This window comes from Mya arenaria, chromosome 3 (assembly GCF_026914265.1).
Source record: "Mya arenaria isolate MELC-2E11 chromosome 3, ASM2691426v1".
NCBI lineage: Eukaryota > Metazoa > Mollusca > Bivalvia > Myida > Myidae > Mya > Mya arenaria.
This window is the reverse complement of record NC_069124.1, coordinates 34,203,562-34,343,748: the sequence shown is the minus strand read 5'-3', so window position 1 is coordinate 34,343,748 and position 140,187 is coordinate 34,203,562. Positions and strand designations below refer to the sequence as shown.

The window sequence follows — 140,187 nt, the reverse complement described above, 5'->3', positions numbered from 1 at the left end:
TTTTTACACATGTATGCATATAAAAGCATGTTCTTAGACCATTGGCCGCCTTCCATCTTTATAGATTTTAAGATGAATGCTTTTGGTTAACAAAACACTTGCTAAACATATCGGGCTACCGCATTGTTTGTACTCTTACACCGGATGTGGTCATTTTATCAAATACATAAGTAGTGGTAACGCTCAACTAATTCTGTATTTCTTATAAGATGCGTAACCTTTTTCAAACGTAGTTTAATGAATTAGAACACAAGTTGAATTTTATTCCCATGTATGGTATTGGGGGATCGTGAAACGCGACAAATCGGTGTTATTTCGTGTGCAAATTGATCAATTGACTGTATAATGTATTGGAAGTGTATTTAATGGGTTCTGACCTACAACAATATCAGCAGGATAACATATCTTTTGATATTGACAACATGAGACACATCCTGCTTTGGTATTTTTTTGCAAAATAATTGCATATATTTGCAGGGAAATCGATTATCATGAACATGCACGATTATACTCACAGTCAGTAACAATAACAAGGTATTAGTTATAAAGTACATTTCATTACAAACGTCAAAGCTATATAAAGTAATGTATTTACAAATGTTTTAACACTCTTCAAGCCAGTAAACGCCACAGTGACTTAACTTTTGGAAACTGTATGCTATTATTGACAATAAATATATTGTGGCCATGGTTGAAGTCATTGTTCACCATTTCATCTACAAAATAATCGTTAATTATGCAATAGAAAAATAGGTACCTGATACTGGTAACGATTAGTTTGTGGTTGCAATAATGAACAACACTTCACAACAAAATTCTAGCTACTCTGGTTCAAAATATCAATTACTTCAGAAAATACTTGAGTTTCTACTGTACTAAAAGTACACCTGAAGTATTTCTGCTCTAGTAGCTTTTATAAAATGATGTATTTATGATGAACCCAATAACGTATTTCACACATATAATTAGGATGCAATCTTTCATGTGTAGTTAACGTAAAGAAAACCCGTTTTTATACAACAATATACACACAATACCTCGGATTATAAGTATAGCAAATATAAATGTATCAAACATATGTTTCTTTCGTTGAACAAGTAACGTTAATGGTTTCGTTGATTACACTAAATGATAACCAAACATATGTTAAGGCAATCAATTCAACACACAAATAAACAAAAATACTATGCGTCATAATTACACACTATAAACATTTATGTTGTATGTCTTATTACTAGCATTTTGATTTGCTTTACCATCTTTTCAAAATAATGATTTTTTTTTTTTGCAATAAAATCTTATTATTGAAACAACAACACACACTTGTAAAAATGTAAAAAATGTTCAAGTAAACAATGCAGGTTTTGGCGTAAAAAGTGTCTGTCTGGTTGTACACGTCAACTGCTTATATAATTAAAATTTAGCACAGCACGCCACAGTACCAGGATCATTGTCATATTTAAGCACTTTTGATGTTCTCATATTCAGTTGAGTTCTGGACATGCTCCAAAAGTGAATCGTAAATGAATTTATACTGGACCTGAAAGGAAAAAAACAAATCACTGTGAGAACGACTGTGAAAAGTGGCAGGAATTATAGAGGAAACAATGTCTACACTGTATATGTTTATGATGCGCAGATTAAATACTGACACGGTTGAATTAAAATAAGATAAGAAAATGTGAAAAACGGTGTAAAGTTAAACAATGGAATTGCAAGTCCCTAAAACAAACATAGTTCTCTTTGTTGTATACTCTGTAGCAAAACTATATTTGTACGCAAGTAATATACTTCCGGAACATACCAGCTTATGAATAAAGGTAATGAACGGTTGTCTGTTGTTTCTAAAAAAAAACCTCCGACCATGTCTCCTGGCGTTGAGGATACTGTCACTAAATGGTGTTATATTTGCATTAATGAAAAAGGTTTGTTTAACCGATAAATATACACGTTCAACAGTGAAAATGATATAAATAATTTGCCAAATTTTCCATCCTTTGAGATGGACACGGACAAGCCAAACGCTGGCACACGTTGGGGCAAATAGTAAGAACGGTTAGAAAATGTATTTGTGACATATATGACGTGAAAAGAGGAACACGACACGAATGCGTCGTTCGAGGTGAATAGAAAAGTGCTCAATTAATTTTTTCCCCAAAAGAATGTTCAAAATCAATGTAAATTTACAATTTACGGTCATGCAAACATTTGATAAATTGGTAACAGAACTCCGGACACTTGCCAAAAATTGTGAGTTTATAAAATGTAGACAGGACATTTTACAAGTTTACAAGTTATTCAGAACTGCATATCGAACCATTTTAAACGTCGTGCACTATGGGAACCGGAAACAGCATAAGGTGACATATTAACAATTGGGCGAATGTTGGACCAGTCCGACCGACAAGCCGCCGCTAGTGGCACTGTACGAAATGTTTCACAACGATCACGTGCTAGTGTAAGCAGGCGTGGATGAAAGCGCGAGAGCAGCTGACAGGCAGACATTAGTACTAGTATGCAAATAATGGCATGCAGAGAGGCCAAGGATAAGCAGTGAAACAACCTGATCGCGCTCCATCGAATGCAAATACTTGCATAACATGTGGTTTCGAATACTGTGAAATCATTAATGTTCGTGGGGCATTAATGTTCGTGGTTTTCGTGGGTTGGGTTATCAACGAATTTAAGATCCCACGAAATATAAACCCTTTATTCACTTTTTCAATGCAATGTTATGTATATAGTCTAGTTTATTTGTTACAGAGGCGGCAGTATACAGCGTAAATATCCGTCTCACTGTATATCATACTATCATTGTTTTGTTAATATATATTATATCAGCCTTTAACAAATAATAGACCAAATCATTTGTATGTGTTTTATGAACCAAATAACCTAAACATGTGCTGTTCATGAAAATCTCCAAGTTTACAAGATGTGATTGATGAGTGTCGGTTCTCGATTTTTTGCTTTAATGAAATAATTAATCGATTACATGGGGAGTTAAATGAGCTTCTAATGTGACAATGTACAAAACAACAAAACAACACGTTCAATTTACTTATTAAACAAAAACGTGTGAATAAATATTGAAATGAGATGATATTCAAAAGTGATTGGATTTGTAGACCTCATCAATCTTTAGGGATTGTTTACTCAAATATACGGACCTTCTCGATGTTTTCACAGTTTGCAAAATTCTTAATTGGCATTCAATGGCTTCGCCTATCTGTATTTATGATCAGGGTACATCTTCTTTTATGACCTTTATTTCCAATTAAATCGATAATTGACATTAGTGACAGCGTATGGAGATAATGCAAACGATCTAAAACGATCGCAGATTCGATTATTTTACTTTTTAAAAACGAAATTCAAGTTCCCACGAAATTGTAATTTTTCGGCAAACCACGAAATTTCATGCCAACGAATATAAATGATTTCACAGTACTAGGGAGGTTCAAATACAGTCCGAATCTGAAGAGAGGTAGCACTACCAAGTCAAAGTTAACAGTGTGAACGAAAACACTAATCTAAAAACATTAACGCATTCCTCGTAAAACCTATATTTAAAACGAAACATTCATAACGGAGGGGGCTCAAATTTGGAAGTAAAGGTGAAGTGGCAGCGGAAAGAACATCACAAAATACTAGTAGTTGTAGACAAGTTTTACCTCGTCAAAGCTAATTACGGAACAGTTTTTGGATTAAAAAAATCAGATTTGATGTTGTAAAATAACCCAAATTGTCAGCACTTCACAGGAAATTATCGAAGGAAGCTCCACAAAAATATATACGCGGGTTTTGAAAATGAAGACAGCAAACCCCGAAACAACACATAAACAAGGACTTGCATCCAGTGGCACAAAACGACCAAAGAAGTTTAAGAACACATTTTCATTTGCGGAAAAGGGTCGAAAAGGAAATCGAAACAATTCTCAAAGATGACATAATAAAGGAAATAAAGAATGAATCAACGCCATGGGTGTTGCCAATTGTAACAAACCCGAAACCTCAGAATGTTCGATGATATGTGCTTATCAAACAACAAGACTGAATGGGAACGACACCCGATGGCAATCATTGATAAATTAACACATGCTTGAATGTACCAGAAGTGCTTAGTAAATTGGGTTTAAAGGCTTGAATCAATCAATGAAGGAGAAACACGACCACTTCTAACTTTTTCGACATACATAAGTCTTTTCAGATACGTTTGAACTTTTGGACATGTCTGCAAGTGTAGTATTTAATAAAACTTCAGTGAGTTCAATTATAGAATGAATTCTAGGAGCAAAGAATATTGCAGATGCAATTGTATATTGAACAAATAAAAAAGAGCATGACATTGCATAAGGCTGTTTCGGGTGACACGGTGATGGTCCAGATAAACCAATAGAAGTGGTGACAGACGCTTCACAGGTGAGACATTCGGTAATTAGTACCCTAAAAGGCACAGCCGTGGCATATACAAGTTGTGATTTATCACCAACAGAGCCTAGGTACAGTCAAACGGCGAGAGAGGCTTTATATGTCGTATAGGTATGTGAACATTATAACATGTATATTCGTGGTGGCTTGTGCTTTAATGTGGTAACTGATCATAAGCCACAAGAGACCATATAGAAGAAAACAACAACAATCGCCTCTAAGAATGGAACGTTGGGGATTAGGACTTTAACCATAAAATGGACTTTGTATAAAGTAGGAGAGACAATTCGTCTGACTACTTGCCGAGACATCCGTTGAAAAATATGGGAAACGATAGAAACCTGGCTGAGGAATATGTGAAATTTATCATTAAAATGCTATGACATTAGATGAAGTGAAATCAGCAGCGGTAAATGAAAGGACAATACGGAAAGCTATTGAACTGAACGAAAGTGGGAAATGGTACGAAATAAATACAATAAATGATCAAGAAACAAGGAAGAGTTATCGACCCTAAGAAGTGTGAAAAGAACTGAGTGAACACTATGGAATAATATTATGGTCGTTTTGCCTACATCGTTAAAATCGCAGGGTATTAAACTGGGCCACGAAGGGCATCAAGGTGTTGGGCGAACCAAAAGTTTGGTTTACGAATTTGAACGATGATATAAAAACAACATATGAGCTGGTATATTCCGAAAGTTCCGGTATCATACTTCATGCGAAAATGGGGGGGGGGGGCAGTAGGGATCATTTATAATGTATGGCCAAACCATAAGGGGAAAGTCTGAGATGTACAAATATTACGCACAGTATTGGGTATGATGTCCCTGTTTCCCTGTTTCATTGTCTTCACAGTCTCCACGATGTGTATCTGACCTCGTGTCTTTTCCATGCGATGGAGCTCATTTAGAAGTACTGCGATCAATCCACTTCGTTCATACCCCGTCCTTGTTTAAAAGAGGAAAAAAACGGTAAATCGTAATTACATTTCACGGAGTGAGCACCAAAAGATATATTTCTTGAATTGTGAAGCCACGAGTGAATAATTTACTGTTTGTGTTCACGAGTTGAAATTTATTGTGATTGAAACTAACATTTTTGTTATAAATATATGCAAACAAGTTATATAAACTGACACAATTTAGTAGCTTTTTTGAAAGCGCGCCATAATGTATGCAAATGTAACGTAATTTCGGAAATAACGTCGTTTGAATAGAGTGTCGGCCATGTGCGCACTTAACTGTTTGAATTGGAAGTAAGAAAGGGCTGAATTCTCAAAACAGAACAATATCAAATGAATATTCTAACTTCATGTAACAGTAAAATACCAGGATAAATTTCTAAGGCACGTTCAATTTCAAAAATAACTACAACGACATAATTGTATAATGCTGCTACAGTCTCGTTGTTGCAACTCTAGTATGGCCATTATCTAGAAAGAGAGCCCAATTATAGATTATATATTGAACATCCCTAATAAGGGTACCTACTCGCAGTGAATCAAAACGGGTCTGTTTTCGGCTAGGTGTGGCTGCCACTTTCTGACAGCATCGAGGCATTCTAACATGTTATGTATTGGTGGTAGTGTTTCGTTTTCAGTCCAAGCGGTGAATTGAAACTGTTTTACTGTTGTTAGATAATCTTCGTCCTTAAATGGATATGTAAACTACATAATTATGGCACTCTAAACATTTCTCGCTTTCTCATTAAAATAGTGAATTAAATATGTATACTAACAAAGAACAGGATCAAATCTTTTGCAACAACTATACACACTATTACCATGTTATACGTTTTCCATTACAAGATCTTTCAAAACCAAACCTCATTGTTGTCGTCCCGAAACGAAAAGCTCCTTTCATTGAACACTTTGTTTTTCCGTTCGTGTTTGAAGTTAACGGAATATCTTCCAACTTTCCCATCTCCATTTCCGCCCATGTACACACAGGTCTAAAATATAAACCAAACAAAATGAATTTACGTTAGTATGTCAATATTGTCAAAGATAGAAAAAACAGTGATTGTTAAATCATGCGTAACCGCTTTCAAATTTAAGTCAGCAGTAAGACAGTTCTCGGCATTGTGTTTATGTTTAAACGTTCTAACAATACAATGGAAATCACAGGGACAAGACCAATAGCCAAACTATTAACACATAACCTGTTAAAGTGACACTCTTATGTAAAATCAATACATACACATGTAAAACAAACATCAATTCTGAGTGATTCACCATCAATTACTTACTAAATAAGGCACTAATGGAAAATATTGATTACTATTAACAATATTACAACCGTTTATTTAATAGCTAAAACACAAAAATATTAAATGATTGGTGAATGCTAAAATATTTACTGTTATCTACTATCGTTTCATAAGGTACCAATACCGTGTTTTCTGCACATTTCTTTCATATTAAACTCGGTATCCTTCATAAGAACCATTATTTTCGACATTTATTCATCCTTTTTGGTATATTAAAACAATTGTATTAAATGTGTTAAATCATATTTTGGAGTAATAGTGCATCTATAAGAGGCACATGGTTAGGCAGAACATACACTAAGCGAGAGACAATGAACGTTACCAAGCAACCAAACAGGCATCACACACATAAAACTGTTTTTATTCATAAACGTTGGGGTTACGGCCTCAAAACGTTCAACAATATCAGAAGTTCACTCGGAACCTATCATTGAACAAAGTTTCTCCAGTTCTTAATAGAAAATAATGGACGCATAGATATATTGATTTGTTTTCAACAAATATTTTATATCACATGCGCTTCCTGTGCTAACTGTTTACTATTAGTATATAATTCTACATATACTACTCAAGTATCTTGTTTACAAGTCTTGGGGTTAAACAACTGTATATATTTATGAAAGGGTCGTAACTTTTTAACAAGAGAGCGCCGTTAGGCGGCCGAATACGTCAATGACGTGTGATTCGATATATGTCGATATATTTCGTTTGGTACATCGTGACTTTAACCAATGGTAGTTTGTATGAAGTGTTCTCCCATACCTTGTGTGGTCGACTGAAAGTAGAGGTTAGCATAATGACGGTGACCACGTGCTGCTCCTCAACAAGAGACCAAAACTCTTCCAGCTGCTCTTCAGATGGAGATTTACACAACAAGAACGTGTTCTTTCCCGAAAAGCTCTGAAGTATTCACATTCAAAATAGTTATGCATCCGATAACAGTAATACCCGAATCAAGAGGTAAGCGTTTTTATGTAAATTAAATGAGTTCAATTTTTGTTGCAAAAGTCGTTAAGTGATAACCTTCAATAAAACGAGATATTGTGATTATCATTTGCATTCGAGTATTCATGCTTATGTTCTGCACTATTTCAGTTGCTTGAGAAAACGTGCGTCATACTTGTATAGCAAAAAAACTAGTTCATAATATGAGGCAGCGTTAACTGATTGCAGCATTTACAGATAAAATCGAAATATATGAGCAATATTTAATAGATTGTTTTGATTTTTGACCATATGATATCTTGCCCATTGTTGGAAAATGCATTTAATTCACTTTATAAACATTTAACAAAGACAAAGGCTTTGATACAGGCAACTTGAGACACGGTTTAACTAGGTTAATTCTGTTTGAAATAGGGCATGCAACAAAATAAGTTCGCTGAATACTTACTGGTAACAGGATTGCGCCGAGCTGTTGTGTAAAATTTGAATTTCGTTTCTTTAATTTCGGGAGATATGCGTCGACTATAATTAAAAAGAAATGTTGATGATAACACTTCGTTCAACAAATGTGTAATCGTTTTTTTTTCTAAATATACCTAAATATATATCAGGGTACTCAAAAGACATATTAAACAAAATGCACTATTTGAAACTCATACTTTCTGAAAGAATTGTTTCCATGTTTCCATATTCTGGCCCATCCTGCACATGCTGGGCTTCATTTGTAAGACTTTGTTGAATCAACTGTAATCAGTATATAAAACATAAACAACGATATAAATAACAACAATAAAGAAATACAGTACTGGTCCCTGTTTCAATAAGAAATCTTAGTCGTCAACATTACGCTATTGTAAAAGAAATGATGTAAAAATACAGGCAGAATCTATGCGATAAATGTCCTTGAAGTTTTTATTGAAACGCAGTTTATGACGCCAAAACACTAGGTAACGCCTGAATGTTTTAGCCTGAAGGTTTGAGCCATAAGATCTTTATTGAAATGTAACCCAGGTTACTACCAAAGAAAGACACTCAGAACTATATAATGAAGCTAAAATAAACTAATCAACCTATAAGAAACAAGGAACAAAACAATAATAACAATAGAATTTAACAAATTATTTACTATCTCAGAATTGATAAAATGGACAATATCTAGCAGTTGTTGTCTACTTGGTAGTTAAATTACCATACCTGAAACTGTTTAACCATCCTAGGTTGTTTCTCTCCCGGTTCTGTTGCCATCATGAAGGAATGGACCTCTTCAAACTGTCTATTCCAGACGTGATCAGTGCCCATCAGCAGGGCTTCGGCAAGGGCTCCGTGCAAGTATACATACTGATCCTAAAATCGTAAAACGTTTACATGGCAGGGAGTTACATAAAATGGAACAGTTACTAGTCTTCTACACAAATACATACATGTATACATTTAAGCCTTTTAAAGCATTGGTTTACGAATACCTTTGTCTGAACCATGTTGACTCGTTGGCACCTCAGGGCTTCAACCACTTGCAACGGTCTAACAGATTTTTCAGTCCTTGCCTGATCTACGAGGTTGTCAAGTGCAATAAACGTGCCGGTCCGACCAATACCGGCACTATAAAACAATCACAATCTTAACGACAAAGGATGAGTTTTGAATGTAAGGTCAAGGTCTTACTAATATACCTGTATTTATCAAGAAATGATAATTAAAGTTCGAGTTATTCAAATAACAAGAATTATTGGAATGTTTACCTGCAGTGTACTATGATAGGTGCATTTTTACCTGCAGCGTACTATGATTCGGCCATGTTTACCTACAGCGTACTATGATTGGACCATGTTTACCTGCAGCGTACTATAATTTGGGCCATGTTTACCTGCAGCGTACTATGATTGGGCCATGTTTACTTGCAGCGTACTATGATTGGGCAATGTTTTCCTGCAGCGTATAATGATTAGGCCATGTTTACCTGCAGTGTACTATGATTGGTGCATTTGTCGACTGTGTTTCGACAGCATTCAAAAACTCTACAAGGCACCATCCATTGTCTGGGACATACTTGTCTGGCCAGGCTTTAAAATGATACTGTTGAATTCTCCTAGATTTACTTTGGGCCTGAAAAAGATATCAGTGCAGTCATATTTGTCACTGAAACCATGAACCGCTTAAAATCGTTCGGGAAAACCATGTAAATGCAATAAGTAAATAGTTAATACTTAAAATATAAGAACAAACCTTTTTAGCAATTAGTGTTCTTATTTCATAATCTCTAAACTCTTCAACACCAGTGAGGGATATGTCGATTCCACCGAATGAGCAGGTTTGGTCCATTTCTGGCCAGTATTGAAGGCACTTTACCTGATAAAAATGTAAAAGATACTTATTTGCCGCGTTGGTATAGAAATTGCAATCGGTATAAAGGAACCAGGGCAAGTAGAAAATGCATTATAGTAAAAATGACGTCAGCTAAAATTATGAATAAAATATTAAATGCGAAAAGCTACAGAAACAAGCTCATTAGCAAAAAGTCAAAGTAAAAGATAGTTGCTATGATTGCAAACAGAATGATGCGCATATTATGAAATATTTAGAATGTCATTGATACTTTCAAGGTAATTTACAGTTCTATTTATGTAAAACATAGTTGACATGGTGATAAAAAATGAAAACTTTCATAAAATTATTATTATGCAATATCACAAACTAGTACATTCTTTAGCAATTACTAATGTGGTGGTATTTTATTTAGGAAAGGCGTAGTGAAGACAAATTAAGAAGAAATGACTGAATTACAAGGAACAGAAAAATAGCTTTGCAACATCTAAGAGTGTTATTCAAGTTTATATTACCGCCGCCATTTCAATCAGGTTAGAAAGCATTACAATCTTTTCAGCATTTTCTTGCCAGACCATTCGCCAGAAATCGTCGATCATGTTTATGGTTGGACCTTAACCCAAGTATAAGAGAAAATACGTTTGCACAACCAAAACATTTAAACATGTTCTTTTTAATAGTCTTAATAGTCATATTGCATAACATAAGCATTAATACCTTTTTAATAGTCATTTATTACAAACGTTTATTGTATCAAAGAAAACAACGTTATATGAAAAATATCAAAAGTTTTGAGATAAAGATAGCAATTTCTGACAAAAATAAAAAAAAACTATATTTGAATGCAGGCTATTTTGTATGTCAATTGATAAAACGTAGAAGAGGCCTTCATATATTACCTTGAGAAGCGATAAACTTTCGGACTTTACCGTAACCCTGCCAATAGATAAAACATTAACTTATTTTAGTTACAGTATTAGATTTTACTGTCCGCTAGAAGGTTTTTTTTAAAATATTATTTGTAGTTATAATTTCCTATGTATCTGACAATATATAACATGTGTTCAACAACACAGCTTTTAGCTTGTTTTATTATTTTTAAGATTATGAAATAAAATTTACGTCAATGTAGCTCGCATTAATGTAATCGCAGTCGTCATCCCTCTCCATCTGTAACGGCACGCGGGAGTGGTCATCTAAACATTAACAGAACACGCATAAGGAACAGGACAATAACGAAGTCAATGACAAAATGCCTGTTTGTGTGCAGGGTGAGGTCATCTATAAAACAAAAGTAATTGTGAAGAATATATTATTGATCATTTAAATGATACAGATCTTCCGAGACTTTATTTCAGTATTAATGTAAAAGACTGCAGTGTGACCATACGGATAAAATGTGCTATTATTTTATTACATCATGGTATAATGTATTAAAATGATACTAATTTAATTATAATATACTGTTCAGCGTTTTAAATGTATAGCCTTTAATTCATCTTTGCGATCAATTATATTAGCTTCCAATTTATGTACGTTCATAATTATGTATGTTCAACGTGGTCTTTCATGTACATTCAAATGGCATTGCTATGTATGTTTAATGCGCCAATTTACGTATGCTCAAATGTCCCATTTAAGTATGTTCACGGTGTCGATTTATGTACACTGAAATGGCATATTTATGTATGTTCAAGGTGCCAATTTATGTATGCTGAAGATGCCCATTCATGTATGCTGAGGATGCCCATTCATGCATGCTAAAAATGCCCATTCATATATCCTGGAGATGCTCATTCATGTATGCTGAAGTTGCCCATTAATGTATGCTAAATATGCTTAAGATGCTCATTCATGTATGCTGAAGATGCCCAATTATGTATGCTGAAGTGCCCATTCATGTATGCTGAATATGCTTAAGAAGCCCATTCGTGTATGCTAAAGATGCCCAATTATGTATGCTGAATATGCTGAAAAAGCCCATTCGTGTATGCTGAAGATGCCTATTCATGTATGCTGAAGTGCCCATTCATGTATGCTGAAGGTGCCCATTCATGTATGCTGAAGATGCCCATTCGTGTATGCTGAAGATGCCCATTCATGTTTGCTGAATGTGCCCATTTATGTATGCTGAAGGTGCCGATTCATGTATGTTAAAGGTGCCGATTCATGTATGCTGAAGTGCCCATTCATGTATGCTGAATATGCTGAAGAAGCCCATTCGTGTATACTGAAGGTGCCCATTTATGTACGCTGAAGTGCATATGCATGTATGCTGAAGTGCCTTTTTATATATGCCCAAGGTGCTCTTTTATGTATGCTTAAATGTTATATTTATATATGCTAATAGGTGTCTATTTATGTACACCCAAGTTATCAATTTGTCTAAATTCGATGTTCAAAATCGTTCTCTATTAACTAAGGTGTCCGTCTTGTAGGCTCGATCACCACTTACTACCTTCGCAGGGCCTCTTAAAGTTGACACCAGTGCTGTTTTCTGTTCAGGAAACGGACTCGAGCGTGATTTTCTAGGCTGTCTGTTTTCCTCACATTCAAGCTGAACGAAAATAGTATAAACTAATTCAACGTTGTGTACCTCCGTATCGAGACTTACATGCGTACATTTCCTTGTATCGGTTCTTCCCTTTGTATTCTTCTCTTGCAGCCACTTCGTGTTGATGAACCAGTCCAGTGGGTAGCTTCTGTGGGCCGGAAAAAAAATGCGTTATTTATAAAGATACACTCTATTTTTTCCTTGCAAAGCACTCGTGTGTACACGAATTTTCACAGTCGGATGTCCAACTTATGTCCACTTATAATGGGAAACAACGATCAGTTATATCCGTTTACCATTAAAATATTCAACACGTTCGGTCTTGCTTAGTTTATACACACCCACATGCATGCAATTCTTCATCGTGAAAATACTATTTAAAAAAATCAGCTAAATTATACATATGAAATAATTACATACAAAACAGTTAAAACGCGTTACGATAACTTACCGCGAATTCGTCATAAAAGTGTTGGCATCTTTTTTTCTTGTTGTCTCTGATATAATCCCAAATATTGTATATCGGAATGCCAGGCATGGAATTTTCGAACTCATAGTAATGATTATCGGCGTCCGTCGTATGTGTAACTGAAATATATTTTGTAAAGCTAGTTATCCTCTTACGTGAAACTGTCAGCGGGAAATGTGTCCGATCCAGGAATATGACGAAATGGTTTTGGAAGTGAATATATGAAAGTATATTAAAAGAGATTATGTTAATGCTAATCCAAATACGACTATTGTGTTTTGATTGTACTTCTAAAGGCACAATATATAGGTTGATGCAAAACATGCATAGTTTTTTTACATCTTAATCGATTTAATGTTTACTCATTTGATGAAATAGATCAAAACAAACAAAAGGCCTAGTACGTGTGCACTGATAAAAACAATTACTAACCTTTATAAATCTGTTGTTTTTTCTATTCAGCTATGTGACCATTCCCCAGTTAAAAGGCACCAAACTGTCGCTTATATGTTTTATCTGTACACAATTCATATGCTTTTTGTTTGTTTTGATCATTAAAGTCAAATGAGTCAAACATAATAATAAATGAATTGAATTTATATGTATATTTTTTTCGTAAGTCAAGGGTTTTGGAGGTTTTACAGTACGTATCTCGTTATCTAGTAAACGTCAATATAGATATTCACTTACCTCCTGAATTATGTGCAGGAATGTGCTTTGATGCGTTTGAAACGTTTAGCTTTGGTGTATCAAACTCAGGGTTTTCGTACGTTTGACTTGATTTTGTTGTTTGCGGATTTCTGTAAAATGAATAATCATAGTACGAGTGTTTTTGTCGTTTTTTTTTTATTTTAATAGTAAGGTCGAATAACATATGCTACTCAGTTGTGACACAACATAATCATATGGAGTAATGGCTTACCGAGTTCTTCTTCTGTAGAAGAACAATCCAAAGCCAACAGTGACACCACAAAGAACCCCGACTATCCCTCCAGCAACTGCACCGAATGGAAAGGGTTGTTGATCTTTGACTAGGGCTGAAACATATAAAGCTTATCCGCTGTGCACATGTGAATTAGGTGTCGTTTTTCTACCTGACTGAACCTTACAGTTTCTGTGGATATCTTACTTAATGGTTGTAACTTATTGCTGCTTCAAGTTCATTCCATCACTTATAATCTTAAAAACCTTCTCGACACTCTCTCACAGACCTATGATCCTTCTCATTTCTTCTCTAAAATTTTGCACGATTTCACCATACGAGTATGTTTAGTACTTGTATTTAAATTCGAGAATTCGACTTAAAGCTGAACATGCATCGTTCTAATGAATTTCTGTTATCGATATTTTCGGTTACACCATTACTTACGAAAATTACACGAGGATCCTGTCCACCCTCGTTTACAATTCTGTGAGGCACATTCACCTGTAACACCGTCACACATTTCTCCAGTTGCACAGTGGCAATCGTGGACGCAGCCTTCCCCATACTTACCAAGTTCGCATTCTGTAAAATATATGTTTGGTAATATTAAGAAAACTTTTCATACCGAAAAAATAGAAACAAATTTAATAATCCATAAACTGGACTTAGAAAACAGGTCTATACAAGGTTATTTATTCCGTAGTACAATATGCATACCCCCATAGTAAAATTTCACTTCACATATTGTCAAAACACTGATATATGTTCTATTCAGTGTCAAAAACTGTATGATCATGGGCAGCGAAAATCTTTTGATATGTCCATCATCATGCAAAGTTGATTCTACATGTTCAACGAACTCCTTGAATGTTGATCTGTTTGAGACGTAGACATCAAAATTGCTGCTTTGTCCTGGCCCTCCTGAATTATAGTGCTAAACACTGTTTCCAATTTAATATAACCATCACGTTTATTGAATTACACATTAAAATCATGTGTATTACATCAATATATATGTTGGTCAGAAAATATATCAGCAAGTTTTAAATAATGTTTTAAAGACATTCGGTTCTAATGTGTTTAACAGAAAATTGAGCCATTACTAAACATAGCACATAATGACGTCATTTTACCAAATATGACTTCAAAATTTTGAAGAAAGCAAACTTCTTGGAACGTATAATGTTTATGTTGTGATTCTTTCTGGAAATCATCTTAGAATGCAATCTTTATATTAACGGAATTAAAACGATAGGAAATATTTTTTGTTTTTAATTATTCCTGGTACTACATTTCTGCAATACATGTAGCGTGGGAAATGACATTGCTTTATGGTATTTGGCTCAGATGCATGGCAGATAAAAAAGAGCACTGTTATTATTATTATAATAATTCATTATTATTATTATTATTATTATTATTAATTATTATTATTATTATTATTATTATTATTATTATTATTATTTTCTTATTTTAGTAGTGTTGGTGGTGACATTAAAACGCTATCTAACCACTTATTCGGCCATAAATTCTGTATCCTTCTAACAGGACTTTTCTTCCTAAATCCAGCTGCCACTGTGGTGGCTCATTTCTAGAAGTGGCACTGCAGGTACCGCATATTTCAGCATCGCGAGTGAAGAGCTTCCCATCAATGGCCTTTTCAGCGTTACATTCATCATGCTGGCTTGATTGATTAGCACGCGGGTTCACAGCGCCACTTTGAATGATATCCAAATCTGAAAGTATTGCATTTCTACAACGACAAGAAGTATCTTTATATCATATACACTTTTCTCGACATATATTTCGTATAATAGCCCTTGACAAGAAGTCATGTAATAGCTAGATGACATGAAGTAACATTTTAATGATTCTTAATCATTAAAGTATTACTTCAGGCCATCTGACTGTCTCAAAATATTTTCTCATTGGCTGACACATTGTCAACGCAAAATCCGACAATGGGAGTGTGTATTGGATAAGTGGCAGTAGGCTGATCTTTAAACACCAGCGAAAAGTTGAAATTCTTAATGATTTAGCCTAGTTCTTAATGTTTGCGTATCTGCAAATTCATTGGCTGTAAATATAGGTAGTATTCGTAACAATTAATAAAATATGGCAAAGGGTCGTTTCAATCAAGTATAGAAACATACTTCTTTAACAAATTCTGTATTGTATGACCTCTTGTATTTATATAATGGAGGCACTTAAGACACACCAACATCTTTCTTTTTTACTTTCACCTAGTACGTTGTATAGAAAAAAACACTGGACGTTATATAGCCTGCAAGGGTTATGGCGTCATTGTTTGTTGAAATACTGCTCACCGATTGGATGCGCGCGACATAATTTAATCAGTGGTATACGATGTTACAACTATCGGCTATTCTTTTATAGGACGTGAGTTATCGACCACCTTTCTTTAACAATAAATACACAGCTGTAGAAAATATACTTATTTTTAGGAGTGTTAATGAATTAAAATGTAATTATAATATTCATATCATCCTTTATGGACAATGTTCGCGTGCCCTTCTGCATTAACACGGCATGAACACACGAAACCGTAAAGCTCTTAATTCTAAAAAAATACACACACCTTTACTGCAGTTGAATCCTCCATATCCGAATAAACAACCACTGGAGCAATTTCCATAGCGGGCATCACACTTGAAATCGGAGCCATTGCAGTGACACGGCGAAGAACAGTTGTATCCAAAATAGCCGTTCACGCAAGCTGGGGAATGACAAATTGATTTAAATACTCAGTATAGGTTTCTTGAATATTTTACTAAAGATAATTTAAGTCTATATAAATCGGTAGTATTGATAAATTATAAACGCAAATATAAGCATTATGAAAAAATAAATTAAACAAAGGCGTACTCTCTTTGCACATTTTTCCAGAAAACCCTAAGTCACATCCGTTTGCACATTGGCCGGTACTTTTTTCACAGGCTTCTTCGCTCCGACAGTGTCCACAATAGTTAGCACAATTTTTGCCATATGTCCCAACTGGACATACTACGAAATATAGAAAAATACATTCAAAAAGAGATTCCGATTATAGCAAGGAAGTTATTCTAAGGAAATATAGGAAAGGTAAACACATTTTAGCCATACAGAAACAATAATGCTGATTGGGTTTTAAAGGTATTTTTATTTGGAAGATTTATACTTACGCTTATTGCACTGTGGATCCATACTGTAATCATATCCCGGTATACAGCCCCCATCGCAAACTCCGGTGATATGGTCGCATTGTCGTCCATCAACACAAAACGAACTACACGTGCCGGAGCAATTATCGCCATAAGTTCCTTTCGAACAAGCTTAAATGTACGAGGGTACTACGAAATGTCATTTGTTATTTGTGAAATTTATTTTACAAGCCACACATAATACACGGAACCGCTTTGTTTTAACCCGATTAATATGCCGCATATTCACAAAATCATATTTGTAATCCTAGTAGCCATTGTCTAAAGCCTCAGAGTGGTCTGACCTTGCTAAATGTTTAAAGGGACTCGCTCATGTTTTGGCACCAAAACACTTTTCAAAATCTTGGACGTCAAAGACAATATTTGAGCATATATCAACATTTTTTAGAGGGTTTTAACCGTCAGTATCTTAGTTTAAACACACCTTATGATTTGCCACACTTTTCGTCATACAAAAATGTACATTTTACAAAAAACGTGAGCGAGTCTCTTTGCGGCGCTAACACATTTTGCTTCATGAGCCATTTTTAGTATTATCTTTCTGTCCCTAAAATACAACAACATTTTTACAGCCTACTGTGTTTAACAAAATATGTGATGGATATAATTACCGGAAGCTTTTCTGACGACTTGGATTATGTCGGAGTTCGGTGGGTAAACGTGTTTATACACCGAAAAAGACGTGAGGCAGGTCCTCAGAAAAGCAACCTATCGTAATGTTCCTTTTATTATATGTCACATTTGAATATTTCTATGTTTAAAGCCATTGCTTAAAGTTTAAACCAACAAAACTGCATTTAGACTGAACACGACACTTTCGGAATTTCCATATCGGAAATGACGTCATAAATCAATCGCATGAATGGTTTAGTGTATTTTCTTGAATTTAAACACAAATCAGCAATTGAATACATTTGTAATCATTGGTTTATGAAATATATAACGTTCTTGAAAAATAATATGAAATCGAATATTTATATTGTAAGAAAATTTAAATAAACATCTATTAAAGGAAGCACTTAACACATGCTGATAAGCTAATTAATACGATTTTGGAAAACGGCAATATTAGCGCGATACGAATTTAACACATGCTGATAAGCTAATTAATACGATTTTGGAAAACGGCAATATTAGCGCGATACGAATTTTTCAATACGGCGATCTGTATTTTCACAGTTGAATATGGAAAAGAAAAATGATCAGTATGTTATAAATAAAACATCATATTGAGACCGAGTCCGCGTGAATTTACTTGTCAATAGTTATCACATGATGAGTACGATCGTAAATCCCTCCGTTGGTTTTAACAATTATGGAAAATTATATCTGAGTGGTTTCAAATGCATAACCTTTTATGTATGGGATGTATGTTTTTGAGGAAAAAAAACTATATCATAAAACATATTATAGTATCTGTACTAACGCGTAAAGAAATACGGTGGTATAATTTATTCACTTAAAGGTATTTCAGATTTGTTGAACTGTCAATTTCCTTAAATTGTATCCAATATGCAATATACTGTGGTGTATATACATATGGATCATATAATCATCGTTACGATATATCGATTATTTTAAAACAGATTTCGTCCAGCATTAAAAAAACACCGATCTCCTTTGCCTGTAATAACCTGTTTCACATGTCGGTGGAATCCATCCTGGTTTACATCGTGGACAATGCCCATTTAAACTGTTGCAGCAGGGAGTACTGCAGTGACAGGTCCTTGCACATTTGTCACCAAACTGTTCACAAGGACATTCTGTAGGAAATTAAACATATCACCAATGAAACTTTCATCATTGGAATATGGATGAGCTCCACCAGCACTTCATCGAATAAAGAAAATGAACAATAGCAATAAATGCATTTGGAACTTGCAATGAGCTCATAATAAACAGGTAATGGAATGCTATATGTGTATTCGTGCACGTGTTAACTAGGTCACCAAAATATGCATACTGTGTACACTTTTTAGCTTGTGATTCAGGACACATTTTGAAATTATGATCTATGGCATACTGATAAACGTGATTACTTTTTTTACTAGTCTGTTTCCAAGTTTCAATATATTAAATAATGTATATAGAAACTCGTCATAAAATGCCATGCAGTTTTAAAAGTAAAGCTTTTGAGTCGTAACGTCAAGCCAACCTAGTGCTGTTGTTGTTTCCCAAAAAAGTGAGTTTATAACGTCTTCTTTTGTTCATTTCTCTGAAAAGTGTAATAGTTCCTACATTCATTTATCTTTATCTGAAAAACCTTTTATTTTGCAAAACACCTCAGTTCAGTCAAACAAGTTACTAGTAAGTTAGTATTTTTTACTAACACACACACACACGCACGCACGCACGCACGCACACACACACATTAACACACGCACACACATACACACATACGCACGCACGCACCCACGCACACACACACGTGTGTAGGATGCTTATGGCATGGTCTTACCTGTTTCATATACCTCAACCTCACATAACATCATCGCATCAAGGTTATCCGTTTTCTTTATGTTGATGTACTGCGCTAGCCGGGGAGGTTTAAGGTGTATATCTAGGCCAATGTTATTTTTGTCTGGTTCGTTCAGATTTGTACCAATCTGAGTACCCATCGTCTCATTTCCGATGTAGGCAACAAGACTTTGACTTTGTCGATGATCTGCAGTACCAAAGAAAAACTTACAAACTACGATGCATTGTATGAACATTTTTGTTTACAATTAAGAATATGTTGACAAACTAGGTTGAAGTCCAAATTGTGTTTCAATTGAATATTTTTTTCTTGGTTTAAACCGTTTTGATTTCAATATAACACTTTTGAATTCCAGATATACACAGTTTCAGCACAATTTAAAGGATCAACTGTGAAATAATATATGAAAAAAAACTCAACGTGTATTATATTATACTTCTTAAATCAGTGTTAAGCCTGTTGTCATTGGTTGAATACTTACTGGCTGCCATTTGCCATACTTTGAAAGGTGTAAACCCAGTATTTTTTAAAGTAGGTGGTATTAAGCGTTGGAAATAAACAGAATAAAAAATACAGAAGAAAATTGTTTGTTTAGCTCAGGTTTGCTCTGATTTATGAGAATATAAGAAGTTTTAAGTCTTGCAAAGGTATTGCTGAAATGGTTGATCCATAACGGAAGGTGGATGTACATGTCTGTTTTTTTAAAGTTGTGAACGATGGTTGTAGCTCTGCTTTTGATCGATTGCATGATACGAGCCATTTTTCACCCACGAATTGATCATTCAATGGCATTTTTAGTGGCTAGGCAGCAGATATTAGCGTCGCCTGCAAGACGTATTGGTAATTGTCTTTTACAAACAATGTCATTAATGTTGGTAAGGACGAGAAACAACGAGTCTTAAGGCCCAAGAATTGAGAGATACCAGCAGATATTGTAACTTTATTAGTCATGGTACCAGACAAAACAACGCACTGTTTACTTTTACCGAGATAGACAGTAAGACAAACAAATAGAGAACCTGATTATCTAATTTCCCACAATTGAAAAAAGACTACCTGTATGCCATACGCGATCAAATGCTTCAGATATATAACAGAATTTGCTCTTATTTCTTTGAATTATTTGAAACCCTGGCTGGAATGGGGTTATGAAGTCGTTGTAAAGGTGACTATGTATTTCTGCAATCCCTTAACAAATATTGGACGGTAATTACGGAAACCTGAAGATCGGACTTTTATAAAAAGCGCTGATATGAGTCAGTTTCCAACTGCTGTATTGAACAGTTTTTTTTTTTTTTTTTTATAAGAAATCAAAAACAAAGATAGAAGTTACAATGCATAGCCGAGACCGTATGTAGTAGCCCTTTCGTATGAGCAGAGGGCGAGTCATTTTCATGTAAACATATCATGAAAAGACAATACTGTATGTAGTAGCCCTTTCGTATGAGCAGAGAGTGAGTCAATTTCAGGTGAACATAACATGAATAGACGATGCTGCATGTAGAGGCCCTTCGTATGAGCAGAGAGCGAGTCATTCCAGGTGAGCATAACATGAATAGACGATGCTGCATGTAGTAGCCTTTTCGTATGAGCTGAGACCTTAGTCATTTTCAGGTGAGCATAAAATGAATAGACGATGCTGTTTGTAGTAGACCTACCGTTGGGGCAAAGATGGAGTCCATCTTTTAACGTAAGATATTTTGTCCTTACCTATGCGGCCGATCACTGCTATGTGCTCGATTAAATGCAGTGCGGACAAATTAATTTCCCAGTAAGCATTATAATCTTTGTTGTCAGTAACACTGCATGTACAAGTAGAACTCTCGGTGAATATCGTTTTGCCATCTTGTGCCTTGTCCGCACTACAATTATTGTATGTCATTGATTGATTTGCATCGCCACTTACTTTTGCACCAACCACTATAATAAATAAGGATGAACAGGGTTACTTTCACTGCATATATGCATTATAATACATTAATTAAATTGATAAGCATCAAATAAATGTCATGAGAACGACTGAAGTTTTAATGTTGACGATGCCTATTACCCCATGCCACGTAAAGCACGAAGAGAGAAAGTTCACAATACCACTACTCTATTATTGGCCTTTGTTCATGTCCGGAGCAAAACTTTAAAACTAATGGAAGTGACTTATTTAACTTCATACAATCGTAGAGCACAATGAAAGAAAGTACAGTAAAAAGGTACATAACTCTATCGTATACAATTACAGAGTGGTTGTCCTTTGTTACTTTCTGTTTTCCGGAGCATTACTTGAAAGCTAATGGATTGAATCTAATAAAAAGTCATACATAATAAATCACAATGAAGGTAAATGAAGTGTACATGAACCTTAATTCTGTTTGAGTTGATTACAGAGTTATCACCCTTTCTTACCTTTTTCGGGATCTTCACTTGAAAAATACCGAACGGAATTGAATTAAACATCATATAATTGTTAAGTACATTTAGAGAATGTGCAATGTTCAAGAACCATAACTCTATTTTAGCCAATAACATACGTATGGTCCTTTGTTTGTATTTTTTTGTCCGGATCATTTCTTAAAAAATACAGGATATGACTTATTGAAACTTCATACAATTGTTACACACAAAAATAGAAGGTGCAGTGGACAAGAACTATAGCTCTATCCTATCAAATTACATAATTATTGCCCGTTTTTACTGATTTCTTGTCCGGAGAATATTTTGAAAACTACTGAATGGAATTTCATTAAATTTCATACAATGGTAGAGCACACTAAGAGGAGGGCCAATTATAGGAATTCTTTTTAAGATCATGACAGAGTTGTTGCTCTTTGTTAAATATTTTTGTCTGGGACATAACTTAAAGACTGCTGGATGCAATTTATTTGAACTTCATACAAAAATTAAGCACAATGAGATGAAGTGCGGTGTATGAGAATCATAACTCTTTCCACAGCATTGTCAATTCAAGTTACACTCGTATTTAAAATCATTACATACACATGTATAACAAACCTTAATTTTGAGTGAGAAACTTTTAACTACTTATCAAATAACGCATTTGTTGAAAATTTAAATTACTGATATCACGATTGTAACCCGGTGTATTTAATAGCTGAAAACGCACAAATATTTACTGGTCGGTCCTAAAATATTTACAGTGATCACTTTCCGTCACATGCGGTAGAAATACCGTGTTTTCTGCACCTTTATTTCAATTAAAGCACGGTATCATTAATAAGAACCATTGTTTTCGATATCTATGCATCCTTATCGTTAAATTTAAACAATTGTATTAATTGTAGTAGATCTTATTCGGGAGAAAAAGTGCATCTTTAAAGTTGTGAATTTTTATATAGCACTGCCATTGACTATAAGGGCGGCATATGAGGGTATAAAACACATTCAGTGATAGCTACAAAAGTCAAGGCGGATATAAGGATATATCAATACCTAACAATTGTTGAGTAGTATAATATTTCTCACATTCAAAAAATTACAAAACACTGCTATTTTAAAAAACAAACAACTAAATTCTAATAATTCATAACTCCGATGAAATACTATAGTTTAGCAAACACTACCTATAACCAAATGTGAACGCTTTTTATATAAAAAGCTGTCACTAAAAGGTGACAAATGCCCCATTTGGGCCTTGTTGAACACATATATTTCAATGGGTTTCATTTTGTGCAACGACCTTCAAGTGTGACCATGATATTTGAATTAAGAGCCGACTCATGTTTTTATTAAGTTTTTCAACTCTGTTAAGTTTGATTGAAATCTGATGTATTGTTAACAAAGTTTTAACTAAGAATTTCTACCGGAATAAAGTCAATGTTTTGCAACATTGACCTACTGGTTTGACGTTGACCTTTGAGAGCACAAATTAGTTGCGCTACACATCTTATCGTAATACCCGTGAAGTTGTGTTCAATTCCATTGAATAGCTTATTAGAAATTGCTGATAAAAATCTTTTGCAAACTTATCAATATTAAATATCAGTGACCTCCAAGTCGAGATTAGTTCATGGATTTTATGCGCGGCGCAATTGGTCCACGACACTATACAGTAATGTCTGTTTGATTGAATTCCTTACATAGTTAAAAGTAAATGGTTGTTAAACACTGCCACTCTTGTGCAGAGTTGTTAAAATTCAATACCAGTTTCCGATGAATGTCGAAGCACGCTTATGGCAATCAATGCAAACAACGCAGAGTACATCGTCAGTGAGTCGGGTATTATAATGCAATGCAGCCTACTAGGAACTGAAATATATGGAATGGAAGATTTCATTAAACGAGACGATAGATATTGTATTGCTATTAGACACATGTTTTAGGTTGGGTTATAATCTAACTTTGTTACTGTTTGAATGTTATGTCATAGCATCACAGTTGATCATAATATATTTGAAATGTACAAAGAGTACAACTTACTAAAACATACATGTTTACAAAAAGAGAGGATAATTATTTGTTTTAATGTAAGATGGCAATGTTTTTTTAACAAGTGGCTTTCCACTGGTCTTAACGAGATGAAATGTATTGTAATCTTGCTCTGAAACAACCAATCGTTTTTGTTTCTTTATATCCTTTTATGAATCATAAACAAATAATTGATATTTATTTGGAAAAAAAATGCGATGAATTTTACCCAAATGCCGTCATATCTGAAATGAGGTAATTGGTTTTTCTTCCCAGCACTGCGTGCGTTAATATTTATTCGTTTAAACAGGGAAAATGGCAAATATCTGAGAAACTGTAAGCATGCATCTCGAGTAATTCACAGTTTTAAACGGTGAGCTTAGGAGCATATTTATGATGATCCATCGTTATTTTTGGATTGACTATCAGAAAACGTGAAATAAATAAGTAGTATGGTAATAGTATAGATGGCCTGTTTTTGGAGATATTTTAAAAACAGAGTTTTATCACTTATTTTACAGACTATTTCAGAATAATTCTACCTGTCAGACAAAACAACCGAATTTCAGAATGCTAATATAATGGAATTTGCGAGTTATTTTTTATAAATGTTCATTTCAATAGATATCAATTATCTTTTCAAATAAAATGAAAGTATGAAAAACTTGGTTATTAACATGATGTATAGAATGAATGATAATGGAAAACCATTGTTTTAATTTTACAATCCCCTAAAATATACATATAAACTGCTTTTTAAACAATAAAATTCAAAGTACCTGAAATCCAATAGCCAAAGAAAAAATATGTAAAATGTAACTTGGATTAATCCACTGTCAGTCCTCCGTGATCTTTGTTGTTCTCTTCCTTCTGTTTTAAAGTAGTCATCTCTTACAAAACAATGGTTTAACAAATTATAGCGACACTTATTATTAATATTATTATCATTGGAGAACGTTTTTTATGTATTTCTTACTCCTCTTCTCTAATTTAAATTACTTTTTTCTCCATATATGGACACGTCAAGACTTTAGATAATGAAACAATATATTATAGTTTAGAAAACTAAAATCTAGGTGTATACCCTGTTTAATCAACGTCTTTACTCCGTTATCATTTCAAAATATATACAAGTTTGACTTATCAGTGCATTAGCCATTATAAATATTCCACACTGCGACGAGTCTTTTGACTCTTAATCAAATGTTTTATAAACTGTAATATGAACAAAGAAGTTAGCGCAATTTGAATTAATTGAATTGAAATTTCTGATAAGGCGTGCTACCCAATGGAAAGCTTTTCAACAAGGGAAGTTCCACTGAGGCTAAATGTCAACGAGAATATACATGTTGATAAATAAGACTTTCATGAAAAGAAAGTTATCGAAATACATTTAATTATATTTAATGCAGGTTGTTGATTCTCTTATAAAATCATGTTACATGTCACAGTTTTCAAAGCTATCTGGTTAGGTTTCTTTTAAAGGCATCTGTTATACCCCGCTAGTATACATCGGCTATGGTATACAGTAAGGTTATATATCTATCTGACAGACTACCTACACAACCTCATATACACAGAGAGCAAGAAAAAGCATGAGACCGCCTTATATTAATCATATGAAAATTTATTCGTTCATATGTGAGTGGACGCAATCCCAAGCAGGAAAATGGAGGTATTGTTATCGGCTGTGATTTTATTGTGTTCTTACAATCCTGCTAAATTATAAGCAATACAAGTCAAATTGGTATGAACGTCTCAAAAATATATTTGCTTTGTTTTGCTCGTGCTTTTTGAAGTTACTTTGAAACGAATTTCTTGACAAGATTAGGAAACCATGATTTTGTGTACGATTGGGAAACCGTGATATATTGTTCGAGCGTCAATAAAACTATTTGGTGTGCGGACATATTTCCGGGCTTGTGCCAGTCGATGATTAAACCCACATACTGCGGCTCCATATCATGTAGAGCAGATTTGACGGTGAATATAAACGCTTATTTTCGTAGAGAGTATTATGTCGATCTACACGATTTGGTAAAGTCGTCTATTTCTCATAGATGGCTCTTGCCTCAGCGCATGAGTAAAGTTACTATGATTGACAGTTAAGGGTACCGTTTTCTGGAGGCAGTTGAAGCTTACGTCATAGACCCGAATTTGAAAATAGATGTGTTCGTATCGTATTCACATCCATTCAGTGCACGATTGAAATATTAATGTGACAATATTCAAATACAAATCAGTAACCTAGTTAATTCTTATAATCTAAATATCATCAATTTGTTAATTTTTAAACGACAAATATTATAAATGTTCATGTTTCGGTGCTTTTTCATTTTTGTACAAACATCAATCATATGCATTTGCTTTGATAATTTATTTATTAAAAAAATTAAATAACATAAAAACAGTTGTATACGTCAGATACATACAACATTTGTGCTATAAGGACTCAGCATACCATTGAACGGATTCGTGTTGGCACGTTGGAATGTGAACGTTTTACAAAACAATTATTCAAATCCGATTGCAATGCATGACCAATACATCAACAATAGTCTATAGCACTTACAAGGATGATGGTGGTTAAGACGCTCAACATGTTGAACATGTTTAAAATAAACATATATTTCCAATTTATATCTAAGTGTTAACGTTATATGGGTACATTGCCGGCGCGGTTTACCACGGCATTCTAGAAGCGTACGAAGATAAGTTCAGAATTAGAAAAAACCGTCTGCAAGTTGGTAGGTTCCCCCCAATATTTTGTGCATTTCGGACGTAACCAGAAAAAAGAAATGATGACGACAACAGCCCCTTTTATTTAACGACGAGAGTAGGAATGTCAACGAATATTAACAACTGCAATCACGTCACTATATATTACACCCGTGGCACGGCCTAACGATATATTACGCCCGTGTTACGGCTTAACACGGCTCTATTCCGGTGTCGTTGGGATAACTCCACGGCAATTAACGCAGAGTAGTCGTACCTTTCCGTATATTGTCGGGATTTATTTAAACGCCGTATGCTATATCGGGACCATTTTTGTGACATATTAATAGTCGTACATATAATGCTTTTATTGGCATTCCCGTCATGGGTTAATCGCCAGTAGTTAGGACAATGTTTTTCAATTTCTTCCGATAAACGCGTCGGGAATAGTGTCACGAGTGGGCAACGATCAATCCTACACTGGTCTTTCTACTCCCAAAATATTAATGAAATTGGTGCACATACGTGACTTCATCAACATGAATCGTGCGTAGTTGGACCAACAATAATTTCCACTTTAACAAGAAGTATCTTTAGAAAAGATACTCGCCGCCCGTGGTTATCCAGCGGGATGACCAGTGTCCGAATGGTTTGAATGTTTGACATGTAATAGAGATTGTATTTGGTCCTAATTGTTGTTTGGCTCCTGAGTCAGTGCAGCTTTTTAAAAGGAATATTATAACCATGCACAGTATGACAGAATATTGCAATGACTGACTAAGCACGTGTTATAATTCAATACAGAAATACCTTTTCTTGTATTGTCGGGATTTGTAATAACGTAGTACGATATATCGGGACCTAAGTAGTGACATATTAATAGTCGTACATATAACGCTGTTATATGCATTCCCTTCTTGAGATAATCGCCAGTAATTCGGCCCATGGTTTTTCTATTCCTTTCGATAAACGCGTTGAGAAATCATGTCACATGTGGACAACGATAAATCCTACACTGGTCTTTCTACTCACAAATATTAATGAAATCGGTGCACAAACGTGACTTCATCAACATGAATCTTGCCTAGTCCTCAGGACAGACCAACACTGATTTCAACTTTAACAAGAAGAACCATTAGAAATATACTCGCCCGTGATAAACAGCGGGATGACCAGTGTCCGAAAGGTTTGAATGTTCGACATGTAATAGAGATTGTTTTTGGTCCTAGTTGTTGTTCGGCTTCTGAGTCATTTCAGCTTTTTGAAAGGAATAGTATAATTATGCACAGCATGACAGAGTATTGCAATCATTGACTAAACACGTGTTATATTTCAATACAGAAATGTGTTCACCCCTAAAAAGGTAACGAAACGCCATGTGCTGTTTTATCAGATTTATTGTAGGGCGGCAATATATGAAACTATGGCTTGCAACTTAACGCTCTTATAAAATATAAAAATATAAACTACAATACACTTTAATAAAGTTTAATTATAAAAAAAAAACAAAGCAGGACCGTTTACACCAAAAACAATCAAGTCCGAAAACAATGTGTATACTACATTTAGCTTTTTACTCGTTGAGTTTACCCTTAAATGATGATCTTTCTTACTTTTCACGACAAATCGTTCAAACATCACTTACAGTAACCATCAGCCAGTTGGATAAAATATTTTTTGTTTGGTTAAAGTTATCCGAAAACATAATTTATAGAAACATTTGAGTATACATGTTGGCTAAAAGAAAATATCTGGACAGCTTATCCCAAATCTATACAATTGGCTGCAGTTGTATGAATCTTTGTTGTCCACAGTTTATCTTTTGGCCACTATGTATATTTCAATGAGTTGATTGCTCAATACTTTTCTAAAACGTTATATTGACCAATCGATTAACTTTTCGGACAACCAAATCATAAAGATTTTTTTAATCCAATTGCCTGCTGGTGTAGACAGCCTCTTGAGTGAAATACACGCGTACGTCATATCGACATAGTTTTGTCAAACAGTTTACAATATTTTGCTACTCAAATTAATACAAAAGACCAAGTTTAACTTTGAAAAAGGCTGAACAATTAAAACTGTTCTATATCGAATAAAAATCATTCGAACATAATGGAGAGTTCGTAAACTCATATGCACCTTCACTATAGAAATAAACCCCAACATTCCTTAAAGTGTACTGTTGGTTTTGACCAAATTTTATTTTGTTATATTTGACAAGGGTAGAATAGCTTTAATTATATAAATATACGGAACAAGCTTAAGCTTTTAATATTGAAAAATGACATCTCACGTCCTTATTTGATTTTAGTTGTCAGAATCGGTCAACGTTAAATGAATGAAAAAAGATTTTCATTTGCCCACATTTATATGCTATATTTAACTGCTGACACAAATTTGGTGAAAAAAAACACTAGCTGAAATATACTCTATGGAACTATTTTTGGTGCATTCGTCAAAATCGATCCATGTTAATTTAATGAACCAACAATTAAAACAAAATCCACGATTGGCATGTGCCCACACAAAATTCAAATACAAATGTACAAAACATTAGTGAAAGTACAACTTCAAATATTTTAAAGCGCTGGCGTAGAAATACTTAAAATCAAAAACGAAAGTATGCACAAAAGACTTGTCCGCACTGACCGCCCCGTTTCATGGACTTTTAACCCTGAAGGACATTTCTTCTAAATATATCATTGAATTGCTAGAGTATGGTATTTGAGATGTATTTACTAGATAATGGATGCTGATATGAGATTTTACCATGTAGTTTTCATACGTCAGACCAATCAGTAAAAGAAAAGCAACCTAACCAATTGTCACAGGTGAGTTGGCATTTGTATTTGTACATATGAATTGCATGTCTTGATGCTCTTCAAAACGATAATAAATGATAACACTAAAACAGTTGGTAAAATGACAAGCTGATTTGTACATCGAAAACATTAAAACACGGTAAGTTCTAAACAATTTTAACCGATCGTGTTTTAACACATTCACAGCAAAAGCAAAACAACTCTCTATACACCGTATCTTAATGTGTTTTTCTATACATACCGTTTAAATCGACTTGATATTATACAAATTATACATGTTGTGTAAGTGATAATAAAATCCTAAAACGATTCCTGTCACTTGCACAAGAATATATGTTTGTAACCCTTATATTGAATTCTATGATATGCACATTAGCATTATAGTAATTTCATTAAAGACAAAGGCAGTCCGGCTTGTAAGTAGCGATCAGATTGATGGCTGATGTGTACTTCATTCGACGAAACAACGTTATTTCATGATCCTTGTAACCATAGCAGTTTTAAATGCTCAAATGAAAACTTGTATTGCTGTTTTGACATGCCTTCTAACCTTTTATTCACATTGTTAAAGAGTGACTGTGGGTACTTGATAGTCAACCTATTGCCCTTGCGACGCCGACTCCAAACATGGGTCGTAGGTCGTTTGGTTTTGACATGAAACAATATAAATCATTTTGTGTGCAAATTGCTCAATTAATATTAGAATATATAGGAAATAAATTTATTGGTCTCTGATCAACATAAGCATTTACAGGTTATTATTACCAAGAATATATACATCATGAAACACAGCATGATTTGGGATTTCGTTGATAGAGTGCTGAAATATTTGCAGGACAATCGAATTATCATGAACACTTACGAGTATAAATGCGGCCAGTAACACTAACAAAGTTTTCATTATGTACATTTCAATACAACAGTTAAATCTCTAGTGCAATGTATTAACAAACGTTTTTAACATTCTTAAGGCCAGGGAACGCTACAACATGTTATTTAATACAGAGTACTTATATTTCTATAGTACCAGAAGTGCACCTAAAGGAAATTTGATTCAGTTGCTTTTATGAGTGGTATATTAATGGTATACCAAATAACGTACTTCACCTATATATGATGCTATGTTGCACGTGTAGTTAGCTACAAACTTTATACATGTACAATATACATTATAAGCATAACACATATAAACGTATTACACATTTGAGTGTCTATAAACAAGACACGTTTACGGTTTCCTTGACACTAAATGATCACCAAACATATCTCTATGCTAGCAACCAAACACACAAATATATAAAAATACAATGCGTCACTATTACACATGAGAAACATTTATGTTTTATGTCTTATATCTAGCGTTTAATTTGCATTGTAATATATAATAAAAAAAACAAAAAAAAACTATGCAATAGAACCCCCCCCCCCCCCTGATTATTGATAATAAAAACATAAACATCAGCACGCACTCGTTTCAAATGTTCAAGTAAGAAGTATCTGTCTCGTTATGCATGATAACTGCTTATACAACTATAATTATTATTTAAGCGCAGCACACCACAGTACCAGCGTCATTGTCATCATATTCAAGTTTTGATGTTCTCATATACAGTTGAGTTCTGGACATGTTCCAAAAGTGAATCGTAAATGAATTTATATTGGACCTGAAATGAAAGACAAGTCACTGTTAGAAAGACTGTGGAAGGTGACAGTAATCATATAAGAAATACGTATGGTTTTTATTATATGTTTATGATGCGCACGTCAACTACTGACACGGTTGAACTGAAATAAGTTTAGAAAATATGAAAAAGGTAAAAGGTTCAACAATTGAATTGCACGATCCCTAACACAAATATCATTCTCATTGTTGTGTTCTTTGTGGCCACTCTAAATTTATACGGAATTAGTATGATACCGGTACTCGCGGAACATACCATATCATGAATAAAGCAAGTAAACGGTCATCTGTTGTTTTTAAGAATATCTTATCCCCGACGATGTCATCTGACGACGAGGATACTGTTACTTAATGGGGTAATATTTGGATGAATGAAATATGTTGTTTAACGGAGGGACAAAGACATTCATCAGTAAAAATAAAATGAATAATTTGCCGGTTTTTCTATCCTTTGAGGTGGATACGGTCAAGCTGGAACAACGTTGGGGGAAATAGGGAAATATTAATTTGTAAGATAAAGAGTGTAAGACGGCGACCAAACACGTGCTTCACCACGCTTGTGAGAGAGTTTTTCGCATATACGACATGGAAAAGAGGGACACGGATGCGAAGTTCCAGGCAACAAGGAAAATACTAATACTGCCACACAATAATTGGATGAGTTATTGCCAGAACTCCAGAAACTTGACCAAAATTGTTAGTTTACAAATGAGCACAAGGACATTGTACAACAAGGTATTAAAAACTGCAAATCAAACCAATTATGACGTCGTGCAATGCGGGAACCGGATAAAGGCGAACATTGAAAGCAATCCGGAGAATTCGGACACTACAAAATGTTTCACAATGACCACATGGCAGTGTTCCGACGTGGACGAAAAGGCGAGCGCGGCAGACAGCTTTTGCAAATTACGGCTTGCAGAAAGGCCGCGGCATTACAATGAAACCACGTGATTGCGATCTTCTGAATTCAAGTACACGCAGAGCGTTGTTTTGAATACCCAAACAAGCAGATCTGTCCCGCAAAGGGCAAAACTTGCAATCTATTGTATCTATAAAAGCTGAATTACTTGGTGCTGCATGCAGAAGGACTATGATGTAAGGTTAGTTCAAGAGTCCGATTCGGAAGAGGAGTACCACTACCAAGTCAGAATTAACGGTGTAAATAACAACAAGACACCATTAACACTCATCAACAACAAAACAGTAAATGTGACAATAGATACAGATTGGAGTGTAAACATTATCGACGAAAACACTAACGCATTCCTCGGAAAAACAAATTTAAAACGAAACATTTACCTAAATTATGACCAGTGGGTTCAAACTAATCGCTGTTGTGAAGTGAGTAAATCATAAGACAATACGGAAAGCTATTGAACTGACCGAAAATGGGAAATAGTATGAAATAAAAAACTTAAATGACCCAGAAATAAACAAAGAAGAGTTATCGACCCTAAGAAGTGTGAAAATGAGCTGAATGGACACTGTGGAATAGTATTATTGAGAAATGACAGGACGTTATGACTACATCGATAAGAGCACAGGCTATAAAATGCCCTCGAAGGGCATCAAGGGGTTGTGCGAACCAGAAGCTACATATGGTCAAGTCACGGTATCATATAACATGCATATACATAAATAGTGGCTACAGAGAACACAACCCACATTAGAAAGTTGATGACAGTAGCAAAACATTTTTAATGCATGATCTAAAAATGATGTGAACGCATGAAATGTGCACATATTACGCACACTATTGGGTATGATGTCCCTGTTTCTCTGTTTCATTGTCTTCACAGTTTCCACGATGTTTATCTGACCCCGTGTCTTTTCCATGCGATAGAGCTCATTTAGAAGTACTGCTAGAAGTCCACATCTATGATGGCCCGTCCTTGTTATATATAGGAACATTGTTTGTTTCAGTGTTAGATTTTTATTTCAGTGGTAGATCGTTATATATTTCTACGAAAGAGCACTAAAAGATATATTTCTTAAACTGCGAAGCCACGAGTGAACAATTTACTTTTTGAGTCCACAAGGTGAAATTTATTGTGATTGAAACGAGTATTTGTTATTATATGCATAAACAGGGATATACTATGACACTATTTAGTAGTGTTTTTTTTTTCAGAAAGCGCTTAAATGAATACAAATATTAAGTCATTTTAAAAATGATGTCGTTGAGTGCCGGCCCTGTGTGCACTAGCGTTTGGAGTGGAAGTAAAAAAGGGCTTAAATCTCAAACATTTTGAAACACTGAAATTGCAGGAAGGATAAATTTCAAAAACACGTCCAATAGCAAAAATAACTACAACGAAATTATTGTATAATGATGCTACAGTCTCGTTGTTAAAACTCCAGTATGGTCTATATCTAGATAGAGAGCCCAAGTAGATTATATACATTACATTGCAGTAAATTGAAAACCAAATTGAAGCCCCTTAATTAGGGCACTTACTCGCAGTGAATTAAAACAGGTTTGTTTTCGGCTAGGTGCGGCTGCCAATTTCTCACGGCATCGAGGCAGTCTAACATGTTTTGCATTGGTGGGAGTGTTTCGTTCTCAGTCCAAGCGGTGAATTGAAACTGTTTTATTGTTGTTAGATAATCTTCGTCCTTAAATGGATATGTAAACTACATAAATATGGCACTCTTAACATTTTCCTCTCTCATTAAAATAGTGAATTAAATATGTATACTAACAAAGAACAGAATTTAACCATTCAAAACAATTATACACACTATTACCATGCTAAAATTTTCGAGTTACAAGATCTTTCAGAACAAAACCTCATTGTTGTCGTCCCGAAACGAAAAGCTCCTTTCATTGCACGTTTTTTTTTTCCGTTCTTGTATGAAGTTAACGGAATATCGTCCAACTTTTCCATCTCCATTTCCGCCCATGTACACACATGTCTAAAATTTAAACCAAACAATATGGATTTACCCTTGTCTGTAAATATGGTCAAAGATCAGAAAAAAACAGTGACTGTAAAGTCATGCGTTACTGCTTTCTAATTCGAGTTAAACATAAGACAGCACATAGGCAAACTATCAACACATTACCTGTTCAGAGGCACATGGGTGAGGCATAATATACACTAAGCGAGAGACAAAAACGTTACCAAGCAACCAAACAGGCTACACATACATCGAACTATTTTTATTCATAAATGTTAACGGCCTCAGAAGGGTCAACAAATCGAGTTCACTGGAATCTTATCATTGAACAAAGTTTCTCCAATTTTAATAGAAAATAATGGGCACATAGTTATAAAAAAAATTTATCACAAATATTTCATGTCACATGCGCTTCCATAATTGGGATTACCTTTTTCTTACAGTATATCATACTACATGAACTATTCAAGTATCTTGTTTTACAAGTCTTGGGGTAAAAACTGTATACATGTATTAAAGGGTCATAACCCTTTAACTAGAGCGCGCTGTTTGACGGCCGAATACGTCAATGACGTGTGATTCGATATATGTTTATGTCGTTTGATACATTGAAGTATTAACCCACGATTGTTTTTTGAATTGTTCTCCAATACCTTGTGTGCTCGGCAGGATGTAGAGGTAAGCATAATGACGGTGATCACGTGCTGCTCCTCAACAATGGACCAAAACTCTTCCAGCTGTTCTTCACATGGTGATTTACACATCAAGAATGTGTTCTTCCCGGAAAAGCTCTGAAGTTTTCACATTCACAATAGCAATACATCCGACAACAGTTATACCCGAGTTGAGAGGTGAGCGTTTTTATGTAGATTATGCGTTCACTGTTTTGGCAAAACTCGTTAAGTAATAAACAGCATCGAAATGAGATATGGTGGTCATCATTTGCATTCGATTATTCATGCTTATGTTTTGTACTATTTCAGTTGCTTGACAAAATGTGTGTCACACTTGTATAGCACAAAACTTGTTTTATGAGGCAACGTTAACTGTATACAGCACATAACGATAGAATAAAAATGTATGAGCAATATGTCAACGATTGTTTTGATTTTTGACCATACGATACATTGATGGAAAAATATTTGATTCACTTTATAAACGTTTAACAAAGACAAAGGTTTAGATACAGAAAAAATGACACACGGTTTAACCGGGTTAATTCTGTTTAAAATAGATCACGCAACTTAATAAGTTCGCTGAATACTTACTGGCAACAGGATTGTGCCGAGCTTTGGTGTAAAATTTGAACCTCGTTTCTTTAATTTCGGGCGATATGCGTCAACTACAATTAACGAGAAATATTAATGATAACACTTCGGTTTGCAATAAATAATCGTTCTTTTTAAATGCATGTACATTTAAAGTTACATCAGTGTAAACAAAACACATATTAAACGTAAAGCACTATTTCAACATCATACTTTCTGAAAGAATTGTTTCCATGTTTCCATATTCTGGTCCATTCTGCATTTGCTGGGCTTCATTTGTAAGACTTTGTTCAATCAACTGAAAGCAGTGTACAAAACATAAGCAACGATATAAATAACAATAAAGAAATACAGTACTGGACCCCGTTTCAATTAGATATCGTAGTCGTAAACCTTACGCTACTTAAAATGCTCATGTTCACCCGTAAAGTGGTTACGGTTAGAAGCTATGCGATAAATGTCCTTACAATTTTGTTTATTGAAACGCAGTTGAAGCCAAACACTAGTTTACGTCTGGAAGTTTAAGGCTTAAATCTTAAGCCATCCGATCTTTATAGACACGGGGCCTGGTCACTACCAAAGAACGCTTACAGGTTTATATAGCCTGGTCTCTACCAAACAACGCTTACAGGTTTATATAGCCTGGTCACTTCCAAAGAAAGCTTACAGGTTTATATAGCCTGGTCACTACCAAAGAAAGCTTACAGGTTTATATAGCCTGGTCACTACCAAAGAACGCTTACAGGTTTATATAGCCTGGTCACTACCAAAGAACGCTTACAGGTTTATATAGCCTGGTCTTTACCAAATAACGCACTCAGGTTTATATAATGGAGTTTAAATAAACTAATCAAACTATAAGAAGCAAGGAACAAGGAACAAAACAATAATAACAATAGCTTTACACAACTTTTTTACTATCTCAGAATTGATAAAAAGGACACTATCTAGCAGTTGTTGTTAACATAGTTATTACATCATCTGACCTGAAACTGTTTAACCATCCTCGTTTGTTTCTCTCCCGGTTCTGTTGCCATCATGAAGGGATGGACCTCTTCAAACTGTCTATGCCAGACGTGATCAGTGCCCATCAGCAGAGCTTCGGCAAGCGCTTCGTGCAAGTATACATACTGATCCTGATTCGAAATCATAAAACGTTTACATGTCATTGAGTTACATACAAGGATACTTGTCCGAGATTAGACTTCAGAGTTACTAACATATCGGGTCACTCGACCTTTCAAGGCGTTTCCGCGTGTTCTCGAGTTAGCCTATCTACTAACATTGAAATATCGCGCCAAATGACAATATAATTAGTGGTCTTCTACACAAATACATACATGTATACATTTAAGCCTTTTATAGCATTGTTTTACTCCTACCTTTGTCTGAACCATGTTGACTCGTTGGCGCCTCAGGGCTTCAACCATTTGCAACGGTCTAACACATTTTTCAGTCCTTGCCTGATCTACGAGGTTGTCAAGTGCAATAAACGTGCCGGTCCGACCAACACCGGCACTAAAAAACAATGACAATCTTTATGACAGAGGACTAATTTTGAATGTAAGTTCAAGGTCTTACTATTATACTTGCAATCAAGAACCAATCGTATTTAAATTCATAATGTAAGTTCCAGTTATTCGACAAACATGAAGTATTGTCATTTTTACCTGCAACGAACTATAATGCATGCATTTTTATCTGCAATGTACTATGATTGGTGCATTTTTTACCTGCAGTGTATAATGTTTGGTCCAATTATACCTGCAGTGTACTGTGATTGGTGCATTTTTACCTGCAATGTACTATGATTGGTGCATTTTACCTGCAATGTACTATGATTGGTGCATTTACCTACAATGTTATATGATTGGGCCGTGTTTACCTGCAGCGTACTATGATTGGGCCATGTTTACCTGCAGTGTACTATGATTGGTGCATTTGTCGACTGTGTTTCGACAGCATTCAAAAACTCAACAAGACACCATCCATTGTCAGGGACATCTTTGTCTGGCCAGGCTTTAAAGTGATACTGTTGAATTCGCCTGGAATCACTTTGGGCCTGACAAAGATATTGAAGTACTGTCATATATGTCACTGAAACCATGAAACGTTTAAAATTGTTCAGGAAAAACATGTAATAGCAAGAAGTAAATAGCAAATACTCAAAGTATAAGAACAAACCTTTTTAGTAATTATTGTTCTTATTTCATAATCTCTAAACTTCTCAACACCAGTGACGGATATGTCGATTCCACCGAATGAGCATGTTTGGTCTATTTCTGGCCAGTATTGAAGGCACTTTACCTGATAAAAATGTAAAATAAAGAAATCAACAAAATATACTAACTTGCGGCGTTGCTATAAGGTAATAATTAATATAAAGGAAATGCGGCAGGCTGAACAGAATATTATAGTAAACTTGAATAAGCACGTCAAATTTAAATGCTTGTTGCTGTGATTGCAAACAGGATGACGCGCATGGTGTTACCTGTTTAGGATGGGTAGATACTTTCAATGTAATTTACAGTTCTATTTAGGTAAAAAAATAATTTATCATGACGATAAAAAAGGAAATCTTTCAATAAAATATTGTAATACCTATCGGTGCTATTCACGATTCAAATGTTCATATTGATATTGCTATCACATAAGCTAGTACAGTACATTCTTTGGCAAATGCTTATATGGTGGTATTATATTTAGTATAGTCGTAAGGCAAATTTTCAGTGAAGGAAAAAATGAAAATCATTTACAATATACACCAGGAACATAATCATAGATTATCAACTTATATGAGTGTTATTCAAGTCGATATTACCGTCGCCATTTCAACCAGGTTAGTAAGCATGACTATCTTTTCAGCATTTTCTTGCCAGACCATTCGCCAGAAATCGTCGATCATGTTTTTGGTTGGACCTTAACCAAGGTATTAGAGAAAAGACGTATACACAACATGAGCATTAATACAATACTTTTTTAATATTCATATATTGCAGATGTTAACTGTATCAAAGAAAACATTGTAATATGACAAAAGATAACATAAGTTTCGAGATAAGTAAAGCATTTTCGGACATAAAGTAAGTTTATATCTGTATTGTAGTTTATTTTTTATATCAAGTGATAAAATGACTTTATGTATTACCTTGAGAAGCGATAAACTTTTGAACTTTACCATAACCCTGCAAAGAGAAGAATAATTTTTTTTTACAGTATTCGATTGCCATGCTGATGGAAGATTTTTTTTCTCCCACCTCAGATAAGTAGATCTAATAATTTAACCATGATCTTATCTTGCACACGGGCGAAGATAAAATGCCCGTATGGAACTCCTTTTTAATGGTCGCCACATTGTAAGTACCTCCCTTGTTGAAGACTGTCGTGTGTAGCATCATGGAAACATTGTCTTGTGGCAATATTCAGAACGCTAATTAAATATTTCTCGCTTCAAATGGCATCATAAAAAAAGTTTTCACGCACCTTTCAAGAAATAATGCTTCACTCTCCTTAGAACTATTTAAAGACCGATTTGACCATTAACATAATCTGAATCACTGCGCGCATATCCATGACAACCACGAATTATCGCATATCCATACGCAATTATTTTCACTAAGCACAAAAGAGTTCATTTATACAAAAACATTTTTACTTAATTTTGTTTAACTGAGGTGGGAGAAAAAGCATCTACCATAGCCGCTCGTGTAAGATAGGTTCATCCCGACCCTCGCGAAGTGTGTTTTGCGGAAACTCGGTAAACCTCGTTTCCGCAAAACACCCTACGCTCGGGTCGAAATCAACCTATCTTACACTCTCGCCATGAAAGATACTTATAATCTTATTTTGTTATCAATTGTTGTAAAAATATAGATAAAAATAAGCTTACGTTTATGTAGCTCGCATTAATGTAATCACAGTCGGAAGCCCTTTCCTTCTGTAATGGTACGCGGGAGTGGTCATCTAAACATAAGAAGAGCACGTATAGGTGACAGGACAATAACGAAGTCAATGACAAAATGGCTGTTCGTGTGCAGGATGAGGTCGCCTATCACATAAAGTACGTAAATGGTCATCTTAATGATACAGACCTTTCCAAACGTAATTTCTTTATTAAATAATGTTTTGAACGGACGTTTTAAATATCTTTGAATTTCATCATGCTTTGTAATCAATTATACTCGCTTCCAATTTGTGTTTGCTCAAATAGCATATTTATGTTATTTATTTAAGTTGCCGACTTGTGTATTTTTACTACGGTAATAAGTAAATATTTGTACTTCTAGACTTACATGCGTACATCTCCCTGTATCTGTTCTTCCCTATGTATTCTTCTCTTGCAGCCACATTGTGTTGATAAACCAGTCCAATGGGTAGCTTCTGTGGGCCGGAATAAAAGATGTGTTATTTATATAGATACACATTATTATCTCCTTGTGGAGGAGTCGTGTGTTCACGCTTTGAACACAGTTTGATATCAAACTTGTGTCCACTTATAATGTGGAACAACGACTGGCTATATCCTTTAACCATTACAATCTTACTTAGTTTTCACACACACGCGTGCATGCAATTCTTCATCGTAATAATAATATTAAAAATTTCAACTGAATTAAACATATGAAATGAATACATACAGAACAGTTAAAAACGCGTCATGACAACTTACAGCAAACTCGTCGTAAAAGTGTTGGCATTTTTTTGTTCTTGTTGTCTTTGATGTAATCCCAAAGATTCTGAACCTGAATACCAGGTATGGAATTTTCAAACTCATAATAATGGTTATCTTCGTCCGTTGTATGTGCAACTGAAATATATTTAGTGTAGTTGATTAAACTTTACCCTGAAACGGTCTGTGGAATATGTGTTTGATCCAGGTATGCATGCATTTAGAAATGCTTCTGGAGGTGAGATCTTAAACAAAAACGTTTCTTAAAAGAGATGATGGTAGTGATAATCTTAATACGCCATTTTGTGTTCTGGTTGTCTCTTTGAGGGCCTTCCACAGTGCAAAAGTGGGTGGGGAAAGCCAACAATTCAAATGTTTCAAAAGTCCATGTTTTGAAAAGCTCTCCTTTTCAGGAGTAAAACATACCTTGATACTCTGGTTTCTCTTTCTCTCCTTGTCACATGTTTTGGGGTAGTAAGGAGTTGACCAAATTTTACGAAAAAAGGTTTTATAAGATTGTGGATGAAAAGCATTCAGCAAGTGTGCTTAAATTATCACTTTGTTTTTTTGTGTGTCAAAATGCCCCAGAGTACCTTATCAACAATGTCTTGAGGGTTATATGATGATTTATTTTTCCAATAAAAAGATATTCAGTAATATAATGAACATAGTGGATTGAAATTTAATTCCTTGTTACAAAAATGCAAATATATTTCTTAAAATAGCTGCAATCACCACAAAATATTATTGAGTGTGTAGTTCTTACAATTTTGACACAAAAACATATTTATTTTGTGTTAGGACTTTACCGGGAAAATGTAAATGCTTTTTAATTGATAATCTGATAAAATCTTTTTCGTAAAATTTGCTCAACTCATAATTACAGCTATTCATGTTTAAAAGAATTTATGAATTATGCTTGCTAACTATTGAACGTCAAAACTAAATATAAATTGATCTTTTAAACATTTTCAGTTTTGGTTCTTCAAACGACTTTTGCGCTGTTGAAAACCCTTAAAGACGCACAATATAGGTTGATGCAAAAAAATGCATTTTTTTTATATTTTAATGCAAAATCATTTTTAACTCATTTGACTTAAATGACAAAAAAATCATATGATCTGTGCCTAGATAAAAATATTAGCCTTAATAAGTGTGTGTGTTTTTTCATTAATAGCTACGTGGCCACACACTCCTCAGATAAAAAGCACCAAAATATCGCTTATATGTTTTATCTGTACGCAAATTTTAAGAAAGGTTTTGCAGTACTTATCTCGTATCTAGTAAACTTCAATATAAATATTCACTTACCTCCTGAATTTTGTGCAGAAATCTCCGTCGATGCGTTTGAAACGTTCAGCTTTGGTGTACCAAACCCAGGGTTTTCGTACGTTTGACTTGATTTTGTTGTTTGCGGAGTTCTGTCAAATGAATAGTCATCGTATGAGCGTATATAAGTTGTTTTATTTTAATAGTTGGATCGAATAACGTATGCTTATCAGTTGTGACAAAACTCATATGGTGTAATGCTTACCGTGTTCTCCTTCTGTAGAAGAAAAATCCTAAGCCAACAATGACAGCGGCACCAAAGACAACCCCGACTACCCCTCCAGCGACTCCACCGAATGGAAAGGGTTGTTGATCTTTGATGAGGACTGAAACATATAAATCTTACCCGTTGTGCCCATGTGTATGAAGTGTCGTTTCTCTACTTTACTGAACCTTACAGATTCTGTGATTATCTTACTTAATAGTTGTAACTTATTGCTGTTTCAAGCACATTCCATCTCTAATTATTTTAGAAACCTTCTTGACATTATGTCACAGACCATGATCTTTCTCAAAAAGTTCTTCTCTAAAATGTTCGACGATTTCTCCCTACTGGTATGTTCAGAACTCTATTCGAGGATTTGACTAAATACTGTACATGCATATTTTCAATGAATTTCTGTTATCGGTATGGTCGGCTATATCATTACTTACGAAAATTACATGAGGATCCTGTCCACCCTCGTTTACAAATCTGTGAGGCACATTCACCCGTGAGACCGTCACACATTTCTCCATTTGCACAATGACAATCGTTGACGCATCCCTCCCCAAATTTGCCAAGTTCGCATTCTGTAACATGTATTTACTGGTAAAATAAAGAAAAAACAAGAGCTGTCACAGTATGTGACGAATGCCCCCGAATGTGACATTGACCTATGAACAAGGTCAGTTCATGAAAAGTTGATCTTGCCTTTACGTGTCAAATACATATGGCAAGTTATTTTAAATTGCCTCTAAACATAAAAAATACCACCCATACTTGTCAACCTTCACTGTTATGTCCTTATAAGCAGCATTCCATTGTGAATAAACACTAAGTGTGACCTTGAACTTAGAGGTAGGGACATGGATCTTGCACGTACCGGTCGTCTTGGTATGTCGGACACATGTGGCAAGTAATTTTAAAATCTGTCCATACAAGGGAGAGTTACAGCCCGGACACGACAACCTATTCGTTATATGCAGCACTCCATTGTGAATAAACACCTAAGTGTGACCTTAACCTTAGAGGTAGGGACACGGGTCTTGCATGCGACACGTCGTCTTGTTATGTGGAACACATGTGCCAAGTTATTAAAAATATGTCCATTCAAGGGAAAGTTACAGCCCGGACACGACAACCTATACACTATGTCCTTATATGCAGCACTCCATTGTGAACAAACACTAAGTGTGACCTTGACCTTAGAGGTAGGGACACTGGTCTTGCACGCGACACATTGTCTTGGTATGTGTAACACATGTGGCAAGTTATTTTAAAATCTGTTTATACAAGGGAAAATTACAGCCCGGACACAAGAACCTATACACTATGTCCTTATATGCAGCACTCCATTGTGAATAAACACTAAGTGTGACCTTGACCTTAGAGGTAGGGACACGGGTCTTGCACGCGACACGTCGTCTTGGTATGTGGAACACATGTCCCAAGTTATTTTAAAATCTGTCCATACAAGGGAGAGTTACTGCCCGGACACGACAACCTATACTCTATGTCCTATATGCAGCACTCCATTGTGAATAAACACTAAGTGTGACCTTGACCTTAGAGGTAGGGACACGGGTCTTACACGCGACACATCGTCTTGGTATGTGGAACACATGTGGCAAGTTATTTTTAAATCTGTCCATACAAGGGTAAGTTACAGCCCGGACATGAGTTATTGAGCTGGACACAAGGACGGACGGACGGACGGACAGACGGACGGACGGTGCGATTTTAACATGCCAACCTTCGGGGGCATAATATCCAAGAATTTAAAACAAAGTTCCTATCAAATGGACTGTGACCATCAATCCCTTAGAAAACAGGTTTATATTACGATATGTATTCCTAAGTACAATATACGTACCTCCATAGTATAATTTTACTTCGCATATTGTCAAAACACTGCTTTGTTTTCTAGTTAAGGTTAAAAACTGTATGATCCTTGGCAGCGAAAATATGTTTGTATATCCGTCTTCATTTGCAGTTGAATCGACATGTTCTACGGATTCCCTGTCTGCTGATCTGTTTGAGACGTAGACATCGAAATTGCTGCTTTGCCCTGCCTCATCTGGATAATAGTGTATGACTATACATTGTTGCAATCTAATATAAACATCACCGTGTTTTTTGTTATTACACAATTAACTCATATGTTATCTAACCATTTAACTTACATATTTCGATTATCGTCAAGTTTAACGTTTAGAATAAAAACCGGATAAAGGGGCTAGATTCATTGATATTGCGCAAAAAAACCGAAGAGGTAAGGTACACTTCTCTTGATAGCAGGTGATTTCAAATAACATTTGGAATAATTATATTAAAAAAAATAACAGCTTAAAAAAAGCGACGCCGTTTTTCCAGCGAAAATGTACATAAAAGATTCATATTCATTAAAAATAAAATACGTAAAACAAGAGTAAGAAAAATGGATGTCCGTAAAAGTTTTCACAAGACCAACTGGAGGGGCGAATTTTATTGCGGGAAACTCAAAATTGGTGTAAATATCAGGTCATGCAACTTGGACGCTAAAAATGACAGACGTCTGAATATTGACGTCAGTGGTAAATTTTGAAGACTCGTAGTTTAAAAACTGTTTTGAATTTTGAAAATGTAAAAACTGTCACTAATTAGAAATATGCTGTTTTATTTGTATACCATTTTTCGAACATTAACTCGAATTGATTTGAATCATGCTCGAGTCAGTTTCCTTGGGTAAAAACAACAACACCGTGACCATATTAGGGCTCGATTTCACATATTATTATTACGCCAACTTACCACCCGTTCGGCCATAAATTCTGTATCCTTGTATAAGGACTTTTCTTCTTAAATCAAGCTGCCACTGTGGTGGCTCATTTCCAGAAGTGGCACTGCAGGTACCGCATATTTCAGCATGGCTAGTGAAGAGCAATCCATCAATAGCCTTTTTAGCGTTGCATTCCTCATACTGGCTTGATTGATTAGCACGCGGGTTTACAGCGCCACTTGAGATGATATCCAAATCTGAAAGTGTTATATTTCTTTAACGGCAATAACTATCTTTATTTCATTAACAATTTTGTCGACATATATTTGGTTTAATAACCTTTGACAAGAAGTCATGTAACAGTTCGATGACATGAATTAACATTATAATGATTCTTAAGCTGACTTTTAAACATCCGCGAAAGTTGAAATTCCTTATGATTAAGCCTAGTACTTAATTACCTTGGCTGAAAATGTAGGTAGTATTCTAAAATAGATAGCGTTTCAATAAAATAATGAAAACTACAGGGACAAATCGTTTGGTTATATAGGTACGTTTTATGTATTTAGCGCTTTTCATTATCGAAGTAGTAAAATTCAATGCCTGTATTAAAGTAGTTTACTACTAATAAAATTTTGCAAAGGCTCGATTCAAACAATTATAAAAATACTCCTTAACAAATTCTGAATTGTATGATCACTTGTATTTATATCTTTTATATATAAAACATACATAAATCACAATGTAAATGGATGGATTTAAAACACACCATCATTTTTTAATATATTTACCTTCACCTAGTACTTTGTAAAGAACCAACTGGAAGGTATACAACCTACAAGGGTTATGGCGTCATTGTTTGTTGAAATACTGCTCGCCGATTGAATAAGCGGTTAATTAAGTTACAATTATTGGCTATTCTTTTTTACGAACGTGTGTTGTCGTATACCTTTCTTTAACAATAAATACACAGCTGTAGTCAAATACATATTTTAGTAGTGCTGGAGATTTCATCTTTCTAGGAAATTGTTCGCGTGTCTTCCTGCATTAACACAGCATAAACACACGAAACAAAGCGGGAACCCATCCTTATACACACGCACATGCAAGCACCCCCCAAACACACCTATACTGCAGTTGAATCCTCCATATCCGAATGAACAACCATTGGAGCAATTTCCATAGCGGGTATCACACTTGAAATCGGAACCATTGCAATGACACGGAGAAGAACAGTTGTATCCGAAATACCCGTTCACGCAAGCTAGGGAATGCGAAAATGATTTTAATGTTCCGTTTTAGTTTCCTGCATATTTTACTAAAGATAATTTGAATCTATATAAATCGATAGTATTGATAAATAATATACGCATGTATAAACATTATGAAAAAAAAACAAAAAAAAACGTACGCTCTTTGCACATTCTTCCAGAAAACCCTAAGTCACATCCGTTTGTACATTGACCGGTCCTTTTTTCACATGCTTTTTCGTTCCCACAGTGTCCACAAACGTGAGTACAATTTGCGCCATATGTTCCATCTTTACATGCTATGTAATAAAGAAAAACAAATCCGCTTATTTTTATGTAAATATACAGTTATGGTAAAAAACTATTGGATAATTTACAATAAAAACTATTGCGGATGGGATTTTAAAGGTATGCACAATTGGATGATTTATACTTACGGTAATTGCACTGTGGATCCATATTATAATCATACCCGGGTACACAACCTCTACCGCAAAAACCGGTGATATGATCGCATTGTCGGTCATTATAACAAAACGAACTACACGTGCCGGAGCAGTGATCGCCATACGTTCCTTTCGAACAAGCTTAAATGTACGAGGGTACTTCAAAAAGTAATGTTATTTGGTAAAAACAAACAAGCCACACACAATACACAGAATAGCCTTGTTTTAACACCATACTATATGCCGCATGTACACACAATATTATTTGTTAACCTATTAGCTAATGTCAATAGCATCATCTTGGTATATGTATCAGGCACCGACACATTTCCATTCATGAGACATTTTTAGTATAATTTGTCAACCCCGAACAAGAGCATTTTTGAGACTTCTAAATAGGAAAAGGACCTTAGTCTTAAAGTAGACACAACGTCCGAGTACAATGTTTTATGGTCTAGAATTGACATTACAACCTTATTTGAACGGACAGGGACAGTGTCATGTTCCAGGAAAATGTCATTCTAAATAACTTTGTTCCGAGATCCAAACTCTGTAACCATTATCTCAAACCATTCATCACTCATTTTCTTTATCTATCCATAGCAGCATTATAATTTAAAGTCAAATTCGATTTGGTCGGTCATTATGGAGGCGATCTTGAATATACTTTAAATATGACATTATATATAATCATTGACCAATTAATATGAACAATACTACTTCAAATTAAATACATTAGATGTATAGAAATTTCCAGGTTAATATGACAAAGGATTTGAACAAAATGTAAGAGTATAAATTTGAGGAAAATGAAAAAAAACAACATATGTACGTATGGGATATCATTTATAGGTTGAAAACGTAACTTTTGGAAGTACATTGTAAAAAGGATATAATGCATTATTGCTCTTTTTATTCGTTTCGTTTCTATTTGAATTTAAAATGTAAAATGCAACACATCAAATTTACTGAAATTTACCAAGTTGACATCTTTCTCCTGTGAATCCGACATCACATCCTTCTTCACAATGACCGTTTACTTTGTTACAGGCCTGGAATTTGCAGTTCCCACACTTTTGGCTACAGTCACCGTAAAATCCACTTTGGCATTCTGAAATAGCAGCTTATTTGAGGTCATATTTGTTCAAGTAAGGCATAATTCAAATATTACTATGAATCTTAAGAAATCGAATATATAGTACCATAACAAATCAACACTGAGATCTTGCCTAATATTGCAATGGCATAACAAAAAACATGTCATACAAGCAACAAGTGAAACGAACACATACATGTCAATAAATGGTATATTAAAACAAAATACATGTGTGTAATCATTCCTCAATATCCTGTTAAGTATGTGAAGTTGTATGAGATGTGGTTCTGAAACTGCTCGAAGTACTATATCTAATAAAATGTATCTTCATAACAAGCCCAGAACTTTTTGTTTCACAATTGAAATCACAACATTCTTTATGGTTGAGTCAAAACTGGCCTATACTGTTCTTACCGTCATAACAATCCTCGCTTGAAGAGAAATCATAACCAGGCTGGCAACCCTCCACGCATTTAGATCCAGTCACTGCATCGCAGTGGTTGTACAAACAATTTAAATTGCATGTTTGGCTGCAGTCCTGACCGTACGCCCCCTTCTCGCATTCTGTGAACACAGTGTAGTCCGAACACCAAACAATAAGCCGATAAGAGCGGGATATTATTTTAACATGTATTGGATTTCATTTGTAAACTAACGTTCTATTAGTTAAAATAAAAGTGATATGACAATGAGATTGGGTTACGCACATCCTACTTAGGAGAAAAGTTCCTACTTCGTTCAAACAACGAAAATCGAGAGGATAGTGAGTTCTCACAAGAACTTGAGAATTCTACTGAAAAATTGGAAAATAAGAAACAAAATAATTCTACATTCATTCCTCATTCAGGTCGAGATACTACCTTGGATTTTTATATTGATGCAATTACAAATGAACTTTTGCTGCAAACCAAAAAATATAAATATCAGTCAAATATATCACCTGAAGAAATTTCGGCATTAAATGATCTCCGAAAAGATAAAAATATCATAGTAAAAAAGCAGACAAGAGTGCCACTATTGTCATTATGAATCGGACATATTATATAAATGAAGTAGACAGACAACTTGAAAATGATATACATTATTGTAAACTTTCAAACAACCCACAAGAACAGTTCTCCAAGGAAATTATACATGAAGTGTCAAAAATCAATAACATCACTGAAAAAATTAAAAGCAAATTACTCCCGTGTACTAACAATAGAGTGCCTGCTTTCTACATCCTGCCGAAGATTCACAAAGATGTCAACAATGCTTTACCGCTGGGATACCCGGGCCGACCTATAGTATCGGGATGCCAATCATTAACAGAAAATATATCTTCATATGTTGACAGCGTCTTAAAATCTCACATGGAAAATTTGCCATCTTTTGTAAAGGACACTACAGACTTCATCAAGAAATTACGATCTTTATCCGATTTAGAAAAAGATGCATTTTTAGTGACACTTGACGTCAGCTCTCTTTATACTAACATTCCACATGATGATGGTATAGCAGCATGCAGATCCTTCCTTGAACAAGACAACTCTAACTCTCTTGGATATATTGAGGACATCTCAAACTTAATCAAACTTGTATTAACAAAGAACAATTTTCAATTTTCTTTATGGGAAAGTTTGAACAAGATTTTCTTAAAAACTGTTCCAAAAAACCGTTACTATGGTTGCGTTTTCTTGATGACATTTTCTTCATATGGGAACATTCTGAAGATGAATTAACGGCTTTTCTTCACGATATCAACAAAGTCCACCAAAATATTAAATTTACAAATAATGTCTCTAAAACATGTGTTTCATTCTTAGATGTCCATATCGAAAAAGACTTAAAGGGTGGTTTGGAAACAAGCGTTTTTGAAAAATCAACGAATTGCCACCAATACATAGAATACTCTTCGTGTCATCCAAAAAAGTGCAAGGTCGGCATCCCCTACAGCCAGGCTAAACGCTTTAGAAGAATAACATCAAGTGATGACCGTTTCCAGGAGGAATGTGATAAACTAAAAACCTATTTTGAAGAACGAAACTATCCAATTTCTGTTATAGATGAAGCTGTTTCGAAAACATTTTCCATCAGTGCAGAGGACGCCTTGCAGCCAAATGTTAAATCATCGGAAAAAGACATTATTCCTTTTGTGTGTACTTTTAATCCATCATTACCAAACATTGGTAAAATTATAAACCAATATTGAGAACTACTCAGATATTCAAAAAGTAAAACTGTCCAAGATCTCATTAACTACAAACCAATTGTTGCATATAAGCGGCCTAAAAATATTCAAGATATACTTGTGAATTCTAAACTTACAAATGTTGTCACTAACGGGTTCGTTACTAAATGTAATAGATCCAGATGTTCACATTGTTGTACTATTTTTGAAAATGACAAATTTTCAAGTACATATTTTTGCAAAGAATTTAAGATAAATCACGAATTGTCCTGTTCTTCTACAGGTGTTATATATGTTATCAATTGCAAAAAATGTAAAAAGCAATATGTTGGTCAGACACAACAAAAATGTAGTCAGAGAATGAACAGTCATAAGTTTGATATAAAGCATTTTCCAGATTCATATACAAATGTGTCTAAACATTTTAATGCTTCTGACCACAGTATCAATGATTTTTCTTTTATGCCAATTGATAAAATTGAGAACAATTGGAAACGATTATTAAAGGAGAGTAAATGGATGCACATTCTTGGCACAGTCATTCCTAATGGTATGAAATCAAAAATATTATTTTAATTCTTCTTGCAGAATTAAAACAAATCACAAAATTAATCTGGTTTATAACTGTTTTTAACCTATTTAATGTTGCATAGTTTATACTGGTTTATTGATGTTTGTTTATGCATTTATATTGCATTTTACCAGTATAATTGTATCTCTATAGATCCTATAAGACATTATTTTGCGCAAAAATGTATTCTATATTTTGACGTTATCAACGTTGACGTCATTTAATGTTGACGTCATTTCCTGTTCATTATATACATACAACCTGATGAAGGCCGAATGGCCGAAACGTTGTTTCATAAATAAATAATTTGTGTTGAAGACTTCTTTAATTATCACCATACTTCGTTAAAAGAATTTCAGATCTGTGAAAAATGTCAGTTTCCTTGAGTTTCCTTAAATTGTATCCATTGTAATTCATATACGTACGGATCATATAATCAACGTTAAGTTATGTTGCATATTTTAAAGTGGATTCTATCAAGCATAAAAAAACACCAATCTGCTATGACCTGTTTCACATGTCGGCGGAATCCATCCTGGTTCACATTGTTGACATTGTCCATATACACTGTCACAGCAGGTAGGAGTAGTACAGTGACAGTACCGTTTACATTTGACACCAAATTGTTGACAAGGGCATTCTGCAAAACATGTTGAATAATAAGCTACATTGGAATATGAACGCGATCCAACTGTGTTTCATTGAATTAAGAAAATGAACAACATATAGTAATTTAATTGGACCTTAACAGTTATAAGCATAATTGCAAGGAGCTTATAATAAACAGGTTGTGAAGTGCTCATTTACACGTGTGCACGTCATCCAAATATGTCTACTTTTCAATGGTCTAAATCTCAAATTACTTTATGACTTTGTACCTTGAGTAATACATATCAATTAATGTGTATAAAGGTGACCAACAAACCGACTTGTTTCTCTCCTCAGTGCGAAAATTCCACACAATAACTGACAATACAGAACGTTTATTTTTGCACAAGTTAATGCTAAGGTAGTTTTCTACCTTTAATATGTCCTTAAATAGTTTTAGCCTCGGTTCTTTGTGTTCTTAGGTAATAAATGCTGCAAATCTGTCTGCCATTTTCGACCGGAAAAGTCACCAAGATTATCATCAACGTTAGATAGATAAATGACACATTAAAATTCAAAGTATCCTTTAAAACCTACAGCGCCCATCTCTAGAATGACATCATATGACCACTTGTTTACAGTAGTATGTGTAACAGATTAAATAATAAACGCTTTCTTAGTAATTCGCCGTTTCGCAAGCACGTGTCTCCGACTATGGCAAGAACTGAATGAACCTATGGACTACCAGGGAAATACCGCACCACCCTGTGTACTTTGTCAATATGTTGGTTCTTTTAAAAGACAGAGACAGAGACAGAAGAGCAGTAGCTTACGGCTGATGTCACACAAAAAACACGTATAGTCATACTTTTCATGAAATTTTAAATCAAGATATCCACGCTTTCTAGAACATGATTTCCAATCTTCCGCAAGTGCATGGATTTTGAATGGCTGGCGTTAATGAGCACGATTCACCGCTTACACGAACCATGCTCCTGATTTGATATAGCTTGAAGATCCTCTTTAAAAAAACAACGCCATTATGACAATATTATCAGCGATGAGAAACATGTAGAGATTCCAGTCACCTATCTAGATCCAAATGTCAAGAACATTGACTTCGCTGATAATTCCGGAGCAAATTGCAACCTTGATTCACCTAAGTAAATAAGCTTAACCACTCTGTCAATTTGTTACTAATATAGACCGTTGAATCACTGTAAACATATTCAAAACAGAGTTTCAAATCGATGAATGTTTTGTAGACGTTTGTTTTATTTTCAAATTATGCTATTGAATATAAACGATTGATCCTCATCAGACCTCTCGGCTCGAAACACATTTTGCTCGTCGGCTAATTTCATGTAAAAATATCCAGCAAATATTGCAGCTTATTCTGCAATGAGATGTACAGTTTACGAAAGACAGATGAGACACTTATCCCTCTGTTCTTCATAGGCACTTTCATGTCCGAGTTATGGTTTTTAAGATTGGGCAGATTATCATTCGGAATCCTTTTTTGCAAAATTAAAATTATTACGCGATCTATTTGCAGCGTGGTTAAATGTAAAGATTTCTATCATTTTAAACCGTCCATAAACATTCGAGGTTGTTTTCGCTGAAAAAGGCCGAGAACTTCTAAATGGGCAGTAATTGCAGTGAATATATCATGTTCTGATTTGTGATAACGTCATACAATAACACAATGATACAGCTATACCGTTTGACCTTCGTTTGATCATTCATGTGTAACTTATAGTCTACTCTGTTTAAAAGCAAATTCATTTCCATTTTTTTCCCACTCTTCAACATCCATTTGAACCATGTTTTAAACATATTTTATTTACAAAAGCATGCTTTTACTGTCCAAACTCTATGATGCTCTGTTCGACCTTTTGTTCCGAGGGATATCATTTTAAAGTTGCAATTTCTTAAACTTAAAGCAATATCACCATGCAACTTTTGGGATATGTCGAACTAAAACAGGACTGATAAACTTGATATTAATCAATTTCGGTTTTTTCTATTTCAGGAAAATGATAAGTGACCAATTATAAAAGTTATTTTTGAAGTGTATATGCAAGGTATCACTAGGAACGCGTTTTATACGAAAGGTGGTTAAAAGGAATTTTGCAAACGAATTTCATTGCCACCTTTCACTTCTACTTGTAATGGGAAGCTGCATGTATATTTATTGTGCATGCAAAGTTATTTCTGCATGAAAATGTATATTGAAATAGAGTGAGTTTCTTAATAAGATATGCAGGTTTCTAAGTAAGAGTTATGAAAAGGGCATATTGTTTCACAAATGAAATGATAGTTTACCGTCACAAAAGTTGAAACGTTTTGTTTATCAATGTCTATTCTTTTCTCTTTTACTTCAAGATGCTGCTTTTGATGGATATTCGTATACCCGAAAACGACATAAACTCAAGTGAAACGTACCATTTGATGTTTAAACATGGTTGTACCTGTTTTAAATACCTCAACCTCACATAACGTCATCACATCAATGATATCCGATTTCTGAATGTTGATGTATCGCGCCGGTCGGGGAGGATCGAGGTATATATCCAGGCCAATTTTGGACTTATCTGGGTCGTTCAGCTGCTTTGTACTGGGTAAGTATCCCAATTGTGAATACCCAATGTAGGCAACAAGGTTTCGACTTTGCTGATGATCTGAAGTGTTTCAAAAGTACACGTGAACTACTACACATATTACGTGCATTACATTTGGGAATATGTTGATAAAGATACAATAAGTGAAACATCAAAAAGCACTGATTAGAACTACGTTTATCTTTGTTCACACCAAAGATGCTTTATTCCTGGTTTAAACATTATTGATTTGAGGATAGCATTTTTAAATTCCAGATAAACACAGTTTGAGCACAATTAAAGGATTAACTGTTTACTTATACATGAAAAGTATACAAGTGATCTAATACCACATAATACAAAAAACAAAAAACAATTACAGAAGTTTTAAAGCTTATGCTATATATCGCTTATGACACTCTGTCAAGCTGCTTGTACAAATTCTCGCGAATGTAGTGCTGAATTTGGTTGAACATCACTTTATTTGTCTGGTACGTGGCTTCCTTTGATCCAAACAGTATTACTTGAAAAGACAAATGCCTTATAGCAGATAACGTGTTGAGTAGCTGAAATATATGGACATGCTTTGAGGTCGACTGAAGAACAGATTTTTCTTATTCTTGTTAGGGTTCTTCCTACAAGAAGGAAAATATGGAGAACACATTTCTTGCGGTAGTACATGCAATTTGGATATTGTAGATGGCAAGTAGGAGCCCAATAACAATCAGTTGACATGAAATGTTACGCTGGAAAAACGAATTTCGTAGACTGTATGAGGTCGGAGGGATTAAGTGAATTTAAATAAGGTAAAATAAGAGAATAATACATCTTATAGAATAAGGTAAAATCATGTTTCCGCATTCTTTCCTTTCAAGTCTTATTTCAATAAGCCAATTTGATACGAAAGCTTGTCGTGTATTTGCAGCCAGACCTTCTGTTTGACGCAATGACGGATTGAATAATTTTATAACGGTATTTAAAAAGTGTAGCAATATGTTTGTAAGTTGTTACTTCCGCTTTTTGAAAGTTATCCATAAAGTTAAAGCTGCGCTCTCACAGACTGAACGTTTAAACAACTTTATTTATTTTTTGTCTTGGAACGAGCCATTATTTTGCAAAAATGCATGGAAACCAGTTAAAAAAGGCTGCTGACAAAAAAGAGATCGCAGATTTTTATATGTAAGTTAAAAAATTATTGTTTTATGCATTTTCTCAAAACCGTACATTAATTTTCGAACGGAAATATGAAAATCTGCGATCTGATCTTTGGTCAGCAATCTTATATCATTGGTTTGCAGATATTTAAGCAAAATTTTGCTCTTTCCAAGACAAAAAAATAAAAAAAGTTGTAAAAATGGAACATCTTTGAGAGTGCAGCTTTAAGGGAATGCAACATTTTTCTTTCGAATGTTGAGAAAATGAGAAGTGATTGTGTTTTACTAGATTGAATTATACAAGACATCTTTCTGTCATCATTTGTTACGCAGCAGATTAAGTGTCGTCAAAAACGACGTATTTGGAAGTGTGGTATAAAATCACGTTTAGGTGATTGTTTTTCACAAACGATGTCAGTAATGTAGATTAGGACAGAAAAGCCAAGTCTAAATGTATAAGAATTGAACAATGAGGAACACCAGCAAATATTGTAATTCATTGACTTCATTTAAAGCAAGTTATAACGAGTGGTAGATAATTACAAGCGGGACTGACGATGGAGCAATTGGGAACGAATCTTGAATGCGCGGAAATTACCGACATCTAAGGATCGGACTTCATATAAATAGCGCAGACATGAGCCAGTTCAAGCTACTTTCTCCTTGAATGGTTTGTTTCTGAGCATTTTCAGATGGACCTAAAATGAATACGATGTTGTATGTAGTAGACCTATCGTATGAGCAGATAACGAGTCAAGATACGCCATAACGTAGGATGATATGTCCCTACCTGTGCGACCGGTCACTGCTATGTGCTCGATGTAATGTTGTGCGGACAAATCTATTTCCCAGAAAGCATATCCATTGATATTGCGAGTAACGCTACAGGTACAATTTGAGGTACTCTCGTAGAATATCTTAATGCCATCTTGCGCCTTGTCCGCAGTGCATTCATGGTAAGTCGATGATTGCCGTGCCTTGCCAGTTACTAATTCACCAAACTCTGTAAAAATAGGATGAATAGTGTGTATTTCAGTGTCATACATGCGATATAATAGAAGCATTAAACTGGTATAATTAAATCAATTTGTTTAGTGTGATTTGTGTTTTAATTGTTATGATGCTTATTATCTGATGCCGCGATATAATAAAGAAATAAAAATATTTAATGTATTAAGTATAAGTCTTACAAAAATTCTTAGAAAATGGCGTGTATGCTTATTTAAAGGGACACGCTCATGTTTTAGACTATAAATGAATCTTCCCGGTAATGCATCGGTAAACACTAATTTTATAGTTATATTACTCCTTGGTACCGAAATTGCAGAAAATATACAATTAAAGTATAAACAAACATATTCTGGTTGTAGTGAGGAGCGAACCCACATCGGTTACAGTCAAGAATGAAAGAGAAAACTGACGCAATCACCACTCGGACACAAGGATATAAACAATATTTAACGGATATTTCAACCTTTATCTAATACATTCGTATCATCACGTAATATTGTCAATTACCCAATCGCACTACAACCTTTTGCTGAATCGTGTTACTAACGTTTTCAAAATTGTGGACTAAAAAGAGTTCAAAAGCAATATTTTAGCAGATGTCACTATTTTAAAGGGTTCCAGCTGTCAGTATCTTAGTTATAATTCTCCAAAAGATTTGCCACACTTTAATTCGTCATACATTATTTTCGTAAACACATGAAATAGTCCCTTTAACACCAAGGGCTGATTTCTCAAAAAAGGTAAAGCTGTTATAGATTATTATGTGTTTAATAATGAGATTAAGCAAACTCACTGTCTATGGTTTGACATTAAGGGCGCACAATATAGGTTGATGTTTTGTAATGAATTTTCGTGTTTAACTCATTTGACTTTAATGATTAAAACAAACAAATGTATATGATTTAGGTAAAGATAGACAAAATATTAGCGATGTTTTGGCGCTGTTTTACTGGGGAATTTGTGATCACGTACCTATTCATTAAAAAACACATTTATAAAGGCTAATGTTTTTATCTGGACCTAAATGGTACGTTTTGTTTTTGTTTTATCATTTAAGTAAAACGAGTTAAACATAATAATGCATTAAAATTAAAATAAGATTGTTTTGCATCAGCCTCTATTGTGCGTCTTTAACTGGTTAAAAAGTTTGTTCTAAAGTTGTCAAAGCCTTTTACATAAACTAACATCAAGATAAATTAAAAAAAGTATATTTCGTCATATCAAATTAATTCTATTTTAATTATCTTAAGTCAGACATAAACACGACTAAAAATTAACCGAAATGGTTATGTTTCTTGAGTTATAGCTCATTGATATACACAAATTTAACTGTATTTCTGGTGAAATTCCTTTAATTATGTAAGACATTTCTTTGACATGTACAAGTATCTGTATAGCCGCCATTCCATCATAACAAAAGTCAAAGCGTATAAAAGGACACAGTGCTTCTTAGCAATTGTTCAATAGTATACTATTAAAAAAGCACGAAATCATACTATATTTCTACCTGATAATATAAAGCTAACTCTTTTGAAATACTATCTCTTAGGAAAAACTGCGTAAAAAAGTGTTGTTTTTTATAAAAAAAAGGCAGTCATAACATTTGACAAATGCTCCCAATCGGTCAAGCATATATGTTGAATAAAAGGTTCGATTAAAAATAAACTGTAACAATGGTATTCATATTGTACAACAATACTGTCCACGTGTGACCTTGATATATAATGCTAGTTTGGTTGAATTCTGATAAATATGTTAAACGCAAATATAGCTGAGAATATAAATTAGTATGATATCCATGTTTTGTAAAATTGACCTAGTGTGACGCCGACCTTTGAGATAAGAGTACGAATTGTATGGGCGACACATCCTACCATGGTAGTCTATAACCCGTGAAAATTGACTACTGATTGCCAATGAACAGCTTACTAGTAATTGCTGCGACAAAGCGTTTAGCAAACAAATACATATTGTGCATCAGTGACCTCCAAGTGTTGCATTGGTCGTTGGGATGCGTGCATGGATTTATTGCGCGACGATTTTTTACACGGTGCTATACATCTTGTTCCGTTTGATTGAATTCCCTTTATAATAGTTAAAAGTAAATGGTTGTTAAACATTGTCAACAATGTTTAAAGATTCAAAACTTCAATATTTCAATACCAGTTTCCGATGAACCTCGAAGCACACTCATGGCAATCAATGCAAAGAACACAGAGTACATCGCCAGTCTTAGGGTGTTAAAATGAATGAAATCAGCAGTCTACCAGGAACTGAAAAGCATGGATAAGAAGATTTAATCGAATGGTACGATATATGTTTGGTTTCTATTACAACAGCACTAATAATAATGAAACACATTTGTATTAAGGTCGGGAAACAATCGCATCACAGTTGACTACAATAAATGTGAAATAGCCAGCTTTAACGTACAAGGAGTACACATGACTAAGGCATACCACTATCCAAACTATAGATGATAATTGTTTGATGAAAGATCGCAAAGCTTTTCAATGAGCGGCTTTTTCATGACAGAAATATTTACTTCTAGATTAAACGAGATGAAATGTATTGCAATCCTATGATTCAAAAGAAAGTAACTTATATTTAATTGTAAAAAAATCGGGATGAATTTAAACCAAATTAAGGTGATGACGTCATTGTCTTCTTCCTACAACTGTGCGAGTTGACGTTCGTTTCTACAGGGAATCCGGCAACCATTTAGGTTACTGTTAACACACATTTCAATTTACTCACAATTTCAAACGGAGAGTTTTGCAGTATTTAATCATCGTTTATTTCAGTGAACACTTAAAATTATTGAGGAAGGTTATTTGTTTTACTTTTCCTGTCTTATTTCAAGTACCTTTTCTTCATATCTGTACACTTCAAGGTTTATGAAATATTATATTATAGTTTAGTTTAGAAAACTAAAAGCTAGGTGTTTACCCTTCGTTTGTTCTACGTCTTACTCTGCTATCACTTCAGAACATTTACATGTTTGACTATTTAATTGATTAGCCGTTATAAATAATCTGCACAGATGCAAGGCTTTTGACTCTTAATCAAATGTATCGTAATGCAACATCCGTTGCAAGATGTGTAGCTGTGATAAGAAGTTGAGCAAATTTTACAAAATAATATTTATCTGATTTTTAATCCAAAAGCATTATTGTTTTACCAGAAATGTTTTCATACAAAATACATGTGTCAAAATAGTAAGTACTACCCAATCAACAATGTGTTAATGCTTTGTGGTGGTTGCAGCTGCTTCATGAAAGACATTTGAAATTTTGTAACCAGGAAATTAATTTTATCCACCATTTTCATTATGTTATTGAATATATTCCTTATTATAAAAGATACCATTAAGAACCCCCAATACATTGTTGATAAGGTAATTTGGGGCACGTTGACAAAATCATAATTATACTGTCGACAGACTAAACTTTTGGCGTTTTAACTTTTTGCCGTTCGCACCCATTTGGCGAACCACAGCAAGTCATATCTTTGAGTGGATTTTTGTTTGTTTTATTTCAATTGATTGAACTATACTGAGCATTTATTTCATATTTGAACAAGATATTATGTAGACAAATATTCTGACCAGGTTTCATAAAGATTAGACGAAAATTGTTGAATTTATGACGTGGAAAGATTTTCCTAAGACTTGACCTAGTGAACCGATATAAAAAATAAGCAAGATATTATGCAGACAAATATTCTGACCAAGTTTCATCAAGATATGAAAAAAACATGTTGAATTTAGGATGTGGAAATATTTTTCCTAAGATTTGACCTAGTGACCTAGATTTTGACCCGGGTTGACCAATATTGAAAATATGCAAGATATAATGCAGACAAACATTCTGACCATGTTTCATCAAGATTTGATAAAAATTGTTGAATTTATTACCGTGAAATATTTCTAATTAAGCTTTGACCTAGTGACCTAGTTATTGACCCGAGTTGACCCATATTCAGATATATTCAAGATACGTGTCGACAAATAGTCTGACCATGTTTGATAAATGATAACCATTGGATAAAAATTAAACACAACAGTTACGGAGTAGTAATTTGTCTTTAGTTTTGTTATTTTACACACTCCATGCCACCGGGTGGGGGTGATTTACTGTTTAAAAAATGAACGTTTTTCGACATGAATCAAAATGTTTTGTAAATTTGCATTTATGCTGATGTTGAGGTTTAAACTAAACATGTTTCATGCCAAGTTTGAAGTTACTACAACCAAAACTCGCAAATATATTGTTAAAAAGTAAAAACAGATCGGATTTACAAACTCAACCAGTACAGTGTACAAAATGTTAGTTAAAACTGCACTCCATGATTTCGCCAGTCACCATTCACAGGCAAAATGATTATCGATAATCGGTCCGGGCCGCAAAACGGATAATCGTCCAGTCATGCAAATTATCGCGGAAACCCGGTACAAATGTATAACTAAATATAGTAACACATATGTATTATTGACAAGTTAATCGGGCCATCTTTTTTCCTATTCATCCCGATAAATGGGTCAAGTAAACGTTGGCACACACGTGATGACATCAGCATCAACTTTTATGTTGTGACAATAGAACTTTAAAGGCCAAAACTAACTTCACCTAAGACTTAATATATGGGCAGCAAGACGATGCAAAATGAAAGAGTGAAAGGCATTTTTAAAGGGGTTAACAACAGTTTTACACTTGATAGATGCACAAAAAGTACCAACTTAAATACATTATTTTGTTAAGATAAGAAGTATAAGCAATAATAGCTGTTTTATATTTTAATCTGTACAAAAGCATATGTTTTTTTTATTCGTTAAAGACAAGTAAGTTTAACAAAATAATACATTAAAATAACACGTTTCTTATGCGCATCATTCAAGAGATTTTTCATTTAAAATGCAATTTCACAATCACTTTTCTAATAAATCACTTAATACAGATTTCCGTTTATTTTGACGGAGTTTTAAATGAGGCGACCGAATTTACAGCAATGATGTTTTATTTCCTATTCAATTATGCGGAAAGGCCATTATTTCAAACAGAATTCAGATAAATTGCAACTATATATACATATAATTTACGGGGAGATTGTCATTCCCATTTTAATAAACTAATACATACAAGCCAGAGTTGACGCTACTTTGCATGTTGACGGTAAATAATTTATCAAAATACATTTTAGAAAGGATGTCTTTTCGAAACAGCCAATTGCTTCCAACCTATCAAATAGAAGTCTAGAATTAGTTCTTATATCCTAGAAAATACATATGTTTGAAAGTAAACTCTATTATTCTGTTTATTTTGGCAGTCATCTTGGACGCCATACTGAACTTGATATGGTCCAAAATATATTCTTATTACAATTAAGTATACTTGTCCAATGTTTACAAAATAACCCTGACCAGATATCAAGCTAAAGCACATCTTTGAAAGAAATTACCCATTTCGGTACTTCTTGCTGCCCATTTCGATGAGATTTTTTTCAAAATGCTCTTTGAATGCCTCTAAAAATTGTGTTTATATTAGAAAACATATTTTAGATAATTTTTAAAAGTCATCAAATCCAATGGAGATTTCATGAGAAAGCTATCAATTTCGTATATTTGGCAGGCATCTTTGGTCGCTATTTTGAAAATTTATCACATATAACATTTTTTTATATATACAATTACACATATTCAGTTTAAAATAAAGAATGTTATGACAAACGACTTAATGTCAAAATGATGCACATTTGTTCGCCAATCGTATATAGAAACCAAGTGGCGTCCATCTTTGACGCCATCTTTAACTATAAAAAGTGGTGTCAGGCTATCAATCGCATTCTTGTATTAGGTTCTACCTTGGTTACCAAAATATGCGAGAAAGGTTTTTCAAAACACCGCCATACATGGTTTCAGTTTCAGCTGCCAGACAAATATAAATTGAAATAACAAGAAGGCTGTGAAGCGAACGCCAACGCTAGTTGGTTTGTTTCTGTCAAACAAGACGAATAACTCGATAATGAAAGCGCTAAGTGTCTTAGTATACAGGTGCGTATTGTCTCTGGCAACATATGTACCAAACTTCATTTCAATACCTTCAACTGTTTTAACTCTGAGCAATGAACCAGCAAAAATCATGTTTCAAAATTGAATTGCAATTACTTCCAAAATAATTGTACTAGTACATGTTTTTGATAGCTTACCTTGATAACTTTGATCATGACACTCACAAATACAAAAGTCCTATAAACTCATCAATATTCTTTGTTAAAATATACTGAAATATTCTAAACATTACTGAAGATTTTCTTTTTGAACATCCTTCACTGGACTCCTCACTGGATCTAATATAATTAAACTAGGAAATAGACACTTGATTTAGGATAAATATATTAATTATTGTTAAATGAGCAGTTAAATTTCCTTAATTAAACATATAATATGCAAAATTACAATGGAAACTATATGAACAACTAAACTCATGAATATGAAAACAAAGTTCACTTAAATATATAATACACTTCTCTTTATGCTATGATATTAACACTTAAATATGCTTAAACATCATTTTGAATTCCTCTTTATATGTAAAATATGTTCATGGCAATGCTGTTTATCTCATGAATGTGACATGAGTTTACTGAATAAACTTGAAACTTAAACATTTAACAAATTCCCCTTTAAGAGGCCAAGGTTAAAAGCCTTGTTGAAGCCTTGTTCAAATTAAGTCATTGTACTTACGTTTATAAACAAACACCAGACAGTGACTGGTAGATACATATTTGTAACAAACATTGTGAAAACAAGCTAGAAATGAATTTTGAGCTCTAATATGAATTTTTGATGATGTTGTTTCACTAAAACAAGCATTTTGTTCACATTTAACTTGAAAGTTATTGTTTCGTAGTCTGATCTTATACAACGCAACCGGTACGTACCTTTAAAGGGGCTAGATGGTTTAAAAATCGGCAAATACGGTATTCCCTCAAAACAAGCCTAGAATTGTCAATGCGACCTAGTAAGAGGCCGATAATTCAACACTTTATACATGGTTAAAATAATGAACGCAACAATCATGTTGTTGTCTCATCTGTGTTTCCCCGTTAAAAATAACGCATAATGGTTTTCCAGTTTTAATAATATAAATCTGTGTATGAGTACAGTACAGTTTTTACAAGTTTTATTGAATTTTTCGTACGTGTTTAAATCTCTTCTAAAATTGTTCACATTTTAGATAACTACAGCTCAAACTACTAGTGTTGATATATTTTTCACATTTGTGACGTCACATATAATGTATTTAATAAGGGCGCCACTTATAATGTTCTGATAAGCTGGTGATGAGAAGCAGTTTCCGACAAATCGAATACGCGGCGAATTTTAGGTGCCCTTTGTGTTTTTTATATGTTTATTTAATAATATTAATATACTAAATATAAGACTATAATAAGAGAAATATTATTAATCAGCATTTACCAAAAAAATAAACCCTAAAATTTACGACGGTCAATTTATTCTCGAAATCAGGCAGACACTGAATATCAATGATATGTTTATTCATTTCTGATAGGAACTTGTGTTTGGATACCTTTTAGTGTATGTGAGTGTGAAACTAGCACGACAACAGTGTTCGCAAATATGTACACACTGACCATCGTTTGTATAATCAATTTAAGAAAACCTTGTAGCTATTCGTAGATATGCAAATTAGCTTCACACGCATGCGCAATTCGCTGCGCGTGACGATCCCCCAAGTGCGAGTTTGTGTACAAAATGAAAAATAAACATTAAACATTAAATAGTAATATTAGTTACTTACGTATCTCGGTAAGAACTCTGACTTTTAATTACCTAGTAACCATATAATTGAATTGCAGTACCTTCTTTATGAAGATCTAAAGAAAGTACGCGAAAAAGCAATTTGTCGGAAACTGCTTATTGACCAGTACCGACGCTATTTGTAAATTAACTTCGATATACGTGGTAGACAACCCTAGTAAATTTCGAATTGGAAAAATGAGCAAATACTGCGGCAGATACATGTGTCGTAAGTGATTTGATACATCAGTAAATAAGATTCTATGCGTTGTATACAATGACGTCAATTTCATGTAAGATTTTGACAATTTTCATTTTTTCTTGCAATTGTATCATCTGGTGCCTAGCCCCTTTAAGGGTTAATAGGCATACATATGTACACCGCGACAGACTACACCTGCATCGTTATATGTGAACAAGTAATTATGGATATAAGAGGCAACTAAACGACGGTATTGTGACTGTAAAACAAATGGCATAACATATTGTGATCAACCTAAGTTTAACGATTTAATAAACTCTGGCATACATCTACGTATTATAGATACAGGGTTATATCATTGAAGAATAAAAACAGAACGAATTTCAAATATCTAAGTCAGATACTTGAATAATACTAAATATATTCATTAAGTAATATAGTTTAAATATTAGACATGTTTGCCCTTTCAGCACTTTGTAATGTAGACCTTGTTTTGACATTCATTTGGACAACTGAAATTCATGTGCCCAATGTTCGATGCTTGTAAGCAAACAACAAGAAGTAAATTACAAATATTTTATGAACATGAGATTGTAGAAGCATATGGTTTAAAGATTAGCTCATTGACATGTCAGAACAATGACTTGTTTAAAAATGCTGTTGACCTTGCTCGAATCACGCCTTTTGAAAGTAGATAGATATATGCTAGTAAACCTTAAATACCTATCACATTGCAAACGATGCATTATTATAATTTAAGTCACGTAAAGTGTTGTAGCTAGGGACTTAATGAATCTTTTGTTATCTTTATACCATTGTGGACTCTAATATTCACATGATGCCAATCAACCGTTACATAATAATCACACGAGTTGATGCAAATTATTTTCTGAACATAGTTATTGCACTCCTGAGATTTAACGTAAAAGGTAACTGATATTGATAAGTGTTCTAGCGAAGTTGATGAAAACGTGTTTTATTTTAAATGAACATACTATCTGCCAGTCCTACTATTCTTGTGGACAATAAAATACACAATGTTTCTTCTAGAATTAAATTAGCTAACGTAAATGTCTGTGGACTTTCGTCAAAAGATCCCTGACTTTATAGAATTTGTAAAACTCTAATATGATACTGTGCATTTAGTATAAACTTAATTGTATTACTTTGATGATCCTGTTATTGATTCATATATAGGAATACACCGTGAGCATTTTCATAGTATATCAGGGGATGTTGGATTTTACAGAAAACGACACAAAAAACCTTTTTCTCTAGAGTAGGTTTGTGTTTATAATTGCTAAAGGTAGATGCGGTAAAGATTCCTTTGTTGGTAGAAATACTTGTTATAACAGAAGTTTACTTGATTATGAATTAATGTCTCTTCAGAATTTTTCACGTGTTAGATAGTTAAGTGTTCATGACTCTGACCCAATAAATTGTGATATGATTTCTTGTAAAACAATAAACGTTAGTGCTGTTATTACGTTGTTGTGTGTGAACGAAGTACAGAATCTTGTTGATGATGCAAACAAACGTATCTCTACTAAATGTGGATAATGTCATAAAGAACATAAACCCCATTGCGGATAGATCAGTTAGGGATAAATTTACTACTTGTTTTAATGAGCAATATGTTAGATATAGAGCTTGACATAAATGATGTTTTTGCTTTAAGTAGGCCTAATTACGTTTTTCATAACCAAATTTGTTAAAATCATTTGATTGTTTGACCAATTCTGAAAAAAATGGAAGAGCACTTGATATATATCCCCAAAATGTCTTGTTTATCGTTTATATAAATCTGGTTATTGTTTGTGAATACTGTTTAATTATTTTTTCTGTTAATTTAAGAAATGTGTTTGGTAAATTTAGAACTATGAATCATTTTTTGCCAATAGAAAAGGATGCATCTGCATTGAACGTAATCAAAGACTCTGTTCTCTCTGTTATACGAATGGTATTGGTGACGAATTTCATTGTTTTTCTTTGAGTGTGAATATTTTATTTAAAAATGGAAGAAACTTATTCCGAAATACTATTGCATCCATCATAATTATTACAACCTCAAACAAAAAAAATCTTATAAACTTATATAGTTTAACTATAGTTTAGGCCCAGAACCACTTAGGATTAAATCATTAGAAAGAAAAATGCGTATATTTGGTGGCATATATTACTGCCATAAGATTATTCAAGCTATTTAGTTAAAAGTGTAATATTTTTGGTAAATATCATCATTCTCATTCATCAGAGGTTTGAAAATGATAAATCTAATACGCATAGCATCATCGCTGTGGTTACGAGAATGAATATCATAAGACCAAGAACAGGCTTGAACGTGCCCAAATCTGCCACCTGTTACATGTATCGTTTTTAGCTGTACAACACTAACAGGTCAACTAGTTATGGTTTGCTTATTCCACTTATTATGTAACATAATAACTGGTAAACTAGATAAGATTCGTGTTACCAGTTAACTTTAATAAATGCATTTTTAGGTTTTCGAAGTAACTGGTAATCTAGATAAAAATTTGCGAATTCCACGTAGTAAGCAACATATTAACTGGTTAAATAGATAAGATTCGTGTAACTACTTTTAATATCTATACATGCATTCTCGATTCAGGCACTTACAGGGTATCCAGTTATTGTTTGATAATTTCAACAAGTTATATAAAAAAACTGGTTAACTAGATAAGATTCGTGTTACCACTTATCTATAAATAGATTTATACAACCGGTGATCTACTTAATTATAATTTGCTAACTTCACTTAGTAAGTGACTTAATAAGTAGCTGAACATTTTCAAATGAAATATCTCATGAAGAAAATAAGTTTCGGTTTCTAAAATAAATGAGATGCAAGCGTTTTCGCATGAAAATTAATCAATGTTGTTTAGTGAAACATCGCCGGTTTAACGTGTCAATACTATTGTCTTATTACCTCCCGCTATAAAATAGCTTTCAATTGAAACGTTTTATCGAAACTTGTGTAAGTATGGCTTTTTTTGTTTAAAGAAATATTTCAACCATGCGACAAAGAGTATTTAGCATTTATAGTCACGTTATATGCAAATTGCGCGTTTAATTTCGGTTAAGTTGCATTTTGTATAATGCTTGAGGTAATTCAAATAAGGTTAAGAGAAGTCATTTGGATGTACATACACAAATAAGTATACATCACTTTAAGCACAACAATCAAAATATGATGATTTAAATTCTAGATTTCAAATAGATTCGTCACCGACTTTGCCCTTACATTGCGGAAACATCCAATTACTGTTAATTAAATATGTTGACACTGGTTACTGATAATTTAATAAAGTAATTAGATGCCTGTTATCTTACGGTTTTGAAATGCTGATCGATTGTATGTGTGTAGGGGCGGTTTCAGGATTTCGCGTTAGAGGGGCGCACATTTGAAGTGCAACAAAGAACGAACGCTCGCTTCCTAAAGAATTCGAACAATACATGGTTTAAAAGGGTTAGTTGGGGCTCGAAGTCGTCCCCAAAGAAAGATTAAGACATTCCAAGTGCAATATTTTCGTATTGTTCCTCGAATATTGATGTAAAAATGTAAATTTTAACAGTTTTAGCGGGGGCGCGCGCCGGGGGCGCCTCCATCGTCTTAATCCGCTATCAAATTTATGTTTTTGTTCGGAACTTTAACAGTAAACCCAACACATAGAAAATCCTATGTTGAACTACATTTCCCGATAGCTTTTATTTTACTCGTTGTAATTTATCCACACATATGTTATCAAAGTTCCGCTTCTTGTTACCGTTCCGATATGGGAAGTTAATGTTTGGACGAAAACAAAGGAAACACTCTCAAACATGGTACAATAAACGGATACGACACAGTGGGAGCAGTTTCCTTCAACATTGTTTTGATAAGCTCGAAAACACACGTTTTAACGCACAAATTGTTGCATGTTTTATATTGGCTAAATATTGTATCTAAAAGTACATGTACAATACATTATTAATAAAACAATACATAATTCAATCGGATAAAATAAAAAGTGAACATATGTTATGAACGAAAGTAACGCTTAAACAAAAATAGGTATATAATGAATTAGCATTATATTTGTGATCTAAGAACAATACAAACTATTACATATACGTAACATGAAAACCGATGTCGTCTTTAAACATTTAATTTAAGAAGCATCAATGAACATTTATAACAATATTGAAATGGTCCCATGCTGTGCATAACATACTGATGCAATCAAAAATCACCACCGAGATTCGTGTGTTTACAATTGGTGTATTGTTCATTAGACCATCATGAAACTTGCTTTAAATGATAGTCTTTATCAAATTTAGCCCAGAATCAAATAAAGTTCATGTCGGATCAACATCTTTGTCAATACGTTAAATAAAATGATCTTGTAAAGAAAATCAAGGCATAATTTAATCTGACCAACATCAAATTTTTTTAGAATGATTGTCTGCATGGAAACTAGGAAAAGGTTGAATATTGTTAAAATTGGATGAAAAACTAGGTCACTTGGTCAATTCCTAAAACATCTCTTGTGAACAAAATATAAGGTATAATTGTCATCGGACAAACATGAAACTTGCTAAGAATTATGAGAATGAAAAATAAATCTTCAGAACACTGGATGTTACTTTCACCTGACCAACAAAGAAAGTTTAAAATGATAAAGTATGAATATGGGTAGTATCGGGTATTAAATCTAGGTCACTAGGTCGAACCATCATACGATCTTGTGAATGAAGAATATTTGGACCATGAAGAGTAGGTAAAGTTTATGGGTCGTGTCGGGTCAAAAACAAAGTCACTGGGTCAGGTCATAGAAGAATAATCTTATGTAATAATATCAGGTGCAATTTTCCGTGTTTCATAATGCAATTTGCTCAGAATTATTTTTATGATGAATTCTAGGTCGGTTTAAATATGGATCGCTATGGGTAAAAGACCAGATCACTACGGCAAAACCAAATACAAATCTAGGAAGTGTAAATTAATTGAGACATCATGGAACTAAAAATATCATCGATTTTAAATTATTGTATCATGTCAGGTAAACAACTAGATTGCTAGGTCAAATCTGAAAACAATATTGCGATCATTATATACGTTTTAATTTTCATCTGACATTATGTAATCTGCTCCAAATGATTGTGTCTAGTAAATTATGTGTCTTGCCGGTTGAATCCTCTGCCACTAAGTCAAATCAGAGAAAATATTAATCGAATGAGCATTTGGCGTATAAAATGTATAATGGTGAATTGTCTGTTTTTATGTGTTATGTCTTTTGCGTTGACCCTATGCCATTTAATGGGGTTTATGTTTAACTTTCCACTACTGTGTTTGTTTCTGTAATTTTTCATTTTTAAGGTTATTTATAAGGTCAGAAGATATACAATCAAGGCCGCAGTTTACGTTGTTGAGAACAATATTTCCTCGTAATAACACAAGAACAGTTTGACGCAGGTCCGTTCAAGTCTGTTGAACTAGTAGATCAAAATAAGGTTCAGGAGATGAAGGCAGTACTTGGAAAAACAAAACAACTCCGCGTCGTTAGAAAGACCTGAATGAGAAACATGTTGAAACTATATTGGTATGATGCCAGTCCTTTTTACTTTTATACGTTTTGAATTAATAAAATAGCCTTGTTCGGGCCTTTTCAGTGAAACTTTAACATATACACACATTGACAAGTTTTATGCCTCCGTCCGTCTATCCGTTTGTTCATGTCTGGCTTGTAACTTTGTCATACACAGAGATTTTTAAAATAGATGTAAGCAAGAATGTACAGACCGGTCACAGTACAGACAATAAGAAACAGGAACTGTGCAGTACTGTATAGACCGGTCACAGTATAGACAATAAGGAACAGGAACTGTGCAATACTGTATATATTGGTCACAGTACAGACAATTAGACACAGGAACTGTGCAAGAATGTATAGCAGGGCACCGTACAAGAAACGAACGGTGCTTGACTGTATAGACCGGGGAACATTACAGTCAATTAGGGACAGGTACTGTTCAAGATTGTCAAGACCGGGCACAGTGAAGGCAATAAGGAACAGTAGCTGTTCAATACTGTACAAACCGGGCACTCTACAATACCCATGACTGTTACCATAAGTATGTAACATCTGATACAAACACATTAAACTGTTTCAAACACTGAACCTATTTTGTGCTTGTGTTATATGTCTTATATATAAACCATGCGACACATTCTTTCAAAAACTAGATAACTAGGTCAACTCTGATAATAAAATAATAATCAGAAATTTCTAGAAACAGTTTCTTATATATAAAGCATGCGACACATTCCTTCAAAAACTAGATAACTAGGTCATCTCTGATAATAAAATAATAATCAGAAATTTCTAGAAACAGTTTATCTGGTATATTATTTATAAAACTCAATCAGAATGTTTTCCTTGATGAAGTAGTTGACTTGTTTGGAACTGGGTCACATGAGATCAGAATCTAGGTGACTGAGTCAAATCTTTGAAAACTCATTTCCTGAACCAAATATGGGTATTGGTTGGTCATACTTTTGTTTAAACTGTGGTCAGAATAATCCCCTTGATATAATACTTTGGGTCGTTATGTTTAATATTAAAGAAATCTTGGGAGCAAGAGTCAATATATCCGCTCCAATTTTAATGAAACTTAATCAGAATATTTGCCTCGATGAAAGCTTGGATAATTTTAAAACTGGTTAACATGAGGTCAAAAACTAGGCCACTGAGTTAAATCTTAAAAAAACACTTTAGAATAATATTAGAGGCTACATTTTTGCAATAGTTCTGGTGCAATCTTCATGAAACTTAATGAGAATGATAGACTTGATGAAAAATTTTATTAGTTTGAAACTTGGTAGTTTGGAGTAAAAAACTAGGTTACTAGGTAAAATCTTAATGTAACAATATGTACAATATTCTTTTAATTCAAACAAATGCAAACAGAACTACGTCCAATATCCAACTTTCATAAGAGTCCATTACTCTGTAGCTGTATTGCATGTTTCGGCTTAATTATTTCACAAACAAAATAGACAAGCTTGCAACTGACACTAACCTTCGTATGAAACTATGAAATTAAATTTCATAAAATGCAATGCCATACTGTTAAATGTGCATACTAGCATATACTGAATGTGTGAAAACGTTTGATCTGGGTTTTTTTTAAAGCTGTCATTTTACACCCCCTCTCCGTTGAATGCGAACCGAATATTCAGAAAAAAATAAAATAAGAAAGTATAAAAATCTGGTTGTAGTGGAGAGCGAACCCACGCCGTTACATTCGAGAGAAAAGAAACGAGAACTGATATTATATCCATTCGCCCATAAGGACTAGTTCATAAGCTGACGGACATTTAGCATTTATTAAATACATTGGTAACATCACATTTAATGTCAATCAATGTATGTGTTGGCACAATATAGGTTACTTTTGATATATGTTGGCACAATAAAGGTGACACTTGATATATGTTGGCACAATATAGGTTACACTTGAGATATGTTGGCACAAATAGGTTACACTTGATATATGTTGGCACAATATAGGCTACAATTGATAGATATGGGCACAATATAGGTTGCAGTTGGTATATATGGGCATAATATAGGTTACACTTGATACATAGGGGCACAATGTAGGTAACTCTTGATAGACAGGGGCACAATATAGGTTAACACTTGATAAAGAGGGGCACAACATAGGTTAGTTTGGAGGACAGGGGCACAGTATAGGTTACACTTGGTAGATAGGGGCACTACTACGGTTATACGTGGTAAATATGAGCACAATATAGGTACACTTAGTAGATATGGACAGAATTTAGATAAACACTTGATAGTTTGGGGCACACTATAGGTTATTCTTGGCAGATATGGGCACAATATAGGTAACATTTGATAGATAGGGGAATAAAACAGGTTACACTTAGATAGAGACACAATATAGGCAAACACTTGATAGATAGGGGCACAATGTATGCTGCTTTAAAAAAAGGGGCACACTATATTTTACTCTTGATATATAGGGGCACAACGAATTCTTGCACTTTCGAATTAAGCATATTAATGCTCGTCTCAATGGCATCTAACTTATCTAGTTTATTTAGTTTTCCAGGTCCACGTTCTAAAACAAGCTAATTTGCCATCATTGAATCAAATGCGAATTTAAAGCACTCATTCCCCTTGAAAGCTAACATGATCATTCCGGTGTCGAGGTCGAGGTAGGAAAGCTCTCCGCCGACAAAGGAGTCGGACAATTAAGCTGCACGGTGGCGCTTTACTGCTCTTGACATCGTAGACTATGTCGTTGGTGTTGACAGTGGCTACAGTAATGGTTACAGTTTATCAGGCGGAAGGACGTTATTCGATTTGATATTAAGCGGGGGAAAATGTTCAGTTTAAAACAAAATGGCGGATTTATAAGTCTAGTATAAATTGTTGCCTGGTTACTGTTTTTTTTCTATTTTGAAAATTGTATGTGTCCAGTATGTGGCGAAGAGCATATTTTTCGATTGGCATCTTATTTTGGTATCATAATATTTATTAAAGATAAGAACAATAATTGAATTGAACAGATTGTGGGTTACGACCCAACTGTTTACACGTGAACGTGTTGATTATATCCACAATTAATGTATTTTCTCGGTGCATTTTATAATTGTGCTTGCATCATCTAAACTTGATGCTAATAACTCGATTGTACACGTTTCTTGGCGGATTTGTGTGTGCCTACCCACCCTCTTTGTTTGTAACAAGCAACAAGCACATTACGCACATTGTGTTGCGACATTAATCAAACTCTTCAAACTTGTTAAGCTTTTATGATCATTTTTATTCATTTCTGAAAATCGCTTATGATCATGAGTCTTTCAGTTCGGTATCTGATGTCTAAACGCAGCCTTTTGTACTTCGATTAACGTTGATATTGAACAGCAATTAACACCAGTTTGGCGGCTAGTGAAATTGATTACTTTGTCAATAAATCGGAGAAAGAAGGTACTAAACAAGCCAAAAGCACCATGTAAACTGGAAAAAGCTAAAACTTTCTCCATCACCAAATGTTAACATTTATAGCATAATCAATTTCGCAATGAGGGGCGCATTTCAAAAACATAAGCCCTAAGTCAATCCTCTCCTAATATCAATTCCAGCAACAAGTAGCCAGGAGTCAATCATATAAAACTGGTTATCCTTTTGGTTTGGTCAAAGTTATCCGAACAAGTGATTGAATCATTTGAGTATACATACTGGCCAAAAGATGTGGGCAACCAATCCAAGTTTTATACAATTGACTCCAATTGTATACAACTTTGATAAGTAAACAACAATTTATCTTTGGGCCTTTATATATATTCCAATAAGTTTATTGCTCAATACTTATCCAAAATGTACTTTTATCAAATCAATTTACATTTCATGACCAAACCAAAAAGATAAACGGTTGTATTGAGGACCATAACCTCTTTTGTGACATACACGGTACTTCATACCGGCTTGTTTTGTCTAAAAGTATACTGTAACAGTTTTTTGCTGCTCAAATTAAGAACAAGGATTAACTTTAAATTTGAAAAAAAAGACGAACAATCAAAACTGCGATATAACAAATCACTAACATTTAATCAAAATCATTCGAACGTAACAGCGATTTCGTAAACTCATACCTGGTACGCACCTTCGCAACAAAAAATCCAACTTTCCTTTGGTGTTACTATTGATGGTAGCCGGATCTTATTTTGTTATTATTTTAAGGATTGAATAGAATAAAATTATATCAAAAATGAATTATCAAAAATAAGATAAAGTAAAATTACAAACAAACTTAAGTTGACTTGAAATATTGAAAAAAGGACATCTCACGTCCAATTGCAGATGAAATAAAACACACAATCTTTATCAATAACGCTTTTTAGGTCATTAAGTAAAAATGATACGTACAAGAAATCAGTGAGCAATTCCTTTTCAAGTGGTATCATTGGAACAATAATACAATAATGGTACAAACTATATTTGGTTACTCATTATTGAAAATAAAATCTGGGAAGGGCTGAAACAAATTTCTATAACATGTTGCTTAACATCTTTGTTCTGTTACATTTGTTTGTACATGTTTATTTAGTATGTATGTCTTGATGCTCTTCAAAACGATAACAATATATCAAAGTCGATAACATGACAATGTCATTTGTACATCGAAAACATTAAAACGATGGCTTTGAATTCGAAAGAAATTTAAGCCGATCAAATTATAACAAATCCATTGCAAAACATAAACAACTTTATACACCGTTCGCTTTTTTATATACAGTTTAAATCGACTGAATTTAATACAAATTATAATAATGAATAAATGATCAATGAATTCAAAACAATCGCTTTACGCGTTTTATCAATGGGTCACAGTGGTTTTGCTTTCGCTCTAATGTTTTTAAAACGGTGGAAATGAATTACAGCCAGGAGCCATGGTTTCATCATCAACATACTGATCATATCTGAGCAACGGTGACGCAATTTTGTGCATGCGAGCAGGATTGTTTCAAGGCCGTTATAAGCTTTGTCATAAACATGGGTGCGAAAGAGTGGCTCCAGCTCATTTATGAGCTGTATATAAAAAGAGCCAATGAGCAAGAGCAAAAGAACGGACATCATCATAAAAGGTAGGTATGGCTCGTTATTTTATCTAATATCACAATTATGAGGGCTTATATGAAAAATCAGGGAATGCAGTGCCATATAGATATGTTTAATCTTCACACGTATTTCGGTTATTTTGTAAACATATTGTTTATGGAGTTAAAAGACCGATTCTCCCATCAAACACATGCATGTTTACAAACGAAAGTAGAACATTTTCACCAATTTTCAGCAAAATTTCACTCAAGAAGCTTACATTTAAGATAAAACCAGTATTATCGAGTGCTTTTATTTTGTCGGAAATAAAAATGACCGCCTGTTTGAAAAAGCGATAATAAAACCCTCAAACGATGCCTGTCAATTACACGAGTAAAAATGTGTGTTACCCTTATAGTGACTTCTGTAGTATGAGCATTATTATTATATACATCATTGTATCGTTCTCTACGACTCATTATATTAAATTTTCTCAAAGTCTTTTAATTAAAGACAAATGCTTGTAAGTATCAAATTGATGATTGATGTGTTCTTCATTCAATGAAACAACATTATTTCATGATCCTTGTAATCATAGAACTCTTAAATAACTGCATTTATAACTATTATAGTTGTTTTAACTTGCCTTTTAACTATTTCTGCATACTGCATATACACCGGATGTGGTCACTTTATCGATTACATACTGTCTACGTTCACCCTATTTTTTGAAAGATGCGTAACCTTTTTCTAACGTTGTTTAATGATTATTTTACACACGTTGGTATTTATTCCCATGTAGGGTGATAGGAGTCGTGAAACACTATAAATCAGTGTTATTTCGTGTGCGAATTGACCATTTGACTATAGAATATATATATCGAAATGTAGGTCTCTGACCTACAGCAATATTAGCAGCTTAGCATATTTATTTATATTGACACCATGAAACACAGCCTGCTTTGGTATTTTATTACAAAATAGTTACATATATTTGCAGGGAAAACGATGGATCATGAGCATTCACGATTAAACTTGCAGTCAGTAACAATAACAAGGTGTTTTTTTATCATTGAGGACATTTCAATACAAAAGACAAAGATTTCAAAAGTAACGTATTGACAAATGTTTTTAACATTCTACAAACCAATAAACGTCATAGTGGCTTGAATTTTGGAAATTAAATGCTATTTTAGACCATAAATGTGTTGTGACCATGCTCGAAGTGTTGTTCAATATTCAATCCACAAAATAATCGTTACCAGTTTCAGGTACATATTTTATTTTGCATAATTAACGATACTTAATAATGATGGACAATGACTTCGAGCATGGTCACAACACATTTATTGACAATATTAACATTAAAGCTAAAAAAATCAAGCCACTCTGGTAAACGCATCAAGATATCAATTACTTTACAAAATACTTCAGTTTCTACAGTACTAGTACTATGTTTTGTTAAGAAGCTTTTTTATGAATGGTATATTTATGATGTACCTAAAAACGTATTTCATACACACATATAATTATTATGTTATATTTAATATGAAGTAAACTTAGGAAAGCCTGTTTGGAGATATACTATATACATTCTAAGTATGACAAATATAAATGTAGCACACAGTCGCTTCTGTCTGTAAACAAGACACGTTTATGGTTTCGTTGATTACACTAAATGATCACCAAACATATCTCTATGCTAGCAATTCAACACACACAATTTAATAAACAAACATACAATGCGTCACTATTACACACGAGTAACGTTTATTTTGCATGTATCATTACTAACATTGTGATTATGATATTTCCTAAATTGATAAAAAACTATGCAATAGAATAATACCTGATTTTTTATAAAAACAGCAGCACACACTCGTTTCAAATTTTCAATTAAACAATGCCGGTTTTGGCATAAAAGGTGTATGTCTTGTTATGATAATAATAATAATAATAATAATAATAATAATAATAATAATAATAATAATAATAATAATAATAATAAAAGCTTTATTTACCGAAGGTTACACATTCAGACATATGCGAACATATAATCTAATTTTCAATATGGCCTTCAAGGTAAAGAAAGAAAAGGAAAAAAAATATATCCTGGAAAATAAGTCACCTGTCAATGTTAAATCTAGAAAGATACATTTGCATATAAAACTATTAAACACTATGTTTATAAATGCATTCATACTTCAATATTCACTGACAGACACTCAAACGACATAACTATAAATTAAACATATACATATGTTAAAGATCATGTAAAATAGCTTATTATTCACAAAATAAATGAAACTTATAATTTCCTTTGAACGTTTTAAGGGTTTTCAAGGTACGTATATGTAAAGGAATGTCATTCCATATATTTTTGCTATAATTTGTGAATGATGTCTCCATGTATTTAGTACGAGGTGTTATCTGTAAGACAAGATCCTTGCTTGATACTGATCTTGGTACGTTACAATATCTGCCACGTTTAGGACCTATATAACTTGAGGTATTATTTAAGCCCAGCACACCACAGTACCAGGGTCATTGCCATTTTTAAGCACTTTTGATGTTCTCATATACAGTTGAGTTCTTGACATGTTCCAAAAGTGAATCGTAAATGAATTTATATTGGACCTGAAATGAAAAAACAAGTCACTGTTAGAGAGACTGTGGAAGGCGGCAGGAATCATAGAGGAAACAATGTCTTGTTTTTATATGTTTATAATGCGCACATCAAATACTGACACGGTTGAATTTAAATAAGTTTAGAAAATGTGAAAAAAGTTAAAAAGTTAAACATTTGAGTTGCACGGTTCCTTACACAAATATCGTTCTCTTTGCTGTGTTCTCTGTAGCCACTCTATATTTGTACGCAAGTTATATCGGGACTTACCAGCTCATGAATAAAGCTAGTGGACGGCCATCTGTTGTTTAACAGAACATCTAATCCCCGACGATGTCCGGTTAGCGCAGTGGTTAGCGCACTCACTTCTCGCCAAGGCGACCCGGGTTCGATTCCCGGCCTGGGCGCATGTGAGTTTGGTTTGTGGTCACCAAGCCGGACAAGTGGGTTTCCCTTGGTTTGCCACACCACACAATGCCACACTGTCGCGTAAGATCGTGCAAACGATTACTATTAATATATGTACGATTAATGTAACGTTGTAAAAAGGTTTCACAATCCTTGTAAAATAAAACAGTTTAAATTAATAGTTTGTTTAACCGATTAAAAAAATGTTCAATAGTAAAAACATAATGAATAATTTACCAAATTTTCCATCCTTTGAAGTGGAAACGGACAATTCAAACGCTGGCATACGTTCGGGGAAATTGTTAGGAAGATTAGAAAAAATCTTTGTCGGGTTAAAAGTGATAGACGGCGACCAAAAACGGAACACGGGTGCGTCGTTTGAAGCAAATAGAATAGTGCTAAATGAATAGTTTCCCCAAAAAAGAATGATCAAATAGAAATTTACAATTTCCGGTCATGCAAACAAAATGTTACACAGCCATTGGATAGGTTTGTGACAAAACTCAGGACATTTGCCATAAATTGTGAGTTTACAACTGTAGACATGATTTCGTACTCAAATAGTTATTCAATTGTCAAACAAATTAAGACGTCGTGCAATGCGGGAACCGAATAAAGCATAAGGTGACATATTAAAAATGGGGCGATTGTTGGAGAAAGCCGACCGACAGTCCGCCGCTATGGATAATTCGGACCCTGCGCGAAATGTTTCTTTTCGACCACGTGGCAGTGTTAAAAGGCGTGGATGAAAACGCGAGAGCGGCAGACAGCATAATGCAAATAACGGCATGCAAAGAGGCCAAGACTAATGAGGTGTCGGCACACAACGAAATGTTTCCTGATCGTTGTATCCTTTCAAGTAGTTCTTAAAACAATGTTTCTCCCCATTAAGGTAGCATTTAATTATGTGTACATTGCATTTGTGTATGTATTTTGAAGTTAATGCATGATTAATATCCTATTTGAAGACATGATTGTGGTTTTGAATGATATTTTGCAGGACCTCTTTCTTGGATTGATGGATTAAAAGATGACCCCAGAGATGCGGCCATGACTGTGTCACATGGGCGTTATAGATAGTGACTGTAAACAAATGATGAAAGCAAAAAATCGAAACTATCTTGATTTTCTGGTGTTAAATCAACAGAAAAAGTGTTTATAATTATTGGGAAATAGTGTTTAAGCTGAAATATGTTCATCAAATTCATAATAGACTGGTAAACAGGCTAGTTCGTTCCTAGACGACACCATCGGTGAAACCACATAATCGCGCTCAACTGAATGTAATTACCTGCAGAACGTGGGAATTTGAATTACCAAACAAGCAAACATGCCATGCGAAGGGCAAAACTTGCATTTTATGCAAAAAAACAAATCACTTTAGTAGGTGGTCCAGGCAGAGGGACAATAATGTGAGAGAGGTTCAATTAAAGTCCGTTTCAGAAGAGGAGTACCACTACCATTTCAGAATTAACACTATAAATAACAACAGCAATAAAGCAGTTAAAGTGACAATAGATATAGGTTCGCGCGTAGAGATTATCGACAAAAACACTTAAGCATTCCTCGTAAAACCAACACTTAAAATGAAACATGTACCGAAAGTATTACCATACGGAGGGGTAAACTTGAAGGTAAAAGCTGTTATGAAGTGACAGCTGTAAAAACTCCAACCAATGTGTCTTGGGACAAGAGCATATATTGCTCACGTTTCATATAGCACTATCCATCAACTACAGAACGTCTTCGAAGACAAACAAGAAAAGAAACACCATGGTCATAGAAATATATACAATAAAAAGCTTAATTCGAGAAGCTAAAACATGTTCTTTCGGGTGACAGGGTGATGGGGGTATTATGGCCCAGAGAAACAAATAAAAGTGGTGACATGTGGTATATGTGTATGTGAACTTTATAACATGTATCTTTGTAGTGCTGTGGTGCATCGTGCTTTACTGTGGTAACTGATCATAAGCCACTAGAGAACATTTGGAAGAAAAACAAACGCGTCTAAAAATTGAACGTTGGGGATTAAGACTTCAGCCATACAAAATGAACTTTGTATATAAGCAAAGAAAAGACAACCCATCTGATTGCTTACCAACATATGGTAACGATAGAAACCTGGCAGAGGAATGTGTGAACTTTTTCACTGAAAGAGCTGACTCAAATGCATGGCATTAGATGACGTAAAATTAGCATCGGTAAATGATAAGGCAACACAGAAAGCTATTGGACTGACCGAAATTGGGAAATGGTACGATCTAATTAAACTAAGAGATCCAAAAATAAATGAGGAAGGGTTATCGACCTAAGAAATATGAAAATGAGCTGAGGGTACACTGTGGATCGGTATTATTGAGAAATGACAGGATCGTCCTGCTTACATGACTAAGTGCTATCAGACTGGGGCACAAAGGGAATCATGGGATTGTGCGAACCAAGAGCTACATACGTTCAAGAGTTTGGTTTTCCGAATTTGAACGCTAATATATAGAATCAACGGATGGCCGCTTACTAGCTTTATCCTGATCTGGTATTTTACGAAAGTCCTGGCGTCATATTACTTGCGTATATGGAGTAGCTTCAGAGAACACCTCACACATAATAAATTTGAAAACATTTATAATACATGGTCTAATTAAAATGCGAAAATATGAAATTTGCACATGTTACGCACAGTATTGGGTATGATGTCCCTGTTTCTCTGTTTCATTGTCTTCACAGTCTCCACGATGTTTATTTGACCTCGTGTATTTTCCATGCGATGGAGCTCATTTAGAAGTACTGCGATCAATCCACTCCGCTCATGGCCCGTCCTTGTGATATATAGGATCATTGGTTCAGTGTGAAATCTTTGTTTCAGTGGTAGATCGTAATATATTTCACCGAGTGAACACCGAAAGATATATTTCTTAAATTGTAAGGCCACGACTGAACTATTTACCTTTTGTGTTCACAAAGTGAAATTTATTGTGATTGAAACGAGCATTTGTTATTATATGCATAAAAAGGATATAATATGACACAATTCAGTATTTTTTTTCAGAAAACGCTAAAATGAATACAAATATTAAGTCATTTTGGAGTGCCAGCCCTGTGTGCACTAGCATTTGCAGTGGAATTAAGAAAGGGCATAATCCTCAAACAATTTGAAACAGTGGAATACCAGGATTAAATTCAAAGACACGTCCAAGTACAAAAATAACTTCAACGACGTTATTGTATAATGATACTACAGTCTCGATGTCAAAACTCCAGTATGGCCAATATCTAAATAGAGAGCCCAATTAGATTACATCGCAGTAAATTAAAAAAACAAATTGAACCCCTTAATAATGGTACCTACTCGCAGTGAATCAGAACAGCTCTGTTTTCGGCTAGATGCGGCTGCCATTTTCTTACATCATCGAGGCAGTCTAACATGTTTTGCACTGGTGGGAGTGATTCGTTTTCAGTCCAAGCGGTGAATTGAAACTGTTTTACTGTTGTTAGATTATCTTCGCCCTTAAATGGATATATAAACTACATAGATACGTCACTCTTAACAGTTTCTCATAAAATAGTATGTATACTAACAAAGAACAGAATTTAACCATTCGAAACAATTATACACATGTTATACTTTTCCCATTACAATATCTTTCAATACCAAACCTCATTGTTGTCGTCCCGAAACGAAAAGCTTCTTTCATTAAACGTTTTGTTTTTCCATTCTTGTATGAAGTTAACGGAATATCGTCCAACTTTTCCATCTCCATTTCCGCCCATGTACACGCATGTCTAAAATATAAACCAAACAATATGGATTTACGCTTGTCTGTCAATATGGTCAAAGATCAGAGAAAACAGTGAATGTAAAGTCATGCGTTACTGCTTTCTAATTCGAGTTAACCATCCGGCAGCCAATAGCCAAACTATTAACACATTGCCTGTTTAGAGGCACATGGGTGAGGCATAATATACACTAAGCGAGAGACAAAAACGTTACCAAGCAACCAAACAGGCTACACATACATCGATTTTTTTATTCATTAATGCTAACGGTCTCAGAACGGTCAACAAGTCAAGTTCACTGGGATCTTATCCTTGAACAAAGTTTCTCCATGTTTTAATAGAAAATAATGAACACATAGTTATATTGATTTTTATCACAAATATTTCGTAGCACATGCTCTTCCATAATTAGGCTTACAGTACATCATACTACATTAAATATTAAAGTATCTTGTTTTACAAGTCTTCGGGTTAAAACAACTTTATGCTTTTATCAAAGGGTCGTAACTCTTAAACTAGAGCGCGCTGTTTGGCGGCCGAATACGTCAATGGCGTGTGATTCGATATATGTTTATGTCGTTTGGTACATGGAAGTACTAACCCACGATATTTTGTTTGAAGTATTCTACCATACCTGGTGTGCTCGGCTTGAACTAGAGGTAAGCATAATGACGGTGATCACGTGCTGCTCCTCAACAAGAGACCAAAACTCTTCCAGCTGCTCTTCACGTGGAGATTTACACATTAAAAACGTGTTATTTCCGCAAAAGCCCTGAAGTATTCGCATTCACAATAACATTACATCCGATAACAGTAATACCCGAGTTGAGAGGTGAGCGTTTTTTTATGTAAATTATGCGTTTTGGCAAAAGTCGTTAATTATAATCTTAATTGAAATAAGATATTGGGTTAACCATTTGCATTTGAGTTTACATGTTTATTATATGCCCTTTATCAGTTGCTTGACGAAATGTGGGTCACAATTGTGTAGCACAAATCTAGTTTATTCAATGAGACAGCGTTAACTGTTTACAGCACATAACGATAGAATCAAAGTATATGAGCAATATGTCAACGGTTGTTTTGATTTTTGAGCATACGATATCTAGCTCATTGTTGGAAAATTCATTTGATTCACTTTATGAACATTTAACTTATGCAAAGGTTTGGATACAGAAAATAGACACACAGATTAACTGGGTTAATTCTGTTTAAAATAGATCACGCAACTAAATAAGTTCGCTGAATACTTACTGGCAACAGGATTGCGTCGAGCTGTTGTGTAAAATTTGAACCTCGTTTCTTTAATTTCGGGCGATATGCGTCGACTACAATTAACGAGAGATATTAATGACAACACTTCGTCTAACCAATATGTAAATGATTTTTAAAAAATACATTTAAAGATCTATCAGTGTACAAAAAACACATATTAAACGCAAAGCACTATTTGAAACTCATACTTTCTGATATAATTGTTTCCATGTTTCCATATTCAGGTCCATCCTGCATCTGCTGAGCCTCATTTGTAAGACTTTGTTCAATCAACTGAAAGCAGTGTACAAAACATAAGCAACGATATAAAATAACAACAATAAGAAATACAGTACTGGGCCCTGTTTCAATTAGATATCGTAGTCGTAAACCTAAAAGTTACACCTGCAAAGTACGGTCAGAAACTATGCCTTACAATATTTTCATTGAAACGCAGTTGACGCCACAACTAGGTTACAGCTGGAAGTTTAAGATTTTAAGCCATCCTATCTTTATTAAAACGGGGCCTGGTCACTACCAAAGAAAAGCACGTTTATATAATGGAGCTAAAATAAACTTTAAGAAACAAGGAACAAAGAACAAAACATTAATAACAATAGCTTTACACAAGTTGTTTTACTATCTCAGAATTGATAAAAAGGACAATATCTAGCAGTCGTTGTTTACTTGGTAGTAACATCATCTGACCTGAAACTGTTTAACCATCCTCGTTTGTTTCTCTCCCGGTTCTGTTGCCATCATGAAGGGATGGACCTCTTCAAACTGTCTATTCCAGACGTGATCAGTGCCCATTAACAGGGCTTCGGCAAGCGCTTCGTGCAAGTATACATACTGATCCTGATTGGAAATCATGAAACGTTTACATGTCATGGAGTTACATACAAGGATATTTGTCCGAGATTAGACTTCAGAGTTACTAACGTATCGGGTCACTCGACCTTTCAAGACGTTCCCGAGTGTTATCGAGTAAGCCTATCTACTTACATTGAAATATTGCGCCAAATGACAATATAACTAGTGGTCTTCTACACAAATACATACATGTATACATTTATGCCTTTTATAGCATTGTTTTACGCCTACCTTTGTCTGAACCATGTTGACACGTTGGCGCCTCAGGGCTTCAACCATTTGCAACGGTCTAACACACTTTTCAGTCCTTGCCTGATCTACGAGGTTGTCAAGTGCAATAAACGTGCCGGTCCGACCAATACCGGCACTATAAAACAATGACAATCTTTATGACAGAGGACCAATTTTGAATGTGAGTTCAACGTCTTACTTTTATAATCGCATTTAAGAACCAATCGTATTGAAATGCATAATGTAAGTTCGAGTTATTCGACTAACTTGAAGTATTTGCATTTTTACCTGCAATGTACTATGATTGGTGCATTTTAATCTGCAATGCACTATGATTGGTGCATTTTAACTTTGAGTGTATAATGTTTTGTCCAATTGTACCTGCAGTGTACTATGATTTGTGCATTTTAACCTGCAATGTAATATGATTGGTGCATTTAACCTGCAATGTTATATGACAGGTTCATGTTTACCGGCTGCGTAATATGATTGGTCCATTTTTACCTGCAGCGTACTAAGATTGGGTCATGTTTACCTGCAGTGCACTATGAAAGGTGCATTTGTCGACTGTGCTTCGACAGCATTCAAAAACTCAACAAGACACCACCCATTATCAGGGACATCTTTGTCTGGCCAGGCTTTAAAGTGATACTGATGAATTCGCCTGGAATCACTTTGGGCCTGAAAAAGATATTAGTACTGTCATATATGTCACTAAAACCATGAAACGTTTAAAATTGTTCGGGAAAAACATGTAATGGCAATAAGTAAATAGCAAATATTCAAAGTATAAGAACAAACCTTTTTAGCAATTATTGTTCTTATTTCATAATCTCTAAACTCTTCAACACCAGTGACGGATATGTCGATTCCACCGAATGAGCATGTTTGGTCCATTTCTGGCCAGTATTGAAGGCACTTTACCTGATTAAAATGTAAGAAATCAACAAAATATACTAACTTGCGGCATTGCTATAAGGTAACAATTAATATAAAGGAACCGCGGCAGGCAGAACTCTATAATATAGTAAACAGGACGTTAGCTTGAATGTACACGTCAAATTTAAATGCTTGTTGCTGTGGTTGCAAACAGAATGACGCGCATGGTGTTATCTGTTTAAGATGGCGTAGATAATTTCAAGGTAATTTACAATTTTATTTATGTAAAAACTAGTTAACATGATGATAAAAATGAACATTTTTAATAAAATATTGTAATACCTATTGGTGCTGATCACGGTTCAAATGTTAATATTGATATTGCTATCACATAAACTAGTACATTCTTTAGCAAATGCTAATGTGGTGGTATTATATTAAATATAGTTGTAAGGCAAATTTATAGTGAAGGAACAAATGAAAATCATTTACGATATACACCAGGAACATTATCAAAAGGTTAACAACTTGTAAGATTGTTATTCAAGTTGATATTGTACGAATTGTTAAATATTTTCTTAAACTGTATCAATTTAAAAGAGACAATTGCATTTTATACAATACATTGCAAAGCCTTCGATATGATGCGGAAAATAACGCAAATTCAAACAATTGGTGTTCTAATGTACGCACTATATTACAAAATGCAGGATTCAATGAAGTATGGTTATATCCGGAGTCGATTAATATTGATTATTTTATTCCTAATTTTAGAAGAAGGTTAATCGACTCGTTTATTGGACATTGGAAAAATGATATAAACTCATTAAGTTCACTAGTGTTATACAGAGAACTAAAATGCACTATACATATGTCATCGTATATAGATAAATTGTATAGCTATAGTTAAATGTTGAAAGAGGAAGATATGTTAATATTGAAAGAAATCAACGTAAATGTGTTTTATGTGTTCATAATGATATCGAAGATGAATATCACTTTGTTTTGATTTGTCCGAAATATAATGACATTAGGAAAATATACATAACTAAATTTTACTATGCAAGACCAAGCATGTTTAAATTCATCCAATTATTAAACTCGGAAAATGCTGCATGTCTACGAAAACTAGCTTTGTATTGCAAACATGCTTTTAAGCTACGATATACTGTTTTGAATAATAATGCTTAACTTTTAACATGTTGAAATCATTGTTAGTTCATATATGTATAATGCACTCTCGCATTTATCAACTATTGCCATGCCATGTGTTATGCCATGTGTTATGTTATTGTAACAACGATGAACTGTATATGTTCAAGTTAACAATAAATTTTCTGTTCTGTTCTGTTTCTGTTCTGTTCTGTTCTGATATTACCGTCGCCATTTCAACCAGGTTAGTAAGCATTACAATCTTTTCAGCATTTTCTTGCCAGACCATTCGCCAGAAATCGTCGATCATGTTTTTGGTTGGACCTAAACCAAAGAATTAGAGAAAAGACGTATGCACAACATGAGCATCAATACATAATCTTGGTAATAGTCATATATTGCAAACGTTAACTGTATCAAAGAAAACAATTTTATATTCAAAAAACACATCAGATAAATAAAGCATATTACCTTGAGAAGCGATAAACTTCCGAACTTTACCATAACCCTGGAAAGAGAAGATTGACAAAAACAAGTTACAGTGTTAGGTTGTAATGCTAACGGAAGGATTTTTTAAAACCTATTTTTATTATCAATTGTTATCTTATCTGATAATATATTACATGTGAACAACAACATGTATATCATAAAAAAGCTTACGTTTATGTAGCTCGCATTAATGTAATCACAGTCGCCATCCTTTTCCTTCTGTAACGGCACGCGGGAGTGGTCATCTAAACATAAGAACACGTATGGGTGACAAGACAATAACGAAGTCATGACAAAATGCCTGTTCGTGTGGAGGATGATATCGCCTATCACATAAAGTACATAAATTGTCAACTTAATGATACAGACCTTCCCAAACGTAATTTCTTTATTAAATAATGTTTTGAACATATGTCTTTGAATTGCATCATGCTTTGTAACCAATTATAGATGCTTCCCATTTATGTTTGCTCAAATGGCATATTTATGTTATTAATTCAAGTTGACCACTTGTGTATTTTCAATGTACAAAATAGGTATCTTTTATTTTAAAGGTAACAAATATATATTTTGTGCTTCAGATTTGAACATGATTCTGTCAGCTGTCAGCGTTCGTCACATGGACCTCTGTATAAGACTTACATGCGTACATCTCCCTGTATCTGTTCTTCCCTTTGTATTCTTCTCTTTCAGCCACATTGTGTTGATGAACCGGTCCAGTTGGAAGCTTCTGTGTGTCGGAACAAAACTTGAGTTATTAATATAGATACACACTATTTCCTCTTGACCAAAGAAGTCGTATGTACACGTTTTTTACACAGTCAGATATTCAACTGATGTCCACTAATAATGGGAAACAACGATTAGTTATATCCGTTAACCATTAAAATATTTAACACTTCCAGTTTTACTTACTTTACAGACACAAACACGAATGCATGTTATTCTTAATTGTAATAATAGTATAAAAAAGTATCAAATGAAATTAACAAATGAAATGAATACATACAGAACAGTAAAACGCGTTTCGATAACTTACCGCAAACTCGTCATTAAAGTGTTGGCATTCGTTTTTCTTGTTGTCTCTGATGTAATCCCAAAGATTGTGAAGCTGAATGCCAGGTATGAAATTTCCAAACTCATAATACTGATTATCTGCGTCCGTCGTATGTACAACTGAAATATAGTTTGCGTAGTTGGTTATCGTCTTACTTTAAACGGTCTGTGGTGAATGTGTTCGATCAAGGTATACATGTATAAGAACTGCTTCTGGAGGAGAGATCTTGAACACAAACGTTTCATTAAACATTCAAGACTTTAACGATATGATTTGTGAACAGACAAAAATATTACCCTTTATAAGTCGATTTATTTTCTATCAATAGGTACGTGTCCACACAATCATCAGTTAAAAAGCACCAAAATATCGCTAATATGCTTTACCTATACACAAAGTATTTTTTTGTGTTTTGATTGTCTCTTTAAGATTGTTGCAAAAAATGCTCTTTTTATTTTAATGCAATATCGTGTTTAAGATATTTTATTTAAACTATCAAAACAAATAAAAACATATGATTTGTGAACAAAAACAACATGTATAACCTTTATAAATGTTGTTTTTTTTCTATTAACAGCTAAACGGCCAAACATTCCCCAGTTAAAAAGCACCAAAATATCGCTAATATGTTATATCTTAACAGAAATCATATGTTTTTTGTTTGTTATGATCATTAAAGTCAAATGTGTTAAACACTAATGTATTAAAACACATATATTATTTCTGCATCAATCGTTAAGAAATGTTTTGCAGTACTTATCTCGTATCCAGTAAACTTCAATATAAATATTCACTTACCTCCTGAAATTTGTGCAGAAATGTTCTTCGATGCGTTTGAAACGTTCAGTGTTGGTGTACCAAACCCAGCCTTTTCGTACGTTTGACTTGATTTTGTTGTTGGTGGTTTTCTGTAAAATGAAAGGTCATCGCACATGCGTATGCTAGTTCTTTTTATTAAATAGTGCTATCGAATTACATATGCAACTCAGTTTTGACAAAACATAATCATTGATGAGTAATGGCTTACCGAGTTCTTCTTCTGTAGAAGAAAAATCCTAAGCCAACTATGACAGCGGCGCCACAGAGGACCCCGACTACCCCTCCAGCAACTGCACCGAATGGAAAGGTTTGTTGATCTTTGACGAGGGCTGAAACATATGAGCATAACCACTGTGCCCATGTGAATGAGGTGTCGTTTCTCTACACACCTTAACCTTTAAGTTTTTAGGATATCTTACTTAATGGTTGAAATGTATTACTGCTTCAAGCACATATCATCTTTAATAAATTTAGAGACCTTCTCGACATTATGTCACAGACCATGATCTTTCTCAAGAAGTTCTTCTCTAAACTTTTGAGCGATTTCACCCAACGAGTATGTTCAGTACTTGTGTTTAAATTTCTCGAGTATTTCACTTAAAACTGTACATGCATATTTTCAATGAATTTCTATTTTCGGTACGGTCGGTTATGTCATTACTTACGAAAATTACATGAGAATCCTGTCCACCCTCGTTTACAATTCTGTGAGGCACATTCACCTGTAACACCGTCACAAATTTCTTCATTTGCACAGTGGCAATCGTGGATGCAACCCTCCCCGTATTTGCCAAGTTCGCATCCTGTATTAATGTATTGACTGGTTAGATTAAGACAAAAGATATCCAAAATAACAAAGACAAAGTTTACTATCAAATGGACTGCGATCAACAATTACCTAAAAAGACAGGTTTTTATTACGATATTCATTCCAAAGTACAATATACATACCCCCATCGTATAATTTCACTTCACATAATGTCAAAACACTGCTATTTGATCTATTTAGTGTTAAGAACTGTATGATCCTGGGCAGCGAAAATCTTCTGATATATCCATCATCATGCAAAGTTGATTCTACATGTTCTACAAACTCCGTGAATGTTGATATGTTGGAGACGTAGACATTAAAATTGCTGCTTTGTCCTGGCCCTCCTGAATAATAGTGCAATACATTGTCTCCAATTTAATATAACCATCAAGAATTTTGCACTATACAATAAACTCATGTGTAATACATCAAAGCTCTATCTATATATTGGTCAGAAAACAGTACAAAGTAAGGGACTGGCACTGCTTTCTAACATGGATTGGCATAACGATGAACAATAATTTTAACCATACTTACATTATTACGATGATATCTATAGATTGCGATGTGCCAAGTTTCTGACAGTTCTGACAGGTCGTGAAAATATATGATATTTGCATATAATAGCCATTGACGAAGGCTTCATGCATATATCACTGTAATATTTATTGTCACTTGTGACAGAGTATATCTGACACTATCCGTATTTCATGGTAACGTCATAATTCTACTGGACAATAACTTTCGTATCTCTTGTATATGTTGCGCCATCTTAACTTGACTGTTTACGAAATTTTTGATCGTGAGATTCGCGAAGTAACACAGCAAATTATATAAGGTTACTTTACAATATGATTATTTATTAATCAACTATTACGTATTTGACAAGATACAGAGACAATTGCTGTACCAATACCAGACAATTGAAGACAATATATGCCAGAACTCGCTCGATATCGACCTAACTTGGCCAATATCAACAAAACTCGCCTAATAGGAGTTTCCTTCGTTTTGATTGGCTACAAAACTCGCCTTATATAGGATTGGAGAAATGGGCCATTTTTATTGGCTGTCGAAACTCGCTTATATGAGATATATGCTGGAAATTATTAGCCCATTTGTTTTCCGTTTTCCGACTGTTTTGAAAATTTTGGTTGTATGGTCTTCCGCTTATAATGTTAAAATCAAAACAGTTTTTTTAATTAGATGACAATAATTCGCTATCTTACCACTCATTCGGCCATAAATTCTGTATCCTTGTAAAAGGACTTTCCTTCCTAAATCCAGCTGCCACTGTGGTGGCTCATTTCCAGAAGTGGCACTGCAGGTCTCGCATAGTTGATCATTACTAATGAAAAGTAATCTATCAATAGCTTTTTCAGCGTTGCATCTCATATACTGGCTTGATTGATTAACAAGCGGATTTACCATGCCACTTGAGATGATATCCAAATCTGAAAGTATTATATTTCTAAAGCGACAATAACTATTTTTATATTATTAACAATTTGTCAAAAAAAATTTTTATATTTGTTACATATAAGTTATTATAAAGTGGTATCATTAATCATGCAATAATTAAGGGAATTCGTTTTGGATTGATTTGATATACACGGCCATTATAGGTATTTAACGCTATATATAATCGAAATTCTAAAAATCAATTTATGTTTATAAAATTTGTTTACTAACAGTAAAAATCGCAAAGGATCGCTTTTATCAATTATAAAAATAACTCATTTAACACTTTTTTATACTGAATGACCACTGATTTTGTATTTTCAATTTAGAATACAACCTACATTTTCAGGTAATTAAATTGCAGATAGGCAATCATAAGTACTAGGTTTATTTATTAAGAATTTGAACTTTCGCGAGGGTTTTAAGGTCCTTTTACTGCAACTTACCCGATACACACCCTTCGTCAGAATTTGCGTTGACAATGTTTCAGCCAATAAGGTATTATGCTAAGACAGTAAGATAATCTGAAGTAATATTTTAATGATTAAGAAGAGATCGTTCAATCCCTCCATTCTCAATCATTAAAATGTAACATCATGTCATCTAACTATAAAAACGTACACTATCTACAATACAGTGGATGAATTTAAAAATAATCTGCTTTTATTCGCATTATATTTAAATTCACTTAGTTGTTTGTATAGACCAGACTAGACGCTAAAGAACCGACAAGGATTATAATGTCATTTTTATTTTAATATTGCGCTCTGATTGGGTTATCGAGACGTCATTTCAGAAGTGGTATACGACGCTACCATTGTCGGTTATTAATTCATTCGAACGTGAGTTGTCGAATACCTTTCTTTATCAATAAATACGCAGCAGTAGCAAAAAAATCATTCTTGTATTTTGAATAATTACTTAAAATGTAAATATAAGGAATTGTTTATTGAAATCCTTCTTGCGTTAATACAGCATGAACAAACGAAACAATGCGATGGTCAATCCTTTACACACACACACACCTATACTGCAGTTGAATCCTCCATATCCGAATGAACAACCGCTGGAACAATTTCCATAGCGGTCATCACACATAAAATCGGAGCCATTGCAATGACACGACAAAGAACAGTTGTATCCGAAAAAGCCATTCTTGCAAGCTGAGGAATGCAAAACATTTTTTTTATGCTCAGTATTTGTTTCCTGAATATTTTACTAAAGATTATATTGGTTTATATATATTGATGGTATTGATAAGTTATATACGCATGTATAAGCATTATGAAAACAAATAAATTAAAAAAAAGCGTACGCTCTTTGCACATTTTTCCAGAAAACCCTAAGTCACATCCGTTTGCACATTTGCCGGTACTCTCTTCACATGCTTCTTTGCTTCGACAGTGTCCACAAAAGTTAGCACAGTTTTGTCCATATGTCCCAACTTGACAGGCTAAGAAATATAGAAAAACGACACAACAAAAGAGATGCCATTTATTTCAAGGAAGTAATTTTAAGGAACTATAGCAAAGGTAAACAAATTTTGAATCATACAGAAACAATAATGCTGATTGGGTTCTAAAGGTATTTTCATTTGGAAGATTTATACTTACGAGTTTTGCAATGTGTGTCCTTATTGTAATCGTATCCGGGTATACAACCTCTATCGCAAACGCCGGTGATATGGTCGCATTGTCCATCAACACAAAACGAGCTACAATTGCCGGAGCAGTTTTCGCCATAAGTTCCTTTCGAACAAGCTTAAATGTAAGTGGGCACTTTAGAAAGTAAAATTACTTGTTAATGACACACGAAACTATAAACAATACACGGAACCACTTTGTTTTAACCCCATAAATATGCCGAAGGTACACAAAATCATTTTTGTAATCTTTGTAGCAATTGTCTAAAACCTCAGAATCGTATGACCTGGTAAATGTTTAAGGCACTGAAACAATTTACTTCATAAATAATAAAGTTTTTAGTATTATAACACTGTCTCCAAAAAGAACATTTTTGAGACCAGTTTACTAAATAGGCAAATGTAATAGGGACCGGAATTTAGAAGTGCACATGCTTGTTTTGATCTAGAAATGACACCACCACCTTATTTGTAAGGAAAGGGACTGAAACATTTGCCTGGAAAATGAACATTTTAATGCAATATTCTTATTCAGAATAGCATTTTTTCCCTTCTGAGATCCCAACTCTATATATAGCATTATTTTAAACCAGTTATCACACATTTTCTTTCATATCATTTCCTTCATAGCAGCACTATTATGAGTATTGAAAATGCGATTTTGCCATCCATAACGGTGACCATCTTTACATATATACTTTAAATCAATGAACTCTTTAAAGCAGTGTTTTGAATGAATTGACAATGTAATTTGATTGTTCATTTAATGGTTGCAAGTACAAGCCTCTTACACAATCCAAATATTGGCCCATGTTTATGAACAATTCAAGTTCAAAAGTAAATACATGAAATACAACGAATTTTCAGGTTAATATAAAAAGGATTTGACCAAAATGTTAGAATTTGTGAGTAAACAGGCAAAAATGTATGGGACATTATCAATAAGCTAGTGTTATGAAGTATATTGTACTGTAGTACATAACGCAATACTAATATTTATTCTTCTCTTTTTTCTTGAAAATGCATTAAAATGTAAAATGCAGAATATTGAATATACTCAAATTACCAAGTTGACATTTAATTCCCTTAAATCCGTCAGCACATCCTCCGACACAATTACCGTCTTCTTTGTTACAGGGCGGGGATTTGCAGTTCCCGCATTGTTGGCTACAGTTACCGTAAAAACCATTCTGGCAGCCTAAAATAAACCATAGCAACTCTAAAGTTCAAGTAAGGCGTTTTTCAAATAAAATTATATCTTAAAGAATTGAACTACGAACCCTTAGTCAACTAAAATATATGATAATATAAAACAACGGTCACTAAGTTCACGCCCTATATTGCAATGACATAGCTTAAATAGAAATATGCCCTATAAGCAACAATGGATCGCCAACAGTATACACACACGCTCATAAATCGAATGTTCAAACTAATATATAAATCTTCAAAATCATATACCAGACATGGTACTAAGACTACCAAACAGGACTATTTAAAGCAAAAATGAATTTCCAAAACTTTTGGAAATAAATTTACAAATTTCCCTACGGTTGAGATAAACGTGGTTAATGATGTTTATGATGTTCATACCTTTAGAACAATCCTCGTTTGCCAAGAAATCATATCCGGGCTGGCAACCCTCCACGCATGTAGATCCAGTCACTGCATCGCAGTGGTTGTAGAAGCAATTTATATTGCAATTTTGGCTGCAGTTTTGTCCATATGTTCCATTCATGCATTCTGTGAACACAGTGTAGTCCGAATATGTTAAAATGAGTCAATACTAGCGAACATTTTTATTTGTTTCCTATACGGGATTCAGTTTGTTATCTTAACTTAAATTATATGTAATTGCACGTGATATGACTGTTAAGTTGGTATACGCCCGTAGTAAATATCTCCATTGCTTTAACAGTTATGAATATTTATAGGAAGGTGGTGTGGAGCCATGCCAGACTCAATTTATTCTTTACATATCGCAAAGTAACATTTTTATTTCGTTTCAACAGAAACTTTATGGTTTTATTTAAAATTAATATGATCATACAGTATCACTACTAACGGGCATACAAATAGGGTGGTAGTGCAATATTCCCTTTAAGAATTCCAGATTTGTTAACATTTCAGTTGCCTTGATTTTATCCAACAAGCGATACTGCTTTAACATACGAATCATAATATTATATTCAACGTTAATTTACAGGATATTTTAAAAATAAATTTTATCAAGCATAAAATAACACCAATCTGCTATGACCTGTTTCACAAGTCGGTGGACTATATCCTGGTTTACATTGTTTAAATTTCCCATCTAAACTGTCGCAGCACGTAGTACAGTCGCATGACTGTTCACATCTGTCACCAAACTTTCTACAAGGGCATTCTGCAGGAAATGTTAAAGGATAAGTTACTACATTCCACATTTGAATATGAACAAGATCCAAATTTGTTTTCTTGACATTAACAACAGTTATTAATACAAATGAAACGTAACAGCAATAAGCATAGTTACAAGGAGCTTATAATAAACAGGTTGTATAATGCTACATGTTCGAATATTTGCACGTGTGCACGACATCCTGATATGTCTACTTTTCAATGGCCTGAGCATTAACTGGCTTAATAACATGTACGTCTAGTGATACATATCAAATTTATGTCTATAAAGGTTTCATAACAATGCTACTTTATATCAGACAGTTATATGAATAGATGTTATTTCTATCCATACATTTTTTATCTAATAGAAAGGACATGAATATGACAATTAACAAGCTAACGTGGATATTTTGAATTAATTAAAAAAGTTAAAAGTTTAAATTAACATTCGTGTCAATGTCCCTGTTCAAAATATCGTGGTAGTGTATATTTCTAATATAAATGTATAGACTACAGTCAAATAGGAAATGTTGTTTTTTTGTCTTCAGTTGACGGACTTTCACACGGATTGCATCTTGCAACACAGAATCACCAAAAAACAAAACACGAACATTCCATACCAGAACTGATAAAACAGAGCGTTTATATTTGCACGAGTTTAAGCTGAGGTAGTTTTATACCTTAAATATGTCCTTAAATAGTTTGAGTGTTCTTAGGTAATAAATGATGCAAATGTGTTTGCCATTTTCGATTGAAAAAAACAACAAGATGATTATTTACGTAGGATAGATAAACAAAACATTTAAATTCAAATTAGCCATAAATGCCTACAGCGCCCATCTCTAGAATTACGTAATTCGCCGTTTCGCCAGCCCGTGCCTCCGACTATGGCAAGAACGGGAGTGAGCCTATGGACTCCCGGGGCAATACCACATCACCCTGTGTACTTTGTCAATATGGTTGTACTTTTATAAGGCAGATACTGAAAAGCAGTAGTCGATTACTGGTGCCACACACGCACGCACGCACGCACGCACGCACGCACACACACACACACCTTTTTTCAAATGTTAAAACCAAATATATTATCTGTGTATTTGCTGATAATGGAACCTATGGCGCGTCCGGCTCCGTTCCCCAAGGTCTATTGAACGTTTGTAACCAGGTCTAAATTGAGATTATATTATGATTATCTTCCCTTTACCATCAGTGATGATTGAAGGTATATTGACCTATGTGACCTTTTGTGGTCATCAGGTGTGAACCATTGTTTGCTCAGTTTTGGAGGGAGTTTCAGAAGTCAATGCTCACCTGACTTCTGTGGTAGACACAGCTGATATATTTTACTAATGACTTTCAAGATTAATCAACAGGTTTGTCACGGTAATTTTTCTATTTGCTTATGATTGCAGTTGAATTGTTATTTGTGTTGAAATTATAGTAATTGCTTGTTTTACGATTCAACATTGCGGCATGTTAATATATATTGTTTATTCTTGGCATGAAGATACCACATTCTTCTGTGCACTTATCACCTTCTTATTTTATTACCAGGCAGACTAACACGGGCACAGTGCGAGTGGTGCAGAGAGCATCATAGAGTTTAAGTTATTAATTGTTTTATCCACAATCGGTATGTAAAATGTGTTGTTGCTGTGTTAGTCTTGTGTTTTATGTGTTTTATAGTTTTCTATATATTTAGCAATGATTGCGGCCACTAGATTGTCTCAGCTAAACTATTTATTCTTGTTTAATAGTGGTTAGGATTTATATTTAGTTTAGAATTCATTAACTATGCATAATATATGTGAATTACTATGTATTAATTCTTTATATTATGCTTATGATTATTATTTCTGTATTTTCAGAGTACGTCGTATTATACTACTCTTAATATCTTCACTGCATTAAATAGATCGACTTCGGAGTTACTTTTAACTAAACCCACTTTTGAATATTTTGAGCCTAGAACCGACAAGTTAGTCCAGAAATACGTATGGTCGCGGTTTTCATGAAAAATCTCATCAAGATAATCTTATCGCTTCACGGTATCCTGAAGGTCATTTCCTATCTTGAACACTATTACCGCATTGAGTTTTTCCTGTTCAAAAATGCATGGATTTGTATTGGCTAGCGTTTATGCTCAATTACTTACACCACACATACTCCTGATGTAATATAGCTTTAAGATCCCCTTAAAATCGCCATTATGACGGTTGTTGTAATAAATGTATATCCGACGTGAAAAAAAAATGTTCTTGTATCGTGTATCTTCTTGACAATATCATCATCAGAAGCATGGCGAGTTTCGGGTCACCTATCTAGAATGCTAAGAACATTGACTTCGCTGACAATGTTTGCGAATATTTCCAAAAATTATGGGGACAAAATGCAGCCTCGTCAATGGTATGTAAAAGAGCTTATGTACTCTGTCAATTTGTTACTAATATGGACCGTTGAATCACTGTCAACATATTTAAAACAGAGTTTCAAATCGATGTATGCATTGTACACCTTTGTTTTATTTCTAATTTTGCTATTTACGGTAACCGATTGATACTTTTAAGACCCCTCTGCTCAAGACCCATTTTGCATGTCGGCTTATATGTCATGTACAAAATATCCACCACATGCTTATCCCGCAATGAGGTGTACAGTTTACTAAAGCCAGATGGGCGACTTATCCCTCTGTATTTTATGGGCACTTTCATGTCCGAGTTAAGGTCTTTTAAGATCGGGCTGATTATCGTTCGGATTTCCTCAGCCATTTTCCATCGAAAACAACCTCGGATATATGCCGGTACATCAGTAGAAAAAGTTGGTAAAGTTTTGATTAATATTATTAATAATTTGTCTTGTTTAAACGTGTACGTTGTATATTTAAGTTTATATTGATTGTCAGTGAAGTGTATTATTGTATAAATAATTAACATCTGTAAAGTCTTTAATTTAACTTTTAAAATTGAAATAACTACGCGATCAATTAACGATCAATTTAGCGTAATTAAATTTAAAGATTTTTGACATGGTAAACCGTCCATATATTCGATTGAAAATGGCCGAGGAGTTCCAAATGGGCAGATTGCAGATCAACGCCATATTGAGAGTATAACACTGGTTGCAAAATTCCGTTGAAACGTTATTGCAGTGTATCTATCACGATCTAATTTGTAATAACGTCATACCGTAATACAGAAAAACAGTCATACAGTTCGACCTTCGCACTCCAAGGATTATTATTCTTATCTCATCTCATCTTACAGTTTACTTTGTTTAACAAATTCATTTCATATTGTTTTTTGCTGTTCAACATTCATTTGAACCATGATTTAAACATTATTTATTTTAAAAAACAGGGGCTATCTTTTTAAGGAAACCTTTTTTATAACCTTTGCGGTAAGTTGAACACAAACAAGACTGATCAGCTGAATCTTTATCATTTTCGCTATTTCTATTACAGAAAAATGACCAATTTGTTAGGTGACCAATTAAGAAAGTTCTTTTAATGTAAATGCGTTTTGTACGAAAGGTGGTAAAGAAACAATTCGCATACCAATTTTATTGCAAGCTTTAAATCAAGCTTGTATTGCTACATGTATAAGAACAAGTTGTTTATCACAACCTATATATTGAATTTTATATAATTATTTATTGTATTTACGAAACCTTCATTTTCCCTCCATTGATTTAGTTAATGGCATTAGTTCATCGGGGTTCCAATAAAGGTAGTTTTTGTCTAAATATTTTTCCATATTCACTAGTGTAAGAAATCAATTAGCTAGGCACGTTTCTACGATTACTGAGCATAGCAATGAACCGTTTTTATTTTTGTATCATGGTGTATTATATATTACTCCTTTATTTTATACGACTGATTTTGAAAAAGAATAGTCGTATGTCCGAAAATGACATAAGCTCAATTTTAATGTATCATTTGAGATTTAAACATGATTGTACCTGTTTTTAATACCTCAACCTCACATATCGCCATAAAGTCGTCATTTGGCTTCTTAAAAGTGATGTACTGCGCCAGTCGAGGGGGATCAAGGTGTATGAGTAGGCCAGTCTTGGTTCTGTCTGGGGTATTCAGCTGTGTTAAGTTCTGGTATCCCATTGATGAATCTCCAATGTAGGCAATAAGGTTTTCACTTTGCCAACGACCTGCAGTGTTTTATGTATTATATTTAAGAATATGTTTATAAAATATGCAATAACACGAAAAGGCATTATTTCTACCTTCAAATACGCAAAATAGCTTGTACCTAAACAAATGTTTTGTTTTCTTGGTTTAAACAATCTTGATTTCAACATAATATTTTAAAATTCCAGATGTACACTGTTTCAGCACAATTAAAGGGTTAGCTGTGATAAAAATAATACATGGAAAATATACAATTGGTGTTATATCTCTATACACAAAACAAAATCACGGAAGCTTTGAATCTTAAGCTATGTAACTCTTTTGTCACTCTGTCAAGGTACTTAATTATAAGTGTGTTGTGCTAAATACTTTGAAAGTTGTAAGACAAGTTTATTTTGAAGTAAGTGGTATTAAGTGTAGGGGAAAATGGGCGCGGACAGGAAAAGAAAGGGGTGGAATAGGGGTGAAGAGACAAATATGCCTCATAGCGGATAACACGTCGAGTCGCTGAAATATTTCGGCGTGATTTGAGGTCATCACATCGTTTGGAGAAATTATTTTCTTATTCTTGTTTGTTTATTTTGGAAGAGGGAAAAGATGGAAAACAAACTTCTTCCGGAAATGCAGTCTATGCGGGGATTGTAAATGGTAGGAGGAACAATTGTAGTTTATCTGAAAGGAAATCAAACCCTGTTTTAATATCCATTGGATATGAGAGCTAGTCGTGTTGCACCGGGAATGATTTGCATTTCCTTTACTTTCTCAAGGAAGTCGTCGTCTACTTGCGTGCTATTATCTCATCAAAGCTACTCAATCTAACATAGGTCTAGTATGTGTTATGTATACCACTTCAATTGATTTACGCTCAATGACGTATAGAATTGAATGATCGGAGACATATATGTTAGACCTTCGGTTTGACGGATTGAATAGTTTAATAAAGGTACTAAAAGGTGTGCCGCAAAATGTTAGTAATTTTGTTATTTCCGCTGTTAAGATATAACTGTCTGTTTTTCTTTCGAAAGTTGAGAAGTTATTCTGCCCACAAATTGATCTTTCCATGACATCATTAAGTTGCTTGGTAGTAGATATAGGGTCGTTGACAACGAAGAATAAGGTTGTGTCGTATGTCAAACTACTGCTCTTACCTCTTCACTTTATCTTAATCGATGCAACTGAACAAACAGAGCGAGAGCCAGAGAGAGAGAGAGAGAGAGAGAGAGAGAGAGAGAGAGAGAGAGAGAGAAGGGGAATAGGATACAGAAAAATTACATAAAGGTTATTAGCGATATGTAGGCGCTTTTTATAACGGGGACGTAGCCAATAATAATTATTTTTTAAACTATATTTTGCTCCTGTAACACTGAAATTTCCGATTCAACTTCGATTATCTTTTGCAAGATTGAAATTAAAAAGGAAATATAATGTATTTACATTTCATATAGATCTTGAAATATAGTTTAGATAATACAGTTACAAAATACAAAACATAACTTACTGCACTTTTCAAGGTGAATACAGAGTGTTTGCACTTACTTCCGTCAGTTCTTCCGAAAACTTTTATTCTTGATAATAAAAAGGGCGAGTTGAGGTCCAGACTCGCCCAAGCTGGTCGATATAACGCCGCGCAACATTTACATTGATTGGCATCCCCGTCACCATTGTTGCCATCGATAATCTTGTCAGGCGACCAGTCAGACCAGTGTTTTGAACCCGTAACAAGTGGAGGAACACTCGTGTTTTTAAGAAACGCTATCACATCGATTTCAGTAACTGTAAAATCCAAGACGGTAAGATTGAATACAAATGTATAATATAACATAGTATAGTTAAGTTGTGTGGTGTTTTCTATATACTACTCAAATGTTGCTTTGGATCACCTGTACTTTTGATTTAAAGGAGTACAGCTGTTAAAGTTAAGCATATTATATTGGATCAAAACACACACATTTCTGGACAAATTCTATTTTTACAGAAATAAGCATCCTATTAAAAATATTCGCTCATGTGTTTGGCTCAAAAAATAGTTTTTACCATCTGAAAACACTTATTTTACTCTATGATATTGAAATTGCAGAAAATATGCGGCTATAGAATAAAAAAAGTATTTTGGATTTGGTAGGCTGTGACCCCACGCCGGTTTAGGCAAGAAATGCTTAGAAAACTGAAGCCTAAACCACAAGGCCACCGGGACTTAAAACAAGTAGTAGATATTTTGACCTCTTAACTATACATTGATAACATCAAGTCAAGCAATCACGCAACAAAAACTACTTTAAGTAAGTGTTTTTAACGCTAATGAAAATTGTGATCTCAAATACTATATTTCAGAAATTATCAACATTTGCTGAATGGTTCCAGCTTTTGGTATCTTAGTTATACGCCCAATGAATTGCCATACTTTATTTCGTCATTATACAGAAACATGAGCAGGGATCTTTAAATGTTGTCAACTCCACGTCAAGGTCAAATTCATTTTTTTTTTATCTCGACACATCCAAGTCATTTCATTTTAATAATCGTTAGTCAGACATAAGCATGCATGAAAATAAACATTAACTCTTTCTTGAGTCGTAATTGAGTTATGGTCCAATCGCATTATAAAGTGATACATAGATTTGATATTTAGGGTAACGTTCCTGTAAATATGAGGATATAGTGATCCGTAGCAAATTTTGAGTAGTTAAGTATTTCTCACATTCAATAAACAAACCAAACACTATTATACTTCTACATAATGATAACCTAAAGCTATCTCTTATGAAAATTTTTCTTTGAGGAACCACTGCGTTCATACAAAAGAGAACGTTCTTTTATAACGCCAAAGCTGACACAAACGTGACAAATGCCCCCAATCAGGCCCGGTCAAACATATATGTCAAATGAAAGATTTAATTAAGAATAGAATATTACAATGAATTCATATTGTGCAACATTGACCTCCAAATGTTACCTTGATAATGGAGATGAGAGCCGACTAATTAATAATATCATTAAGGAATCTATTATTCAATTCATATGAATAGCTTTCTAGTGCTTGCCGAGACAAAAATAATTCAAACTAATCCATTTTTAGCATCAGTGACCTCCAGGTGTTGCCTTGGTCGTTGAGATGAGTGCATGGGTTTTATGCGCGACACATAGTTCCACAGCGCTATACAATTATGTCTGTCTCCTTGATCGAATGCCAATTGACAGAAAAAAGGAATTACTCTTAAACAGTGTCAGTTGCAAAACCTTATTTTATCATTACCAGTTTCCAATGAATCTCGAAGCACACTCATGGCAATCAATGATAATAACAGAGAGTACATCGACAGTCTTCGGGTATTATAATGCATGGTATCAGCAGTCTTTCGGATCTGAAATGTATGTATTGGAATATTTAATTAAATGAGACGATATATATATACGTTAACTATATGAAGCCTAGCCATCGGCAAAGTCATCATCCCGTAACACCGGTCAGTCGTCCTCAAACCGGTGTTACGGGATGATGACTTTGCCGATTGCTAGGCTTCATATAGTTAACGTCATTGCGTATATATATGGTTCAGTATACTATATATCACAATATAGTGTCTGTAATCTCCCTTTTTAAAAACAACGCTGTGGGATGATTTTACGGGCAGAATACCATCTGCCCATATATATTTGTCATCTCCCCACATCTACCCGCAATATGTCTTGTATATATATGTATATATATGTCACATATATTTGTCATCTGGACGGTATTATCAAATTTGTTACACAGGAAAGGGGCCTTAGACACGTTTACAGTTGCGTACGAACGTATATGTCTATCTGTCAATGTTTTTCCTTTCAAAAACAATGTTTGTGGGATGATGATACCAGCAGAATACCATCTGCCCATATATATTTGTCATCTGCCCACATCTACCCTTCAACCTGTCTTCCAATTAATATATACTAGTCATCTGCCCACTTTCCGTCTTGTATATATATATATATATATATATATATATATATATATATATATATATATATATATATATGTCACATATATTTGTCATCTGGACGGTATTATCAAATCGGTTACATAGGGAAGGGGACTCAGACACGTTTACAGTTGCGTACGAGAACAAGGATGTGTGTCCGAATGGTTTTAGATACAACGAGGAACGAGACAGGGGGGACGCTGGAGTCAATCTCCTTTACATAATCAACCTTATGCACACGGGCACTCGTTATCAATATTAGATGTCTGTGTATGATGCTCAACGTACGCCGGCGACATGGTTTTGCTTTCACTTGGCAAAAACGGCTTAGAACTTTCCCCCACCAATTCACTAAAAGAACGATATCATTATAATGCAAGTAATACACAAATAGTGGTATTAAATGATACAAAGTCGATATTAACTTGCACCCAAGAGTCTTATGTGACAAGTACATGGACATAAATAATAGTATTTAAGATGCGTGCTGTGAACTCAGAAAACAATAATCCAGTCTAATAGATTGCGGCGCATCCGATGATAAAAGTCTACACCCACTAACCATGAAACATTTTTTCAGACTATAGTCCTTCCAAAAAAAAGATATACGGTTGTGAGGTTTGGAACAATATTTCAACAGCACAAATGATTTCCCTTAATCGAGTGCATAAACAGTGTATAATTTATACACTGTTAATGCACATGAAAAACGTAATAATTCTAGAATTGACTCATTTTCACATTTATGAAGTGGACGGCTTTCACTAAGTGATGATAGTCGAGTACATTTATTCAAAACGGTACTAAGGTACCTACATTATTTAGGCAAGCAACTTGCTCAGTGTTTACCATATATGTTATTAACCGTGTAGTGTATCTATGATTTGGTTAAAGGGTGACTTTAAAACTGTAAATAAGATAATCATCGCATCATACATTAGTTTACCAATTCTGTCTTTGTGATAGGCTGATGTTTATATGGTGAAATTAAAGTTCCATTTTGCATTATAATAAGTTTGATATTTAATTATTATCATAATTTAACTCTACTTGTTTATGACACAAGTACCGACATAAATTCAATCGGAAAGTTAATGCAAATGTATTACATTTTCAACGTTTGTTGTACAACTTACATCTATTTAGTTTACCAATATAAATGCACGTGCTCAGAGACTGTTGAGGAAGTTGCCTGGCATAGGGGCGGTTGACTGTCAGTAGATAAGGATTGACCCAACCTCTGCACCAACCACGCCTGTGTACAGTATTGTCTTCAACAACCTCAGATACACTGCATCATATTTTGATTATATTATATACAGGTATATAGTTTGGATTGGTTGTTTGTTCTTTCACTTTTATTTACTTTTGTTTACGTTTGTTTCGTCGTATCTTGTAAACGTATTTCATTTTGGTTACCTGTTTAAAATCCCTTCATTATGGAGGAATTAAAGAATATCTGTCTATCTGTCAATGTTTCTCCTTTCAAAAACAATGTTTGTGGGATGATGATACCAGCAGAATACCATCTGCCCATATATATTTGTCATCTGCCCACATCTACCCTTCAACCTGTCTTCCAATTAATATATACTAGTCATCTGCCCACTTTCCGTCTTGTATATATATATATGCATATGCCACATATATTTGTCATCTGGACGGTATTATCAAATTGGTTACACAGGGAAGGGGACTCAGACACGTTTACAGTTGCGTACGAACACAAGGATGTGTGTCCGAATGGTTCTAGATAAAACAAGGAACGAGAGAGCGGGAACGCTTGAGTCAATCTCCTCTACATAATCAACCTTATGCACACGGGCACTCGTTATCAATATTAGATGTCTGTGTATGATGCTCAACGTACGCCGGCGACATGGTTTTACTTTTACTTGGCAAAGACGGCTTAGAACGTTGTCCCGCCAATTCACTTAAAGAACGTTATCATTATAATGCAAGTTAAACACAAGTAGTGGTATTAAATGAAACAAAGTCGATGTTAACTTGCACCCAAGAGTCTTATGCGACAAGTACATGGACACAAATAATAGTACTTAAGATGCGTGCTGTGAACTCAGAAAACAATAATCCGGTCTAATAGATTGCGGCGCATCCGACGATAAAAGTCTACACCCACTAACCATGAAACATTTTTTCAGACTATAGTCCTTCCAAAAAAAGATATACGGTTGTGAGGTTTGGAACAATATTTCAACAGCACAAATGATTTCCCTTAATCGAGTGCATAAACAGTGTATAATTTATACACTGTTTATGCACATGAAAAAAACGTAATAATTCTAGAATTGACTCATTTTCACATTTATGAAGGTCGGATGTAGATTCACAAAAAAAACGACTATTTTTCGGACGGCTTTCACTAAGTGATGATAGCCGAGTACATTTATTCAAAACGGTACTAAGGTACCTACATTATTTAGGCAAGCCACTTGCTCAGTGTTTGCCATATATGTTATTAACCGTGTAGTGTATCTATGATTTGGTTAAAAGGTGACTTTAAAACTGTAAATAAGATAATCATCGCATCATACATTAGTTTACCAATTCTGTCTTTGTGATAGGCTGATGTTTATATGGTGAAATTAAAGTTCCATTTTGCATTATAATAAGTTTGATATTTAATTATTATCATAATTTAACTCTACTTGTTTATGACACAAGTACCGACATAAATTCAATCGGAAAGTTAATGCAAATGTATTATATTTTCAACGTTTGTTGCACAACTTACATCTATTTAGTTTACCAATATAAATGCACGTGCTCAGAGACTGTTGAGGAAGTTGCCTGGCATAGGGGCGGTTGACTGTCAGTAGATAAGGATTGACCCAACCTCTGCACCAACCACGCCTGTGTACAGTATTGTCTTCAACAACCTCAGATACACTGCATCATATTTTGATTATATTATATACATGTATATAGTTTGGATTGGTTGTTTGTTCTTTCACTTTTATTTACTTCTGCTTACGTTTGTTTCGTCGTATCTTGTAAACGTACTTCATTTTGGTTACCTGTTTAAAATCCCTTCATTATGGAGGAATTAAAGAATATCTGTCTATCTGTCAATGTTTCTCCTTTCAAAAACAATGTGTGTGGGATGATGATACCAGCAGAATACCATCTGCCCATATATATTTGTCATCTGCCCACATCTACCCTCAACCTGTCTTCCAATTAATATATACTAGTCATCTGCCCACTTTCCGCAAGATATATATACTTGTCACATACATTTGTTATATCTGGACGGTAATATATTTTTTTAACACAGGGAAAGGATATAATAATAATAATAATAATAATAATAATAATAATAATAATAATAATAATCGTTTGCTTACAACTGCTCAATTTCATTTATAAAATATATTTTCTCCAAGAGCATATTTGCTGAACTTTGATATCACAGTGACTGTTGGATACCACAGTGACTGAACATTTGATCAATTTATGATTTGATGGCTATCATTGGTATCAATATTAATACATACAAAACGTGTTTGACGTACTTAACGTGTCTTCTCTATGCTAAGCATTTCAGCTACATGCAGGATCATGGTTATTATTCAGAACAATACGTAATTTCAACTGGAATGGTATGTATGCAATACCGTCTTCATAAATCTTGTTTATAGAACGAAAAATATATTTTCCCAAACATAGTAAAAAAACATTAAATAAATATGATTTCGTATTTTCGTTATAGGATTGCCCGTCCAGTAGTAATTCAATTTCTCTTGATAGCATTTTTATTTATGGACTACCTCAGCAGGTTGAATAAATTGCATGTTGCCTTACTTCAATGTGAACACCTTTTGCATTAATATACACGTCTGGTCAGTCGATTGCAATCCGAACATATAGTTTGGATTATGAATGATGCAGCAGCGTAATGCAAATAAAAACAAAAACTTGCATTATTTTGAATATCATGCCAAAATTATTAAATCAAATACTTGTAGTAAAGCTAACGGTGGAAATGATGTGGCATGTGTATATTTTTATTTATTTCGTACGACGGACATACTTAGTCGTGCGCACGAATTACTCTGGCGTGAGCATGTGTGACTAAGTCGTGCGAACGGGACACTATGTTTCGCACACGAGTTACTATGTCGTGCACATGCGATTATTATGTCTGGACGAGAAAGATACGACAGTTTATTAGCATTTTTCAAAATATGTCAAAAGGCAGGGTTGTCCACTAGTTGACAGCCAAGCAGCCCTTTATCAAGTCTGATGTTTTCTGTAATAACTGTGCAAAACTAACCAGTGTTGTTGCAAACACACCCTACCGTTACCCGTCTTTAATAATTTCAACTAACGTTGCGTCCACTCAAAGCTCAACCCTTACGGCGGGACCCCTTCTCGTCTACTATTTACCGCCTTTCACAACAAAGTCGATACCACTCAAAAACTTCAGACAGTGACATATTCTTTCACGTACATGTTTATTGCGTGACGTTAAATATCTTAATTGTTGACTATCCAACCTGACAAGAAAATTTGATTATTGTGCGACTTTCCGGCGGATTAAATGATTCCGTGATAAGACATGGGTTGAAGCGATAGAAGTGGAGTTGTTTACATATATGAACAGAAATGATGGTAAATATTTGTCAAATGACGTCAACGATGTCCAACAGTGTATGTATACACGTTTGTAGAAGCTGATTGATGTTTCATAATGTAAAGAAGAAGCTACCACAGCCTATATATTATATTATCCGAGGGCTTCACAATAAATGAAGTGTCGTTGTACCTTCCATGGCATTTCCATCAAGATGACTTTGAATATAATATACAACATTGAAATAAAATATTAACTATGTTTTTCACTCATCTGCTAAAACCGCAGAGTCTAATACTAAATATATGCATTTTATGTTCCGTCATATTAGAGAAGTATTTAAAATTGACGTAATGGCGATTAGTCTAATTGCAGAACAATTTTCCTGCGAAGTATTTGCAAAGTGATATTTAGCTTTGAAGATGTTTGAAACCAAAATAATTTACTTTTACCTTTACATATCTGAATGAAAAACAAACAAACTATAATTATTAACAAATATGTTTGTTTATTGGGCTTTAAGTCCAAACGACAGTTATTTATTTGGAAACACGTTTGTCCAAACGAGGCGGATTTAGTCTACCAAACTGTGTTATCACACAGTAGACAAGTGGAATGATACCACGACCGACTCACGTTATCCTGACACTGGCAAACAGTTCTTGAAATATATTGTGCTGAGCGCCAAGCACAAGGAACAAATAGCAATACCAGTTTAACGACTTTGGTGAGTCGCAGCTGGGGATCGAGCCCGTAAACTCACATTCCCGAGGCGGATGATGTAACAACTAGGCCAACCGGAACGGACAACAAAGACATTAAATACAAAATAACGTCTGTCATGGCCGCACATATCTGCAATTTCCTTCAGGGCTGTTTAATTTAAACATATCATAGTACCCCAATTTTGCGATACATAATAAAGGTATATGAAAAACGCAGATTCAATCGGACTCGTAGTTAATTCAACAGTAACAAAATCTCGAATCATGAAAAAAGCAACATAATTAGCACATGTATTGTTTTGTTTGTAACTCTTTCCTGTGCAACTAAGTTCATATGTTGTGAAAACAGTCTGAATAGAAGCTAAATGATGAACCACGGGAGCGTTGTGGTTTAGGGCCTTCGCTCTTAGTGCAGGAGGTCCCAGGTTCGAGTAACCGCGATGGATTTGTCCGATATGACTAGTTGGTGAGTTGTCGGCTAGCATTTGATGGTAACCGCTTGCCAAGCTACCTGGCATCGGGGAGTTATGGCTTATGCTTGTCTAAAAAGGAGTCTCATTAGCTAAAACCTATTTGCCCTTCCAATTGGGGTGACACTATAATTAACAAAAACAATACTTTACATAGAAGACTTATACCGTTGCAATATTAACAAGTTATTTGCTTCATGACTTGATTAACACAGAATAAAATCGATTAAAAAACGCTACGCATCGGTTACGTCTCCTAACTGTTACACATTGCGTAGGATAGTGAATCAATTTCAACAAACCGGTTTAACACTTAGTCGTGTGCACGAGTTACTATGTGGTGCGCATGTGTGGCTTAGTCGTGTGCACGAGTTACTATGTGGTGCGCATGTGTGGCTTAGTCGTGTGCACGAGTTACTATGTGGTGCGCATGTGTGACTAAGTCGTGTGCACGAGTTACTATGTTGTGCGCATGTGTGACTAAGTCGTGTGCACGAGTTACTATTTCGTGCACATATGTGACTAGGCCATGGGCACGAGTTATTGAGTGGTGACTAAGTCGTGCGCACGGAATATAATGTCTCGCACACGAGTTACTTAGTCATGCGCATGAGATAAGTATGTCTTGCACGAGAAAGATACGACAGTTCACTTGCATTTTTCAAAATATGTCGAAAGGCAGGTTTGTCCATAAGTTGACAACCTATCTCAAGTCTGGTGTTCTCTGTAAGAACTGTACAAAACTAACCAGTGATATTGCAAACACACCCAAATCTGAACCCTAACGACCGGGCACTTTTCCATCTTCTAGTAACCGCCTTTCACAACAAAGTTTATACCACTCAAAAAGTTGAGATAGTGACATATTCGTTCACGTGCATGCTTGTTGCATCATATCAAATATCTTAATTGGTGAACATCATACCTTACAACATTACTTGATTATTGCTCGAGTTACCAGTGGATCAAATGACGCCGTGATAAGAAAGGGGTTATAACGATAAAATTATCTCGTGCGCACGAAATTGTTACTCGTATACACGAATAAACAATCTCGTGAGCACGAAATAGTAGCTCGTGTAGACGACCTAATTATCTCGTGTGCACAACATGTCATCTCGTGCACACGACTATGTATCATGCGCGCACGACATAGTATTTTGTGCGCACGACATCAATAACACATATTATAATATATATATATATATAAGCATGTCAATCTGTGGCACCGTAACAGGTGGCTTATACATTTAGTGCACCATTCAAAAGGCTTATATTGTTTTACCTTACCATCCTAAACAGCACTTCAAGGAGTAATATAAGAACGTTTTGGTTAATACCAGTTTAATCACTTTAAAGAGTCGAAGCTGGGGATCGAACCCGTAAACCCACATTCCCCAGGCGGATGCTGTAATAACTAGGCCACCGGCGACGGACTACGGATACATTTTACTGAATAACGTCTGTCACGTAAAAACAACGTTGATATCTGCAATTTCGTTCTGGGGTGGTTCAATGAAACATATCGATTCTATCACAGATATACTATGCATCTATTCACGCACAATAGTTCCCCGATTTTGCGATACATAATAAAGGTATATCTAAAACGCAGATTCAATCTGACTCGTAGTTAATTCCGAATAAACAAAATTTCGAATGATGAAAAAGTATAATGAGTACGTTTTTTATTATTTTCATTCTCCTTTGATAAGAATGCAAAATTAGTTATAGAAATATAAAACAATATCTGCTTCTTTGTGATAACCTTGACCACTTTACGAAGCCTGTGGTCAGCATTACCCCGGTTGCATTGCTCTGTATTTGAACATGTCACAGATTACCCAACTGATAAGCCATATTTCCTCCAGTAACTCTTTCCAGTGCATACTAAGGATTGTTATATTTTCATTAAGAATGAATCACGGCAGTGTTGTGGTTTAAGGCCTTTGCTTTGAGAGCAGGAGGTCCTAGGTTCGAGTAACCACGATGAGTCTGACCGATGTGACTAGTCGGTAAGTCGCCGGCTAGTATTTGATGCTGAGTTAATGCATTTCTAAAGAGGTGTCTCAAAACCTTTTTGCTCTTTCAATTGGGGTGACACTTTAATTAGCAAAAACATTACTTAACAAAGAAGACTTCAACCGTTGCAATATTTGCAAGTAAATTGCTTCATGACTGTGTCTCAAGATCACTTTTGACCACAGGCGTGAGAAATTACTATACTTGGCCCAAGTTGCGAGAAAATATCGCTGTTTGTAATGTACAATTATCCTATATATTGTTTTACAATGTGTCACACAGTTAGGTTTTCAAGACCATTAAAGTTCTGCTAGTTAGGTCTAAAAGATGAATGATTAAACTTTATTTGGCCCAGGCCATCTCAGTTTAGATTATGATGATAAATTTAAATGCCACCATTAATACATTTTGCAAAAATTTGCTCTTTCCAAGATAAAGATAAATAAGTTGCAAGAACGGTATATCTGCGAGTGCAGCTTTAACACTTACTCCAAATTTTAACCTACGGTGTAAAGAAATTAAGGGTCCAGAAATCTAGTTAAATTGTCAAGCAATTTGAAACTGGGGTCAATGACATCTTGAGCAAGGCAAAATTTGTTAAAAAGCAACAAAAATGCATTTCTACATGTCAAACATGTTTTAACCTCCAACATCTTGCCTTCATCGACATCAATGTTCATTAACTAGTGGTATGTTGTAACAGCAAACCAAATAATTCTCTAATTTGGAGGACACAGCTTTATTCTCGATTCAGGAAAGAGTTAACACATTCTTTTTTCACCATGACTACGCCGCTTTGACTTAGAATACAATAACTTTTACTTGCCTAAAACTTTAACCCAAGTCAATCAGGGGCCATCACTTGAATTAAGGATATGGAGTTATGTAACCTCATTGGGTGATGGTCCTGAACAATTGTGTGAAGTATTAAGTCAATTGAATGAAGGGTATAGAAGTTATAAAACAATATCCCAACCGCCCTAAAACTGCAACCTAAGTTTCATAGTCAATCAGGGGCCACAATTTGTATAAAGGATCATATGGAGTTATCCAACCTCATTATGTGATGGCTCTGAACATCTGTGTGAAGTATTAAGTCAATTGAATGAATGGTATTGTAGTTTTAAGTGAAAATCCCAACTTGCCCTAAAACTATAACCGGCCATTAAACTTTAACCTAAGTCAATCAGGGGCCATAACTTGTATTTAGGATAATATGGAGTTATGTAACCTCATTGTGTGATGGTCATGAACAACTGTGTGAAGTATTAAGTCAATTGAACAAAGGATATAGAAGTTATTAATAAATATTCCAACTTGCTCTAAAACTTTAACCTAAGTTCCATAGTCAATCAGGGGCCATACTCTGTGTAAAGAATAATATGGAGTTATCTAACCTCATCATGTGATGGCCCTGAACAACTATGTGAAGTATTAAGTCAATTGAATGTAGGGTATTGGACTTATAAGTGAAAATCCCAACTTGCCCTAAAACTTTAACCGGACGCCGACGCTGGGGCGTGTAGTATAGCCCACCTATTCTTCGAAAAGTCAAGCTAAAGACAATAATGAAACACAATGAAATATACAACTTATATTTAACCACATACATTTATGTTTAAGTTTTTTTCTTTGTGTCTCAGACGACACGGGAACAATGAACAAAACAAGAGCATGCTCTACTTTTCAGCAACTTCTGAAAATAATTATCGAAATATTTTGTAAAACTGTTTTAGATCAATATAAAATTGGATGAAAATGATGCCTGCATTGATTTCAATTTTGATTAATCAATCAAGAACATTTACAGTTAACAAAAAACCATACCAGATTGAAATTAATGTAATCTTAACAAGAAAATCTTAATCAGATTTTTTAAATGAATAATAATGGGACAGTTACTTGCATTATAAGCAAAAAATAGTTATCTGTCCTGATGCACGTGAACACTTGTCTAAAGTTTCAATGCATTACATTAAGTATTTACTGAGAAAGCATCTTAAATGTGAGAATACCGGTAGCTCTCCTTCCATACATTCAAGCAAACAAAAATGCAACAAAATATAATGGCCATGGCCTGAACTTTCCTACGAAGTTTTTTGTCACCAATTTATTAAAGATCACACAAAAATGAGACCTGTCAAGTCTTCGAATATATATTTTTTTCCACCTCAGTTCATGGAATAATGTACTTGACCTAGATTTTACAAACACTCTTATTAAGTTTCAAAAAGAGCACCAAAAATGGTCCCGCTAATACTTTTTTGAGAGTTGTATATCACAAATTCAATATAAAATCAGAATCGGGAATCTGTTCCCTGATGCACATGCCATGTTCTGTTCAAAGTCTAATAAGCATGTTTAAGCATATAAGCATGTTTAAACAAAGTGGGAAGGGTTGCCTACACAAGAATGTATAAAGCAAATAACAAAGGGTTGTAACCCCTGATCGAAGAGTCCAACAGAAAATGCAGCTCAAATACATATAATGACTGATAGTGTGGACAAGCTTCAACAAAATTCTTCATAAACTTGAGAAGTTGCTTTCACAAGATTTCCTTATTATATAAGTACATATATATGAAAAAATGACTGAATGAAAATTCAAACTGTTACTTACAACACTGACTGATTGTCTACTAGTAGTGGGGTAGTTCTTTCATCAGGATATTTTCAAAATTTGAGTTGGTTTTTTTTTAATCCGAAAATTAAAAAAAAACTGGCATGAAATTATTTAACTTAAGCCTAAGGAGATCAGGATGAGGTACACTTAGGTGGTAAAGTTCCAATTCAACAGGTATATTTCCCAAACATTTCTTTCTGCTTATATCCAACAGAAGAGGAAATGTTGTCTGACGTACAAAATTCAATAAAAGTTTTTGTAAGTACCCATATGTATTTTACAAAACTATTTCACACTGAACCTAGGGTGCCCAGTAGAATAAAAATCTTGATTTTCTGGCATCTGTTGATGAATTTACAGACTTCTGATTATAATCAAGCAATTATATAATTTCAAAAATGGAGCAAAAAGCACAAACATCTGACAACTAACCCCTGGTATGCAATTTTCAACAAAATCCTTTTAAACTGTAGAAGTAACATTTACAACAAGCAAATTCAGCATGTACTAATGGTTTAAAAAAAATGCATAAAACATCAGTTTTGGAGATAAAATATGAAAACCTGCAAACTCATCTTTTGTCATCAGTCTTTTAATGCTGGTTTGCAGATACATTGTATTTACGCAAAAAAAACTCATTCCAAGACAAAAAATAAAAAAAGTTGTAAAAAACATTATATCTGTAAGAGTGCAGCTTTAAGTAAAACATCTTGTGAAAGTAACTAGAATTGTGTCGATATGACCCGGATGCCCCCTCTTGCCTCATGTGACCTCAGGAAATGATCACAGCAGTTCTTAATAATTTCCAACCAAACTAAGTCTATTCACAGGTAATCCATTATCCTGATAAGTGGGGGCATTAAAATATCAAATGTCTTTAGATCATGTTTATAACACAGAAGCTTAATGAACAATTCATGTTCAGTTTCAAAGCAACTGTGCACCAGATCATCAATTTGCAAGAAAAAAAGACAATAATGATTGTCGAAGACTGTCACAAATTTGGTATTAATGTGTACAATGTATTGAAACTTACTAACTGAAGTACTACATAGTTTACAATTTATTCAAGTTTAGCAGTTATTAGGTATTTTTCCATTAAAAAAGATTACTGGGTATATCTACCTAGTAAAATTCATTCCTTATGCTTGATTGGCTAGTCGGTGTTATCACCTGATATTACAGAGTTAATTGTTTAGCTTACTTATGTCACCTGATTAAAATAAGCCATCGTAGCTCAGTGAATACGACGCTGGACTTCAATTTTGGCGACACTTGTTCGAACCCGGTCTCCTACACATTTTTTTTTTTACATTTTGGTACATTTTTTTACAATTATGGTATCGAAGGGTAACACATTCTATTAGATAATTGTCCTGAGATTCGTTACGAAAATTGGTGCCAATCTGGTGTACAGTCCCTTTAAAAGAAAAAAGGTGTTGATGACCCTAGACATCTCAACTAAGTAGCCTGGAGACCAAACTTTTAACACAATTTCAATGACCAAGCTTGTTTGCCTGTTGTGAACTCTCTTCTTTATTTGAGCTATTGTCCTTTCAGGTATTTTCCCAGCTGCAAGCCTTATGCGGTAAGAGTTGGTATGTGTTTGTCCGTTAGACATGCTTTAAAGATTGGTATGAAGATCTTGTTTTCTTCTTCAGACCACCTTTGTTTCTTTTATTGTGTAGAATCCTTTGATATTGGTTCACCATCTATGCTGGTCTCTCCCCTATTACAGTTTCCATCAAAGTTGGATCTCTTATCGAGTTATCGCCATCATCATCTGCAAAAAACATAGCAAAACTTTCATGCAGCATAATGTTAACAACTGGAATAACAATGGTGGGTTTTATTTTGACAAAACAGACAGTTAAGATTCTTTAATTATTTCAATATCCCAAAATGCACAATTATTAATTCCCAGATTATAGAACAAATCTATCTAGAAACATGGCCAGTGTACCATGAACCTGCAAGCTCCAGCCACAGTGTACAGTTAGGCTAACTGATGTCAAACGTAGTTTGATTGTTATGACTTTTTTCAAAGAAATATACAAATAATTTGAGAAAATTATATTTCACTTCAAAATTTTAATGGCAGTATTTACAACTGACACCTTTTGATGGAGGAATGTGTAAGCAACAATATACCTTTGGGGACTGGGTAATTCTGGATCGCTTCACTCCATCGTATACCATTTTGGAGGATTCTGCTTCTGCTGGTTGCTCTGCGGGGTAGGTCTGGGTCACTTCACTCAATCATATACAGGTTTGGAGGATACTGATTCTGCTTGTTGCCCTGCAGGGTAAGTCTGGGCGCTTCACTCAATAGTATACCATTTTGGAGGATACTGCTTCTGCTAGTTGGTCTGCAGGGTAAGTCTGAGTCACTTCACCTGATAGTATACCAGTTGGAGGATTCTGCGTCTGCTGGTTGCTCTGCGGGGTAGGTCTGGGTCACTTCACTCAATCATATACAGGTTTGGAGGATACTGATTCTGCTTGTTGCCCTGCAGGGTAAGTCTGGGCGCTTCACTCAATAGTATACCATTTTGGAGGATACTGCTTCTGCTAGTTGGTCTGCAGGGTAAGTCTGAGTCACTTCACTTGATAGTATACCAGTTGGAGGATTCTGCGTCTGCTGGTTGTTCATCTAAAATATATAGGACCTACCCTTTAAAATCTCAAATGTTACTTTAATTTTAACCATTATATATTTTACAACGATTGTGAAGGATGCTATGATAGCTCATACTAAGTCACTCTCGTTGGCACGATGTTGCGCGAGAGTGTGGTCTTGTGTTGTGGGGAAAACCAGGGTACCCGGAGAAAACCCACTTGTCCGGCTTGGTGACCACTTACCAAACTCAAAGGCGCCCAGGCCGAAAATCGAACCCTGGTCGCCTTGGTGAGGATGTTACAGCTAGACAAATCACTAACAGATCTGGGCCCCACAACATGGTATGCACTGTTGCACTGTTGAGGCATTATAAACACAACACACTACGTTCAACTTTTGTTGGTGTTATGATAAAGTTTCGATAAATGGATAAACAGACAGACAGATAATGACATTATTTTAGGGCAAGTTCATAAAAACTATAAAAGTTAATTGCTCCAGACTTGCCCTTTATCAAGTTGAGTAGCATTCATTTTCAAAAGTCAGTGTAAAACTACTTCTTGGCTTTAAAACAGCTTGTCATTAAAGTGCTCATGGAACAGTGATAATTCAGATATGATAATATAATGATTTTTTCCTAAATAATCTTCATGCTTATTAGTCAGAATTTAATTCCTTAGTCCTTAGCATGACAAAGCCATCTTGGAATACAAAAATGGCCGAAATTTCAATTCCTGTATATCTATATATATTCTGTAGTATTAATGGGCAGACATAATTTTCTGCCCACAAGCATGCAAATATGATGCACAATAAAAGTTTATGCAAATAAGTTTTCTAACTTGCTTAATTAAGTAGTAAACATCATGAAAATCAAGAAATAATCAGTTAAAAAAACTCCTTCCCAGGTGAATGTGTGATATCATTTGCTGAGTCATTCAAAGAAAGTCCAGTACATGACAGTTAATGTTTTGCTCTGATGCCTTTTTTTGTTTTAGTATTTAGTCGATTGGAAAGTGTTACTGTGAAAATTAGCCTGTGCTTACCGCCATTGAAGTACCTCAATCAGAACACTTTTGGCACTATTTTTGAAATATTTTAGTTATACTACAAAATTTTCCATTATCATACATGGATTCAAGACCAGCTGGTTAATATAAATGATATTTTTTAAGATACCACAAGTCTACAAGAAAAGTAATTTATTTTTGTCCTAAGAGTTCCTACATGTAAATATGGAACAGTTTTTATTTGTTATTTATTTTATGTAATTTTTAAACATTATTGCTACCTGTTTTGTTTCAGTAAATTAATAATTCTTGTATTCCCAGCTTGCATTTTTGTCAGTAAAATTTGAAAATTTAAGTAAAAAAATTCAGGCTGTATCAATATTCTGTGATTGTGGCAAGCATGAAGTCATTCCTTGGGCCATGTGTCATGTATTGACATTTGATTATGAAAAGTCTTTGAAATAGCAGTATTTGAAATACTAAGTGTTTGAAATAGCAGTATTTGAAATACTAAGTGGAGAATCGTGTTCTTTGGAACTAATGAATCTACTGCAAGTGCCTTTATTGATTAAAATCATTACTAATTAAATGATCATGATCTGAAAAAAGCTTTTATAATGGATGTGCCATATCTATGTACTGTTCTGATTTAGGTACTCACCAAGGCATTTTTCTACCCATTTTGGGAAAAAGACCGTAGACATTGAATTTTCGTCGTGAATTACATGTATGCCATTTTGAGAAATGCTTTACCTAAAAAATTGAACATTTTACAGTTAAAAAAACAATACTTTTTGTCTCCTGCAATTTAAGAAATTATTAAAATATTAGTTTCTTTTCCCCTTCAAATGACCATTTCATGAAATGGCTGTTCAAAATATAAATCCATGAAAGTGTAAATATTTATCTATTGCCAAAAATCATGACTGTAAATGTCAAATTCTGATCTCTGAAGGTGATAAAAAAAAATAATATCACTCAATTCATAAGGATGTTAAATGTCAACCATTAGTCCATTTCAGGTAAAAATATTTTTTTTAAATTTTAATTGGGACTTTTTTCTCCAAATTGTGTAATAATTATTCTATATTTTACTAGAAGAATGGGTCAGATTGTAAGACTTGTGGGAACTAGAGAAAAGGTTCTTTATATACATCAGGTTAGGCCTAAAAAATGCATTTGGTTCGGGTTACCTGACCCTACATACGGAAAAGGCAAAGACTCTACTGTTTTTCACTTTGTAGTCGAAAACCATAAATGCTTATAAATACAGCAGGGTTCGACACTAACGGTAGTCCGGTAGTCTGAGACTACCAGATTTTTGGTGGGACTAAAAGACATTTTAAGTCAATAGTCCGTCGGACTACTAGAAGAAAGTAAATATCACATCAGTTAATTGAGCATAAAATTTTTATTACGCTTAAACTTGCGTAAAACGTGATGTCAAGAAGCTGATTATCACCGGTAAACACTCATTGTAAAGCTTGCCGAAGATGGTCGAGCAGTTCCGGACAACATGGACTGTTAACCGAATTTCGGCGCATTTCGTATAGCCTTTCAATCAATGTTTAAACCAGTCAGTAGAATGTCTTTATTTAGAAAGGGAAAAACCATTTTTGCACCCTATGATGTGTTTTAATCGTCAGACATGTACACCTCTGCCAATGTCAGCAAAGTGGATTTGGGTCCAATAAGTGGCAGAATTTCTAAATCCCTTGCATTTTCAGTCAAAAACAATGAAAGATACGATGAAGACAAACACTTGACGGTTGTTACTATTTTTAGATTTTCTGAAAATATGTCATGGTAATTATGGTTTAGAGTATTGCCAAATGTCAGCGTTTATATAAAGCAAACAGAAGGAACATTATGTATGGCTTATGAAATCTTTTAAACTGGCTTTTAGAAGAGCAGCTGATAAATTAATCATACTGCCAAAATAGGAATAATGCAGTGTAAGTGCAGACGACGACAAAATTGTGTGCGTTAATTTTCACGCCAAAATGTCGTAACATTTTTTACATTGAAGCAAGGGCCAATACCAATTGAGACCAAGCCCATAGCGATAAGGCTACACATACAGTGTCACATGACCTCTTTATTAGGGACCTCCGACAAATACCCAGAAGCAGACGATAATAATGCAAAAGTTATCAATGACAATCAGATAAAAAAATGCATGGAACATGGTAAAACATAGCAATAAAAGCAAGAATAACATTAAATAAGTTCATTATTATTTATTGTATGCAATGTATAATTCAGGTAGAAAAATGTCTAGACTAATAATTTATTTCTAAATACATCATTTGTATAGATCCATTGTCAAAACTCAATGGATTTTTCTTCCTTTCTCGATTCAGAATCACCTGTTTTATACAAGTGCAATGCATTATTATCATTATTTATATAACTACCTTATTGTTTCTTTCGATGAATAAATTTCCGTATTAAATGAAATGCAAAACTGTTCTAACAATCAGCATAGAAATTTTGAAACAACCATAGTCATTATAAATGCAAAGGTTTTTACTTTGATTTGCGTCATTTTTAAATATGATTTTGTTTTATCTATACGTATATACTTTTTGTGACCTTAAGCTATATATCAGATATTTAATAAAATTTAATAAAAAAATATGACTCACATAAACTGAGGTGCCTTTTTCACTAATATATCAAACAAACTTAAAAGCAAATGTAAATGCTTCTGATTTAAAACTTTTCGCGCAATAAAGAGACAAATTTCAAAATCAAACTAAATCGCAAGAAATCATCAATATTGTACACTAGTTCACATCATGATATTTCTTATTTTAAGGCTATTAAAACGGAAATATATGTATATTATGTACGTTTACGTTAAGACATTTTGAGAATTGAATTAGTCTACTAAACAGTCCCTTGTTATCAATTATAATTTTAGCAGCATTAAGGGAAAATGTCAGTATTTCGGATTACTTAAACTCTCTTTACTATCACTCAATTATGAGACATAATTTGTGTTAAATATATATAACAGCGTAATTACACTACTGTTGATATGTGATGATCGTCGGAGGACATGGCAGATAGTTCCGGCAACTGATAAGCCATGCCTAATATGGACGCTGACTGATCAGCTAGTTTGACTGACAGGCAGCGTCATGTTAATTGTTATCTTACTCCCATATAAAAATAATTAATAACACTTTCGGAATTTATTTCATCATGTTTTTAAGCATTATATGATATGTTGTTTAGATTAACCAAGAATACTGAATAGTAGGATGTCAATAATCAAATATTGCTTATCAGCAGGATGCCTGTCATTTGTGCCATAACTTAGCAACTATCTCAGTCGAGGTGTTTTTAAGTGTCAAGTGATTTATTGCAACATTTTCCTGAAAGTGACAGATTATGGGGTATTTTAGCATGGTTTTTAGATTTTTAATCCGAGGTATTTTAACATGGTTTTTAGCATCTTTTAGGTTTTAAAATTAAATTTAAAGGCCAATTTTTTTTGAAGAAGAATGTGGAAATTTTAAGATTGAGACAGATAAACGGACAATTCTCTAAGACTATAAATATACTGAAGGAATCCGTTGTAGGCTTGCATTTTTTTGGACTACTAGAATTTTTGCTGGACTACCCAGATTTCGGATCCAGTAGTCGGAGGGACTATATATACCTTGTGAAAAATGTTAGTGTCTAACCCTGTACAGAAGATAATACCATTATCCAACAATTAAAATTACATAATCATAATTAGTCTAAAAAAATGCCTATATGTCTACCCTACCTATTTTTGAAAAGGATGTTACCCTAACCAAACAATTTTGGCCTTATCAATGTATCACAGAAATTTATTCAACTTTCAACATGTTTTAGCAAATAATTTTAACCAGAACTATGAATAATTGACACACAGGCTATAATGCTTCATCACTAATTGCCATTGAATACAAAATTCTGTGTTTGTTGTTTGACAAGGAATTCATCAAATAAAAAAAAAACTCATAAGCAAATATGAAAAAGTTATATAGTAATACCTCTTTTCTTATTGGTACTAGCTCCCGGTTAAAAACCTTAAGATTTAGTCTATATGTCATAAAATATAGATGACATCATGTGGAGAAGTTTGAAACATATTGGCCCACATTTGGCCAGAGACAAGATCTCTCAGTGTCAGTTGTTTTGATTTTAGCTCAATTAGTGAATACCAGTTTGCCCTATAGATTTCACAATGAACATTTAAATAATTTATGATATCTGTTATACTTCAATATGATGAATTGATGTTACCACATACCTTTAAAACCATAAAATTTTATTGCAAAGCCTTTTGGATCTTTTTTCCCACCCCAGTGAAGGGCAATATCTTTTTGTGATGCTTTTCTTCCAGGCAAGGTCATCTGCAATAACAAGAGTTGATTTAATTGTAAATTAACATACTAAAACATACATGTACACTCCCCAGAGAGTTTTGTTCAGAATGCCAGGGGATTTGGGTCACATGTCAGGGGATTTTTCATCATAGCTACATTGTATGTAGCACTTAGGTGTGTGTGCCAAATCACTTATTTCACCCCTTTTCTCCAACACTTTCATATAAACATTTTGTAAGACACTGTTATATTGCATAATAAAAGCACTCATTACAAAACAGAATACTTAATAGGAATATATATATATATATATATATATTTCAGAGACCATTTAATGGGCTCAGCTTCCTCTAAAATTGGATACAATATCTGCTGTTTATCTGAAATTATGACTATCAGACTAATAGAAAATGGAACAAATATATATGATAAGTTTTCATTTTTTCCAATTGCCAAATAGACAGATTTGTTTACATTTGATCAAAGGGCAAATGCATTAACTTTAACTGTTTAAGTTCATTTTATAAACATGTTATCTTTTGGCAATCATCAAAAATAAATACATTATCATTTTAATAAATATCAATTAATCAGATTTATTGGCATATTGGCAAATTTGCCTTGGGCCATTTATAAATATAACCATAAATTAGGGCCAAGACGTACAAATAACATGACAAACAATAAACATACAAGCAAATATAAATAATTTTTATATAAATGATACAACATTAAGCAAAAATTTCTTTAGTATTTACATGATTAACATTATAATTTTACTGTTCTATATTAAAATACTCTACACGTAAAATTTTGATTTATTAAGAAGCAGCTAATTCTTGTAACTTTTCATTTCTTAGTTTCATAGCATAGAAAACAAATTTTGTAAGATTGGTAACCTGTTTATGGTTTCTATTTAACATAATGTGCTTAAAGTGAGCCTGAGATGGCAAACTTGACCTTATACAATATTTAATTCTTAATTCTGAGTATGCACTGCAACATAAAAGAAAGTGATATTCTGATTCTAAAACATTTTGTGCACAGAGTTTAAGTCATATTTTTAAACATGTAGGTAGGGCATGACAGAGAACAACATTTTCTATAAGTTATTTTAATCCTCTTCTGTACCAAACAATTTACTGTCACCTTAAATTTAATATTAATCCTTTTTTAAACATGTTTTTAACACAAAGTAAAGAGCTCTTAATTTGTTATATGCTCTCTGATTTGATAAATAATATAGTTTAATGAAAAGCCACCTTTCATCTCAACAGTCTAATTGACACTTGTTACATAATTTCCGTCAGTTTTTATCAAAAGGCACACATGTTGCATTGTTTTGATAAAAGCTGATAGAAAATAAGTTGTTTAATTTCACTTGATTTTACATTATTTCAACAAAAGAAGAGCTGATGTTTGATAAAAACATAGGAATATCATTTAAAATAAGGATTCTTTATCAACTTTAGCTAACATCAAATAAGCAAAACAACAATTACACAAGCTGCCAGGTAACCCGATAATATATCTCATATAAATGTATTTTCAATACGATTAAGATAAATCGTTTAAGAAATTAAGTCAGACCTAGAAATTGCAAAAAGCACTTACAATATCACTCTTTAGGATGTTTTTTAGTCTAATATAATAGACATGTTATATGGGATTCTTCCAATCCCTAATGTCTTATTGCTAAGTGCAAAAACCGGGAGGATTTGAGAAATATTGAAATTTTATTTAGTAGAGTACTTTATGTTTGAAAGGGATAATTAAGGTTTTTATGCATTTAAACACATGATTTACCTTTCCAACAAAAACGAAACTTGACTGACAAAGACATCAATAATGCCAAGCAGAAAAACTCGACCCTTATCGTAATTACTCGGCCACCTCTGACAAGCTTCAAATAGTTCTCTTAAATACAACCGTAACAACTCGGCCGTAGCGCAATTGTTCAGATTGTTGTAAAACTCTGTGAACTGCAGCCTTTCAGGTGCTATTCATATCAAACTCATGATTATTAAATGGATATTTATTTTTGTTAACTTACATAAAATAACATTAGGCCAAATAAAAAATAGGTCCGTTTCAGGTAACGCTGCCAAAAAAATAGGGTAGGTAGGTCGGAATATTCTTTTATTTTTTTTGGATATATTGATTTCAGTAACTGTTGACCCAGAAAGTAACAAAAATAGTGTCATCAATTTTCAGGTTTATCAGTAGTTTTTAAACATGTTCCATGCTTCAAAGGAAACATTCTTTATTTGTCTGGTTAAATACTTTTACAAAGATGGTTGGATTTCAACTAAGTTATGGTACACCACTCTGCTATTATTTAAGGCTTTCCAGGAACTGTTTTACTTTTCTTTATGCACCCATTTGCTTTCAATCACCCTCTGTAGAATGCTAACTTCCCTGTAACATAATTACATGAAGAGTGGGACGGCAAATTTACCATATAAGCCATCAGCCAAGGAAACCTCAATGCTGTCAAGAGGACCTGGGGTTCAGGTTTGAAGAACAAGTAACATGCAGGTTCTATTGCCAAAATTGCACACTTAAGTCTTAAATATCAATCCGAAAGTCAGTATCTGACACATTTGTATCTGACAAGAAAATATAGTTCAAGAATTAAAATATACCTGCCACAAAAGCACAAACTACCCGTAATTCACCTTTGAGTTCGGACAATCTAAAAATTCAGACATCCATTATTATTTTAAAACATAATTTATTTTAGGTACCTAATTTTTGGACACCCAAAGAACATCGATTGTATGTATGTATGTATTTTTTTTCTTTAGACCTTGCAGTCAAGGATAACCCGTGAAAGTGCAAGCACTTATTTCCAACAGGGTCCTTTGTTTTTCAGGGCTCTCACTAGGCTGAAAATTTTGGGAGAAGTGACTTCTCCCTTCAGTCAATTTAGGGAGAAGTGGGGAGACTTTAGGGAGAAGTGATACTTTTCATAACACCTGATACAAAAACTATGCCATACCACACACCTCAGTTTATATTCACATTCAAATTGATTGCTATAACTATATAAAATGTTCATAAAATAATGTATCTTTTTTGGCTCAGCAAAAGTATATTAGTCAATGTCACATAGTTTATCTCCAAATAGCATCTAAAATGAACCAAAAAATACATCTAAGGATTTGAACTAATCATAATGACCTCATAAATGAACTGTCAATATAGTAGGGGGACGAATCTTGTTTTGGTACGTTCGGGATAGGGTACGAATGTCACATTCAGCTGTGCTGTTATTTACTAGTCTCTGGCTAAATAACTTTAAATATGCTGACATTTAAGAACCAAATGACATTTAAATCAGTGTCCTTGATGAAAAATTTACCAATACATAATGGGAAGTTGAAAAATTAACTCGGAAAATGTTCTGACAAAATGGCGATCTCGCCGATTTTTTTTTGACATCATAACTGTGACAGGAGAAAATTACTGTAAGTAAACTCTACATAAAGCAAAAAAATAAATATTTTTTGGTGTTTACAAATCATTTTTTACATGAACATTTCACTAAAATCAATCAAATATTTGGTGATACGTCATGTTATTGATTTTCTTAGCGCCTACTTGCCGATGGCCCGAGATGGCTATGACCGTCTGCTTCAAAAGCAACAATGTTTAAATGTCTTGCATTGTTTGTTCAATACATATATTAATTACTTTTTAACTTAAATTAATGCTTGACACGATTTTTCATAATTATGTCTCCAATTCTATCTCATTTTAACGAACTTTTATCATTTGATCAGGGTCTTCTAAATGTACATTCTGATTGGTTAACTTTCAATAGCTCCGCCTACTGGCGATGCTTTGGTAATTGGATGACACGGCCCAATTATCAGATTAGGAGATTACCAATTTGTATGAATGGCTTATTGGGATGTTTTGACTAATGGGACATTGGCCAAATACTCGCTGATTGACAGATTTACAATGTGCTAAAATTTTCGGCGAAGTCAATGTCGCTTTGATGATACAAATGGGCGAAGTCTGGGAATTTTAGGCGACCACTTCGCCCAAGTCGCCCCCTCGCGAAAGCCCTGGTTTTTGCTGAAGGGACAGCACGCTGAAGAGAAAGTGGTGGGATACAAGGAAGTCCGGGTGCGATACCATAGCTCTTTTTCAAAGGGACCCCTTGGTTCTTTTACGTGCTCGGTGTAAAGCACCGATACAAGGGGTACAACTTTCCTGGGTTAAACCAGTACTGAGTACACCACTTTTCCAAGTACTACCCTTTAAATGCCGAGCGCCAGGCAAGGGAGCTACTTGTACCAATTTTTAACATCTTTTGGTATGACGCGGCCAGGGATCGAACCCACGACCTCCCGCTCCGTAGGCGGACCCTTAACCACTAGGCCACGGAGACGGTCAAAACTTACAGTTACTAAGCCTCACAGATAAAAATTATTGATCTTTATCGTTACAATGCCTGGCTAGATTACCTAACCGTATACATCACTGTGATTAGTTAGTTATTACCCATCCTAAACGATTTATTACCTGTTGAAAAGGATGTGTGATATATTTAATGGAGGATTAAAGAAACAACAAGGGCAATCAAGTGATTAAGAAAACACAGACATGACATGTTTGTCAAACGATCCGCCAAAAAACTTTGAAACTTGTACCACACTATTAATATAGACTTTATGAAGCAATAATCGTACAGTAATACTCATTGAAACATCAATAGAACAATCAAAGTCAACACATTCAATGATACAGGCAACTATTTAATGTGATGAATTAAAGTTAGAAATGCAATACTTAAGTTACAATCAAAAACACCACCCAGACACATTAATCCTGCATAGCAATATCCATGCTCTCCATGAGATCCTCGTGGGTATAACTGAGAGTTATGGGACGTATAACTGAGAGTTATGGGATGTCACACAACGTGACTGTTTGATCTGAAGCCGATAAAAGGTGATTATTCATTTCAATGCATGTATAAAATGGTGCTGAATGGGATTTTAATTAACTTGATGAAGAAGGTTTACCATGTATACATGTAGATAAAATGTAAAAATGGTTATTTTCTATGAATTTCGGAGAGCGAAAAAAAATATTATTGGTGTCCGAACTCTAAGGTGAAATACGTTAAGTACATTCTGAAATCCAACTCTAATATTGTCAACTTTAAGTACATACATTTCGTAACAAATGCTTTTCATACCCAAATCACATTTTTTTCAGGGAAAAATAGGTTAGGGTCGGCGGGAAAAAATAGGGTCGGTCGTGTATAAACCTGAAACAGACCTATTTTTTAATTTGGCCTTATCAAGTAATATTTTTTGTTTTTATAATATTTTATGCTTTAAGTCAGAATCCTGATCCGAATATCTACCCACTTTACACAAAAAAAATGTACATGACGGATTTGCCATATGTATTAAAAATATCCATCATGATGATCAATTAGCCACAATAATGCGCGCTAAGGGAACGTTTTTTAACATTTGGATTTTTATTGTGTTCCCTATTACGAAGAGTCGCCAACACAAAAATTATCAAAGACTCTGAAGCGGCTGTTTATATGGACTAGATGTAGTCCACCTAAATGGCCGTCAACGAGTCTTTTAACGATTTGTTTAATATGGCAGACTCGTGACGTCCACCATCCCAGCAAAAAGTAGCAAGCAGTCCTTGCGCAGAGAATCCTCGCGGCCACAATTTTAAATTATCTCCGTTATAAATTCAAATTTCTACGAAAATATTATTGCCTACTATTAAACACATATTAAGTTATGTCAGTATGCCCAAAAAACATGTTAAGTTATCATAAAACAGGTACAAGTGTCGATTGTTTATCAAATATCCCGATATCGGTAAATGTGGGACAAATTTGACTGGTTGTGTACATGTATAACGGTATTCGTGACCCATAATGTAGTAATGTGAAAATAACAACTCTAATGACCAATTTAATCAAGTTCAGATCACTGTTGGATAAAAATTGAACAACTTTGTCATTATTATTCAACATCAATGCATATTATTACAGAATATCATTTCGCCCGTTGTTAAATGGTAGAGAGTTGTAGCGTTACAGGGATACATAAGAAATGTCTAAATAATAAAAAGAGTATCCCTGATCGCTCATTATTGTAGCTAGGTCTAACTTGTGATTATGTACCAGTCAGAGTTAGTCCACCTACATGGCCGTCAACAAGTCTTTCGACGATTTTTTTTAATATGGCAGACTCGTGACGTCCACCATCCCAGCAAAAAGTAGCAAGCGGTCCTTGCGCAGAGAATCCTCGCGGTCACAATTTTGAAATTATCTCCGTTATAAATTCAAATTTCTACGCAAATATTATTGCCTACTATTAAACACATATTACATTATGTCAGTATGCCCAAAAAACATGTTAACTTATCATAAACACTTAAAAGTGTCGATTGTTTATCAAGTATCCCGATATCGGTAAATCTGGGACAAATCTGACTGGTTGTGAACATGTAAACGGTATTCGTGACCCATAATATATTAATGTGAAAATAACAACTCTAATGACAAATTAAATCCAGTTTAGATCACTGTCGGATAAAAATTGAAAAATTTTGTCATTATTATTCAACATCAATGCATATTATTACAGTATATCATTTCGCCCGTTGCTAAATGGTAGAGAGTTGTAGCATTACAGGGATACATAAGAAATGTCAAAATAATAAAAAAGTATCCCTGATCGCTCATTATTGTAGCTACAGTCAGAGTTAGCTACAATAATGAGCGATCAGGGATACTTTTTTATTATTTTGACATTTCATGTGTATCCCTGTAACGCTACAACTCTCTACCATTTAACAACGGGCGAAAGAATATATAGTAATATTATGCATCGATGTTGATTAATAATGATATAATTGTTACAAATGTACCTAACAGTGATCTTAACTGGGTTGGATTTGTCGTTAGAGTTGTTATTTTCACATAAATATACTCTGGGTCACGAAATGAGCGTAGCAGTCCACCATTTTTTTATACATGTTGATTTTTATCGAATAAATTTGTACCCATCCGTCAATGATGGTTAACCCTGTGCGCAGTCACAGTTATCCTCCCTTTTCTATGTATTGTGCAGAGCAACGCAACAGTGTTCAAAAATGGTGATACCTAATCATCATCATCATCACGAACATCATCATCATCAACTTCTCCCAACTTGACCCATCAAACACGTTAGCGTTCAGCGCATTGAAATGGTTGCATTTTTAATAGTGTTATTTAACCGAGCCTATTAACGACCAAAATATTCGAAATCCTCTACCCCGCTTCATACATGTACACAACCTGTCAGATTTGTCCTAGATTTACAGATTAATGGATACAATCGATGCATGTAAGTGCATTATGGTATCTGAACATGTTTTTTTCGGCATAATGACATAAATAAATGTGTGTTTGATAGTAGGCAATGATATTTTCGTAGAAATTTGAATTTATAACAAAGATAATTTAAAAATTGTGGCCGCGAGAATCCTCTGCGCAAGGCCCGTTTGCTACTTTTTGCTGGGATGGTGGACGTCACCAGTCTGCCATAGTCTAAAAATTGTCAAAAGACTGGTTGACGGCCATTTAGGTGGACTACAGTCAGAGTTAGCTACAATAATGAGCGATCAGGGATACTTTTTTATTATTTTGACATTTCATGTGTATCCCTGTAACGCTACAACTCTCTACCATTTAACAACGGGCGAAAGAATATATAGTAATATTATGCATCGATGTTGATTAATAATGATATAATTGTTACAAATGTACCTAACAGTGATCTTAACTGGGTTGGATTTGTCGTTAGAGTCGTTATTTTCACATAAATATACTCTGGGTCACGAAATGAGCGTAGCAGTCCACCATTTTTTTATACATGTTGATTTTTATCGAATAAATTTGTACCCATCCGTCAATGATGGTTAACCCTGTGCGCAGTCACAGTTATCCTCCCTTTTCTATGTATTGTGCAGAGCAACGCAACAGTGTTCAAAAATGGTGATACCTAATCATCATCATCATCATCATCATCACGAACATCATCATCATCAACTTCTCCCAACTTGACCCATCAAACACGTTAGCGTTCAGCGCATTGAAATGGTTGCATTTTTAATAGTGTTATTTAACCGAGCCTATTAACGACCAAAATATTCGAAATCCTCTACCCCGCTTCATACATGTACACAACCTGTCAGATTTGTCCTAGATTTACAGATTAATGGATACAATCGATGCATGTAAGTGCATTATGGTATCTGAACATGTTTTTTCGGCATAATGACATTAAAAATTGTGGCCGCGAGAATCCTCTGCGCAAGGCCCGTTTGCTACTTTTTGCTGGGATGGTGGATGTCACCAGTCTGCCATAGTCTAAAAATTGTCAAAAGACTGGTTGACGGCCATTTAGGTGGACTACAGTCAGAGTAGGCATCATTTCTAAAACATTTTTCCTATCATTTGAATCCCTTTACACTAACATGTGAAAAGCATTGATATCAATGAGAGAAAAATAAGATTTACTTCATTTCAACAGCTATCTAAATTAATACAGAATTGCTTGAAATTATTCCACTTCCAGAACAAGTTGACTTTTTTATGCCGGCACCGCGCAGTCATAAACATAAAAAAAACCGCTGATTACTCCCAGTGGCAATTTTTCTGGAAATCCTTAAATTAAAAAGATCAAGTTTCAATAGTTTACTGCCAAAACAAAACATCTTTTCACCAGTTTAACAATTAAAACACAATAAACGTACCTCAAATTCTGTTCTGCTACTCCATAAATATTATCAAAATGGCCGACCCTATTCCGAGTCAAGCCGGGAAGTTTCAATTGGGCAACGAGGAACGATCGTGACAACTCGGCCATCTCCGTAGGCAGGCTTCGGGATATCGGTGACCAAATTGCTCGATTGAAAATTTTAATCAGAAAATATATCAAGGGAGGCAAGCCAAATATTATTTTTCTTCCCACAACCCAAGCTGGCGAATTGTGGGCAGATCTTTAAACATTAAATTATCACCCCTGAAGACCAAATGAATGAAATAAAGGTACCGTATTTTTGGGAAGATTTCGTACTGCCCACATTTACGGTGTACCTCCCACAACGTTGGTCTGAGGACTACGATTCTGCCCACATGTACGGTATTACAAAACTATATATATATATATATATATATATATATATATATATATATTATATATTTCATTGTCATTAGACAATAATGAAACTCATGTTTTAGGTTGGGTTATAATCTAACTTTGTAACCGTTTGAATGTAATGTCATAGCATCACAGTTGATCATATTATTTGAAATACACAAGAGTACAACTTACTTAAACAAACCACTTGACTAAAATATAGACGATAATTGTTTGTTTTAATGTAAGATGGCAATGTTTATCAATTTGACTTTGCAATGACCGGTTTTAAATATGATTCATCAGAAATTAATTGATATTTAATTGTAAAAACTGCAATGAATTTAAACTAAATGCCGTCATATCTGAATTGAGGTCATTGATTTTTCCTCCTAGCATTGCTTGTGCTAATGTCAATTCGTTTAACCAGGGAAATGGCAAAAATTTAAGAAACTATTAACATACATTTCGAGTAACTCAAAGTTTCGAACAGTGAGTTAAGAAGCATTTTAGGATCTAATGTTATTTTTGTAATGAATATAAGAAAACATGAAATAAATATGTTTTGAGTACGGTAACAGAATAGAGTTTATCTGTCATACTAAACAACCGAATTTCAAAAAGCGTATAGAATGCAAAATGTGATGTAAAAATTATGTTATAACTTTTTATTTTGATAAATATCATTTTCTCTCCAAATAATAACAATCCCATAAAATATTGAAAAACTTTATTTTCACATGATGTATAAATTGACAAGGGAATGCCATTCTTTTAATTTCAAAATCCCCCAAAATTATACATATAAACGGTTTTTATTAGAAATACAACTTACTTTACATGAAATCCAATTGCCAAAGAAACACAGATTTAAAATGAAACTTGGATTTATCCACTATCAATCCTCCGTAATCTTTGTTATTCTCTACATCTGTTTTTCATTCATGTTAGTCATCTCTTGTGAAACAATACCCTTACACATCATAGTGAACACTTTTAAATATTGAAGAAGGCTATTTGTCTTAAGTATTTGTTTTACTTTTCTGTCTAATTTCAAGTACTTTTTCTTCATATCTGCACACTTTAAGGTTTAAGACAATAAAATAATATAGTTAGTTTAGAAAACTAAAAGCTGGCTGTTTACCCTTAGTTAATCTACGTCTTACTTTGCTATCACTTCAGAACATTTAAAAGTTTGACTATTTAATTTATTAGCCGTTTTAAATAATCTGCACAGGGGCGAAGCTTTTGACTCTTAATCAAATCTTTCGTAAACGGAAATATTAACGAAGAAGTTGGCGCAATTGAATCAATTAGATTTAAGTGTTTGATAAGCACACCCAATGAAAAAGCTTTTCAACAAGGACAGTTCATTTGAGGCTAATGATGAAAAAGCTATTTAAGGGCTTTTCACAGTGCAAATAGTGTATGAAGGACCAGAACAAATGTTTTAAAAACATATCTTCTTTTTTTTTTTAAATTTAGTTTAAATATTATTAAAATATATATATAAATATATATTGCAACACGTGTAGCTGTAAGGAGTTGAGCAATTTTTACGAAATAATATTTTTATCTGATTTCCTATCAACAAGCAATTGCATTTTACTGGTAATGTCTTCATACCAAATGAATGTGTTTTTGTGTGTCAAAATAGTCAGAACTACCTTACCAACAATGTATTGAGGCTTTGTGGTGGTTGCAGCTGTTTCATGAAAGACATTCGAAATTTTGTAGCCAGGAAATGAATGTTATTAACTATTTTCATTATATGTGATTGAATAAATTCCTTATTTTAAAAGATACCATTAAGAACCCACAATACATTGTTGACAAGGTAATCTGGGACATGCTGACAAAATCATAGTTATATTGTCGACAGACTGAACTTTTGAAACATTATTGCAGCTATTTCATGGAAGATACTGGACTTTTTGTAACCGGGATATTTATTTTATCCACTATTTTCATTATGTAATTGAATATATGTTTTAAAGATACCATTAAGAAACTACAATACATTGTTGACGGTAAATAGTTTATCCAAATACATTTAAAAACGGATATCTTTTCGAAACAGCCAATTTCTTTAAACCTATCAAAGGGAAGTTAATTAAAAACACACACTCAGACCAGATATCAAGCAAATGCACATCTTTGAAAGAAATTACCCATACTGGTACATCCTGGACGCCATTTTGATGTTTGATGAATGCCTTAAAGACTAGTTTTTATTAAAAACAACCCAATTAAGATAATTTCTGAAAAGCAATTAAAGCAGATGTAGGTTCATGAAAAAATAACATTTTCGTATATTTGGCGGTCGTGTTTGTTCGCTATTTTGAATATTTTTCATCCGTTATGTTGTTGTTGTTGTTTTATATACAATTACACATATCCCTCAATTTAATTAAAATAAAGAATATTATGACTTACGACTTAAGGTCAAGGTTAATGTACCTTAAGTCGTAAGTCATAATATTGTACGAAAAGTGTGTACTAGTATATACACCAAATGGCATCAATCTTGGACGTCATCTTGGACATCTTGGTTCTACCTTGGTTACTTCAAATGTTTTAAAAGGTTTAAAGAATTATTAAAACTTATGGCTTAATTATAAGCATAAGAGTTGTGAAATTACCAAAATATTCTAAAAGGGTTTTCAATTCACCACCATGCATGGTTTCAGTTTCAGCTGCTAGATGGTTATACATTGAAATATCAAGAAGGCCGCGAAGCGAAAGCCAATGCTATTCGGTTTAATTTGGTCAACCAAGGTGAATAACTCAAAAGAGAAACGCCATGGGTCTTGGTATACATGTTCGTATTGTCTATGGCAACATATGTACCAAATTTCATTTCAATATCTTGAACTTTTTTAACTCTGGGCATTGTACCAGCAAGAATCTGGTTTAAAATTGAATTGCATTTATGCACCAGTCAATTGTAACCACGCTCCCCCCCCCCCCCCCCCCCAGGTCCGGGGAATAGCGGGGACTTTGACTTTCGGTCCAGCCAAGCCCGGGCAAAATCCCCGCCCTGCGGGACGAACTGCTGGTAAAAACCGTGCCAAATGCCCTCGCACCGCAGGGACCCAAAGTAAAGCCCATACTATAATTGGCGCATAGACAAAACCACCGCATTCACCCGGCACTGCGGGGCCACCTGGAAGGTAAAAACACGGCCCATTTCCCCGGCTATCCCCGGTATACCCCCGGACCGGGGGGGGGGGGGCGTGGTTATAATTGACTGGTGCATTACTTCCAAAATAATTGTACTAGTACATGTTTATGATAGCTTACCTGGATAACTTTGATCATGACACACACAACATTCAAAAGAAGTCTATAAACTCGTCCATATTCTTTTTTAATATATTCTGAAATATACTAAACTACATGTACACTGAAGTTTTCCTTTTTGAACATCCTTCACCGGACACGTCAAGAAAGTGTTTACGTGCATACTTACATCAACCTGAAAACTAGGAAATAGACACTTGATTTAGGATAATGATATTAATTATTGTTAAATAAGCAGTTAAATTCCCCTAATTAAACATATACTATGCAAAATTACAATGGAAACTATATGAATAACTAAATTCATGAATATGAGAGCTAAGTTCACTCAAAAATATAATGCACTTCTCTTTATGTTATGATATTACCACTTATATATGACTACCTCTTTATATGTAAAATATGTTCATGGCAATGTTGTTTTTCTCATCCATGTGACATGAGTTTACTGAATAAACTTGAAACTTGAAACATTTAACAAATTCCTCTTTAAGAGGCTAAGGTTAAAAGCCTTGTTGAAGCCTTGTTCAAATTGAGTCATTGTGCTTACTTTTATAAACAAACACCAGACAGTGACTGGTAGTTACATATTTGTAACAGACATTGTGAAAACAAGCTTGAAATGATTGTGAAGCTCTAATATGAACTTTTGATGATGTTGTATCACTAAAACAAGCATTGTGTTCACATTTACACCGGTACGTTCCTTTAAAGGGGCTAGATGGTTTAAAAATCGGCAAATACAGTATTCCACGTGATAAATTACGTCATATATACTACGTTGGAAGGCAACATTTTGCTTAAAATAAAGACTTATATCAAAGATAACTTTTCTTGTACTACACCATTTTAAATGAAACAAAGGGCAGTCTACGCCGCTTAAAGAGCCCCGCGTTTGGTTTTTTACCAAAATTTGGTGAGGTCATTAATTAGTTTCATCAAACACTTCGACAAACCTGTTTCCAAAATCATGTTTTGACAGTGCTCAGCCAGACGGCCGTATTGTGAAAAGGTTTGTCGAGGTGTTTGGAGAAACTCAACTCTCAATCAAACTTTGGTAAAAACCGAAGGCATGTCTCCGTAAGCTGCATAGATTGCGCTGTTTCATTTAAAATGGTGAAAAAAATAGTGAAGTTATCTTTGTTTAAAGTTTGTTTGTTTTTCAAATTAAAATATTGATTCCGACGTAGCATTTATGACGCAATATATCACGTGGTATACACACACTGGTACAGTATTCGAAACAAACCTAGAATTGTCAATGCGACCTAGGATGAGGCCGATAATACATCACTTTACATGATTGTAAGTGTTAATAAGTAACTGAACATTTTCAAATCAAATATCACATGAAGAAAATTTAAGCTTCTGTTTAAAAAATAAATGTGATGCAAGCGTTTGCAAATGAAAATTTATCGATTTCATTTAGTAAAAATCGCCGATTAAATCTGTCCATACTTATCGTCTTATTACCTCCCTTTTCTTCAGTTGAATATAATTTAGCTTCCAATTTAAACATTTTATCAAAATAGCAGTGTAGGTATGATTTTTTTGTTTAAAGAAATATTTCAACCATAGCAACAAAGAGTATTTGGCATTTATAAAATCACGTGATATGAAATATGTCGGCTTAATCGGTTTTGTTGCATTTATATTATGTTTCATCATCATTTGGGTTAAAGAATCGAAAACGTTAAGAGAAGTTATTTGGGGGGTTTTTGGTGATACCAAACCAGTTTCACTTTTGGTTTCAATGGTTTCAGCAGTTTCGAAACCGGTTTTGATAGTTTTACTTGAAGTAACAAATGCATGGTTTTGTGTACATTTTCAACAACATGGCGGAGCTACTGTAGCTACTGAGCTACACAATTACTAATGTAACCCTTTTCATTTAGCTCATTTGCTCATTGTAAGGCAAAAAAGATTGAGTTTCAATAAACGAGGCTGATCCCTATCCGCCATGTTGTTTTCGAAGTAAACTAGTTTTCGGATGGAACGAACCGATGAAACCGCCTCCGGTAGGGGTTTCGATAGTTTCAAAAACCGGTTTCGGATTTCGTTAAAAAACGATTGAAACTGGTTTTGGTTATATTCGAAACTGTTACAACAAATACACAGTTCGTGAAACCGATATAAGACCGAAACCAGTTTATTACCAACAAAAACGCCCCAAGGGATATACAAACAAAAAAAGTTTACATCACTTTAACATACTGGGGCTTTAAGCGCAACAATCAAACAACAATTATAATTTAAATTCTAGTTTTCAAACAGATTCGTCACGACCCTGCCCTAACATTGCGGAAACAGCGGATAAGTGTTAATTGATCGTGATGATACTGATTATTTTAATAACAAGGTTTTAATAGATTGTAGATTATACTATGAAGGTTTACGTGAGATCTGTCAGACCTCCAATTACAATATTTTCCCCCTCATTTTACTTACATTGAATGTTATTCATCTGAACACTCCTTATTGTCAAAAGATTTCTTTTTAAATTAGCTTTAAAGTGACACTCCTATTCAAATTCAGTGTATACACATGTAAAACAAGAATAAATTTTGAGTGATACACCCTCAACTACTTACTAAATAATGCATTTATGGAAATAATAATTACTATTAACAATATTATAACCGTGTATTTAATAGCTGAAAGAATATTTAATGATTGGTGAATGCTAAAAGATTTAACTGCGATCTGATATGGTCTCATAAGGTAGAAATACTGTGTTTTCTGCACATTTCTTTTAAATTAAACTCGGTATCCTTCATAAGAACCGTTGTTTTCGACATTTGTTCATCCTTTTTGGTATATTATAACAATTGTATTAAATGTGTTAAATCTTATTTAGGAGTAATAGTGCAACAGCAAATGTTTTTCTTTGTGAATGATATATAAGTGCATGGCGATGTTTCCTGTTGAGGTCACTAGAACTATTGACTTTATTCAACGCAGGATCTTTACAGGGGTTTATCCAGGAATTGACGTAAAATGAGGCATAACTAAGAGGCATTTTCTAGTCCGACATATTGCTTTTTTGTCGTATTTTATTACTGTTTTCTCCTTAATTGAAATGAAAAGCTTCGTTAAAATCGTTAAAACATGCTTATTCATAGCAATAAGTAAGCTTTTATTCTTAAGTATGAACTTCTTCTAAAATAATGGGGAATAAAGATTTGTCATGAGCTTAGGTTTAGCTTCTTTTAATTATAAGATAGTATCTCCTAATAAGGACGTAGTATTTCGTCATTACGAGAAATAACTATTATATCCTAGTAAGGACTTAAAACCTCGTTATTAGGAAAATTTATTTCATCATTACGAGATGTAACTAGTTTCTTCTATTTAGGCTTAGTATCGTAATTAGGAGAAACTATCTCGTGTACAGGAAATTCTATCTTGTAATTAGAACTTGTTTTCTCCTAATTAGGGGATAGTATAGACTCTTGGCTTAAAAGCGTTTAACAATGACAGAATAAAAATGCTGCAAAACATGCAAGTAGCCAGGTCAATTCAGTCGGTGGAGTTTTTTGTGTAGTATGCGGTCAAGTTAGCTCAGTCGGTGTAGTTCTTGTGTAATATGCAGTCAAGTTAGCTCAGTCAATGGAGTTCTTGTGTAGTATATAGTCAAGTTAGCTCGGCTTTTCTTCGGGAGACTTAGTAAAAGCTGTGCAGTTTTCATTACTAGTTGAAGTAATTTGCAAAATAACTTTTAGTACTCATTTCATTTATGAAACAGAACTTGGAGCACTACATTCCGATTTCATTTTTTTTTATCGGACCCTTAACCTTGAACACATTTATGTTCTATATCGCGGACCACTTAAAGAGACCTTATAACCTAAGATATCCTGAAGTTTGGTCCGCCTATTTTGAAAATTTGTAACGAACATTTTTTATATTATGTCGTGGAAAGAGCCCGTTTTTGCGTAATTGCATGAAAACCAGTGATATAAGACTGCTAACAAAAACTCAAGATGGCAGTTTTTCATATTTATGTTCAAAAATAGATGTTTTATGCATTTTTCTGAAAGCATTAGTGACGCTTTGAGCAATAAATCATTATTTCAGTGGTTCACTGGTTTTCAGACATATACGCAAAATTTGGTTCAAAACGGTAATTCTTTGAGATTGAAACTTTAAAACTTACACTGTTTTGCCATGCGATCGGTTTTGCCACCTTTCAGCATGATACCAAATATTACCAAAAACATTGATTCTACACTATGTGAAGAAAACAGTTGCTATTTTAAATACCTGTGCATCATCCCGGAGTTGAAAGAGTGTAGGCCTCTGGTTGTCAAAGACGCTCACGCGATAGTGCTCCAGCGTGGGTAGCATCTCTCTGTCTTCTGCTTCGATATAGCCATTGTCAGAGGCGTTTCCGATCGAGAAGACGGACACTTTCCCGTGCCCGTACGGCAATCGTCCCGCCGCGTGCTGGGGACCCAAGTAGAAGGGTTCCATTGACGTCTTCCGGCTGTTCGCGGGAGATTTGTCGTAGTGGTAGCCAAACGGCTGGGACGAGTACTTCCGGATATTTGGCGCCATTTGTATCCCACTGTACATCGGATGCAAATACTGATGTGGCGGCGGCGGGTCATGGTCGCCATGAGCGGACACCCTCCGGCTGCCTGGCTGGCTGTTGGGGTCGCTTTGAAAGGAAACCTTAGATACTTTCCGACATCCGGGAGGACTACCATCCATCGCAATCTTCAGGTGGTGTGACTTGAGGCCGCTTTTTAAACCTTCTATCTTCTTAGACTGCTCGTTGTCGTCGGCCACGTTTGAACCACTATCTACGTTCTCGTCCGATTCCACGTGCATATTGTCCTTGTAGCTTGCAAATGGTTCGTCCAAGTTTGTTGTTTCCATCTTTATATCTCCCATGTCAAATTCACTTACTTCTGTGATAGTTATTTCTGGTCGTGGTTTCTTTTCTCTGTCATCAGGAGGCTGTTTTGATGTCATATTTAAATTATCCAGGCTTTATATATCGTTACAAGAATTACAACGTAACGGTGATTAATTAGACCAGTTTTTTGCCTGCTAACAACAAACGCAGATGCTTAAAATTAATGCTTTAATGACACGCATCTAAATCAACTTGTAAATAATACACTTGTTTCACATAAGGTTTCGTGTACGTTTAGTGCGTAATCTACTTGTCAAATATTTCTTTAAAGAAGTTTAGTTTTTCACAAGATGTGCGTCACTTAATCAAGTTCTTTGAAACTGTTCGACGTCAGTAAAGAAATTAACACGGAATAGTTTTTAATAAATAGCCATCCACCGTTACGCCGAAAATACCAGCACGTACCAGTTTCCACTGTGCCCGTTAGAAGCACGTTGACGTTCCATCAAACGCGTTACGTCGCGAGCTTTGACAGGAATGACTTCACAATTGACCAGTATATTCTTTAATGTCCAGTTCAGCTCGTAAATTTAAATGGCTATGTCATGGTTGCCGATGTAAATGCCAATTTTGTTGTCAATTTTTCTTTGAAATATGTGCCCCGCTGTTTGTTTTTTGCGTGTGCAACAAGGTCACATACCGTAAAAAAAACCTGGCTATGTTTGCGTTTTTTACGTCTCTGGCTACAAAATACCAAGGTCCATACTTACGAGTGGCGTAGCTACATATAGGCCTTGGCCTACTTCTTCTTTTGAAAAATGACAACATTTAAAAAACGCCAAATTGCAATGGTGTTTATTTAAACTATGTGCTGGTGTATTACTCGATTTTATTGCAATCATTGAATATATATTTAAGTTTGTGTAATGTGCATGTAAAATGGATGTAATTCTGCCTTTTGTTTTTGTGCTCCCAAATTGCACTATTTTGCTTCTAATTTAGAAAGAAATATTTGGGGTGGGTATCCCCTAACTCACTTAGAACCAACGGGCATACACGTTGTTTTAAGGCATAGCTACGCCCCTGTAAAATATCTATTATGTATCTTATTTTGACAAAAGATGTGTGCCTGATTGTTGAACAGATTATTTGTGACAGATACAGCAACATTTACCCTCTTCGCAGCTGTAGTAACATTTTTATATAAAAAGGAAAGAATTCACTCTAAAGTCAGATTCAATACGTTAGTAAATATGGGCCCGGGCTTGACGAAACTGCTACAGGCAACAGGACCTATCTAACAGTTAACACTGTCCCCAACAAATTTGTTAGATCCTATTTATTTTGAAAAGTGTGTTCCAATTCGTAGTTCGCTCAAAATTGTGAGAGAAAAAAACAACACGAATTTCAAATTTCTGGGAACTTGTGAATAATATTTTTGGGAAATACTGGTTTCAAATTATAGCAGACGGCTGTTACGTTGACAGGACCCATTTATTGCCACCAGCCTATGTCCTTTCCAACAAAAATTCGCTCGTTTCGCAGTTCATCAAATAAAACAATTTACAGGGCAACGTAACTGCCGCCTTTGAAAAGTATATGTCTTACATATGTCCCCCTGCAAGCAATATACATTACAAACAATATCACTACATTATACAAAAATAATTGTTTTTCCAGTTTGGTTAACTCAAAACAATCGGAGTTGCATGTTCATCTTCAGCGGACGCAAATTGAAACTGGTTTACCATTTACATTTTTATTATTCTGCATTTATAATTATCATAATAACCATAGGCAATGACGTTCATACGAGTGCATCTAAAGAACAATGTCACAAGGCTGCAATTTATGCACGAGTTGTTTTTAACTATAAATCAACTGTCAAATGAAGATGAAGTGATGAGATAGATAAAAATGCAAATTTAATTGAATGGAAGAGTAGATTGAACTGGTTACTAACGTACGCGGTTTTGTAAACAACCACCTACATTTCAGTACTTACCGCAATCAGGCATATGCCTACTGTTTACTGACGGAACGTTTGTCCGCCTGTATCAGAAGCTCTGTCATGTTAATTTTTGGGGAATTAAAGATCTGTTCAGTGTTAATTTAGTCCATGACAGTTTACAACAAATCCATATAAAAAAACGTGTAAACATTTCTACAATGTATATCGTATAAAATTCGTGCATAGTAGTTTTCATATAGTATTTAAGTTTGTAATTAATTACCGTTTTTTCCTTTCATTAAAATATAATGAAGCAAGAACCTTTTGTTGTTTTTTCATTCAATTTGTTTTATAGTATTGTTGTGTTTTTACATTTCCCATGTACAACAATTAAACCATTTATGTCCCTTCATCTGGATCTTTTTAACGTAAATAAAGACAGTTGAAAGCGGACCACCCTGTTTGTGGCATGTTCAAACCTCAAACAACCGGTATCCAAATCCATTCCGTTTGATGCAACATTATTTATTGCTATATAAGAAAATTAATCCTTCAAATTTCTGT

At 34.3% G+C, this 140,187-nt stretch overlaps 5 protein-coding genes and 1 long non-coding RNA gene across 8 annotated transcripts; all 6 read right to left on the bottom strand.

Moving 5' to 3' along the window:
- Positions 1–1,364: 1,364 nt before the first annotated feature.
- Positions 1,365–9,125, bottom strand: LOC128225975 (receptor-type tyrosine-protein phosphatase epsilon-like). The gene is made up of 9 exons (XM_052935868.1): positions 9,111–9,125; positions 8,842–8,991; positions 8,307–8,391; positions 8,096–8,169; positions 7,465–7,602; positions 6,259–6,384; positions 5,925–6,082; positions 5,243–5,381; positions 1,365–1,540 (listed from the first exon to the last, which is right to left on the bottom strand). The coding sequence occupies exons 1-9, from the start codon at positions 9,123–9,125 to the stop codon at positions 1,460–1,462; spliced, it is 966 nt and encodes a 321-aa protein (XP_052791828.1). The 3' UTR covers positions 1,365–1,459.
- A 20,771-nt stretch (positions 9,126–29,896) lies between these two features.
- LOC128227155 (receptor-type tyrosine-protein phosphatase alpha-like) lies at positions 29,897–41,521 on the bottom strand. Of its 2 annotated transcripts, XM_052937408.1 has the most exons (17): positions 41,413–41,521; positions 40,102–40,239; positions 39,725–39,812; positions 39,322–39,395; positions 38,581–38,617; positions 38,254–38,351; positions 37,617–37,739; positions 37,349–37,494; positions 36,815–36,950; positions 36,419–36,568; positions 35,646–35,730; positions 35,433–35,506; positions 34,818–34,955; positions 34,054–34,179; positions 33,722–33,879; positions 33,016–33,154; positions 29,897–31,243 (listed from the first exon to the last, which is right to left on the bottom strand). In XM_052937408.1, exons 2-17 carry the CDS (start codon positions 40,204–40,206, stop codon positions 31,166–31,168), a joined length of 1,755 nt encoding a protein of 584 aa, XP_052793368.1. In that variant the 5' UTR covers positions 40,207–40,239; positions 41,413–41,521; the 3' UTR covers positions 29,897–31,165. The 2 variants fall into 2 exon arrangements, with proteins under 2 accessions (XP_052793368.1, XP_052793369.1); XM_052937409.1 differs by lacking the exons at positions 29,897–31,243; positions 33,016–33,154 and having other exon boundaries at positions 33,745–33,879; positions 34,012–34,179.
- Positions 41,522–44,585: 3,064 nt separating this feature from the next.
- On the bottom strand, positions 44,586–61,880 carry LOC128227156 (multiple epidermal growth factor-like domains protein 11). The gene is made up of 13 exons (XM_052937410.1): positions 61,797–61,880; positions 61,481–61,621; positions 57,440–57,549; positions 55,056–55,268; positions 52,983–53,192; positions 50,432–50,563; positions 47,597–47,746; positions 47,066–47,197; positions 46,078–46,227; positions 45,802–45,939; positions 45,517–45,654; positions 45,182–45,225; positions 44,586–44,647 (listed from the first exon to the last, which is right to left on the bottom strand). Exons 3-12 carry the CDS (start codon positions 57,498–57,500, stop codon positions 45,188–45,190), a joined length of 1,362 nt encoding a protein of 453 aa, XP_052793370.1. The 5' UTR covers positions 57,501–57,549; positions 61,481–61,621; positions 61,797–61,880; the 3' UTR covers positions 44,586–44,647; positions 45,182–45,187.
- Positions 61,881–74,891: 13,011 nt separating this feature from the next.
- LOC128227154 (uncharacterized) lies at positions 74,892–132,961 on the bottom strand. Of its 2 annotated transcripts, none has more exons than XM_052937405.1 (31): positions 132,812–132,961; positions 101,184–101,292; positions 99,467–99,703; positions 97,747–97,950; positions 93,668–93,793; positions 93,001–93,150; positions 92,474–92,605; positions 91,379–91,525; positions 91,081–91,218; positions 90,791–90,928; positions 89,534–89,758; positions 88,445–88,648; positions 88,159–88,296; positions 87,702–87,822; positions 87,473–87,582; positions 86,657–86,793; positions 86,260–86,347; positions 85,789–85,862; positions 85,600–85,636; positions 85,355–85,452; positions 83,899–84,021; positions 83,633–83,778; positions 83,098–83,233; positions 82,702–82,851; positions 82,203–82,287; positions 81,994–82,067; positions 81,374–81,511; positions 80,620–80,745; positions 80,312–80,469; positions 79,643–79,781; positions 74,892–76,565 (listed from the first exon to the last, which is right to left on the bottom strand). In XM_052937405.1, exons 1-31 carry the CDS (start codon positions 132,827–132,829, stop codon positions 76,485–76,487), a joined length of 3,987 nt encoding a protein of 1,328 aa, XP_052793365.1. In that variant the 5' UTR covers positions 132,830–132,961; the 3' UTR covers positions 74,892–76,484. The 2 variants fall into 2 exon arrangements, with proteins under 2 accessions (XP_052793365.1, XP_052793366.1); XM_052937406.1 differs by lacking the exon at positions 132,812–132,961 and adding an exon at positions 130,344–130,763.
- LOC128227158 (uncharacterized) lies at positions 111,286–129,258 on the bottom strand. The gene is made up of 4 exons (XR_008259772.1): positions 129,123–129,258; positions 120,251–120,353; positions 114,481–114,982; positions 111,286–114,112 (listed from the first exon to the last, which is right to left on the bottom strand). It is a non-coding gene; the product is annotated as an uncharacterized LOC128227158 (long non-coding RNA).
- A 4,080-nt stretch (positions 132,962–137,041) lies between the features above and the next one.
- On the bottom strand, positions 137,042–139,977 carry LOC128225974 (uncharacterized). Its single transcript, XM_052935867.1, has 2 exons — positions 139,945–139,977; positions 137,042–137,773 (listed from the first exon to the last, which is right to left on the bottom strand). Exons 1-2 carry the CDS (start codon positions 139,960–139,962, stop codon positions 137,042–137,044), a joined length of 750 nt encoding a protein of 249 aa, XP_052791827.1. The 5' UTR covers positions 139,963–139,977.
- Between the last annotated feature and the right edge of the window lie 210 nt (positions 139,978–140,187).

What these genes read in the sequence shown, in the direction of transcription:
- LOC128225975 (XM_052935868.1), bottom strand. An exon ending in GGAAACAATTCTTTCAGAAA is followed by an intron (nt 8,170 to 8,306) that starts GTATGAGTTTCA and finishes TTTTAATTATAG; the next exon opens with TCGACGCATATCTCCCGAAA. An exon ending in CCCGTTTTGATTCACTGCGA is followed by an intron (nt 5,382 to 5,924) that starts GTAGGTACCCTT and finishes CTTTTAAACAAG; the next exon opens with GACGGGGTATGAACGAAGTG.
- LOC128227155 (XM_052937408.1), bottom strand. Translation starts at nt 40,206, where the DNA reads ATGAGTTTGAAAATTCCATACCTGGTATTCAGGTTCAGAATCTTTGGG. An exon ending in ATACAGGGAGATGTACGCAT is followed by an intron (nt 39,396 to 39,724) that starts GTAAGTCTAGAA and finishes TCTTATGTTTAG; the next exon opens with ATGACCACTCCCGCGTACCA. An exon ending in AAAGTTTATCGCTTCTCAAG is followed by an intron (nt 38,352 to 38,580) that starts GTAATACATAAA and finishes ACCTTGGTTAAG; the next exon opens with GTCCAACCAAAAACATGATC.
- LOC128227156 (XM_052937410.1), bottom strand. Translation starts at nt 57,500, where the DNA reads ATGTACTCTGTGTTCTTTGCATTGATTGCCATGAGTGTGCTTCGAGGT. An exon ending in AGCAGTGACCGGTCGCACAG is followed by an intron (nt 53,193 to 55,055) that starts GTAGGGACATAT and finishes GAAACACTTCAG; the next exon opens with ATCATCAGCAAAGTCGAAAC. An exon ending in GGATCCACAGTGCAATTACC is followed by an intron (nt 45,940 to 46,077) that starts GTAAGTATAAAT and finishes TTTATTACATAG; the next exon opens with CATGTAAAGATGGAACATAT.
- LOC128227154 (XM_052937405.1), bottom strand. An exon ending in AGGATTCTCATGTAATTTTC is followed by an intron (nt 87,823 to 88,158) that starts GTAAGTAATGAC and finishes CATATGTTTCAG; the next exon opens with CCCTCGTCAAAGATCAACAA. An exon ending in TTCTGCACAAATTTCAGGAG is followed by an intron (nt 86,794 to 87,472) that starts GTAAGTGAATAT and finishes ACTATATTTCAG; the next exon opens with TTGTACATACGACGGACGCA.